The sequence below is a fragment of the Callospermophilus lateralis genome, chromosome 8 (assembly GCF_048772815.1).
Source record: "Callospermophilus lateralis isolate mCalLat2 chromosome 8, mCalLat2.hap1, whole genome shotgun sequence".
NCBI classification, from domain to species: domain Eukaryota; kingdom Metazoa; phylum Chordata; class Mammalia; order Rodentia; family Sciuridae; genus Callospermophilus; species Callospermophilus lateralis.
This window is the reverse complement of record NC_135312.1, coordinates 28,886,715-29,030,893: the sequence shown is the minus strand read 5'-3', so window position 1 is coordinate 29,030,893 and position 144,179 is coordinate 28,886,715. Positions and strand designations below refer to the sequence as shown.

General features: G+C 41.1%; 1 protein-coding gene across 3 annotated transcripts; it reads left to right on the top strand.

The window, feature by feature from the left end:
* Positions 1 to 77,591: 77,591 nt before the first annotated feature.
* On the top strand, positions 77,592 to 140,255 carry Rell1 (RELT like 1). Of its 3 annotated transcripts, none has more exons than XR_013092177.2 (7): positions 77,592 to 77,797; positions 110,119 to 110,343; positions 112,127 to 112,198; positions 118,803 to 118,860; positions 121,153 to 121,389; positions 122,031 to 122,437; positions 124,090 to 124,141. XR_013092177.2 is itself a non-coding variant. In XM_076864815.2 (7 exons), exons 1-6 carry the CDS (start codon positions 77,710 to 77,712, stop codon positions 124,223 to 124,225), a joined length of 816 nt encoding a protein of 271 aa, XP_076720930.1. In that variant the 5' UTR covers positions 77,592 to 77,709; the 3' UTR covers positions 124,226 to 124,228; positions 139,071 to 140,255. The 3 variants fall into 3 exon arrangements, 2 of the variants coding, with proteins under 2 accessions (XP_076720930.1, XP_076720931.1); XM_076864815.2 differs by lacking the exon at positions 122,031 to 122,437 and adding an exon at positions 139,071 to 140,255 and having other exon boundaries at positions 124,090 to 124,228; XM_076864816.2 differs by lacking the exons at positions 77,592 to 77,797; positions 122,031 to 122,437 and adding exons at positions 78,458 to 78,560; positions 139,071 to 140,255 and having other exon boundaries at positions 124,090 to 124,228.
* Positions 140,256 to 144,179: the final 3,924 nt, after the last annotated feature.

The following is a 144,179-nucleotide window of genomic DNA, read 5'->3' as shown; positions in this document are numbered from 1 at the left end:
TAGTAGGAAAGAGAATAAAATCTATTGTGGTTGTAGCTGAACCAGCATACAGACCAGCAGGTGTGACCCATGTCTGCAGAGAAGATAGAAATTTATAATTTAGATGACCACTAGTCACTGGGATGAATGAATAGAATATCATCCCTCAGACTATCTTTCCAGTAAGGCACCCTTTGCCTTCCCCAGTGTAGTCACGTGTTTGTTATCTTGTCTGGAGCAGGAAATGGGCCTCTTACATGACCTCTAAACCTAAAAAAAATTTTAGACAGTCTGGCTCTAATAGATGCAGAGCCTGTTGTATTAATCAGTTTTCTGTCACCATGATCAAATACCTGAGGCAACTAATTTATAAAGAGAAAAGGTTTATTTCACTCACAGTTTGGGGGTTCAAAGGCATGTCACCTGCATGAGCTCAGTTCTGTCAAGGGTGGCAAATGCAGGCACATCAAATACTCACATCTGGAACTGGTACAAAGAAAGACTGGCATCCCACAATCCCCTCAAAGCGACATCTCCAATGACCTAAGGACCTCCCACCAGGCCTCCCTCTTAAAGGTACAGAGCACTTTCCAAAACCACTTTGGGGACCAAGGTTTCACATCTGCTGCTTATTTTATACACCAAAAAAAGTCCTATGAGCTCACCTTCCCCCTTTACCCTAATAATCAACATATTCTTCCAAGACATCCACCGTGCCAATGTTTTTCTTGCAGTGGTTAGATCAAAATGCTTCAAGTAAAGAAAAAAGACTGTTTTTGCCCTGAGACCTGCTTTGGCATTCACCTTCAACAGTTTTCTTTTCTGTGTCTATTAGCGCTGACAATAAATATTCATGTGGTGGAAGGTGACAACTGAAATGTCAATAACTGGGATTGTTGATTGTTATTAGCTATAAATGGAGCTGGCAAAGTGAGCTCATTATCCATAGAAGTGGCATAAATGTTGATGGCACACAAAACGTGTAATGTGCACACAGACAAAGCATAGACTTCACATTTGTAAAGAGTCTTTATTTTGCCATCTGCTCTTGAATTTTTCATTTCAAAAATCTCTGACACATGAGCGTTTGCTGGGGCGGTTGGTGATACTGTCGTATTCATTCCCCAGAGTGCGCGGAGGCCAGGGTTTCCACCCCAGTGTCCCAGCATCCCACCAGCAGCTGCATGAGCAGAGGTGGCCCCATGCCCCTCTGCTACTGGCACTCCTGTCCTCACATGACCCTGCTCAGGTTGGTATCTTTGGAGACACATTGTTCCAGAAACAAGTCAAGCAAAATGGTACAGGAAGACCCATTGTTCCAGGCCTATGAGGAAATATACATTCACTTACACGTCACTCATGCACTTACTCAATATTCAGCAAATGTTGATTGTCTACTTACGTTGTTTTACTTGTCAGGATAAAAGTTAAGCAGCTTTAAAAAAAAGGAATAAAAGAAAATGCAGTGGATTAAGAAAGGAAAAAAATCCCTTTGCTCTGTTCAGACACAGTCTAGGCAGTTCATGCAGACAGGATGGCTGGGCTATATGTGGTCACTCAGGGATCACGTGTTTCCTTTTTCTCAGAAACTGCATCCTTTTTATGTGCGTGGTTTATGAAAGTATTTTTCCTTTTTTTTTTTTTTTTTGATACCAGTGATTAAACCCAGGGTGCTCAACCACTGGGTTGAGCCACGTCCCCAGCCCTTTTTAAAAAATTTAATTTTGAGATGGAGTCTTGCTAAGTTGCTTAGGGCCTTGCTAAGTAGCTGAGACTGGCTTTGAACTTGCAATCCTCCTTCCTCAGCCTCCTGGGTGGAGGAGGAAGTATCTAAAGTATGCTTCACTCCCTCTTTCCACAAAAGTAGACCACAATGGCCAACACACTTTGATAGAATGTTTAACCCCACTTTGACAAATCATAAACATGATGAACTTAAGGCACATTGCAAAAATGTTGATATGAAATGTATTCTTGGCTGGATGCAGTGGCGTACACCTCTGATTCCATCGGCTCAGGAGGCTGAGACAGGAGGAACATGAGTTCAAAGCCAGCCCCAGCAATGATGAGGCACTAAGCAACTCAGTGAGACCCTGTCTCTAAATAAAATACAAGATAGGCCTGGGGGTGTGGCTCAGTGGTCGAGTATCCCTGAATAAAAAAGAAATGGATTCTTGAATACTTTAGCATCAGTTTAAAAACAAAGGAAAATGTGTTTAGATCCCCAAACCAAGCCATGTAGACAAGCTGCACTGAAGAGAAAGACAGTGGGGGCACTGCGGTGTCTAGGCTACCCGCTGCTCAGTGCCAGGGCTTGCATGAAGTCAGCCTGCTCCTCTGTCATGAGCACGGGTCTCTTGCATCGTTCAACTCATACTGACTGGGTTTTGCAAACCGTGACATGCAGTTTGGAGGAGATTCCAACCTCCCCCTGTGGACAAGAGGTTGAAATCTGGCTGCCTGAGGTCACTGACACACTGCCTGGCGGTCAGCATTGAAAGCAAAGGAAGACTCACCAGCCACAGGGAAATAAAACTCATCCCCCACCACTGTCTCCAGGGAGGAAGTAAATGTAACTGTGTGTGAGTGTGTGTGTGTGTGTGTGTGTGTGTGAGAGAGAGAGAGAGAGAGAGAGAGAGAGAGAGAGAGAGATCAGTAGCTCTTTGATATGTCTTCCTAATAAGTTTTTTCTAGTTTCTAAGCTTTTTGATATGTCTTCCCTCTGACATCCTGAACTTCACCTACAGAGGGGGCACCTTATTTTAAGTTAAAACTCCCACTAAATACTCTTCCACATAATCAAAGCTGAGTCCAGCACTTCCAGGAAGAGGAAAGCAATTTCCCCTGAAAAGAAGAGGAAGATGAGGTACTCTCAGCCTGCACTGGAGAGAACAGTCACATGACTATGTGAAGCTGCAAGGGATGCTGGGGAATGTAGTCTCTAGTTGGCAGTCTTGAGCCTAGGAGGAACTATTCCATGAGAGAAAGCAAGAAAAGATGGGGGTTCCTCATTAGGATATAATATGTGTTTTAAGAGCTCTGCCCAAATTCCTTCTCACTTCCCTCCCACCTTGACCAGAGGTGTGTTTATGTTTTGAAAGTTCTATTAAGCTCAGCGAGACAACTCACAAGGAGAGGGATCTTTCTTATTGCCCCATCCTTCACAGGGCAAGGCCAATCCTGCCATTAACTTCCTTGGAACACTGATTCATAGTTGCCATGGGTTTCAAACATGCTAGTTAGCCCCAGGAGCTGCATATACTAGCATGTGTTGAAAAATGCCGCAGTCTGGCTGGGCACAAATCACCGAGCCACCACAAAGCACTTGTATGTTCAAACAAGAAACTTTATTGCCCGAACTCCACCAGCACTCCACGCACACTTCCCGGGAACTCTCACAGCTCTCCACCGGCTCCACGCCAACTCCCTGGGGACCCCGTGAGAACTCCACCGGGAACTCCAAAGTAGCGGGCGCCTGAGGCAGCAAGAGCTGCCCTATTGCCGGACAGCAAAGGTCTATATCCAACTGAATACACAGCTTAACATAACCATCATCATCTCGATGGCTCACTGGCATCACCTTTCAACCGTTCCCTCTGGCAAAATGCCAGGCGTTATTCTGACTTGGCTGTAACCCTCAACATCTCCCCCACTTCTGTTTAATTAAACAACAAGCATGTGGCTTAGGGACTGTGCCTGTCTTAGGTTGTCCAATACTACAAATGGTCCTTACCTGTCATTGGATGAGCTGACCTCAAGGCGTCAGCCTCCTGTCTTAGGTTGGTACCACTGCAATTGGATCATACCCGTCAATGACTACCGGTCCAGCATACAGCCATACTTGTGGATAGGCCTTTGTACCAGTGGGGGGGTGAGGTTCTTTGCCTCACCTCTGTTGGCCCCCAAATACTAGAAAATGTTCCCACTGATGAATGATTAGACTTGAAGACACCATCCACTCTAGTACACACGTAACACAGCTCCTACGTGGTCTAGATACTTCTATGTTAAGCCAGGAGGGAACTTTCTCAAGTTTGATGCTTGGTATACATTTTCTTTCATCTCTGAGCGTGTGTTTCTAAACAGTTCCTGGGATCACCTGCCAAATAAAACTACTTCAGCAATATCTTGTATTTGACTTTACTCAGGAAGGAAACGAAACCTTGACAGTCAGTTTAGATTAATCACTATGTACCCTTGGGCTGGGAAGGGACCTGTGCCATATTTGGGTGTCCAATTTTACAGAGTATTAGGACTCTGTTGCAGGGCATGATAATAAGATAGACAAGTGACAGTTGCTACTCAAATAGCTTTTAGCCACCTCTGTCTTTCCGTATCAGACTGATAAGGCTCCAGTGGTTCCCATGCTCTTGAATACCTCTTTCCTACATTGAACAACTCTCAATCCAGAGAGCAGGCTCTGAAGGGACACAGTACTCCCTGCCACATGAAATCACCTGCCCTGTAGCCCTGTGTCCTGTGACCAGACCAGGTGGGCTACTCATCTATTCAAGTCTGGACTGGGCAAACGTGAGCAACCAGGTGCCTTGACATTTAGCTCTTGGGGGAGGTCTTCTCCTCACCACTGTGTTCTTTTGTAATCATCTGTTTTCCATGCTTCCTTTGAAAGGTTTCCTGTAAGCCCACCTAGGGACTTTGCTTGATTTATAAATTCTTCCCCATTGATGCCAGCTCATAGACACAGTTGGGTCAGTAAAGAAGACTTTGTGTGGTTCAGCAGGGGCAGGGTCATGGGTTTGTATTCAGGCTGAGTTGCAGCCTCCATCCTTCTCAGTGGGCCAGGGCACTGTTGTGCAGGGCTCAAGCTGGACAATCGCACAGAGCAGCCCAGTGGGGACCACGTCTTCTTCTCTTGCTTCCAGTTGCTGCATGGTGCCTGCTCAAGATCTTGAGCAATTTACTTAACCACCGTGAATCTTATTTCCTCATCTGTAAACCACTGTTTTGTTTTTTGATATCAGGGATTGAACTCAGAGGCACGTGACCACTGAGCCACATCCCCTATTTTGTATTTTATTTAGAGACAGGTCTCACTGAGTTGCTTAGCACCTCACCATTGCTGAGGCTGGCTTTGAACTCACGATTCTCCTGTCTCAGCCTTCCAAGCTGCTGGGATTACAGGCATGAGCCACCATGCCTGGCTTAAACCACTGTTTTAATAAGATGGTACCCAGTGGGATTTTTCTTTCTTTCTTATTCTTTTCTTGTTTAAGACTCAAATGGACAGAGAACCATGTAGAGCAAGGGCTTTGTGGTCAGAGTACCCTAAGTCCAATTCTGGCTCTGTCATTTACTAAGGGGTGTGCCTTTGAATGGTTACTAAGTTCTCTGAGCCTCAGTTTCCTGAACTAGGGATAGAAGTAATGCTTACCACTTGATGCTATTCGGAAGATTAAGGAAGATAATGCATCTGAAAAATGTAACTGAGAATCTGGCACATTTCCATCATTCCATCAAGTTTAGCTCTTATTACATTTTACTTTTCTGTACAGCCCTAATGTCATCACTAGAGAAGCAAAGTTGAACAATGGAGATGAAAAACAGAACATTAATACCATTGTTCTAAACCTGGATCTAGCCATACCTGAAGCTACCACTGCACCTGGATTTCCCAGTTAGTAGATGTTATTATTTCTTTATTTGACTGAAGCTATTTTGAATTAGGTTTCTCTCCTTTGCAATGGAAAGGACTGCTTTAAGTTATATACTTAGATGTAACTGCAAAGTAGTATGACTAAATGTCTGATAAATTGTAGTAAGAATACTAGACAGTATAATAGTAAGAATAGTAGACAACATTTATTAAAACTTACAAAATAACAGGCACTGTCTTAAGTGCTTTGCATGTATCAACTTGTTTATGCCTTACAACTGTTTGAGGTAGGTATGTTACTTATTTTACAGATGAGGAAACTGATTTATGTAAGGATATTTTGGCTTGATACTTCAAAATTAGAATTCAAATTTATACATTCAAGGGAGCAATGAATCACCCCCAAAGCTTCCCTTATAATGCTTTTAAAATGACACTAACATTGTCTAAACATTTTTCAGTAATATATTAAATGAATTCTTATCAGAGCCAGTTTATTTCAGAAAAGAAACATCACCATGCATAATCACGCTTTGCATTTAGCTGGAAGGGCATTCCTGTTCTTGCTTGATTACTTTATTTACCATGGGTGGCCCTTGCTGATATTCAGCTGTTCACACAGATTAATATGCCCTTCGAGGACAAAGGTATGTGAACACTGAGGAAGAATGTAAAGTAGGTTCTGAAGGTGACTTGAAAAGGTGAACTTCAAATCTGAGTCATGCAGGAATGCTTTAGAAGGGGACATTGGATACATAAATTACAATATGCTGTTTTTCTCTAAATCACCCTGTGCTCATATTTTATCACTATTTTTTCTTTTAAAATACATATCTCCAAAAAGTAAGGTATGGTGGCACCTACATTAGGAATCTGGTAGCTCCAGTTGGTGTCTGGAAGGAGACCCAGCTCTCAAGTAAGCCTGAGGAAGGCCATTTAGATGACTCTGGCAACACAGGTCAAGATAGTGAAAGAAGCCATCCATTGATGTGGTCTACACTTGAGTGAACGCTTTCAGGAAGTGAAACCCTCAGAAATTGTCACAAGAATGACTTCAACCTTCAGCACTCCTGGAGACACATTTGAAAGAGGCATTTTCTGCCAATGGAGAGATTATAACTAGAGCTGTTTCCCCAGATTTTATGGGAATCATTTAAAACATTCAGAAAGTTGAAAGAGGAGTACACGTGTGTCTGCCACCTTTAATCAAAGACTATTAGCATTTTGATAATATTTTGCTTTACTAGTATGGGTCTGTGTGCATGTGTTCTTTTGGCTAAAGCATTTGAAAATCAGTTTCAGACTTTGAGATATTTCACCCCTAAATAATTCAGTGAAAAATAAGGGTATAATCCAAGATAGCATGAGACTGATATCATACTTGAGATAAAAACAATTTCCTAATATCATCTAATATGCAGTCCATATTCAAATTTCCCAATATCTTAAAGCATCTTTTGTAGGCATTTCTTTTTCCTCCCTATTTAAAGACAACAATAACAACAACAACAACAACACATAAAACAAAAAACAAGGGCTGGGGATGTAGCTCAGGGGTAGAGATCTTGCTGGAGACCTGGGTTTAATCTTCTGCACCACACGCACGCACACATCAGAATCGATGAATGCATTATGCTTGTTTATATTTCTTTATTATTTTATGCTAAAATAATTGTATACTTTAAAAATATATCCCTTTGAATAGACAGGCCAGCTGTCTGTAGGATGTTCTATATTCTGAATTTACCTGCTCATTTTCTCATGGTGCCATTCACTTTGCTTCTTTTGCCTGGGGGTTTCCTGTCCTCAGAAGTTAAGTCTAGAGGTTTGACAAGGAGTAGGTTAAACTTATTTGGCATGGATACTTCATAGATGACCCTGTGTCCTTCATATTGCATTCCATCTGAAGTCACATGATGTCAGGCTGTCCCACTGTGACTGACGCTGAATGTGATAGTTGAAGAAAGAGTAAAATGTGTGCCTACTACTACTACCTTTGTGTGTGTGTGTGTGTGTGTGTGTGTGTGTGTGGTGCAGGGGCTTGAACCCAGGTCCTTGTGCATGTGAGACAAGCACTCTACCAACTGAGCTCTATCCCCAGCCCTGTCTATCACCTTTTTTGGGCATTTTTGACAATATTTTGCTTTGCTCATATGGGTACGTGTGTATATATTCTTATTCTGCTGAAACATTTGAAAATAAGTTTCAGAAATTGTAATATATCACCAGGTTAAGGTGGCAACTGCCAGAACTGTCCCCTGAAATGCTATTCCTGTCCCCTCTCCTTGCATAGAAACGTAAGGGGAGATAATGTCACATCACATTTGGGTCCTTGTCCTCAGCAGTCTTTCACTAGATGGTTTAGTCCTTAAGGACAATGACTCTATCCAGCTCACAAGCTTAAGACCAGCTCAAGATGGCTTCATAGCACTCTTTCTAAGATACCTTCAACAAAGTTTTTTGTTTTGTTTTGTTCGTTTTTTGGTCTTTAATTTCTTATGCATCCTAGGTTACAAGTGCTCATTTGGCTGTTCTTTAAAAACAGCACACTGTTGCTCAAATGCTGATAAAGAAATTCTGCAATATGTGTTAACATTTCCTGTCGGGGACAGCTGAAGCCTCCATCCCTGCTGTGGAAACCTCCTTTACTCTGCACCAGCACCCAGAGTTTTCAAAATGATTGGCAGGCTAGTAAGGCCTCCCCTGCGTTCTCCTGTTACAGGGGCTTTCATCTCGGATTAAACACTAGAATCATCTGGAGGGCTTTGAGAGTCTCTCCTGTCCCATCCTGCACTGTGTGGGTCAGTGCCTATGAGTGTGGGTTCAGCATAAGGAGTTTTTAAAGTTCTATTGGGCAGCCCAGGTGGAAACCCATGAGCAAGGAGCTACTCCAAAAAAGGAAAAATAATTGTGATGTCATCATTTAACATCAAGACACTAGATACCTTTCCCCAGAGTGGGGCTTGTCCAGTTTTCCTGCATCTCTACCCCAGACACTGACTTCAAAGAGGCACTTGTGGATTCAGGTCTCCCACTTGTAACCTGGGTGATCTCTTAGCCTAGGTAGCCTTAACAGGAAAAGAGGGATGATACTGCCAACCCAGTTTTGGGATCTGGGCGGGAAGAGAACATATTTGCTGGCATATCATAATACCACCTTACCCCTTGTATTAGTGACCTCTTGCCACAAAGTTAGAGGCTTAAAACAACAAAGTTCATGATCTTATGACTCTGGAGGCCAAACATCCACAAAAGGTCTCACTGGGGTACGATCAGGATGCTGGCAGGGTTGCATCCCTTTGTGGAAGCTCTGGAGACGAATCTGTTCTTCTCCAGAGGCCACTTGCATGCCATGGTCTATGTCCACCTTCCACCTCCAAAATCAGCAGCAGCCAGTGGTCTGTCTTACGTCACATCACCTCTGCCTCTTCTACCTCCTCTTCCACACTTAAGGACCCTGGTGACAAGCTCCTGTTGTGAAATAACCAATTAGTGGCTTGATTCCATATACTGCATTATTCCCTTTGCCATACAAAGTGACATATTCACAGGTCCTGGGCATGGCATTGAGAGGTAGACATCATTGGTAGGTCACTTTTCTTTTTTCTTCCTACTTCCCCCCACCCCCCAACCTTTTTTTTTTTCATTTTTTTTTTTTTTTTTTTTTTTGCAGTGCTAGAGTAGGAACCCAGGGCCCTGAGCACACTAGGCAAGCACTCGACCACTGAGCTGCACCCTTCCTGGGAGGCCGTCATGTTATCTATCATACTGTCAATATAACCTCCCTCTGATCAGGAATGTAATGTAGGTTTCCATCCATCGATACCCTGTAAGTACATGAGAATCCTGTTAATGTTTTATTCTCATGACAGCAACTCAATGATACCTAGACCAGACCTCGTTACACTATGTGTCCAATAATAGGTTCCCTCTCTGCTGCCTGTGGAAGGGACAGGCAGGCGTTAGCCACCCTGTTTGTATCGTGTGATCCTTCTGTAGAGTGTAAGCCGATTGGACCAGCAATGGATCCCTGGCCCACGGGGAGTCAATGAATTACCTTGTCAGCATTTCATTAGAGTTTTTCTTAGGAACTTAAGGGAAGAGGTATGGATAACTGTTATTAGTTATTGTTGCACTCTGGAGCCAAAAAAAAAAAAATCGTAGAATTATACTTGGAATTGGCAACATGGTAATTCAGTGCCATATGCAAGTCAGAATTTGGAAGGAGCCGGTGGAGGCAGAGAGTCTATTGAGAGACAGCTGAGCACCTTGTGGGGAGAGGTTGAGAGGCAAGAGTTTTCAGCCCCAAAGGGAGATGTGGCAGTTTTTAGAAAATTCCTGTTTCCTTAGCATTGACTAGCTTTTGAAAAATAGTGTTTTAAGCAAGATTTTAAAAAGCAAGGAGTATTAAAGATCTAAATTGCTTGTTCCGAATAGTTTTTCAAAAGTCCTTGCAGCTTTCTCTTATCCAGATAACAGAGCAAATGGAGAAATGAAAATGAAAAATAATCTAAAATCTCATCATCTTCATGTTTCCAACTTTCGATCTTTCACAAATGACAACGTGGAAAGTTCCATAGGGAATGAAAGTGCATCAGTTAGAATTTTTTTTTTGGCTAAAATTAGCAACAAATCCAGTTAATGTCAGCTAAACTCAAAAGTTACTTTATTTTACTGAACAAGAAGTCTAGAGGTCACTCCAGGGACTGTTCTGAGGCTCCATAATGTCATCAAGGATCCCTGCCCTTTTCATTTATTGGCTTCTCATTCTTATGGTCATTGTCTCATGGTCACAAGATGGCTGCTGCAGCTTTAAGTAGTTTTGCTTCACATCAGTTTTCCCAGGGAGAATGAAGAGGCAGGAATAGTACATAAGGACTTTATTCTCTGAGTCTCTGTTATCTATCTGTGAAGAGAATCCCCCAGCCTACTTGCCCCTGGCTCTGGCTAGAACAGTCTCACATACCTACCTCTAACCCTAACTATGAAAGGGGAATGAACAACAAGATGGTTTAGACCAAACATGATTTGCCACCTATGGCAGGAAGAGACTCCCCCATCCTTGGGATGCATGGGTTTCCACTGACTGATGTTCTGTAAGCAGGGGTAAGGTGGGGGGGAGTGCCCCACCCGGAGTGCCGAGTAGCCCATACATTGACATGGCTTAAAGGGAGGAAGAAAAGGAGAAGCCATACTGGGAAACCACACCCTCTGGGCTTTGCAAGAGAGGAGCTCAGCTCTGCCTCCCTTAGCACCTCTGGCCGGGGCTGCTGGACACCAAGAAATTCAGTCTTCCTGTGATCCAAAGGCGTCCTTCAGGTTCAGGGTTGAGGGCCTTGCCTGGGACTCACTCCAGACTCTTTATCTTCAAATGCCATTTGAGAAATTCCCGTGGATGACAACAGACAGGGCCGGTCAACACACCAGAGGCTGCAAACAACGGATGGGGGTGCCCAGCTCTCCCCCTCCCACCTCGTCCCAAGTAATTCCAACAAAACCAAAGTCCAACCCATCAGTACCAAAGTTTCCTTCATAACCACGACTTGATGTTTTTTCTCTTCAATAACAATATCAACTTTTCCAAAAACTTTTTTTTTTTTTTTTTTAATAATTGTAGCTTTTACGATGCCATGAAGTATATGCTTAGTCTGTATTTGGGGTAAGACAGCACAGTTTGTGCTGGGTTATTTAGTCTTCTGTGTCAGTCCTAGAAACCAAGATAATACAAAAACATAGTTATCATCTCAATGCATTGAGAGTTAATTTAGACCCACGAAGGGTAGCCCTGCCAGCAGTCTGGCTGGGCACAATTCAGGAGCCACTTGTCAAAAGAAACTAACTTTATTTTTAGAACCACACACACCAAACAAAACAACTCCTCAGGAAAAAACCCTCAGAGCCCAACTGCCATCACCGGCTTCCCACAAGCCACTCCCCCAACCACCAGCCTCTCCACCTCCCACAATCCTCCTGCTCTTGAGGCCGATTGGCTGGGTCATGTGGGCGGAGCCAAAAAAGTCCCCCAATGAGCAGCTCCGTGGCCTGAAAGGGCAGAAAAACAGCCCAATGAGCATCACCGTAGAGGAGCCAATCAGCTAGATGTTGCTGGGGCCGCTGTGAGCCAATCATCAGCTGGTAGTCTGAAAGGGCGGGCCCTTCTAATGTGTAGCTCTAGGCAAATTCTGTAATAGTCCACACTCAAAAAGCACACATAGAGAGAGCTCTAGATGAAGTGTTTGTTGTTGTTGTTATAAGTCTCAAAATTCTTTCAAAATGAAAAGAGATCATGTCATTTACACAATATAATGCTAAAAAGAGAGAAATGGAGAGAGGGGACCCATAAGATAATTCGCATTTTTTTGAGCATCCTCCCTGTTTCAGGTACAGGAAAAACAGCACACATACATGTGTTACTACATTTGCTCCTTACAGCCAACCCACCAGGTAAGTATTATTACGGCCACTCGTCCAATGGGAAAATGGAAGCTCAGAAAGTTGTGTAAGAAATCAAGTTAGTGAGCAGCAGTGTGAACGCAGGACTGTCTCACTGACCTGAACTATATTTTCCTTAAGAATACACACTTTTGGGCTTGGGGATTTAGCTTAGTGGCAAAGCATTTGTCTAGCACATGGGAGGGTCTGAGTTTGGTCATTGGCCCTGGGGGGAGAAAATACATGCTTTCTTTTTCTTGTTAGATTTATAGGGCAAAAATATGTGTTCTGGTAAAAGCTTTAACTGGTCATAAAAAAAAAAAAAAAAGAAGCATCAAATCCACTAAAGCCAGATTGCTGTTGATATCCCTAGAGACAAATATGGTGTTGTATTTTTGGATAACTGTTGAACATTTACAGCTGGAGAGTTACAAAGGTGAAAAATGTTATTTCCATCCATAGAGAACTGATGGGCCAGTAGGGGAACAGAAATATGAACAAACGGTTACTATCCAAAGTGATAACTGCTGTAGTGGTAGCACATTCAGGGTAGAGTTAAACATTGGAAAAGCGCCATGTGGAAGGGGATGGAGGAAGAGCCATGGAGGATGAGCAGACACTGGCTGAAGGACAACCAGAAGCTTGCCAGACAGATAGTTCTGGGGAGGGCATTTCAGGCGGAGGACAGCAGGTACAGAGGCAGGGAGGTTTGAGGGTTCCGAATTGCCAGCTCACAAAATTTAAAAATGAGTGGCAGAAAATGAATCCCTATGAAAGTACAAATGTCAAATCCTTGAAAAAAAAATGTTTACCTTTTTCTTTTTAGGATTAAAAATAATAATTCTGCAGTAATATGATATGACCAAATAAGAGATGACATACAAATATAGAGGACCAACATCAATTAATATTTTAAATATTCATGCCTATAAAAATTGGAGATGACCTCAATGTCCAGCCGTAGAGGATGGGTTAAATCTATTTTTATATACAAAAGTAAAAAAACAAACAAACAAACAAACTATGCAAGTATTTAGAAAAGAATAAGGCAGATCTATAGGTCCTAGATCAGCAGGAAAAGCTAACCATTTATTTGAGAGGTGCAGGCCCAGGGTGGTGAGGGTGAGGCAAAAGGGAAGCAAGTCTAGAGAAGGTGCAGTCAGCTAACACACTGACTAGGTGCAGTCAGCTATTCACACTTCTGTGAATCTCTGAGCCCTGATCTGGAAGGTTGCTGCATGGTGTTTAATCCAGACCCCAAAGCAGAAGGATAACTTGGTGCCAAAGGAACACTAAATAAGAGGAAAACAAGGAGGCTATTGATATCATTGAAAAAGAAATCTAAGATTTTTATCTCAATACATACATTGCCTGGCTATTAAGTCTGCAAATATAACTATATCATTGTATCATATGTTATATATATTTTCCCATCCTTTAAAAAATGTAAAATCCATTCTTAGCTTCCAAGTTATGCAAAAATGTGCAGCGGGACCTCTTTGACCTACACCTGTAGCAAAATTCTTATCCCTTAGAAATTGTTCCCATGTTAAAATTCCACATCTGTTCCTGCAAAGCTCAACTCCTCTCCAGCTAGCAGTCGGCAATAGGACCCAGCTCCACTAGACCACTAGGGCTTTATGGCTCTGTCACTGATCCCTTGATTTGCATTTCATTTTACTTCCTGCTTGTTCTCCTTCCTGCTGTCATATTTATTCTTGCTGGGGTGTGTACTGATGGGAGATGGACTTCTGGACTGCAGTGAAGATCACAAAAGAAGACTTAATTCCTATGTGACTGCTGGTTAATTCATTTCTGGATGTTAGAATCCCTTTATAAGCCCCAAACCATATGCCGTATGGAATATTGTTGTGTGCTCCCTAGTGCTTCTGTTTTTGCCATCTGTCTGCAACTTCCTGTGTGGTTTCTTTGGCAGTGGGGGATCCATGCATCAGAAATGCTTCCATAGAGCAAATTTTGAAAACCCAGTCTTAAACATTTGCCTCTGAAGTTAGACGTACATTTTCAAAGCATTATGTGTTTGAAGCACATTAATAATGATCTCTACTGTGAGGCCACAAGAGTGTATCAGCATCTCTCACCAGGGCAACACCCACACACCAACACGGCTAAGTTCTCTACCCACAAATCTTTAACATCTCCTATTTGGAGGACTCTGACACGTTACAGCCTCGGCACTCTGCCCACACTAGGCTTTTGTTCTCAAATACAACCAGAATTTTCCATCCTTAAAGGCAGGAGCTGTATTGGTTTATTTTGTTTTTGTGCCCTATTTTCTAATACAACATCTAGCAGCTAAGAGGAGTTTGTCAAATCTGCGTTGACATCAACTAAAAAGTTTAATTACAACCTGCAAGTTTCTAGGTCATATCTCCAAGCAAAATCAATGCCAAGGTTGTCACTCATATTATATGACACTGGCTGCTGGTTGCTAAGATATGAATTGATTGTTATGTTGTTTATGTGGTTGGTTGTGAAAGTATATAAGATACATATTTATATTATGAAGATGAGTGAGATACTCAGACTTAAGCATTTTAACATTTTCAGAAAAATGCACGTTCATGCCCCAGGATCACGGGCATGAATGATATAGATTTGACCTCTGAGTGATAAGATCTCAGTTCATATCTTAGCTCTTTACAATCTCTTAAAGTGAAAAAAGACCACTTACCTCTCAAACCTATTTTAGTCTCTTTGTAACCAGAACAATAATCCCTTCCCTGCTACTTCAAAGAACTGATATAAGAGGTGCTGTAAATGATGAAAATGTAGTGCAAACCCAGAATGTGTTCTTTCATATGCACATTTATAGCCCACCAGGGGTAAAGCATTGGGAAATACAGATGTGAAAAACAAAGAAGTAATTGCTTAGGCAAACAAATAAAAACATACATAGGAGTAGTATTCAGGTGCAGGGGGAGTGGGGTGTCGGTGGGTGGTGGGTGGGTATGAGAATCTAAAGGAAGTCATGCAGATTCCTGGTCCCCTCCAAAGACATTCTCTGTGACAGGGATGATAATTGTTAAGGAGCTCTGGCAACTCCCAAACTCCCCAGGAGATTATCATGCAGGTGGTCCATGGACCAGATTTTGAATATATCAATTTATGGTTCAGAGGGGAAGATAGAAGAGAAAGTTAAAAATTCATTTCTTAGCAATTTTAGATTCTCCAGTAGGCATGCAGTGGTTTGTTGAGATGTTGTTCCTAGGCTGTGCGGAAGAGGGAAACCTGTGAGATGATGAGATCAGGATGGGCACACCATTGTATAAGGGTATCTCCTCCTCTTCCCAGATGCCACTGGTGACTCAAATCCTAGATCTCTCTCAAGAGTTGGCATATTGGTTAGTTAAAAAAAAAAAAAAAAAAAGCAATGGCTTTTACAAAGTAGAAATTTATTTCTCTTTTTTGAAAACAAAGGTCCAGATAAGTAGTCCAGGGCTGGGTTGGTGGCTTCTTAAGGCTGTCAAGAGACTTTCAGTCCACCATTCCATCATCCCTAGGGTATAGCTCCCCTGACCTGATGGCCCAATATGACAGCTGTAGCACCTCCAATCATAGCATCCTTCCAAGCAGCAAGAGGGAGAAAAGAAAGGGCAAAGGGAGAACCAGCTGTAACGCTCCCTAAAAATTTACCATGTCTTTATGCTTTATCCCAGTGGCTCATACTTAGTAATACTTGGCTCATTGTCTGCAAGGAGGTGCAGAAATGTATTTGTTCTTCCCTAGGCAGCCCATGCCAAGGTAAAGATCAGTATTTCAACTAGTAAGGAGTAAAGCGAGAATAAATACAGAGGTAGACAGATCCTGGGGCTTGAAGCTGGTTTCACTGGGTCTGGGCCACAATGCATCCAGCTTTGCAAAGTACCAGCAGGAAGAGCCGGTGGGGATGATGGGCAACCAGTCAGTGACTACAGCTCAGGGATTTCCAGTCACACATATTCTAAGTTTGTAGCATCTAAGTGTCCTCTGTTTTGTGTGTTCTAAAGTTCATTTCCATCATAGTATCAGTACTGTTGAGAGACAGAGGTAACTGTTTTGAACATGGCCCAAATCCCAGAATTGAGACCAAATAGCCCTGTGGTCGTTGGCTGGTAACTTGGCTGCTAAAGGCTTTTGTTTTCTCTAACATGGAGATAATTCCTATTTGGCTACCACTCCGATGGGGATTATTTAGCTCATCAAATGATGTATGTGAAGGGCTGTTAAACTTCTGGGTAAGGTTCGTATATGAATTATTTTGAACAAAATTCCATAAAGCGTTTGTTAAGGATTCATGAAAGAATCTGAATTATTTAAACTGGGTTCATATGCCTGAAACTTTAATTTAAAATTGCCTATTAGCATGTGCTATGAATAATTAAAGTTTCCCATTTAATCTGAAGGAAATTTGTTCCACTGCATTTTTAATAAAACATCGCGACTGTGGATCTCTCAGCTATGGCCTCCCCGTCTTCCTGATGAATACAGTCCATCAACACTAGAAGTCACATTTCCTAAAGCTGATCCTCTCCCTGGAGAATATGTCATCCCTTCTTTACAGCCTCTCCTCCAGTGATAACCCTCCCCTTCAGAGGTACGTTTTCATTTCCACCCCTGAAGAGCTTTGGAAGACCCACATAACTGTGCTGATTGTGATTGGACTGACTTTAGATGGATGATCATTGACCACAGGGTCCGTTAATGCTGCCTCTGCCCTTCTGCCTCCAGGTGACCATCTGTCCCTTCTGTTTTCTCAAATTTCCAGGAGCCCCTCAGTCTGGGCTCATAAGCTGGGTCTTGCTCTCTAAGTCGCTAAGAAAACTGAAGTCTTCAGAAAAGAACTCACACTGTCCCCACAATCCTGTCAATGCCACGTACTGTCCCTTTTCTCCTGTTACAAGGAGCACCCATGGGCCCCACTACTGTAGACTGGATTTAGAATGTTCCCCAAGGCATGTAGTAAGGGCTGAGTCTCCAGCTTGGCAGGTAGAAAACTCTAAGAGGTGGGGTCCAGGGGGAAAAGAGACTGGGGGACCCTGGTCTCTTCCTCTTTCTTTCACTTTCTGTTCCTAGACGTGAGGCAAATGCCTTGCTATACCATGTGTTCAGGCCATGATGTGCCGCCTTGCCACAGGTTCAAAAGCAATGGAGCCAACTTCTAAAACTATGAGATAAAATAAGCCTTTTCTCATTGTAAGTTGATTGTCTCAGGTGTTATGTTTTGTTTTTTGGTGGTGTTAGGGATTGAACCCAGGGCCTTGTGCATGGAAGGCAAGCACTCTCCAACTGAGCTATATCCCCAGCCCCTCAGGTGTCTTCCAACCCCACTACCTGTCTATTCTCTCCCCTCTCCCCTCATCTACTCAAGGACTTTGTTCTAGGAATTTTTATTCTTTCCTGTATTCCATGAACTCTCTCCCCATCTCATCCCCTGAAGGTCACCCTGACCTTCTTGTTATCCCTGGAACAAGCCAGGAGGGATCTTGTCTCAAGTCATTTTTACTCCTTGTCCTTCTAAGTATGCTTTTCCCTGGGTACTTAGATGCCATTTGTACCTCCTTCCTTCACTCTTCCAACTCTATTATTTTTCTCCTTAACACTTCTCCCCATCCCACCTATTTTATATGTTTTCCAGATTTATATTTTCCATTATCTATCCCCCCCCCCTTAAGCTCCATGAAGGCAGGAATGTTTTCCTTTTTCATTCATCGTTCTATCCCCATGCCTAGAACAGTGCCTGGCACACAGTGATGCTCAATAAATAAATATGTTGAATAAAGAATAAATCTATTATTAGTTAAGCCATTTTGGAAATAACACTTTTGTTTATCTGACATTTTAATCTAGAATTAATGAGTTCGGTTGTATGTGAGTATTACGAGACTTTAAAGAAGAATTGGAAGTGCTCCCAATGCCCCAAAGGAGAGTACATATATTTGTTTTAATTGAGAGCTTAGTTTATGTCCAATATTTTACATGGATTATCTCATTTAATCCTTCCAAAATATTTTAAAGAAGGTATTATTCTTATTTTATAGAGGAGGAAACAGAGGCTTTAGTAAAATTACGTAAGTTTCCCAAGGGCATCAACTGGTAGGTGATAGGGCTGGCATTTGGGCACAGGCAGTTTCACTGAAAACTCCACATTCTACATGCTGCTTCCATGAGTCATTGCCAAGTGAGCCTGCTCAGAAACTAGCCGAGAAACCGCATGCTCATTATTCCTCTTGACACACCTCTAATGTACGTACACATGGTTCTAAAACAGTGCCAGGCAAATGGAGACTGAGAGTTCAGGGTGCTGCTGTATTTCACAGATGTCTCAGCCCCAGGCATGCAAGACCCGGGCTGAGCCCCATATATAGCCTTGCATTGGTCAACTAAGGTTAGCAGGCATTGGTACTCATGCCTTGCCTCTATAACTCTCCTGTCACCCGAATTGTGCTCATCACTGAATAATGCACAAATATCACCTGCTCTGTGAAGCCAAGAGTTAAGTCTTTCTCTGAACCATCAGACTGATTTACAGCTCTCTGTGGCTGCTAACACGGATTTGATGGATGATGGTCTGTGTATGTATCATTTTTCCAATTTAGACTGTAAGCCAGTGAGCGGGGACCCTGCCTCACCTCTGGCTCCCTCAGCACTGAGCGCAGGAGCCCAACTTGTACTTAAGGAATGAATTCTGAACTTATGGGTAGCCTTGTTTCAACCTGTTCATTCAAATAACTATCCAGGACTGACTCTGGGCAAAGCCCTGTCCTAGGTGTGGGTGAAATGGCGGTGGACAGGAAAACCCAAATTGTTTCCCAAATAGAACCCCCTTCTAGTGTCTGAGGTGCAGAGGTGGACACTGGAACTGCTTTGCAGAGACCTGAAAGAGAGCTGTGAGCTGGACTGAGTGTCTTCTTTGGGCTGGGGTTGAATGGAGTCCTGCCTTGAAGGGCATTTGAATGGGGCCGAGGATGAAAAGGAAGCAATGTCTTCAAGAACTAGATGCGGACGCCAGCTGTGGTGGTCCACACCTGTAATACCAGCAACTCGGGAGGCTGAGGCAGGACTATGTATCACAAGTCTAGAGCAACCTCAGCAATTTAGAGAGGCCCTGTCTCAAAATGAAAGATAAAAAGGACCAGAGATGTAACTCACGGGTAAAGCACTCCTGGGTTCAACCCCCAGTTTGAAAACTGAAAACAACAACAATAATTGGAGGCCGAGAGTTCCAGGTGGAGGAAGCAGCAAGTGCATAGACCTGGGATGAGAGGAGGCCCCGAAAACCCAAGAGAGGAAAGGAGCCAATAGACCAAAACTGGGTGAACCAGAGAAAGTGGCAGAGGAAATACGTAATGACTGACACTCAAGAAATTATTTTTCAAAAATAAACTAACTCTGGAGAGGTCTGTACACCCCATCATTTGGGAAGAAAGATTTATGTTATTGTTGTAAAGACAGATTCTTCCATGCTGCATCATATTTTAGAATCTAATATGATGCCAATTTATACAATTGCTAGATTATTTATTTTACAAGCCAACATCCAATCAATAGCCACAGCAGCACAGTATTTCCAGGACTCAGAATATCCTCCATGTACTTCCAGAAGGCATGCTGTGCCAAATACTGTTCCAGATTATCACTCTAGATTTCATTAGCTGTAGAGAGTCGTGACAATAGTTGAAATTAATTTGTTAATGCAAACTTTCTTTCATCATGCACAAAACTTCCCTGTGCAGATTATCTGGTATGATTAACTGCTTCCAGAAGTCCTGCCTACAATGCTGTCTGCAACAGAGCTGAGCTGTGAACTATTTGTTAACCTTTCTGCTGTGAGAACAGCACAGACATGAAGAGTAATTAGACACTTTAAGAGCACTTTTATACCTCCATGGAATCCAAGTACCAGGGCAACATTTGCATGGCTGATTTCAGTTCGAGTTTCGTGTTGAAGTGTGTTCTGATAACAATGACAGAACCCAACCTTGGAGTGGCTACTCTAAGTAAGAGGTTCACCCTTGACATTATTGGGACAGTCTTGCTATGAAAGAAACATGGCCACTGAAAGAGGAAGAGGCCAGTGTGTTATGTGCAAGGCTGTCCCCTATTATTTTACAATATGGAATCTGACCATGAACAAGTTTTAACCATGATAACGTGCTGACAGGTGCAGGTTGAGATATGATGGTTCCTGAGGGGGAAATTCTGCTGCAAATGCTTAAATTGTAGGGTAAAATTGGTATTTCAGCAAGATAAGAAAACAGTGTTTCAATTTTTGAGAGATGTTAAAAAGGGCATTCACATTTTCTTATTATCTAATATCTTTGTATCTTAATAATCTTAGTACTACATGAGAGAAAGGGAAGCAATATTGTTTTTGAATGAAAGAAACTAATGAAAACGCAAAAACAGAAGGTAGGAATTTGAAATAATATTGTTTCTATAATGTTATGACATTAAGTGAACACGGTCAATGAAGTAGAGATGAACAGATACTTCACACCTATGAAAAGTTACTACCAACTTGTGAATAAGAAGGAACATTTTGAATTTTATTTTCTATATATAGAAAATTCTCAGATTTAAAATTGATTTCTTCCATCCAAACATAATATAAACTTAGATAAAAAGTGACAAAACAAATCATTAAAACTGCCTACTAGCAAAGGGTTGAAGATAAATTATTTGAGATAATAGTTATTAAATATCCTGAGCTTGCTAAAATTGCTTTTTTTTTTTTTTTAAACTTTTGTCAGCAATGTCAGTGTCACAGAGTTGTGGCTGTTTTGTCTGGAATGAATGTTATTGAAGAGTTTTTAAAGAGTTATTAAAGAGTTTTTTTTTTTTAATGTCATACATCATATATTTTAAATTGACCAAAACTAATTAGAGAAAACAACATAGTGTATTTTCTTAACTATAATATTATGATGTATAATTTTTATTTTCCCATTGAAAGTTTTGAGTTATTTGCAGTTGTCAAAATTGGAATTAATCATTGTTTTCATTGGAATGATTCACAAAGATGGTATTTTTGAATGACATTTGTCAGGTAAGTTGGTGCTATACTACCTTCTGTAACAGATAAACAAAAACTGTCATTTACTAGGAAGAAAAACCTAAATATAGAAGCAATTTGTTTGTTTTGTTTTGGTACTGGGAACTGAACCACATCCCCCTTTTTATGTAATTTTTTATTTTTATTTCGAGACAGGGTTTGGCTGAATCACTTACTGAGCCTGGCCTTAACTTGCAATCTTCCCACCTCAATCTACCAAGTTGCTGGGATTCTAGGTTTGTGTCACCATGTCCAGCTGGAAAGTTTTAGACTTATTCTCTGTAAATTGTGTTGGCACTAACTCAACCTATAATAGTTAAATTAATAAGGGAGAAGCAAGCTCATTTTGCATGTTAAATATTTTGAATAGTGAAATGCATATAGGAGTTTGTTCAAAATGATAATTTGCATATCAGTGTTTAACAAAAGAGATTATTATTTGCTTCATAACTATTTTTTGTTATAATTGCAGAAAAACTATGATTGAAACTCAATTTTCCACATTAAATGGCTATATATGTATGCTTTCAATGAACAGTGTATACCATTTTTATGTTTGTGTGTGTATGTATGTGTGTGTGGTGCTGGGGATTGAACCAAAGGCCCTGTACTTGGGAGGGAAGCATATATTTCTTTTGACTACATCTGCTGAGATGTAATTTATCTGTTGACTCTAATAATTTAAAATAAAACCTTTATTTTGTAAATCTTTTTTGGGGGGTGGGGGTGGGGGAAGGTACTGGAGATTAAACTCAGGGGTACTTGGCCATAACCCCAGCCCTATTTTGTATTTTATTTAGAAACAGGGTCTCACTGAGTTGCTCACCACCTTGCTTTTGCAGAGGCTGACTTTGAACTCAGGATCCTCCTGTCTCGGCCTCCTGAGCCTCTGAGATTACAGATGTGCGCCACCACAGCTAGCTATTTCATATATAATTTTAAATTTCATTTTTCTCATATTTAATTTTAACTCAATTCCCAAAAGTATACATTTGTACCAAGATGGAAGTGAAAATTAGCAAGCAAACAAAACACCTTATCTACACCACATATTATTTGAAAAGTACTGGCACAGGAGACATTCTATGTTTGTTATGCATTGAACTAACCTTATTTATTAGTTGATTTAACCTCATTTAGTAGTTAATTGACTAAAATCTTTGTTTTACATTTTTAAAAAAATTTCTTTTAGTTGTTGATGGACCATTATTTTATTCATTTTATGTGTATGCGGTGCTGAGAATTGAACCCAGTGCCTCACACCAGCAAGACAAACACTCCACAATTGAGCCACAACCCCAGCCCTGTTTTACATTTTTTAACTAAGTCCAGAGGGTTTTAAATATACTCTGTTAATTTGAAAAGCAACCTAAAGGAAAATGTGAAAAATTACTTGCTATAAAAATATTTTTAATTAATTAACTAGTACTTAGAAACTATAGAAAAGTGGTCCCCAAACTTGGGATTGAGAAATGCCTCCTCTTTGTGGATTACTTCTGCCTGTTGTTGAACTCATGTGAATGGACCCCAGTGGTTCCCTTTCCTTGGGGTCTCACTTCTTTCATGCTGGACCTATAGTTGTAAGCTCACTGTCCCCAGAGCAGAGCTTACATATGGGCAGGGCACTGCCAAGAGAGCTTTCCAGAGCCATCTCCCCCACCCTAAGGGTGAACAAATTATTTCTTAAGTGTGTTTATATTTCTCATCCAGTTTCCTGGCCTAGGCCCATTCTTTGTGCTTAGATGACTTCATATCTGTATTACTTCCTGTGGGTTGATTTTATGTTTCACTGCCTCTTAAATTATCTGTGGCCCAGGCTGTGTAAAGCAGCCATTGATTCTTTTTTATTACTCTTCAGTATATAAAATCATCCTTCAAGGAAGCAATGCAAATGTAAAGTCATCTAAGGACAAAGAATGGGGCCTCAGCCAGGAAACTGTGTGGGAAATATAGACATACTTTAAAAAGTATTTTGTTCACCCTTAGGGTAGAGTAGATGGTTCACTGAAGCTTTATCAGCAGGGCCTTCCTGGTATGTACCTTCTACTTACTGGGGATGATGAACCTTTCAAAAACAGGCCCAGACAAATCCAGATCACACCCACAGTTCTGCTTGGTGCTTTGAAAGATTCAACTCATGTTCTGAGTCCATGCTTACTACCACTGTCTGACGATGATCAAGCTTCCTGTAGGGCTCTGCTGACTGGGCTGTATACAAGATACCATGGGTTGGTGGCTTACAAGCCACAGAAATTTATTTCTTACCCTTCTGGAGTTTAGGAAGTCCACGATCAAGATGCTGGCACATCTGATGTCTGAAGAGACTATACCATTTCTGGTATATGGAGGTGCCTTCTTGCATGTCTTCACATGACAAGATTTCTTTGGCTTTAAATAGCTCACATGTCTGAGCTCCCTCAGATCTCTTTTATAAGGGCACTAATCATAACCTCCCTACCTCCCCAATTCCCCACCTCAACCTACCACCACATTAGAGTTAGGATTTCAACCCAGGAAGGTTGGAGAGGCCTAAATGTGCTGTCCATTGCAAGGTGATAAGCATATACGGAGGTTGTGCTTCAAATTAGATTTTTGGGAGGTCAAGTTGAAGGGAAGCTTAAGAAATGGAGCCCCAGAATAATCCATGAATCATCAGTTACAAAGTACTTTTTGATGGATTTAAAATTCAAATTCAAAATTTTGCTTGCAATTTTTAAGTTATGAATAGGTATATTTAGCATTATGAGTAGACAAATTATTAAAGTAATGAGATATTAAACTGAAAATGAGAGGAGTAACCATTAGGATTCTTTAATGTTAAGGCCTGAAACATTCTAGAAAAACTCGTAGTAATAAAATAAACTTTCCATGGAAGCTGGTTTTCTCATATCTGCAGAGTACTAACTAGTGCCTAAATAAGTATAATAAATTATAATAAGTACAATAAATTCTCTATTTTTAACTACAGTGATTTAAGAATTGATAATTTGTGATTCATATTCTGAAGATTTATCATGGCATGGTAAATAGAAAATTCATTGTTAGAAGTCATGGAATCGTTTTCCCTCCGCCCCCTGGTACTTTTAAGCGATGTTATCTAAATCAAATGGCTTAACATTTCTGAGTGATGGTCTCCTTGTCACAGAAACAGAGATAATCCAGCCCAGCACCACTAGACTAAAAGACGTCACTAAGTAGTCTGACAAAACCACGAGAGATTGCCAGAATTTTATTAAATATTATTTTAATACCTATATGAGACAGTATGTGAATAAATAAATTACAATTTATAACCACAGACCTCGAAGAGCTTTAAATCTCAGCAGAAAGATATTGGGGCATTTAAAGCCAAAGAAATTAAAATATTTTAAAGTGATCAAAGTAGGTGAGGATTTAAACTTTTTGAGTAGATAGAAGCATTAGGTGATATATAAATGGAATCCATCCAAGTGAATCATGTAACATCGCTTCAGCTTGAAGTTGTGGAGACACTGGCCCAGAAACCTAAAAGAGGTATAAAATATTTTTTTAAAAGTCAGGAAAATGCCCCATCTAGGTAACTAACAAAAATCCAGTCATCAGCTTCATCAGGTCATTCTGTAACTTCCAGCAAGCAAAGAAAGCAAGTTCAGAAAGTATGTAAAAAGGTAACCACTTCCTCACTCCAAATTATGAAGAACAACAGAGATTTCTTAGCAGGTAAGCAATCTGTCTCATCCCTGGGAAAATTTAGAATTAAGAAGAGAAAAGTCCAAGAGAATAAAGTACTTTTAGTCTACTTTCTGTTGCTAATAGCACAGACTGGGTAATTTATCAAGAAAAGAGGTTTATTTTAGTTCATGATTCTGGCCCAAGGTCGAGGCCATCTGATGATGGAAGAGTCCTGAAGCAGCACAAGCATCAAATGGTGAGAGTCGGGGATGTACTTATGTCCTAGTCTCTCTCCTTATAAAGTCGCAGGGACCTCACCCTGCTGACTGTGTAATACGGGTTGGCTCCCAAAGCCCCATCTTCAAATAGCAGAGTCAGAGTGTTTCATCCTCTTCAAACATCACAATGGGGATGAAATTCCCACAGGAGTTTCAGAGGGGACAAGTTATATTCGATCCATAGCATATTTCATGTTAATATTTTAATGCGGAAGAATCAATACATATTTGGGAGGAAGGCAGGTACACCATCCTTCCTTTCTCTACCTCTCTTTTGGTCAGAGAATTTTCCCTGGAAGGGTTAAGGGCTTCAGCACCAGATTTGAATGATCATGGGCTTTAACCTTGCCACTATCATTTCCTATCACTGGGCTCTGTAATAAACTCACTGACCTAAGACTCAGTTTTCTCATCTACATGATACTACCCCGCCTGATAGCATGATTAGAAAGATTAGAACCTACATAGAATGTGGATACAGAAGAAACAATAAATACCAGCTGCTCTAATTATGTATTGCTGAGCAATAAACTACTGCAAAATTGATGGTGTGAAACAATGACATTTTTATTAAGCTCATGAATTCTGTGGATCAGGAATTCAAAAATGGCAGAGGAGGGGGAGGTCTTCTCCACATATCCGGAATCTCAGCTGTATGATTTGAATGCATGATGGCTTCCTCAATTCTGCCCCTGGGGCTAGGGCTGGGCTGGCCCAAGCGCACAGTCCTCTGGGGTGTTCCAGTGACAACTGGAACACTTGCCTGTGACCTCTTTGTGGCTTCTTTAGAGCACAGCAGACTTAGAGTACTCAAACTTCTTTCCGGAAGCTCACAGCTGCTGGTTAACATCAAAAGCTACTGTGGCAGTTTTAAAATGTGGCCTCAGATTCTTGGCACTCCTTCTATAGAGAAGTCTTTGAAAGAGGGAATGCCTGAAGACTATACAACCTCTAAAAGTCTGCCAATGCAAGTAATTCAGTAGTGGGAAGGGTGACAGATCGTAATTTCTTGAGATAAGTAGTGAGTGAATAGGAGATTTGAAGATTTTTAGGTCTGGGTTCTTAATTGTTTGGGGTTTATAAAGAATCTTGGTAGGTGTCTTCTAATCCCTCCCCATTTCATCTCATAGTTTCTGCCTCCTGGGGTAGTTTCTGTCCCTGCTCTGGCCAAGACCATTGGCAAGCTCAGCTCCTGCTCCAGCTGGTTCTTTGACTTCCTGCTCCCTGATCACTCTTGGCCACTACTTTGACTCCTTTTCTGTTTTCAATCCGGACTGTCTGTTTTCTTCTGAGGCCGCACGAATGAATGGTAGGCCAGGAAGCACAGGGAGCTATCGAGATTTGCATGTGAAGGCCAAGAACATTGAGGCGAGTGCAGTGTGTGCTTGGTATTTACTTTAAGGTTAGCACCAAGTAAAATTGTGTATTTGTTTCTTAAAACAAAAACATCTTGAAGACAACTGACAACTTTGCTTAAGTCAGTATTATCGTTTTACATATGTGCCCTCACATGCATTTATATGTACTGGTTCTTTTAAGAAGAATGTGGCTCTCGTTTCTCTGTTTTCTGGCAGGCATCACTGGCTCACACCACGATCTAGCTAACCAATGAAGGACGTTCCTGTTGCGGCTTATTGAAGATCCAACAGCTACAGAGAATTAATGCATTTCTGTCTCTGTCTGCTAGACAGGAGGTGGAGGATAATAGGAATGTGGATAAGTTCATGGATATTTGACACTGCTGTCTCCTGACCACTCTAAGCACTCCTGAATCTGCCTATCTTTCATTTTCGGGGGTGATTATTTATTGTTAATCCAAAAGAATCAGGAGACACATTGGGTGAGCCTGTGAAAACCAACACCCCATCTGAGTACGAGCTCAGCAGTTTTCATCTGAATCTTGTGGTGGTGGGGACCTAGAATTTCACAGGAGCCTTTACCCTTAGCTTTGCTTTTCTGTGTGTGTTCTCGCGCCTATTTCTCCTCTAATCTTGTGAAATACTCCCACTTTGAGCCCTCTCATTTTACTTTGTAATTTTTATGGCATTTATAATTGAGCTTCATAAATTCTGCTTCTTCAAGCCTGTGGACTTTCGGACAACATGTCTCTGTTTGAAGTCAGGTTGGTAGGAGCTTCTTCCACATAAACTTTTTACTTTAAGAGTTCTGGCATTTCTCTGGAAACCAGGCGCTGAGTCAGAATGAAACCATTTCAGAAAGTCTCCCTAAATTGGATATGAAGGAGAGCTAATATGTCCACGGGGCGTGCTTGTGGAATTAAGTTAATTGATGTTCAGCTAAGTATAGGGATTTGTTCTGCTGAGTGGATCGTGCAACCTAAAGACAACAACTGGACTACTTGGACGATTTTAGAAGCTTGGTATGTTGGAGTAGGAATGGAGGGCTGTTACAGTCAAAACAAAAGACAGAGACTGGGATGAGGTGGGAGGGCACAGAAGGAAGAGATTGGAGGGACAGCAGATTTCCACTGTTATGATTAAGCTTAGCTGGAAATCTCCCTATAAAATCCAGAGTTAGAGTTTTAAACAAAATAACCTTTTTGATTTAGAACTGTTCTGGGTTAAAGAGAAGTTGAGACACAGTATAGAAAATTCCTGGATGCTCTATCCAACACCCACTCTCCCCTATTATTACCATCTTATGTTAATAGAGTACATTTGCCATAATTAATGGACCAACATGGTACATTATTGTGAATTTAAGTCGACTTCATTTATATTTCCTTATTGTTTTTTCCCCCCATCTACTGCCATTTTTCTGCTCCAGGATTTCATTTTGGACATCACACGATATTTAGCTGTCATGTGTCACTGGGCTCCTCTTGGCTAGGGTTCTCACAGTTTCCTTCTTTGTGATGATCTTGACAATTTTGAGGAGTGTTGATCAGATATTTTATGAATGTGTCTCAAATTGTGATCTTATTTTTTTTTCTATAATTAGATTGAAGTTCAGGGTTTGGGGAAGGAAGGCTACAAAGTGATAAACTCATAACATCATTTCAAAGCTACAGTCTATTTACAGGACTTATTACTGTTGAAGCTGAACTTCGTATCATGTTGCACACTGTTATTACCCTTTGTTATGGTTTGTACATGAAGTGTCCCTAAAAAGCTCCTTTGTGAACATAGGAATTTTCAGAGAAAAAGGGAATGGATTGTGAGAGCCCAAACATTTTCAGTACATTCTGGTTTTAATGGCATGACTCAAAGGGCATGTGGGGTGTGGCTGAAAAGGTGGGTCACGGGGTGTGTCTGGAAAGGTTGTTTTCACTGTGGCCCCATTCCCCCTTCCTTGCTCTACTTGCAGATTTCCAGGAGATGAGCTATTTACTCTGCTGGGCCCTTTGATCAAGATGGGCTGCTTCACCTTGAGCCAGGAGCATTGGAGTCAGCAATATATAAAGACTCCTGAAACTGTGACCCCTGCGTCAAAAATATCTCCTCTAAGTGTTTCTTGTTGAGTATCTTGGGCAAAGCCATGATAAAGTTAATTAACACACAGGCATAGGCCATTGTCAATGCTGGACATGTATACTTATGCATGCTTCTGTGTGTGTGTGGTGTGTGTGTGTGTGTGTGTGTGTGTGTGTGTGTGTGTGTTTGGGCATGTGCGCACTGCTAGGAAGTGAACCACATCCTGGAGCATGCTGGGGAAGCACTCTTAAACTACACCTCCCATCCCTGCGGGTGGAGCCTCATGGCCTGACTGCACTCTTGTGCAGTTGGTCACCACTCAGATATGCCTGTGTGAGGGGACTCCTTGGGGTTGACATGTAGCACTCTGGATTGGGGACTCAGGTCTTGATGAAGGCAGATCTCTGATGAAGCAAATCCAGGACAATTAGAAAAGCTAGTGCCACTTTTGTTTCCTACAAGATGTAAGAGAACGGCATAGCTGAAAACCCCAAGTTGATTCTATGGTAACAAACTTGGTGTGTGCACACGTCACACTGTGACATCACTGGCTGAGGGGGTGGGGATGGAGAGGCACAGCAGCGGCATTCTCTATGCCAGTGAAGCTACCCTGCCACAGACTCCCATCTGGCTGCTGTTCCTATCTCGTGGGAAATGAAACCCCCACAGGAACCGCCAAGAAATACCTCTAGAAAATACCCAAAGTGAGAAGTAAGAAGTTTACTACAAACAACCCCTAAACAGGAGAGAAGACAGTCCTCTAACAACCTAAGTCACACTGAATCAAACTTGCGCTGGCCTCCCTATGAGGACACAAGCCACGCTGAACTGGGAGCTCACCCCGTCCCTTAGGCCCCCATCTTTGGTAATTACATGCTAACAATGCCATAGATGACAAGAGAGACCTTATTCTTAGGTGTGGAGGTCTGGGGGACAGGATGGATCCCTGACACTCCCTGGTCCTACCCATCTGGGAGTCCTTTTCAATAGGTGCTGAGTTCTGTCACGTCATTATTCTACATGAATCCATACCATCCTCTGCCTTTCTTGGCTTTTCAATAAAGTGCATCGTATGGGGATATTGGTGTCTATACTCTTGATGGACTTTGGTCTGTGGATTTGGGGTTTCTCTGATGGTTTTACTCTGGCAGCGGCTTTTCTGGTTTGATGGTCGGGCAATACCAGCTTCATAAAATACATGGCGAGTTGTTCCCTGTGCTTCTACTTCCTGGAAATGTTTGTATACAGTTGGTCTTAATTCTTCACTGTGTGGTGGAATTCTCCAGGGCCATCATCTACAGCTGAAGATCTTTTGGGAGCTTCTTATGTTAGGAACTTTATTTCCTTTATGGCCACTTGGCTTTTATCTAAGTAGCCACCATGGGAAGGTTTAAAATCGCCAGTCCCCAGAGTCCATGTGCTCATTCTCCATGAACTTTAGCAGCAGCCAGGAGGAAATTTGAGGTTCCGAGGCCACAAGGCTTGCTGCTGCCGTTCCCAGCCACTGCTGCAGGCAGGCCCACCTCTGGCTTCCCTGCCCATGGGATTATGGAAGTGATGCCACAGGACACTCTGGAGTCCTCTTAACACCTGCCAACCACGCTTCAGGGAGGGCCTGAAGAGCAGGAAAGGGATTCTTTGTGGCCAAAGCAATCTGCTAAAACAGAATGGAGTCTACAGTGGCTCAAGGAGAGAATCTCTGTCTATATACACGAGGTCAAGGCACTTGAGTCCCTATCTACACTGACAGGTCCCTGAGCCTCTACCACACTGAACAGCACAGGGAGGCCCAGTGGTCCAGGCTGTGGATGGGAGGCTGCTGGGCTCCTGCTTTTGCTTTGAGGGCTCTCTCTGGTTTTGGTTTTTCCTTTTCAAATTTTCTCCTCTATTTTTAAACGTGCCATCTAAAAGCAAAAAAAAAAAAAAAAAAAAAAAAAAAAAGCCTTTGGAACATCAATTTTATTATACAATGTGTGAGAGAGAAATTGATGAGGAACCATCGCTGGGTTCCCATAAGCCTGGGAGGAAGGCCGGGGCAGAGCAGGGCAGGGGGAAGTGTCCCAGGGAAGAGAATCTCTGATGTCTGTGACAGGAGGGGGCAGAGAGAGTGGTTGTGGAGGCCAACGGGCTCTTGGCTGGAGTCCACACGGGGAGGCCCAGGCCAGTGGGCGTCCCTCAGTGCTGCAGCTGTTTCGGTGCCCTTCCTGACGGGCACGGACTCTGAGGTCAGGCTGCTCGGAGATCGGGGTCTTCTGGCTGTCCCTTGGTCGTGTGCCTCCTCAGGGCGCGTCCGCTGGGGCCACTCTGTTTTGGAACCTAGGGCTCCCGTGGCCTCCCTGCACCGGTGCCGCTCTTCTTCTGGAGGGGGGTCCGCGGAAGCAGGGCGCGCAGCAGCACAGTTGCTGGAGGCTGTCAGCGGATTGGCCTGAGGAGGGCTCCTGGGAGGAGGAGCTGGGGCCTTCTGCCACACACCCGCAGAGGACCCTCCATGGGCTGGGCCTGGGGTCTTGGGGCCCACGGGGCACAGGGTCACCTTGGGAGGCTGGGCTGGGAGGGGCTGTGCCCACGTGGAAGAAGCGCAGAGGGATGGCGGTCACGCTGGCACTGACCGCGCCCCTGTGCCCTGCCTGCCTGGCCTCCTCTGGCGGCTGGTGCTCCCAGGGCACTGGATGGGCAGGCTCGCTGGCGCACCACCTGCTGGGGCGCAGGCCGGGGGCATCCTCAGGGCCTGGGCGAGGCCTCGCCACCCTTCTGCGCACAGGCCTCGCCTGGAGCGCCCACCCCGCCGCGGCTTGGGTTCTCTGGTGCCGGAGGATAAGGTAGGTCGCCATGGCCCCGTCGTATTTCCGCCGGTCCAGGGACACCCAGGCGTGGTAGGGGTCGTAACCCATGTCAAACATGAGGGTCATGATGGCGGGGTCTGGGTGTCTGGGGTGTAGGTCACTGCAAGGACTGGGCGAGGGTTCCCTGCCCTGGCTCAGCCATGGATGCTCCATTACCTGCTTCAGGGTGGGCCTCTGCCTGGGGTCCAGCCTCAGCATCTGCCGGATGAGGCTGCAGGCGTCCTGGGAAAGGTACCTGGGAAGGTAGTATCTGGCCTGCATGAGGACGTTCTGCAGGCGGTTGGCGGCCCTGGCCTTAAGTGGGCGTCTCCCGGTGAGCATGAGAAACAGGGTGACCCCTAGGCTCCAGACGTCCGCAGGGGGACCCTCGTATTCTTGATGCTGCACGATTTCAGGGGCACGGTATGGAACAGTGCCCCAGAAGCTGTTGAGCTTCTGCCCAGGCGTGAAGGTGGCGCCCAGGCCGAAGTCGATGAGCTTGACGCTCCCGGCCCTGATGTCCACCACCACGTTGTCGGGCTTCAGGTCCAGGTGCACTATGCCCCTGTCATGGCAGTGGCGCACGGCGCACACGACCTGCCTGAACACCGGGCGGGCCTGCTCCTCCTGCAGGCCACCGACCTCCAGGATGTAGTGCCACAGGTCTCCCCCATCTGCGTGCTCCATGACCATGTAGACGGTGCTCGGGCTCTCCATGACCTGGAAGAGCTGGATCACGTTGCGGTGATCCAGGGCCATCAACCTCTCCGGTTCGGAGAGGACGGGCACGTTCCCCTGTGCCTTGGACACCACTTTCACTGCCACCTCTGCCCCAGTGAGGAGATGGCGGGCCAGTAACACACGGCTGAAGCCCCCCTCCCCAAGCTCCCTCACCACCTGGTAATGGTCGGTGAGGGCCGACTCATAGCAGGAGCTGGGCTCCTGTGACCCTACACTATTCTCACTACTCTGACTCTGCATCCTAAAGCCGGAACACCAACTAAGGACGCTAGCTCAAAAAACAAACAAACAAAAAACCAATCAAAAGAACAAAACCAACAACCAAAAGAAGACAAAACAAACAAATGCCCCCCCACCCCAAAAAAAACCCAAAACAGCAAAACACCGCAACCACAGCCACCAACCACCAAACACACTAACTATCTGGGAGTCCGACAGGTCACCACCAAGAGCTTCCTGTACTTATGGACGAAAAACCCAGCTGCAGGCCCTCTCTTATATGGCCAGTGTTTGAGAGCACATGACAGTGGCTCCTTGTGAGGTCAGAGCAACAGATGGCCCCCAGTGGTCATCTCACTCTGGGCCTCCAGAACCTTTTCAACTTTCATAATAAGAATAAGAAAGGTTTTGGTGTGAGTATACTATGTATACAGCCAGAGATATGAAAAATTGAGCTCTATATATGTAAGAAGAGTTGTAATGCATTCTGCTGTTATATATAAATTAAAAAAAAAAAAAGAATAAGAAAGGACCCCTGAAGATTTTTGATTCGGGGGTTATGGAAAATGATAGTTATACGCATAGACATTTAAACTTGTGGGATATCTCAATGATCTTTTCACTTGGACTCTGATGAAAACCCATTATAACTGGGCTTTTAAAGCCCTCATCCGATCTACACTCCAACCATTCAATTCCTATTTCTTCCAACTCAGAATGACTGGTGTCAAAGGGATGGTAGCGCTTCACACACATGTTGATGCTAAAACAAAAGGCTCTGTCCCCTAAGACCCTTCAGGGCTTGGTATGAACACCTAAGGGGCTGAGAGGGAGGAATTATCGTTTACCGTCCTTCCCCTCAAGGTTCTCAGCAGATTTCACTACAGAAACCCTGCATCACCAAAGGCAGTGGACTGATATGTTCAACAGGACAAAGGATAAAATATGGAAGCCCAGAATCCTAGAACCAGCAAATGTGTCCATCCCGTATGGGGAAGAAATGGAGGCCTTCCCAGACACCTGGGTCCCTTCCTGCTGCTGTATTGAGGTCCCTTAGACTGTGTCATTTATTATCCATAGAAATCGACTTCCCACAGTTCTGGAGACTGGCAAGCGCAAGGTCAAAGCGCCTTGTTGCTGCATGCTCACGTGATGGGAGAAGCAGAAGGTTTGGACTCACTCTCTCAAGCCCGCTTCCTGTTTGTTTTGTGATGTGTTGGCCAGTTGGCCATTGAAGTCAGGGCCCTGGGTATGTCAGGCATGTCCTCTACCACTCACTTTTTTTTTTTTTTTCAGACAGGGTCTCGCTCAGCTGCTCAGGTTGGGCTTGTGGGTGTGATCCTCCTGCCTTGGAGCCCCAAGGAGAGAGGATTAGAGCCTGTCATGGTTTGTAAGTGAGGTGCCCCTCTCCCCCATAGGCTCCTGCGCTAGTGCAGGGCTATTCAGAGGGGAAATGGTTGGATTGGGAGAGCTGGAACCTTCAGCCCATCCTAGGGTGAATGGACTGACTTGCTGGTTACTCTAGGCATGTGGGACACGGCTTGTTACTCTTGGCAGTGGCTCACTGGGGTCATGTCCTGGAAGTGCTCTTCATCCCTGGAACCATTGGCCCACCTGCCTTCTCTCTCTGCCTGTGTCTCTGCCTCTTTGCTGCCCTGAGGAGAGAAGCTTTCCTCTGTTGGAACCGTGCCCCTTGACGGGATGCCTCACCTTGGTCCCAGAGCAATGGAGTCAGCAGTGTATGGACGGAGACCACCGAAACCGTGATGCCTGTATCAATAATTCCTCCTCTGTTTCTTGTTGGGTGTCTGGGCCTAAGACATCATCAAGTCAACTCAAACCCAGCCATAGGGCATTGTTCCATGCTGGACATATATACTTGTATGTGTGTGTGTGTGTGTATGTGTGTGTGTGTGTGTGTGTGCGCGCGCATGAAGTGAACCGCATCCTGGAGCATGCTGGGGAAGCACTCTTAAAACTAAAAAATGTCTCATCCCTGCGGGTGGAGCCTCATGGCCTGACTGCACTCTTGTGCAGTTGGTCCCCACTCAGGTGTGCCTCTGTGAGGGGAGTCCTTGGGGTCGACCCGTAGCAGACTGGATTTTACTCAGATCTCCGTGAAGTCAGAAAGATCTCTGGTAAAGCAAATCCAGGACAATTAGAAAAGCTAGTGCCACTTTTGTTTCCTACAAGATGTAAGAGTATAGCGTAGCAGAAAACCCCAAGTTTATGGGATCAAACACGGTGTGTGCACATGTCACATTGTGACATCACTGGCTGAGGGGGTGGGGATGGAGAGGCACAGCAGCGGCATTCTCTACGCCAGTGAAGTTACCCTGCCATAGACTCCCATCTGGCTGCTGTTCCTATCTCGTGGGAAATGAGACCTAAGGAAGACCAACCTTACACGTGACTGAGTCACACTCCCTGGCTGGGTGCTGAGGCGCTCAGTCACAGAAATGTGGCAGAGCTTTCCCCACCCTTCTTGGGTCCGAGGGTCAGTGTCTCCTGCATGGGTGTGTCTTGCTACAGCCCCGTGGGTGAAACTATGCTCACCTGTTCCTTTGTAATATAACCCCTTGCCCTGTTTAGGATAGAATCTTCCATGGAAGTGCCTTGTGTGTGTCCCCTCCTCTTACTGTGACCTTGGGTGTGGCCTACCCAGGTGTCAGTCAACCTGCTGACAGTGGACATCATGAAGATAGACTCAGCCCCCTGAAACCTGACCCCTTGCCTCATTTGAATAGCTTCTCCTCAATAAAAGGGGTCAGTGTGTGCTCTCGCTCTCTCTTTCTGTGGGCCCTTAAGGTCAGAGGAGCCCTCACAGCGACCCAAAGAAAAAGGTATTTGTGTCTCTTGTGTGGTTATTTTTGCACAGCCCAGTTAGCCCAGTTTAATTGGAGTGACCCCTGAGCCTTTTAGTTGCGGGAACAGAAACCGGGCAGAAACTCCTACAGGAACCACCAAGAAATACCTCTAGGACATACCCAAAGTGAGAAGTAAGACAACTCAAATGTTTCACTACAGAAAACATCCCCTAAACAGGAGAAAAGACGGTCACCTAACAGCCTAAGTCACACTGAATCAAACTTGCCCTGGACTCCCTATGAGGACACAAGCCACGCTGAACCCTGAGCTCCCCCCTCACCTTCATGATCTTTTAGCAGCAGCCAGGAGGAGATGTTGGGTTTGGAGGTGGCACTGCGTGCTGGTGCCACAACCAAATATCACTGCAGGCAGGCCCCCGGCCCACTGGCCCTTCTCTGGCTTCCCTGCCCGTGGGATTATGGAGGTGGTGCCACAGACACTCTGGAGTCCAGTGGCTCTCCAGAGGAGTCTTCTCTAACACCTGCCACCCACCCTCTCCACACATCTCAGGGAGGGGCCTGAAGAGCAGGAAAGATCCTTTGTGGCCAAAGCAATCGGCTACAACAGAATCGAGTCTACAGTGGCTCAAGGAGAGAATCTCCGTCTACACGAGGTCAAGGCACGTGCGTCCCCACCTACACTGGCTGAAGGTGCGGGAGTCTATCTACACAGAACAGCAGTGGTCCAGGCCGGGGATGCAATGGCTTCTGGGCTCCTGCTTTTGCCCTGAGGCCTCTCTCTGGTTTTGGTTTTTCCTTTTTAAGTCTTATCTCTATTTTCAATCTGCCCTCTTAAAACAAAGCAAAAGAGAAAAGTCTTTGGAACATCAATTGTATTATTCAATGGGTGAGAAAGAGAAATCGATGAGGAACCATCGCTGGTTTCCCAGAAGCCAGGGAGGAAGGCCGGGGCAGAGCAGGGCAGGGGGAAGTGTCCCAGGGAAGAGAATCTCTGATGTCTGTGACAGGAGGGGACAGAGAGAGTGGTGGTGGAGGCCGACGGGCTCTTGGCTGGAGTCCACGGCGGGGAGGCCCAGGCCAGTGGGCGTCCCTCAGTGCTGCAGCTGTTTTGGTGCCCTTCCTGACGGGCGCCGACTCTGTGAGGTCAGGCTGCTGGGAGTTCTGGGTTATGTATGTACTGAGACCTCTGAATCCTTAAGTTCCACCTAGACTTTTTTTTCTCCAAGTTTTCTTGTTTGATATTTTGGTCACAAAAATGAGAAAGTTGACTACTACACCCTTCTTTCCACAAATGTTACCTGGGAAACTCACCACTTGTGACACATGCTTAAGGAACAAAGAACTAATTCTAGTTCCTTGAGGATGAATACATAAATAATTTTGGGTTCTCTACAGGATATTTGTCTCTTCTCCCCATTTATCTGTTTCTTTATTATTAATATCAGTATGAACTCATGATATTTTTGGTATGTTGGGATATAGTTCTACATAATTTATTTTGTTGTTCCAATTCTTTTAGTTTTGGCTCTCAAGAGATGTGTCAGTTGCCATTTGTTACCATCTGACATACCCCTTAATTTTGTGTGTGTGTGTGTGTGTATGTGTGTGTTTGTGTGTTTTTATATGTGTGTATTAGTGAAAGGTTAATAAAATAGGTACTTGTCATTCCATTTTTTTGTATGCTTAACAAAACACTGTTGAAATCTTAAGAACTGATTGCTAATCTTGTTCCCAAAATGTGCTGTCCCCAACTGTGAACTGTTTGCTAATCTTGTTCCCAGAATGTGCTGTCCCCAACTGCCAAACTGCAGAATGTAACTTCCCTCCCTGCCCTCTCCAAGGAAAGTATATAAGCTCTGCTTAAGCTGTTCTCAGGGCTCTTTGCTCTATCTCTTTTTGCTCTAGTGAGCTCTGAGCCCCAGCATTCTGGTCCCCAAATAAACCCTTTGCTGTTGCATGAGACAGTCTCTTGGTGGTCTTTTCCTCCGACGTTTCGCCGGTCCCTTACATTTGGTGCATTGGCCGGGAAGTGCGCATCGCCGGACAGGGAGACCCTAACAGACTCCTTTAGGGGGTAAGTAAGGCGCCTTTTCTTCTTCTTCTTCTTCCTCTTCTTCTCCTCCTTGTTTTCCTTCTTGTTTTTCCTTTGCGATCGCTCAGGGTTTGGTTTTTGGCTCAGGCCCTGTCAATTGGCCTGAAACACTCCCCTGCTACCAATAAAAAAGCCAGGAACCAGGGACTATCACCCCATTCAAGACCTAAAAGAGATCAACAACAGGGTGCAGGACATTCACCCCACAATACCTAATCCGTACAATCTGCTCAGCACTCTGAACCCTGAGCAAAAATGGTATACTGTTCTGGACTTAAAAGATGCTTTCTTTTGCTTGCCTCTGCATAAAGATAGTCAGTTGCTGTTTGCTTTCTAGTGGGTAAACCCAGAAACCGGAACATCTAATCAACTAACTTAGACTAGACTCCCACAAGGGTTCAAAAACTCCCCCACTCTCTTTGATGAAGCCCTCCACAGAGATCTCAACAACTTCAGAACTACGCACCCCAAAGTCACCCTACTTCAATATGTGGATGACCTGCTACTGGCAGCAGACACCAAGGAAAACAGAAAAACTGTAAGTCTGGGACCCAAGCACTACTATCCGAGCTTGCTCAACTCGGGTATAGAACTTCAGCCAAAAAGGCCCAAATTTGCCAACAAGAAGTAATCTTCCTGGGCTATTCCCTTAGGGGCGGTAAACGATGGCTCACTGAGCCCAAAAAACAAACCGTTGTACAAATACCACCCCCATCTAACAAGAGGCAACTCAGAGAGTTTCTTGGGACTGCTGGCTTTTGCAAGTTATGGATACCTGGGTTTACATCCTTAGCTGCTCCTTTATTCCCGTTGTTAAAAGGAGATGCCCAATTCCAATGGACCCCTGAGCACCAACAAGCTTTTGATAATATCAAAAGAACGCTGCTATCTACTCTGGTCTTAGCACTCCCAGATATAAAAAAACCCTTTACTCTCTACATTGAGAAAAAGAAAGGAATAACACGAGGAGTGCTCACTCAGACTCTAGGACCTAGAGAAGGCCTATAACCTACTTATCTAAAAAACTGGACCCAATGGCTAATAGATGGTCCCATTGCCTAAAAGCTATAGCAGCGGCAGCCCTACTAATCAAGGATGCTGATAAGTTAATGCTGGGGCAGAAGCTAACCATTATAGCCCCCCATGCCCTAAAGAACATCATCCGCCAGCCACCAGACAGATGGCTATCAAATTCTAGAATAACACACTATCAAAGCCTGTTGCTCGACAAGGACAGAATAACACTGGGACCCCCCCACCCCACTTAACCCGGCTACACTACTACCTGAACAATCATCAGGACCCGTCACTCATAACTGTCAACATATACTGGCAGAAGAAACCAGTATACAACGGGATTTAAAGGATCAGCCACTGCCCCACCCTGAGGTCATATGGTTCACTGATGGCAGCAGCTTCCTCCAGGATGACACATTTTCAGGATGGATTGAAGCCTTCCCCACAAAAAAAGAAAAAAGAAAAAAAAAGAAAGAAAAGAAACGGCACAAATAATGGTCAAAAAGATCCTGAAAGATATTTTTCCAAAATACGGCCTGCCTAAGGTAATAGGGTCTGATAATGGACCGGCGTTCATGGCCCAGGTAAGTCAGGGGTTAGCCAGGACCCTGGGGATTAATTGGAGATTACATTGTACTTATAGACCCCAGAGCTCAGGACAAGTAAAAAAAATAAATAAAACCATTAAAGAGAACTTAACAAAATTAAGCTTAGAGACCGACATAAAAGATTGGATTATGCTCCTGCCTTATGCACTGTTTCATACAAAAAATACTCCCTCTGTTTCTTTGTATAACCTCACCCCCTATAAAATTCTCTATGGTGCCCCTCCTCCAATAAGGGACCTAACCCCAACTCTAAGACCTAAGGATCCCTTCCACACCCCCTTGCTTGACAGATTTAAAGCTCTTAAAAAAGACTCAGCGATATCTATAAAAACAGCTAGCCACTGCCTACCAACCTGGGGACGAAAGGACTCCACATCAATATCAAGTAAGAGACTTCGTCTACCTAAGACGACATCAGGTGTCATTCCTGGAACCCCGCTGGAAAGGACCATACAGGTGCTACTTATAACACCTACAGCGGTAAAGGTAGATGGAATCACTTCCTGGATCCATGCCTCTCATCTCAAGCTTGCGCCCTGTCCAGACTCTGACTAAAAATTAAAAAAAACTGGTAACCCTCTCAAATTGCGTATTCGCCGTATGGATAGGGCTATGGACTCTCCCCTTGACCACCAGTAGTCCTAACCCACATCAGCCCGTTCAGCAGCAATGGCTGATCACAAATCCTACTGGACAGGAAGTATGGTCTATCTCACATACAGCCCCCCCCCCTTAAAGACCTAATAGCCATCTCTCCACCCAGACATTTGTCAGCTGGCTATAGGCCTTTCCTATTGGGATATCCCTGATAAAAAAAGATCCCACTAAAATTCCATTAAATCCCTTCCATACCATAGATAATAAAAACAAACATTATAGATGTAGGGACACACGAGCCAGATGCAGGTTGGCTAACCTAAATTACTATGTTTGCCTGGCGGACTTGAAAGCCACAAACAGTCATGGCTGTGTAGGGGAAAAACCGACTTCTTCTATAAGTCATAAGGATGTGAACATACAGGGGCTACCTGATGAAACCCAAACCTTTGCTGGTTCTCAGACCATTGCCCCCTTGCTGAGGTAGCAGGTACTGAGGTACCTCTCCACCCACTCACTCCTCTCTTCTCCTGTCAATGCCCACACTGGGTCCCACAGGTCCTCTTACCAGCTAACCCAAAGCTCAAACCAGCTGAGGAGAGCCCTCAGACCCCGATCCAAGATGTAATAAAAATGGCCTTTAAAATGACTTTGTCATCCCTAAAAACAGGTTACTAAAAATTTAAAGTCCCTCACAGGCTTTTTGGGATACTCACTCCCGTCTTCCCCTCTGCTCTACCTGTTCTACTACTCAAGTTTTTGTTACTAAAAAAATCCCAAACCCCTTTCCCATTATCTACGGAGCTGCTCTCAGCCCCGCCTTCCCCGTCTTCCCCCTCTATACCAGGCCCACAAAAAAGTCTTAACTGACCTTTTCCAGAAGTTTTCACCATGGCCAACTTAGGACTTTCAACAAAAGTCCCTATAAAAAAGTTCAATGTAGATAAACTTCCTCTTTTCATATTGCCCTGTTCTACTTGGCCACTGGCTGGAAAAATCAGCACTCCTAAACTAGACACCCCCTTACTAGTTTTTTACAAAATATGTAAACAAGGCCTCTGGCCTTAAACTGGACTTCACAGAGATGGCTACATTTCTAAGATAAGGAAGTTACCAACTGGGCTCCATGGGAACAGCTGGCAAGGGGAAAATTCTCCCCCTCCCAGGTGTCCTTAAAAAGTTAACTTGCCCAGAACAGAGGAAAAAACAGAAACAAAAACTACTTTTTATAAACTTCTGCAGACTGTGAACTTCTGAGCCCCTTCCCTTACATGTTGGGTACAAAATTCTAAAACTACCTAAACTTGGGGTTCAGAGGGTTAATTAATTACAAAAAAAACAATGCCCTCTAAATCCGATTGCAACCAAATGGGACTGGTTCCCTGTCTTCAATACTGTCTTAGGTGCCTTGCCTTGTCCGTCCCTACAACAGTATAATTCTATATACTTAAACATTGTTTATATTTTCATAAAATGGTCAACAGATATGATTAATTATGTAATGGTGCAGATGTTTCCCAGAGTACTCTATCATGACGCAGGTTCATTTAAAGATCAAATAGGGGGGCATACAACCCGGTTCCGCCGGGAGCCTGTATCCCTCACTTTAAACATCCTATTAAGAATGGAAGTTGCTGCAAGGGTGAACACAAGAACTACTGCCCTGGTCCATGGGACACAACAAAGTGCTAACTATAAAACCTTGTTTGCTCAACCATGTAATTTCTTTTCTCCAAGCTCAAATTAGACAAGTTAAACTTATGGTAATCAGACAATAATATACCCCACTAACAAACATAAAATGTGACACCCCCCAGTGATCACTTTTATGATTAAAAGTAACCAAAAAATTAAAAATTATAAATAAAAGGTTAATAAAATAGGTACTTGTCACTCCGTTTTTCTGTATGCTTAACAAAACACTGTTGAAATCTTAAGAACTGATTGCTAATCTTGTTCCCAAAATGTGCTGTCCCCAACTGTGAACTGTTTGCTAATCTTGTTCCCAGAATGTGCTGTCCCCAACTGCCAAACTGCAGAATGTAACTTCCCTCCCTGCCCTCTCCAAGGAAAGTATATAAGCTCTGCCTAAGCTGTTCTCAGGGCTCTTTGCTCTATCTCTTTTTGCTCTAGTGAGCTCTGAGCCCCAGCATGCTGGTCCCAAATAAACCCTTTGCTGTTGCATGAGACAGTCTCTTGGTGGTCTCTTCCTCCGACGTTTCGCCAGTCCCTTACATTAGAACTTTCTTTTTGGCACTAAAAATTACTCCACCGTCATTTTGTGTATTTCTTGACCCATTCAAGAGAACAGTGGTATTAGAAACCAAGATTTGATTCTAACTATGCTCATTGCTGCTGGAGTGTCATTGCTTTTTGGTCCTCTCAGATGACAAATCCAGAAGATCTATCTATCTATCTATCTATCTATCTATATATCTGATAGATATAGATATATATAGATATATATAGATGTAGATATAGATATCTACACACACACACACACACACACACACACACACACGTAGATATTTCCATGTGTAACTATCTGCTATGGTTTGAATGTCCCCTTGAAAATGTTTGTTGAAATTTAATTGCTATTTGAATAATATTAAGATGTGGAGGCTATAAGAGATGATCAAGCCAAGAGGGCTCTATTCTTGTGGGTAGAGTTGGCTCTGTTATAAAAGAGCAAGTTGGATCCCCTTTAACCTTCCCTATTGTTTTCTACCATATGTGATGACTCTACTGGAAGGGCCTTGCCACCTGTCAGTACTTTGATCTTTGATTTTCCAGTCTCTACAATAACTGGGATCAATACTACTGATTACAAAATACCCAGTGTAGAGCATTCTGCTATAGGAACCCAGAGTGAACCAAGATTCTCTCTCCTTGTTAAGCTAAACATCAATTCATACATGATCTCTTGAACCCTAATCCATTACCACATGGATGCCTCTATACTCCTCCTCTTTATTACCTGTCAATTCCCACTCAAATTATGGGGAGCCATCTATTTATAAACTGTCCAATCTCAGGATGCATATTTTTTAGCACCAGAATTGTGAAGCTGTCCTCAGTGGAAAACATCTTTTTCAGCTAGAACACAGGGTTTACATACAGTTTATTCTGCCTCTGTCTTACAGATTCTGCATACATTTAAAGTATTTAGGTCAGCACCTTTCTCTTTCGCTCTCTGCAGATAAATTATTTCATACATTTATAATGGAGATAGTTTGTTTTGTCACAGTCTGCATTCCTTGTTCTCTTAAATTGTGTTTTAAAAATGTGCATGCATTAAAGTTCACTGTTTGTGTTTTAAAGTTCTTGAGTTTTAACAAATGCCTGATATCATGTACCCACCAAAGTGGTATTATAAAGCATATTTCTACTGTCCTAAAAAAATCCCTGTTTTACCTATTCAACCACCCCTGGAAATTACTGCTCTTATTATGGTAGGTACAGTTTTGCTTTTTGAAGGTAGATTTTTTTTTTTTTTTTTTTTGCCAGCAGATACAAAGGGAAACATGTCAAACAAAATGCCAAATCTGGCTTAAAGATGGATGGGAGAGGTAAACATCGAATGCCTTTCGGAGCTCGAGATATGGACTACTGTTGTAATGATGATGCTCGTGCTCAAAACAGAGTAGAACCCTCCAGGTGGAGAATCATTTTACTCCACATTGATTCAGGAACATTTTATTGAATACTCACTGTGTTCTCCATACTAAGAAGACAATGAAGAATATGGCAGTCCTTTTGAAAACATATACTTTTATTTTTGAGTAAAAATGGGAAAGTATTTTTCTTTTTCACCTAATTAAACATATATCCAACATCTGCCACTGAAGACTTATGGCTTATTTTTTGCTTAGGATCATGAGTAAAGTTAAGAAATGTGTTAGAAAAATAATTATAAATGAATAGGAATTCATTCATGCTGGTGGTCTGAGCATTTAAAAAGCATCAACCTCTATGTATCTGCCACCTACATGGGAAGAACCTTTGACCATTGATTGAGTCTGGCCTGCTTTCTCATCATATTATCCTGTCCCTCTTTTAAAAAAAATTTGTTCTAATTAGTTACACATGACAGTAGAAGGCACTTTGGCGCATCATACATAAATGGATAGTGGATATCCTGCCCTCTTTAACCACCTTCCCCTCAAGCCAAGACTCACCGGCCCTGAAATCAAGTTTTGACCGGGTAGAATTCAGTGCTAGAGCTTTCCATGCCAGCCCCAGGTCTCCACCCAGCCTGGAAAAATATTCCCCCAAGATCAGGACCTGGACCTCAAAGCACTCTTCACAAGGTGAGGTTGCCGTTGTGCCATCTTTCCAGTGCTGCCCCAGGGATACACAGGAAGTGGAAGAACAGAAGCCCAGCCTTCTCCAGGGGAACAGGACCTCTGCCAGGAGTCAGCGGAAAGCTGATTTTTCTCTCTGCAAATTCCGCCTCCTGCCTCTGGAACCCGCAGGGCTAGTATAGGACGGGGCTCTGGCTGGGTAGCTAGAGTTTCACCACAAAAGGAAAACTGTTCAACATTTCTTAACAATGGGCATTCAGGTGCCCGGAGCAAGAGGGCTCTCTCTTAGGGTTTTTTGTTTTGTTTGTTGATGGATAAAGACCCAAGTTTATGAGTTCCAGTCTTAATAAACTCTGCAGTCACTGGCCCTTTTGAGGAATTGCCGGAACTCCACAAAGATCAGCTCAGGTGGACTAGACAATGGGTAGTTTGTGCAACTGTTTATTAAACATGCTCTTAGGGTAAGCGGGAAGGCTGGTGGAGGGTGCGACAAGGAACCAGACACTGAACTGCCCACCAGGAGCACAGTTTCTCTTAAGGGCTCATAGCACATGCCTGAGAACAGTTCTATTCCAAGTTGTTCTCTCAGGCAGAGCAGCAGCACAGGTGGAGCTGGAGAGCATGGGTTAGAGGTGTGGCTCTCTGACTCTCTGCTTTAGCAGAAGCTATGTCATTCCACTGTTCCTTGGTTTCCTTGTCTGTAAAATGAAGATAATTATGGCATCCTGTCATAGGATTTGAGGGGTTTTAAATAAATTTAATATAGGACACAAATTGTTTCATAGAATTATTGATACATAATAAGTACTAAAAAATTTTACCATTATTATTATTAAGTAGTATTTACTATGTACCTGGCTAACTTTTTTTTCATTCATTCTATAATTCAGTGATGATGCAACTTTATGAGATAGATACCACCATTACTGCCAATTTAAAGATAAAGGGACTTAGATTATAGAACTTGCCCAAAGGCACAGGAAGTGGCAGGGAAGGTCCACAGGTGATTTCAAACTCCCTGCCCTTCACTGCTGTTGTATCTGAGTAGATATCAATGTTTCATGGAAACTTAAAAACTCTTGGGTGCTGGTATTTTTTTCAGAAAGTGTCGTTGGAAGGTTATCAATGACCCTAATAAAACTGTCATTTGAAAGTTAAGAATGATTTTGAGACACCACTGATTTTATGAAGCACTCTGATCTTGGGGAGGTTCGAATGTGAAAAATAAATGTATATTTATAGTTGCTAAAACTGATAAGATGGGGTAGTGTTAGGTAACTTTGAGTACTGTCTGTGAGTCAGGTGTGGAAGTTATTCACACATTTTTATGTATTTTAGTCATCATAACAGACCTATGAGGTAAGAACTACTACTATTTTTATTTTCTGGGTGAGTAAACAGAGACAAATGGAAGTTAAATAACTTGGTTAGTTTCCATAGTCAGCAGAAGGTTCAGAACTTGATCCCAAACTGTGTGCTTCCAAAGCCCACACTCTTTAACTACCATAACCTTGTGATTTGACATTGTAGGAGTCAAGTGTACAGAGCCGTGCAGACAGAAGAAATGGTCAGAAGGTACAAGATGAGACAAGAAGAGGATTTCAGCTTACTGAGGAATAATAGGGGCCGGGGGGAATGGGAGAAAGGTGGGAATCTGAATGTCAAGTACCCACATGGATCCAGGAGAAAGGTAAAAAGGTGTAGATTTCAATTTATGCATGTGCAGCAGTGTGTAATGTATGTACACATACTAATCCATCAACAGCAAAATTCCCACAGGGGCCTGGGAGCTTTTCTAGAGGAGATGGGTAAGAAAACATTGTGAATGTTTATATTAACACATTTAATTAAACAATTATGCTTGTTTGACAACCCCTGCAGTATTCTATGAGTATGATTTTTTTTTTACTATCTTCTATTATTTTTATTTCATTTTTTGACTTTCCCAAATTTTTTCTTGGAGACAGGGTCTTGCGAAGCTAGTCTCAAACTTGGCAGCCTTCCTGCCTCAGCCTCCTAAGTAGCTGGGGTTTCAGGCATGTACTGCCATGTTCAACTCAGAGGTATTACTTTCATAATCATAGAAGTGATGCTTATGCCGAACACACCCTTTATCTAGGCAGTCATACATTCTATCTTATTTGCAATATTTTGTAAGGATCTTCTATTGTATCATAATGAGTGTCTTACATCTACTGGCACAGCATCTTTTCTCTGAGGAGCTTCAACATCATCTGTTCAGACCTCATCAGAATCCCTGGGGATGTTCCTGCCGCGTGCTGGGAGCTGTGCAGAACAGAAGATGCACACGCTGGCAGATATTCATCCTATTTGAGAAACTGAAAACTGTGTCTCTGAGGATCAGCAGTGATTCATCCAGGGCTAAGCTGAGAGTACAAAAACTGGAATGGGCCCCAAGAAGCCCCGGGTTCTAGTTGAATAAGCAGATGTCTAGACATGGTGCGCAGAATGTCGACGTCAGAGTGAAGGGATTACTCAGAGACAGCCAGTCCCAAAGAGTGACCTGTGGTAGTCATATTTTTGTCACATTGACCAAAATACCAGGCAAGAACAACTTAGAGGATGGAAAGTTTATTTGGAGCTCCTGGTTTCAGAGGTCTCAGTCCATAGACAGCTGCTGATTCAATTGCTTTGGGCCCAAGGTAAGCCAGCACACTGTGGTAGAAGGGTGTGGTGGAGGAGAGCAGCTCAGGACATGGCAACCAGGAAGCAGAGAGGTCCAGCCATCAGAGACAAAATATAAACCCCAAAGTCATACCCTGAGTGACCTGTTTCCTCTAGCCATTCCCATAGTTACTATCTGCCTTCCCATAGTTACTATCCAGTTAGTCCATGTCAGTGGATTAAAGCACTGATTAGGTTACAGCTCTCACAATCTAATCATTTCACTGCTGAACATTTTTGCATCGTTGCACATATGAGCTTCTGGGGGACAATATCTAAATATAATATCTAAACCATAACATGACCACCTCTGCAGTGCATTGTGTGACCCTTTGCAGGAAAATGACCAAAATAAAAATGGAATTACTAAAAAACATTTTTCTGTCTTCTAGTACAGGACTACCTGTTGGAAAATCTGCCAATTTATTTGCCTTTAGGATAGTACAATCAAAGATCACCAATGTATTTAGATTGACATATATTAAAATAAATATCTCTAATAGGGGTATAATTTTAACAGTTTTCTTATGATCTTAGTATTTTAAGAATAAATACAAACTTGACTTCCATTTATGACATTGCAAAGAAGTAAAGAATTATTTGTTTGAATCCTTGACTACAGCAATGTTGATTTCCTGTTAATTATATTTGTTACTTTCCAAGTCCCTAGGAAGCCTGTGTTTTACTTTGTTAAATAGCTCATATTAGAATTTATCATGGAAAACTACAATATAAATGGGTTAAAATAATTTTAATATCTTGTTTGAGAAGGTAATAGTCAAACATAGATCCATCTGATTCTGAGCAGGCCTCCACTATATATTCAAATTATTTAAAGACATTTTTCTTATTTTGTGAAACTTAGAAGTGAGTCACCATATTTCTAGAAAATGAAGCACCTAGTGCATACAGATTTTGTTGGGAGCCTAGTTTTGTGCTTACGTTCAGATAATGCTCCTTTGTTTGCAGCACCTAAGTTTATTCTTAGGAATAAAACAGAAACATTCCCATACACAGACACTTAAGAAAATTGAAAAGTGCAACTGTGAGTTATATGTATTTTTCTGATTTGAGTAGGGTACATTCAATAATTCAGTATTTCTTCTTCATTATGGATTACATTCAGTCAGTTGTGACTGCTCCCATGGCCTTTCTTATCAATAATTGTCAGAAGAAAGGGATGGGATTGATCTAGGGTTTGGAGATGATCCTGTTATGTCAATTTTATGATACAGTTGCAGATATTGGAAGCAGAACCTAGTATAACATCTATAATACCGGAAGTACCAGAGATCCCTCTGATAATACTTGAGTGCCAACTTCTTAAAGAGCATGCTTTCTTAGAGTGGAGAATTAAGAGGAACTCATCCATGCGTGAAGATCAATTTCAGTTTATGATTCACCCTCCTTTCCCTCCTGCCCTTCTTCCTCCCCTTATTCAAGTTCTCTTAACCTATAAGGCCAACCCCTCCTTACTTCCCTGTGTCTTACCATGCAAGAGCTGTGGAAAATACTTTCCATTATATGATTAGCTCATCATTTTCCCACGTTCATGTGCACTGTTCTCCCTTCTCTTTCCATATGATGGCACGTCTGAAATGGATTCTTGGCTTCCGTTGGAATCTCTTAGTTCACTTCTCATTTTAGACACTAAAGTTTGCTCCTTTGGTATGAATCTGGTCTGGTGACCATTACAACGAAGCCAGATGCCAGGTTAGGAAGATGGCAGGTACTTGTAACTCCACCCACGATGAGCCTGTGTCTCAAGAGGACGTAGGGCAACACAGGGTGTCATCAGGGGATATTTTAACTGTCAGGCACTGTTTGCATCTATTGGAATCTTCTTTCTCATGGGGCACTCTTTTATTGGATGAACTGCTCTATCCTAAGTTTCAGTTAGGGTTTTGGACCATGGACACAACAACTGTTTTGGGCTATTGAGGTACATATTTTCCTTAATTGTTTTATTTTGGGGGGGTACCTAGGATTGAACTCAGGGTCACTTGACCACTGAGCCACATCCCTAGTCCTATTTTATATTTTATTTAGAGACAGGGTTTCACTGAGTTGCTTAGCACCTCACTTTTTCTGAGGCTGGCTTTGAACTCTCAATCCTCCTGCCTCAGCCTCCTGAGTTGCTGGGATTACAGGTATGCGTGCACCATTGCACCTGTCTATCCTCCTCAATTCTTTTTCGTCTTGTCTATAACACTGGAGAAGTTAAAATCTGACTTACAATGTGAAAAAAAAGTTAAGAACACTGTCCACTATGCTACCTTGAAATGTCATTCAGTGATATTTGCATTTGTTCATTCAACAAATGTTTTTTTGAGTCCTTGCATGTGCCAGCCACTAAGCCAGGCATGATCACAATGGGTGATACAATGATGAACAAAAATCTACATCACCTCTCCTCTCAAAAACGTGCTGTCTGCTCTATTGGGCTGGTCACTAATAAAATAATGACACCAACAAGTGGGAATTTTTTTTTAACTATGGTAAGAGGTTAGAGAAAACTTCCCTGGTAGGGGATGATTCAGAGGAAATGTGAAGGACACACTAGATAGCTCTGACTATCAGTTCAAAGGCCTTGTGGTAAGAGGAGACAAGGTGTGTCCCGAGTGGGGAGCATGGTTCAGGGTGAAGTTGAAGGGGTAGGGAGGGGCAAATCTTGCAGTGCCTAATGCTTATACTAGGGATAGGGTATTTATCCTCAAAGTAACAAGAAGCTGTTGAGGTGCCTAGGTGAAGAGGGAGGGTGGTCAAATGATCAGATCTGGTTTTAGAGCCATCCCTCTGGTGGTGGGGTAGGGCAGTGGTAGGTGAAGGCTAAGACTCAAGTATTGACCTAGTCAGAGCAAACCATCGTAGTGAATCAGGAGAGAACAAAGGAGCTCGGTGATTGAATATGAGAAATGAGCTGATGGAGATTTCAAGAATGAACAGAGAAAGACTGTTTGAAGGTATCAAATTATCTTCGTAAATAATTTGTGTCCACCTTTTCAGGTCCCTTTGACACTAATTTTTTTTTTTTTATAAACAGTTTTCATCTAGAAAAAAAATCAGAACTGGAAGAATTGGGTCCATAATCAAGGTGTAGCTGCTGAGCCACAGGATAAGGAAGTGTGGGCCTCAGAGGTCAAAGGTATTGGTTAAAGATGACTGCATTTTACAGAATCTGACCATTGGTGACCATCAGCTACCCCCATCCCATCCTCACTCTGGGAAGTGGGAAGTTTGCTCTGGTCTGTGTGGCTGTGAGTTCCTTTCTGATAATAACAGCCATTTTGTTTTTCAACTATGATTTAACAATCAAGCAAAACAAAACTCTTCATTGCACCCTCCATCAGCTGTTTGAGACTCTCCAGCTACTTCCGCCCAGGCTGGGAATTGGCCACATTGCTGTAAAATGTACTGTCTTGGGCTGAGGTTGTAGTTAAGTGGTAGAGCGTTTCCCTAGCCTGTGTGAGGCTCTAGGTTTGATTCTCAGCACCACATACACATAAATAAAATCAAGATCCATCAAAACTAAAATATATCTTAAAAAACGCACTTGTCTTTGATAATCTTGTTTGTTTGCTAAGGAAGCATAACCTGCAGAAGACACCTGCAGAAACACTACCTTTATTGTGACCAATGTGCTGCCTCAGTCTCACCCAGGGGTTGTTAAAACAGAACTCTAGGCTTATGCTTCCTGGTGACATGACATGACCTGGGAATAAAAGCTGGAAGATTGGCCAAACCCAGATCTGAGAAGGCAAAGTGGTTGGGTTGTATTTTTCCACACTTCTCCCTTCTTTAGTCATGTTTAACAACTCACAGAACTTCTTGAACTCTCTGAGAATGTCCTAGGCCCTATTGGAAAGCACTGGGCAGGTGCTAGTTGATTCCTTTGGCTGTGATGAACTGCTAGGTCCATGAATCCAATATTCAGTGATATTTACGATATGACAAGCACTGTGCTAAGTGATGTGTATGCATTAAATATTTTATTGAGGTATAACATGAAGTAAGCTGCATAAATCTTTATGGCTCAATGGAAATCTCAATGAATTGTTTTCTAAGGCTGGGCTTTAACCCAGGTCCTTGTGCATGCTGGGCAAGTGCTGTGAGCCATCACTGAGCTATATACCAAGGCCTCAATGAATTTTTATACAAGTATACACTTAATAACCACCACTAGACCACAATATAGTGTGTTTCTAGGATCCAATAAGTCCCTCCCCACACACCATTCCCTTTACAATACCATTACCTTCCCGGCAATAAACAGTATCCAGAAATGAATTACCACTGTAGTTCACTTTTGCTTGTTCTTGAGCTTCAGTTAATCAAAATCACACAATATATCTATGAGATTCATCCATATTGCCTTTGTTAATAAATGAATGGTCGTTAATTTTTTCAAAATTGCTGTTTAGTTTTTCACGGTTTAACCATATCACTATTTACTCAGGCTCTTTGTATAGACATTTAAGTTATTTCTACCTTCAACTTTTCATAAATAAAGTTATTATGCCCATCACCATTTTTTTTCTAGTGGACATTCTTCGATATATAGATAGAAGTGGAATTATTGGATCATAGGGCAGGTCTGGGTTTGGTATATATTTGTAGATTCTGTGAAATAGTTCCAAAATCGTTTAATCAATTTATACATTTACTGGCAGTTTCTGAGATAATTCCAGTTGTTCTATATCATCATTAATGCTTGGATAATCAATATTTCATTCTAATCATACTGGTGCAAGTGTGTTTGAACTTGCATTTTCCCAGTGACTAATGATGTTAATCACTTTCCCATCATCTCATTAGCCATTGGGAACTCTTTTTTTGTAAGATATTTTTTACTCATATATATATATTTTTTATTGTTACCTTTTTCTTACTGACTTGTTGAAATCCTGGCTATGGTGTGTCCATATTAGTCCAAGCTGTTCAATTACTCAAAAAAAAAAAAAAAAAGCCTATGGATTTCTTATGAATCAATTTAGAATTCACTATATTATGTAAAAACATCCCTCCAAATCATTTTGGGATAGAATTTTCTCAATTGTGTGCTGCTTCTAAGGCTTCTGTAAGGCTGAACTTCCCACAAATGAACCATGATTCTGAGAAGACCTGCTATTTAACAGAGAGTTTCGGAGGCATAGTCTCAAGATTCTTTGAGGGCCATTGGCGTCAGTTTGAAAAGGTCTATCAGGGCGGAGGTTGTGGCTCAGTGGGTTCAGCACTTGCCTACCGCATGTGAGACACTAGGTTTGATCTTTAGCACCATATTTTTTTAAAAAAAGTTATTAAAGAAAATGTCTATGAAATACTACACGAGGACTCAACAAGGAATTTTACTGGCCACCCTCAATTTCATTTTAAGATTGTATTTTCATGATCATATCCTGGATTCAACCTCTTCCTGAAACCATTTCTTAATTTTACCATTGTTCCCCAATTGGAGAGGTTAAGAAAAAAGGACAATTTTGTTTTCAAACCCCAAAAGGTTCACCTCCTTCATACTTAACAACAGTTTACCTTTCTCTTTATTTAGCTTATGTCTCTCCTCACTCCTTTTATTATACACAGTAAGAAGAAGCCAAGTGGCACCTGTAAGAGTCTACTCAGTAATTTCCTTAGCGCTATCTCCTGGTTCATTGTCTTCTATTTTCCAGGTTACTAAACTTTCTACCACTACAGAATAAAGGTCCCCTTTCCTCCAGCTTCCCCAAATGTTTTCCTCCCTTCTTAAAAGCTCTCACCAACCAAAAACTCAAGGCCCTTTGCACTTCCATAATAGATTCTAGGCCCACCAGCTTCATTCCAGTTCCTTATCCTAAAGCCAGTGTCACTTATTTTAGTTTTGTTATAGCAGCACCCCATTCTAGGGGCCAGACCATTTAGTTATTTATTGCTATAAAACAAACAACTCACAAATGTTGTGGTTTAAAATCTCATTATTTTGTGTGTGCATCTTCTCTGTGGGTGAGCCTCAATAGAGAAGGCTCCGCTCTGCTTGATACAGCATCTGGGGGCGGGGGGGTGACTCCACCCCGGGCAAGAACATTTGCTTCCAAGGCAGCGTACTCACACGTCAGGGGCAATGGAGCTGTTGGCCTCACTGAATCCCTGCAGCCTTGGTTCCCATCTATATGGGCTTTTCCACGTAGCTAATATTTCTTTATAGTATGGTGGCTGGGTTTCAAGGTGAACAAGGATCAAGAGGCAAAAACTATGGTCTTTTATTATCTATCCTCAGAAGTCCTGTACTATTATTACTTTTTTCACATGGTATTAGTCAAAATAGTCACAAAGTTCCCCATAGGTTTCAAGGTGGTGGGGGATATAAACTATACCTTTTGATGGGGTGATGGCAAAGTTCTGAACGAGCTTATGGGCTGGGAAGCATTTGGGGTGGTTTGTTATATATAGCAGTACATAACCAGAAGTTCTGGCCCCTAGACTGTATGGAAAAATCTCTGGAAAATGCAATATGCCAACTTTCACATACCTAATATTATTTTATAGTTAATAAAAGGTCTTGATTTTAATGAAGACCAGTTTACCAATGATCTCCTTATGGCTGTAATTCGTGTGTGCTATTTAGGAAAGTTCTACTTGTGTTAAAATTACATTTTTTGTATTTAATCCTCATAATCCTATAAGATATATACCCTTGGTGTTGTGGCCTTCAGTTTTTATGGAAGAGGAAATTAAGCACAGAAAGGTTAACACTTGACGGAACCCTAACTCCCAAGCCTGTGATTTTGCCTCTCTTTTCACCCTGACTCTCCTGGCATCCTAGTGTCAGTCAGAGTGGGACTATTCTGATCAGGCCCAATGTCCCTGGCCTCCTCTCAGAGCCGATTCTCCCTCTGGAAGCCCGTTTGCTTTCTTGATTTTCCTTCTACCCTTCCAGAACAAATACGAAATGGTTTGTGTGGGGGGTTGGGTGGGGGGGAGGTTCTTTGGTTTCTCGATAATATTGTAAGAAATCATAAAGAAGGCAGGTGTTCTTGTTTGTTTGTTTGTTTTTACATACAGATGACTCACATTAGGTATCAACTCAAAGGACTTCTGTAATTTTCCTGTTATTGTTACTTTATTTTTTGACTTCCACATAGTAATATAGCTCAATAGGTTTAGGAAAAGAGAAATACATGGTTCTTGTCTAAATGGCCCTTAAAGTACATTCTATTTTCAGTAGTGAATATAAACAGCGATATAATTTTAAGCATAACAATTAACTGATGATAAGGTATGTGTATGAAACCACCTATTCTAGCACTTCACCAGGTTGATATGAGGACAAAATGATCTGGGGGACAGAAGTCAACTCCAAGGGCAATGACTGACTATGATACCTCTTCCCCTTACTAAAAACAGCCACACCCTGCCAGGAGGCAAGTCAGCAGACAGGGTGGGGAATGAGCAGAGTCTTTCACTAGCTGGAGCATGGTTTAGGAAAACTCTGTGATCCAAATAATGTCACCATACATAAACACCCGTATTTTTATCTAAACGAAGCATTTAGACGCCTGCCAACTTTTTGCAATTGTTTCTTTCCTCACGTGAACTCTGTGATAATTTGAGTTAAATGATTCATTGCAGGAGGGAAGAGGCATCTCAGGACTGTGCTAGTTCATCTTTCAGGGCTCCTGTTGATATAGGTAAGAGGTGAGAAGGGGGATGGGGTTTTAAAAGGTGACTGTCTTTGCCAGTTCTAAACAATTTCAGTCCTAAATTAGTTATGACAAATGATAAGGCAACTAGTTTATTTTAGCTTCTTGTTTTCTACTTAAAGTGACAATATAGTCAAATTATTGTATTAATTCTCTGGTTGTTAAATGGAAAACTCAAAAAGAATGTGTACGCTTTAATCAAGGCCAGATGGATAAATGATCAATATTTTTTAAGTGTTAACTATGTGCCAGGCAGTTTTCTTACACAGTGTTAGCCCATTCAAGTCCTGTGACAACCCTGTGAGCTAGATAGATCATTTTCCCTATTTTACAGATATGGAAAATGAGGTACAGGGAGATATGAGATTCTACAATTGAAACCAATGAAATTTGGATGGTAGAGCTTAAGCTTGGAATTTTATGTTATCTCTCTATGAATTTTAGGATTAAATGGACATAACTTTCCTATGTTCGTATATGAATATATGACAAGTATAACTCCACATCATAAACAACTACAATGTATGTATAATATTCCAAAATACACTCTACTTTCATGTATGACTAAAAAGAACAAATAAAAAAGCTAACTTTGGGGTTGGGGTTGTGGCTCAGTGGTAGAGTGCTTGTCTAGCATGGGCGAGGCGCTGGGTTCAATCCTCAGCACCACATAAAAATAAATAAATAAAGGTGTTGTGTCTAACTACAACATATATATATATATATATATATATATATATATATATATATATATATTTTTTTTTAAAGAAGCAGCTAACTTTGTGCTGGGGACTGAACCCAGGGCTGTGTGCATTCTAAGCATCTACATTATACCCCCAGTCTAATGTTTAATTAGCATTAATATTAACATTGATTATTTCTGGGTAATGATACTGAGGTTATTTTTGGTTCTGTCTCTGTTTCCCAATTTCTGTATTTTGTTCTATTGCAAAATGACTTGCTTTAATTTGTTATACTTTTGTCATCAAAATAAAGACGTCATTGAAAACAATTTTAAAACATAAAAAAATAGGCTTAAATGCTACACTGGTATTTAAAAGTCAGCTTAGAGAGAACTTATTCATGGCTGAAAGAGTGAAACAGAGAAAAGAAACTTGATAAAGATATATTTCTCAAAGGCAGTGTGTGTCATTAGTGTAGGTAATATGTATGAAAGCTTCTAGCAAGGTGGTTGGCAATCACTATCAAATTGGAAATAACAATAAGCATGTGCTAATTGCCATGTACCTCATGTGCTCTTTTGAAAGACAGCACAAGCTTGGATGTAAGACAGCTTTGGGTTTAGATTTCAGACATACTATTGCTAATTGAGTACTTTAGGCAAATTGCCTGACATTGATGAGCTTCAGATTCTCATCTGTAAATTGATCAATTGTATTTCATTGAATCAAAAATGCTATTAGTTTTAAGATGCAACATTACTTAATGCACCATTAGGAAAAAAGGTGGCTGAAAAAAGTATGATAATATACTTTCTTATTACATGAGTTGTTAAGACACATTCTAAATTTAGAAACATTAGAACATGAACAAAGTGTATCTTAGAGTTCATACTAAGGTATGAAACAGTAACCACCTTAAGAGGTTATTTTTATGTGGATTAAAATGGAAAAATATGTAAAGCACATATAAAATAATTAATAAATGTTAGTCTATTGCCTTCTTTTTGAGTAATCTTTGTTAAAAATTTCAATATTTGAAAGACACTATTATCACCCTATTACATATAACTGAATAGATAAAAAGAACTGTGATTAATATTAGGAAAGTTTATTTCTTGACAAATACAGGAACTGTGCAAACAATTGAAATTTGATAATTAAAGAAACAAAACTGTAAGAAAAAAGAGCTTAAAACTCAAGTGAGAGAAAATCATGCTTAACTTAGAAAATGATCAGGATGAAAAATCAATTCGTTTGTAATTGTGAAGACATTAAAAAATCAACAAACTGTTAAATAGAAGAATTTTATAGGTGAGATTGCTTCAAATTTCTCAAATCACTTCATTATAGTGGTGTAATAAAGGAAAGGTAAAAAGTACAGGCATGAAATGTGAGAAGCATTTTCTTTAAAATCAAGATCAAAAGCATAGAGGTACTATCACCAAGGTTAATCTATTTGACATCTACTAGAGATCATAACCAGAGCAATAAGACAAAAATAAACAAGTTTTAAGGATTAGAAAAGAAAAATAATAAAACTCTAATTATTTTCAGGTAACTAGGTTCTAAGGACAGAAACACAAAGAGCAGTATAAAAATTTTATTTCTTAACTAACAACAGTAAAAAAAATACATTAAAAAAGATTTGCTTACATGACTTGTGTAACTGTACATCATGTACAACCAGATGAATGAGAAGCAATACTCCTTTTGTATATTATGTGTCAAAATGCATTATATTGTTATGTATAACTAATTAAGGAAATAAAATAATTATATGTATGTATATATATGTGTGTATGTGTGTGTGTGTGTGTGTGTGTGTGTGTGTATATATATATATATATATATATAGAGAGAGAGAGAGAGAGAGAGAGAGAGAGAGAGATTTGCAGCAGGGCATGGTGTTGCACACCTTTAATCCTAGCAGCTGAGGAAACTTAGGCATGATGATCACAAGTTCAAAGCCAGCCTCAGCAACTTAGCAAGGCCCTAAGCAAATTAGAGAGATCCTGCCTATCAAAATTTTAAAAAATCAAATAAAAAATGGGCTGGGGTTAAGTGCGCCTGGGTTCAATTCCTAATACAAAAAAAAAAAAAAATATTTGTAATAGCCACAGGAAGAAATCTAAAGAAGGTATGAATAAATCTAACAACATAGGACAGAGCCCTTTTGAGAGAAAAACTATAAAAAATGTATTGAAAAAACATAAAAACAGACCTAAGTAAATGCAGAGATCTATTACATTCTTGGAAATGAAGGTATAATGTTGTTAAGTATGTAAGATTTCCCCACATTTGATCTGTATAAAATTTGATCTGTACCAAAATTTCAGTGGGCTTTGGCTGGGGCTGTAGCTCAGTGGCAGAGTGCTTGCCTAGCATTTATGAGGTACTGAGCTCCAACCTTAGCACCATGTACAAAACTAAACAAATAAAGGCATGCTGCCCATCTACAACTTTATTTTTTTTTTTTAATTTCAATGGGTTCTTCATGGGTCATGATAACCTGATCTTAAAAATTAAATTGAAACAAAAAAAAAAAAAAAAAAAAAAACCTAATCCATCAAGAATAATCAAGACACTTTGGAATAAGAACAAAAAGTCTGGAAACCTGCTCTAATAGATATGAAAAATCATTATAAAGCTACAGTTACAGGAGAGAGTGGTGCTGGAACAAATGGAAAGAAAACCTAAGTACAGACAACATGAGTACAGAAACGTGAATTAGGACAGATATACCAGGATCAGTGAACAAAAGGGAGAGTACTGCATGAATGACATTATGATAATTGCTCTTCCCTATGGGAAAAAGTGAAAGCTGTATCCATAATTCACATCAGAAATGAAAATCAATTCCTGATAGGTTAGAGACCAAGATATGAAAGGCAAACCTTAAAAAAAAGTATTAGAAGAGACAATAATATCTTAATGATTGGAATATGGAAAATGTCATAAATAAGATATTAAATTATGCAAGGACTGTGGCTAAGTGGTAAACTGTGTGCTCCGCATGTGTGGGTTCAATTCCCAGTACTGCCAAAATAAACAAACAAAAAGCAGACAAACAAAAAACACACACCTCAAACAAAAGACAATGATAAAATTATTCTTCATTAAAGTACTATGAAGAGAAAAGGTAAAAAGAGGTTAGAAACTTAGAGGAGATATTTAAACACAAAAAATACCCGACAAAAAAAAAATTAGCATTTAGCTTAATAATAATAAGCTCTTCTGAATAAATAAGAAGCAGACAAGAATCTCGGTATATAATTGGACAACAATCAGGAAAAAACATTTCAGAAAAAGAAGCATAAATAGCCAATAAATATAAAAAAAATACACAGCATTGATATTAATCAAAGAAACCCAAATTATAACTACGTTGGAGAATTGAATGTACAAATGGCCTCAAGTTTTCATACCTATTGTGTCTACACTCCTTGGTGGGCCCTCTGTCACTGACTCTGAATTTGACCCTTGTCATATCCACAGCCCACTTGTGCCAGGACATGGGGATAGGTTGCTGAGAGACCAAAGAAAATACATGAAGTATGTGGAATAAAGAGGAAGGTCCAGTGGCAACAGATGAATGAGAAGAATGAATGTGGCAACAGGCTGAACAGTGAACGCCCCTGTCCCTCACTGCTTTGCCAAGTAGTTCCTCCTCGCCCTCATCCAATGTTAGCCTGTTGCATGAGGGCACTGTTCCACAGTGGCAGTCACCACTGAGAGAGTGATTTATATCTTAGGCTACAGAAGAAGTGACATCATCCGCATTGGCATTCTTAGTTTGCTTGTATAACCAGCATCCCAAGGAGCAATGGTCCTGGGGTACATGCAATATTGGGTGAAGAAAGCAAGTGGCAAAAGAATACAAGCCCCAGAATGCTGTGCATGTAAAGTTTAGCAGGTACAAAGCTAGACATACTGAGAGATACACAAATGCCGTGAAGTTAAAATTAATGTTATTATCACAAATTTCAGTTTGGTGAATATTTGGGGCGGGGGGAATAAAGGAACTTCAAAGGTTTTGGTAACATTGCTTCTTCAGCTGGGTTGGTAGGTGTACACATTATGTATGCTATATGTGCATTTAAAGAATCTATTTAAGGACTCATTCTTTTAAAATATTGGATGTAGGTGGGGTGGGGGGAGGTAGAGGGTTGGAATTATGCCTCTATCACTATGTCCTCATCATTGATGTCAGATATATGAAGCAGACCCTTGGGAACCTTGTTTGCACTCTATTTATTTGATTTCCAACCCAGAGAAAGATGATAAGCTTGTGCATCATTTCCTGCTGGTCACCTCCCACCCCTAAAACCAACAGTTTCCAAAATATCTCATTTTGTCATAGGCATATGACCTTTTCATGTGACTCCATATGGTGCTTTCTAAGCACATGAGCAGTGTCCTGTTTCTGCTCTAATGTGGAAAAATGTACTAGCTTGGAGGACAAATGTAAAGAGATAGTGTGCATCAAACACAGGAAAGCTAAGTATCTACATTACCTCTCGATGTAGGACAGTCAAGCTTTTTCAGAGTCTAAGGTTGCTATTAACTTGCACACAATCAATTTATATCTAAGATAAACCTTGAGCTGTGCATGATGGTTGGGCTATAAGAAAATAGAAATGCATAGCCAAGAAATTTCAAAACGTGTATCCACATGAAAACTTTACATACAGATGTTCACAGCAACATTACTCATAGTAGCTAAAAAATGGAAACAACAACAATGTGCATCAATAGTTGAATGGATAACCAAAATGTAGCAAGTCCATACAGTGGAGTATTTCCCAGTCTTACAAAGAAATGAAGTACTGATCTATGCTCCGGAGGGACGAACCTTGAAAATATTATGCAAAGTGAAAGAAGCTAGACACAGTTTCATGATTGCATGATTCCAGTTATATGAAACGAATTCCCAGAATTAGAGAAATGAGAGCAACATAAAATATGTCAGGGGTTACCAGGAGCTAAGGGGTGTGCATGATGGGAATGAATGGTCATGGTTGCCAAGTTTCCTTTTGGGGTGATGAAAGCGTTTAGAATTAGATAGTGATGATAGTTGCACTAAAATCCACTGAAATGCACATATTAAAAGGGTGATTTTATGGATGTAAATTATTGCTAAAAGGAAAAAAAAAACAAATCTATTAAGAAATAGAGCTAGGCAAACTAATCTAGACAGAATAGTGGTTCCTGGCAATGGTAAGAGTAGGTGATGAGCAGAGACATGAGAGGACTTGTCGGTACTGGTCATGTTCTGCTTCTTCATCTAGGTTCATCTAATAGGCACTGTTGAGACTGAGCTGTGCACTTCAGTGTACCTTTCTGGATATATATTGTTATGAGTTAAATTGTGTTCCCCTAAGTATATGTTGAAGCCCTAATCCCTAGTACCTCAGAATGCAATGTAATCTGGAAACAGAGTCATTGCAAATGAAATTAGTTAAGGTCATACTGAAATAGGATGAGCGTTTCATCCAATAGCACCTGGTGTCCTCATCAAAGGAGAGCCACAGAAATACAGACACTGCAAGGGCTACAATCAGGTAAAAATGGAGGCAGAGAGTGGAGTTATGCTGCCACAAGCCAAGGAGCACCTGGAGCTACCAGAGACTGGAAGTGGCAAGGAGCTTCTCCTAGAGGCTCCAGAGGGAGTGTGACTCTGCCAATATTGTGATTTCAGATGCCAGCCTTTTAGATAATAAATTTGTGTTGTTCTAAGCCATCCGGGTTGTGGCATTTTGTTACAGAAAATCTGTGAAACTCATATAGATTTTGGCACGAGGAAGTGAAGTGTTTCTACAACAAATATGTAAAAATGTGGAAGTAGCTTTAGAATTGGGTAATCAGTAGAAGCTTCAAGAATTTTGAGGCACTTGATAGAAGCAGCCTGGTATTCCCTTGAAGATATGATGGGTAGAGATGTGAACATCAAATGTGCTTCTGATAAGGCCTGGAAGGAAATGACGAGCACGCTATCAGGTGCTGAGGAAAAGCGATCCTTCTTACAAAGGAGCAGAAAATTTGTCTGCATTTGTTTTGCTGTTGGGTGGGAAGCGGAATTTGTAAGTGATAAGCTTAGCTGAGGGTATTTCCAAGCAAAGTGTGGAAAGAGTGGCTTGGTTTCTCTTTGCTGCTTATAGTAATGTGAGAGATGAAAGAGAAATCGAAGAAAGAACTGTGAAGGAAAAAGGGATACAAAGGGATTTGGAAAGTTCTCAGTCTGTCCTGATAACCTGCTTTGGAAGCATGTGGGCCTGTGACTGGGCAACCATTTGCTAAAAAGAAAAAAAAAATCAAGTGTGCAACTCACAGATCCAATCAAACATCTCAGCAAAAGCTAGCAATAGAGATATGGTCATCCAGGAAAGCTGTGGGGAAGCTTTCTGGTGGTTTGAACTTCCATGAGTTGCACAGGAGACTGACAAGTGCTTTTAGAATGTCAAAGCAACAGAATGCAGCCAGACTGGATGGACAGGGACAGAGATGGGATGAGGTGAAGGAAGAATGACTCCCCAGGCAGAACCAGGGAAGCAGAGGCCTGGAGAACGGTCCTGCCATAGGAGGGGGGCGCAGGGCACTGCTCTAGGAGGCACTAAAGTCAGAGCACTGAGCCACACAGGATTAGTCTCAGGCTCTTGCTGATATAATCAGTAAAGATGGAGCCATACTAGATAACATTATGAGCCTTATCCTGATGACTAGTGTCCTTTCAAGAAGACAAGAAACAGGCACACAAGGAAGTCCACATGAAGACAGAGGTGGAGGGTGCAATCTACCAGAAGCCGGAAAAGGCAAGGAAGGATCCTCCCTTGTTGTGGGCTCAGATGGTGCATTGCCCTTCCAACAACCTGGTTCAGGCTCCCAGCTCCCTGCACGAGGAGAATACATTTCTGTCATTTCAATCACCTTGTTTATGCTACTTTGTTATGACAGCCCTAGAAAAGAATATACATACATATATGTTATTTATATACTTATTATATAAATAAATATTTATTTATTTATTTATTTATTTATATATGTATATACATAATGTGAATATAGTTTTCAAAAATAAAACAAAAACATATGGAGCTCATTCATTTAAAAAACAGAAGATACCGTAGAGGCAGGAAGGAAGAGGTTCACATCATGGCTGATGAGATCAGTGAAGGCTTTCCTGAGGAGGACATGCTTGAGCCAAGTTTTGAAGGGTTGGTAGGAGTTTTTCAGGTGGAAAAAGAATTGTTACACAACCACAATGCCATGTTCCTTGACCTGCAGAACTGATATTTTATTGAAGAAGACATGTAGGAAAAAAAATCCAAATGGATGGGTAACAATCACCAATTGTGATAATTGTGATACAGAGCTCACTGTGCTGGCCTCATTTCTCTGATAGAAGCTGTGTCTCAGATGGGCTCTGCGCTGCAGTCTGGGACCTGGAATTCAGTGGTTAAAGGAGCAGGTTGGTGGACAGAGGCCTAACCATCTTGCTCTCACCCCAATGCTGTGTGGCCTGGACAAGTCTTATGGCTTCCCAGAGCCTCACTCCCACATCTGAAAAGAAAAAAAAAAAAAGAGAGAGAGATGAATCTAAAAATCCCCTCTCATTCAAATTTGGAGAAATATGTCATTATAAAGGGGCTACATAATTTGGTTAACTAAACAGAATCCATTGAACAGTCGTAGCACAACAGAAATTAGACAATCCTCACAATATTTCACATGGATTTTTAAAGTAATTAAGTTGGGTTGTGAAATCTGTTGTAAAGAAAGATAGCTGCAGTCTATGTTCTTAATTTCTGAAACTGGAAAGAGTGTGGCAAGTCTCTCTGAAATAGGGGAACATTTGGCTCCTGAGATGGCTCTGTTCTTACCTTCACCTCCTCTATGGCGCAAGCCTTCCTATTATAGTACTGTTCTTGCTGGAATTACTTCCATTACTTGTATATCTCTTAGGCTAAGAGTATAGAGATGAAGGTTCAATGCCAGCCTAAATAAGGAAGATGAGCAGGCAACTCCTATGTAATAAGAAGAGTGTTGGACTTGAAGTCACAAGAACTGGGTTCAAATCCTACTTCTCCCACTTCTCAGCTATGAGACCCTGAGCTGGTGTTGTACTGTCTCTGTCTCCCTTCTCAGGATCAAAAACCCTTCCTCATATGATGGTTTGGAAGATTAAATTCATTTATGCATCCATCACATATTTGTGGGGCCCCTGCTAATCAGATACTAGACCTGCAGATACAGTCGCAGGAAGACAACAAGTCTTGTGGTCTTCAACCTCCAGGAGCTTGTGATGCAGAGAAGACAGATGCTGATAACAAGTGAGGAATGTGACCAGATGGCAAGCTTGGAATGCTTTGGCCTGTGTGATGGGGAGAGTCAGGGAGAAGTGCCCTTTGCTACAGGAAGTGGGGGGAGGAGTAGAAGTTGTCCTGTTGGAGACCAGGAGGCAGGGTGAGCCTTCCAAGTGGGAGAATGTGAGATGACTTGAGGACTTCGCTGATGTTGGCTGAGCCAACAGTGAAGTAATTGGGGATGGAGCTGAAAGAAATGTGAATTAGGTAAGATGGCTGGGCAAAGATGGTTTTCCCTGAAAATGTGCAACCTCTGAGGTTTTTTCCCTCAAACATGGGCCAAAATCCCATTTAAATTGTTTTTAGATGTGAGCTAAGAACACAAAGTAGGCTGCTTTTGTGCTTCCTTTTCTAGAATGTGGAATATTTAGCAATATTCTCTTTCAAATCTCTCTGCTGTTCTGAATCATGCCATGATTTCATTACATCTCAAACTATTCCACAAAGTCTGAATAATATCATTGGTCTTTGTCACTTGTAATCTCTCAAGCATCTTTAGGTCTTCTATGGCAGTTAAAACCACCACACTTCTGTGATGTTACCAGTTGACTGGATGGTTTGATAATATTTGTATATTGCTATTCATCAAAGTCTATCATTAAGCTAAATAAGGGGATGGGAAGAAAATTGTAGCTAAAACATTGTTTCAAATGGCAATGACTAGAGAGAATATAACACTTAAAGTGAAATGTTAAACTGTTACTTGGTGGACTCCACGTACATTTGAACATGTTCTGCTTTTTCCCATTGTGTAGTCCAATATGGTAGTCACTAAAAACATTTAAAGTTAATTAAAATTTAGTAAAACTTGACATTGATTTCCTGTTTCTCAGCAGTCACATTTCAAGCATTCAATGGCTGCACATGGCTAGTGGCTATATGTCAGCACTGATAAGAACTATTTTCATCATCAAGATAGTTTGTACAATACTGCCTGGGAGGTCTAGTCCTTGTACAGGCCTAAATTGAAGTGGGTTTTCCTTTATTCCTGTGTAGAGGAACATTAAGGATATGTAAAGTTACTTCTAGAAGTGCATCCTCAAAAATGCTGATATGCAGCTTATAGTTAGTGAACAAGACTGTTTCTCATGGTGCTATTATAGAAATTATTATAGATGCCTGCTGTGGTTTTGATGTGAGGTGTCCCCCCAAAACTCACATGTGAGACAATGCAAGAAAGATCAGAGAAGAAATGATTGGATTGTGAGAGTCTTAACCCAATCAGTGAATTAATCCCCTTATGAGATTAACTGAATGATAACTGGAGGTGGAGGGACATCAGGGGCGTGGCCTTGGGGTATATATTTGTGTCTGGTTAGTGCAGCCTCTGCTCTGCTGCTTCCTGATCATCATGTGAGCTGCTTCCCTCTGCCACACTCTTCTGCCACGACGTTCAGCCTCATTCCAACCCCAAGGAGTGGAGTCTGCTGTCTGAGGACTGAGACCTCTGAAACTGTGAGGTTTCAAGTAAACTTTTCCTCTATGATTGTTCTGATTAGATCTTTTACTCATAGTGGCAAAAAAATGTGACTAAAACAATGCCCAATGTTAGAGATTGGTTTATGTTTTATAAAAACCTTTGGAAATCTCTTAATGGCATGAGAAAATGGTAATGGTTGAGTTAAAAGCAATTAAGTATTAAAAATAACCTTCTGTGCTTGATTCTGACTATTTTAAAATTTACTAATTTTATGGGGCTGCACAAGATCCTGCCTGGGAGGAGAGAGGGTAGGCCATAATGCTCTCTGCACCAGAAATGTTCAGAGTCAAATTGGTAGGGAAATAAACTCTATTCAAAGCCAAATTTGAAGGAAGATGAAAGAAACTTCATTAATGGTTTCCAAAATTCCATCTCTAAAAAGCTTTTAAAAGGGGGGAAGGGCTGCATTGGGACAAAAGTCAAAATTACACAGGTTTCAAACAGGTTTTGCTTTCAAGTCATTATAGCTCAAAGGACTCTCACTGTTTTTTTGCTTCTTCTGAGTCCCTGGAGTCTTTCTTGTCACTGGACCTGGGACTTCCTGGGAATAGCATCTGTATATTCTTAATTTGCATGAGGGTGGTGATGGAGGAGAGGTGTTCCAAAGTCAGTCTGTTTTACTATCTTAACTTTTTTTTTAATATGTAATTTTGATACAATCTACGTTTTTCAAGTTCTTTATCAATGTTGAGGACGTTTTTACCTATCATTTGTAGGTGAGCTGGGCTAACAAAAATTTTCAGCAATTTTATAAATAAACCCTAACCTCATACGACGTGCATTTTAGATGTATTTCAATATGCATGTTCACATATAAGTGGATTTATGTAAAGATGAATGAAATATATACATGATTAAGTACTTCAATGTTAGCTATTCTAAAAAAAATCAAACTAGAATTTCACTCATCCTATATTACATACATGTGCACTTTGTAGCTTTATAAATGTGGTAACAAATCAATTGAGAACATTTTAAATTAAATATTTGGTTTAAAGGTTAAATTTTTAGTGAAAATTGAAATGCTTTTTAGGAGGACTGACAGTCAATGGGATAGTCACACAGCACCCAGCTGAGACCTGTAGCATGGTTTATGGAGTGGGGAGCAGGAGAAGGCACAATTTTAGGCAAGGGGACACTTCTTGAGGGCAGGCAGAGGTAGGATTAAAAAAAATGAATTAAACTATATAGGTAGGCACTGAAAGCAAGTTCTATTTCATCTATTTTGCAATGTTACCCAATGTTATCACAATGGGTGCAAACCCAGGTCATAATCCTAAAAAAGCATCTGTGTAGGCTGTTTGGAGCATGCTACAGATCAGATAATTAGGGCCCTGACCATCCATGGAGAGCTTGCCAAGTACCTTCAGGTCATTTGATGATCAAATAATTGACAATTTTATTTTAATTCCCCTGGGAAGACAATGTTTAGTGCATTTCACAAAGTTTTGCCTCTAAATCAACCATCCAGTATCTTCCCCTGACTTAGCTGCCAACTTCTTAATAAAGGTTCAGGAACAGATTACCCATGTGACATTTCAGTCTACTATTTCATTTCCTCATGGCCATGACCAAACTGCTCATCGCTTCTGACAATCCTCGACTACAAGAGAAGGAATACATAACAAACTGCACTCTTTGCAAATGTCAATGTTGATTATAAAGTTTTATTAGGAAAATTGGAGTGAATCTTCTCATTATGTTTTTAACTCAGAAATTTAGCTAAGGTTCATTAGAGAAAAGGGCACCATTCATTTGCTCTTTGCTTTCCCAGAACTTGGCATCACTGTCTTGACTCAGATTGTCATTTAAATTCAATGGTTTATCATAGGGCTGTTGAATTTATTCACATAACAAAGAAAGTCTAAGATACTATGTCAACACATTTATTGGATGTGTAAAGTGTTTGAGGCCCTGTATCCATTACCAGGAATATAATGACAAATAGAACCAGCTTCAGCATTTGTAATCTTGCATTGTTTTTCCAGTAAATAGGCTAACAGGATATGGGAAGGATCCTACTTCTAATCCCTGGGAGAAAGAGAAAATATGGTGGGAGGAGTGTTGGTCAGTCCAGTTCTTTATTTTGGACCCAGATACAGTATTGATAATGACTGGACCCTGTGAGAGTGGTGGATGTTTTTTAGGACTCCTAAGACTCCCAGCTGTTGTAGACCCTGAGTACTTTGGTGTGACTCAAAGGTTATAGGTCTGAGTTCATGCACACACCCAGACATTATTTCTAATGCAGGACTCATGAGGTTGAGTTCAAGAGGCTTAGAGTCTTAGCCTCTCTTCACCAGCTCTCCAAGAGCATTGTGTGGAGGCCGAGTTTCCCTGCTATATTGGTTATTGCTACTGTAACAAGTTTACCACAAATTTAGAAGCCAAAACAACCCAGTTTTCTTTTTTTGTTTATTGTAGTAATGGGGAATTGAACCCAGGGGTGTTCTACCACTGAGCCACATCCTCAGCCCTTTTTATTTTTTTTTCTTTTGAGACAGCATCTTGCTAAGCTACTGAGGCTGGCCTTGAACTTCTGGTCATCATGCCTCAGATATGAGTAGCTGGGATTACGAGCATTTGCCACATCCCCTGGCCCAAACTTAGTTTCCAATAGTTCTCTTAGACTGAAATGTGAAAAGGGTCTCACTCATATAAAATCATCGCATGAGCAGGTCTGCATCCTTCTGGAGGCTCTAGGAGAAAAATGGATTCCTTGCCCTTTCCAGTTGGCAGAGGTCTCCGACATTCCTTGGCTGATGGATCCTCCCTGCATCTTCAAAGCCAGTGACATGACATCTCACTGTGTGTCTTCTTCCTATAGACACACATTCTTCTGGTTGACTTCACTGTTTTGCCTTCCTCTTCCACTTATAAGGACCTTTCTCATTACATTGGGCCCATTCAGAAAATGTAGGATATTCTCCCTATTTGAAAATGACTGGTTAGCAACTTTTTTTTTAGTAGAATTATTTTATTTATTTATTTTATTGATTTTACTTTTTTAAAATACACAACAGTGGAATGTATTACAATTCTTATTACACATATAGAGAACAATTTTTCATATCTTTGTGTAAAGTATGTTCCCGCCAATTTATGTCTTTATACATGTACTTGTTTTTTCTTTTTTTGCATTATAATTCTTATTACACATATATGCCACAATAATTCATGTCTCTGTTTGTATATAAAGTAGGTTGACACCCAATTCGAGTCTTCATACATATACTTTGGATAATGATGTCCATCACATTCCATGATCCTTGCTAATTTCCTGCCCCCTCCTTTTCCCTCCCATTCCTCTTCCCTATCTAGAATTAATCTAATCCTCCCATGCTCCCCCTTCCCTACCCTACTATGAGTCAGCCTCCTTATATCAGAGAAAACATTCGGCATTTGTTTTTGGGGGATTGGCTAACTTCACTTACCATTATCTTCTCCAACACCATCCATTTACCTGCAAATGCCATGATTTTATTCTCCTTTATTGCTGAGTAAAATCCCATTGTGTATATATTTCACATTTTTTTTTATCCATTCATCCACTGAAGGGCATCTAGGTTGGCTCCACAGTTTAGCTATTGTGAATTTTGCTGCTATAAACATTGATGTGGCTGTGTCCCTGTAGTATGCTGTTTTTAAGCAACTTTAATTGCATCTGCAACTTAATTCCCTTTTGTCTTGTTTATTGCTTGAGGAGGGCTCTTTCCATTTGTTGCTCAGGATGTTATCTATCAGACAGACCCATGATCCTGGAGAGGGGCAATTTAGTTTGCATGAGACAGTTGCTTCTGCTTAGAGGGCAGTCTCATTCTGGGGTGATGTGACTAAGACTCAGCTATACAGGGCAATGACTGGAGACTATCAGGTGCCATACCAGGGGTTTAAAACAGGATGATGCAAATCTTACTTCCGTCTGGAAGGGAAAAGATAAGTTAGCTAAAACTAGGACTACTAAATCCTGTACTACCAGTTTTTAATTGAATATTCCTTAAATAATTAACATGCGTATGTACAGAGCTGGGCAGGTCACGCAGTTTAAGGTAATAAAGGAGAATCAAGTACACAGAAACAAAACGAAGACAGAGATGCCAACCTCTATCCTGCTGTAAGATACTATTGGCCATTTGCAGGCCTAAGTCAACAGTCGCTGCTTTTCGAAAGGCAGCCTTTCTAAGTCCCTCTTAGAATATAGGACTGGACCTTTCATTAGTGTCCAGGCTAGCTTTACTACCTTAAAAGTATCAAGAAAATGAATGGATATGCTCTAAATTTCATCCATGGGTAAATAAAGAAAGAAATAGCCCCACAGAATAAATTTGCAGGACTCTATGGCTAGATAGTTAGTTGGATGAAGTTACTCTCAGTTCCCAAACCTCATTTATAACTGTAGCAATTCCAGAGAAGCAGCTTCTGGGAAGACAACCTTTGCACAGGGAAACTCCCCATGCAAAAGCAAGCTCCAGACTTGGGAGTCCCAGGATTTTATGTGTGTTTCTTGAGGCTCCCTGCATCTACTGGAGCCTACAAAACCTATTCTCAGAGTCATATTTTCATAGGCATAAAATAAAATATGGAGTATTGTGAAGAAAACCAACTATATTTGAATATTGTCATCCAAATATTTAAAATAATTGGGGCTGGGATTGTGGCTCAGTGGTAGAGCTCTCACCTAGCACGGGCGGGACCCGGGTTTGATCCTCAGCCCCACATAAAAAAATAAAGATGTAATGTTTTGAACAACTAATAATAATAATAAACAAGGGAGAGAAATGAAATACAGTAGATGGGGTAGAGAGAGAAGATGGGAGGGGAGGGGAAGGGAGGGGGGATAGTAGAGGATAGGAAAGGTAGCAGAATACAACAGACACTAGTATGGCAGTATGTAAAAAAGTGGATGTGTAACCGATGTGATTCTGCAATCTGTATACCGGGGAAAAATGGGAGTTCATAACCCACTTGAATCGAATGTATGAAATATGATATGTCAAGAGCTATGTAATGTTTTGAATAACTAATAATAAAAAAAAATAAAAAAATAAAGGCATTGTGTTGTGTCCATCTACACCTAAAAAATAAATATTAAAAAAACACAAATATTTAAAATAATTGATAGTATGATGTCAGTGCCTCCTTTACACATTAAATAAGATTTAAAGTCTTATTAGACAATGTATAATTTTAACTATCAAAGTAATTTTTAAAAATAATAGGAATAAGTAAGCTTTTGAGATATCTGTAGGATTATAATTTGCTGTGAAAATATCTATGATTTCTATTGGTGTCACGTGTCACAGGTACTGCTAATGTGACTGTGGTTTGTTGCTTTCATTCATAACAAAAGGAAATGCCAAATTCTACTGTGAAGTTATTAAAAGTAAAGATGCAATTTATTTTCCCATGTGGCTATCCAAGTTGAGATGTGCTGCAAAGGTAAAATATCCAACTTTAAAGATGTAGTATGGAAAAAAGAGTGGTAAGCATTTAATTAGTAATTTAAAAACTTTGGTTAGCAATGATAATGTTTTGAATATATGGGGTTAAATAAAGTATTAAAATTAATTTCACTGATTATTTTTTTGTTTCCTTCCTTCCTTCCTTCCTTCCTTCCTTCCTTCCTTCCTTCCTTCCTTCCCTCCCCTCTCTCTGTCTCTCTCTTTTTCTTTCTTTCTACAAGTGTGTCAGATTGAGCCCAGGTCCTTATACATGCTAGGCAAGTGGTCAGCCCCTGGATTATACACCATTTCCCATTCATTCTTCTTTCTTAATACAATATGGTCTGACTTAAGACTACACAAACTCTTTCTAAGGTTCTGTGACCTTTTAATTGTCTCATCTTTCCATTTTTCCTATCTTCTCTTTGGTTGTATGTAGCCCTTTCAGGAAAACTCTTAACAATAAAAGGGTCCACCTGCTCTGCTCCTGGGCATCATGGAGGTGGGATCTTTGGGGGATGGACGTGGTGGCCCACACTATGCCCAGGATGGGGTGAAATCACCCAATATTAAGGGACAGAATTCATGGCAGCAAGTACTAAGAGGTCAGCCAAGCAGACTGACTGGTTGGCAATGCTGAACGGAAGAAAAGGAGAACTTGTGTTATTACCCTGGGCCTTGGCAGCTGAAAGGCCCATATGGGATTCTCAGCGTTTCAAAGTAATTGGCAGTGTGGACTGTGTTGGAAAGGAACCACCAGTCCTTCAGCTCTCAAAACCCTCCATCCCACTCCACTGATCTTATACCTCAGAGTGCCAGACATTCCAAACTCTCAGCAGCTCCCCACTCCTATCCTGAAGCTCCTGGTCTTAACCTTCAAAACTGCAAAATCCATTGAACATCCTCAAAATATCAGGCAACTTTCTGACAAAATTCAGATCCATCTCTTAAGCCGCCTTCTACATTCCTACCCTTGGTCTGCTAGGCTTGGGGAAAGAGCATCATGCAATCGCACAGATTGGCTCATGAAAAATTCATGGTGCTAGTCCAGCTGTACCCTTAGTGATGCACAGCCACGCACACACTGGGTAGCTCTTCCCTTCAGTAAACACTGGGAAGCTCTAGAGGCCCCAATAATTAGGAAAAAAATACCCTTCCTGCAGCTATTTTATCATGATATTATTTCTCAATCAGGACAGCTCTGCCCTGAGAGTAGGAGGAAGGGAAATTTCCAGAGGCCCAGTAAGCATCCCTGGATGTGCCCACATTCTGATAACTGCCACTTACTCCCTGCCTTTGAGTCTCCATGGTGTCAGTAACCTGCACATTCTCTATTCTTGCCACCCACAGAAAAGAGAAGCAGGGCTGGAATCTGATAGAAGTAACCTCAAGGGATGCTCAAAGCATGATTGACATTGGACACAGTCATGCATGCTTATATGTATGTGCATACATGCATGTGTATGTGCCAGTGCACAACCTTATGTGCAGTGTGGGCTTATATTCTGGAGGAAGATTTTTTAAGACTTGTCCAGGAGGCCAGAATCTTGAGCCTTCACATTCTTGAATAAGTTAATATATGGTGCCTTCATGCAGTCTCCACACCAGTCCACACTCTTGACTCTGACCGTAAAAGCCTTTTATGATTCCATTGAAAAAAGATGGCTTTGCCTTCATTGATGAGGGCCTCCTCAACTTTCTGCTTCCCGCCTGCACATATATTCACATTTGTGCCTTTCTCTCTAATGTCAGAGCATGAGGTATTTGCCTTTTGTCTGAGGCTAATGTCTCTTACACTCTTGATCCTGTCATCAAGCTCCTCTGGACCTTGCTGCATTAGTTACCCCTTGCTCCAATTTCTTCACATATTCCCTTGTGTATATTATTCAATTGTCCTATAAGATCCAGTCAATTCCATAAAAATATTCTCTTGATTTCAAGGCCTCCTCAACCATTTCTTCTTTTTCCACCAAACTTCCAAAAGAACTCTGATTTTCCCTTTTTACCCACTACATTCTGCCTACACTTCTGTTGTTCCCTTTCATGTTCTTCCAGAAGGTTCCTCTGTAATCTCTTGTCTGAAACTTTTCAGTCCTTATTTTACTGGACATCTTTGTCCACCTGACATTGACAATCACAATTTCTTCAGGAAACATTTGATTCTGTGGCTTTCATGATATTTTCCTATAAAGAATCTGTTAGTGGTGGAAGAATGATGTTCAGTGTCCCTGTCTAGTATAAACAAATGGAAGTCCTGGGCTGAGAAGCCCCATATTGTCCCAAGTCAAAGAAAACCAGTCCACAAACTGTGGAGTTTGTGCTGAGCAGGGAGTAGGTGGGATGCAGCCATGGGAGACCCTGGCTTGAGGGTTGGAGGCTGAGTCCATCCCTATCTGTGAATGCTTTACTCTGAACTGTATTCTAATATATTTACTATTTATTAACTAGTGTTTAAATTGCTGTTGATTGTAATCCAAAGGAGGCTTGTTCAAAACAAACACTTTGAACCTCGTAAAGTTTATCATCTGAAATGTGTATTAGTGGGTATTAATGGTTCCAAGTCACATAGCTCCTCACTATAATTCTCAAAGTTGGCACAACTATATCCACTTGATTTTGAGGCTCTAGCAGCAAATGGTCTCAATCACTTACTTGGAATTTTCTGGGAGACCATGTACCCACAAAACATAACTTGGTGTGGTGATCCAGAGAAATGGACTGAGGTTAAGGACACCATTGGTAATGTCAGATTCCTCTGACTTCTATGGAACATGTTGGCAAATTAGAATTTCTCTACTCAAAGACTTCCTGATTACGATGGAAAATATCTAATTGAACCATGGAAATTCTTCTCCCCCGCAAATCTATTTTGGTGATAGTCACATTATAATTTACTTCTAGGGCATTTGAAAACTCTCCATTCTGCTTCTATCAACTACTATTCCCAACTATGATCCATGATCATTGACGACCTACCTTCCCGTCCCCAGTGCACGTGTCTCATATGTTCCTGCACCTTGCAAATTCTTCCACTGTCCATCACTCATACTCTCCTCCCCTCCCCAACAGTCCCAGTCCTGTACTTCCTTTAAGACTCAGCTCAACTTACTCTGAAATTCTGCTCAGTCTCCAGATATAGTCCTTGTGTTCTTGGAATTCCTATAGCCCAGTTCTTTATTGTTTATTGATTAGGAGTGATTCCCACCCTACCTCTGCCCCAGGACATTAGACAATATCTGTAATATCTGTAGACATTTCTGGTTGTCACAGCTGTGGTGGGGTGCAACTGGCATTGAGTCGATGAGAGGCCAAGGATGGAGCTAAACATGACAACCCTTCACAACAGATTCATGGACTTTCACAAGGTCCATGGTGTAGAAAATCCTGCAGACCAGCCTGAGTTTGGCACCCTGTCATTTGGTTGTTCATGACAATGTAGAATCTTAGGGCTGGACAAGAAAGAACCTTTAGAAATCTTCCTATTGCCTCCTGGATTTTATGGGTAAGAAGACTAGTCTAAGAGAATCTGAGAGTTACAAGAGTGAGTGTTCCCTGGCCCCTGGACCACTGATCATTTCCAGTTCACCATGCAATTGTGTCCTTTCTTCCAGTAAGTTTAAAAGTTTCTGTAAGCAATATTAGGATCTTTTATTAAATTTATGGTAATTCTCCCCTTCAACCTCCTATTCTCAGCCTAGCTGAGAGAAACATACTACATATTTATTGTCAGATTAAAATAACCCTAGACTTTATAAAATAGTATTTTATTCCCTTGCAGACACTTAAAAAAAAAAAGAACTGTAAGCTTATTTTCTATGTATAAACTCTTAAAAGGACAGATGACTACAGGTAAAATCACAGAAAGAAGAAATTCTATAGAGACCTTCTGCAGAAGTAAGGTCAACATTAATTAGAGTAAACACCAGCCAACAGAGTCTTGTGCATTTAAATGATGGTGCTGAAAATTACCACCTTTGCTGTACAGAGGAAAACAGGAAAAGTCTCTATTAAGGGGAGCGATTAAATGAAGTCTCACAGAGGAAGTGGGAAAAAAAAAATCAACAAAATCTAGACACTATAGCACACTGTAAGTTTGTCAGTTTGATCCCATGCACTCTGATTTACATCCATTCCCATAAGTAAATAAATTATTCTTCTTGAAGAAAAAAAAAACATAAGTACTTGTCAAGACAGAGTTCAAAAAGGCTAGGATAAGCATGCAATTGTAGAATAAGAATGAGACTTTATATAGGAATTGAAGAGCTGACTGATCAGTTTTCTGCATTTCTGTAGGCAGGATAGTTTATGTGGAAGTTGTAAGCTTAGGCATGGAGAGAGCTGTTCCTGGATTTGCATCCTGGCAGGGCAGGGGGCAGCTATGTAAATCAGATAAATGCCAGACTCCCTAGAATGGTTATATCCTCAGCTTTGATGTGACCATCATTAACAATATTTCCCCAAATAAAATATTGTTTGGATAATTTGATGAAAGGAAACAAGAAAAATGCTCACCATTGTATCCAATTACATCTAAGAAATGAATAAATGAGAGTTATTGTTACAACAATTTCTATTTTCTATCTTATTTTTGAAAAGAATGGAATTACTTAGTTTTGCAAAGTTGGTTTGATTCCATCAGAAGAAATGTGACCTCTCCTTCAGAAAACAGATGAGAACTTCCACTACATTTCTTTACATTTAAAATAAATGTCTTTACATTTAAAATAAGACAGTGGGCTCTTAGATATATACATATGGAAATTGTTTTTTCTTTATGTGAACAAATCTTTAGAATTAAGGACCTGGAAAACAATGTAAACTTGATTTTCTTTCTTTCCTTCCTCCTATCCTTTCACTCTGCTTCCTGTTCCCCGCCCCCCCCCTCTTTCTTTCTGCCAGGGATTGAATTCAGGGGCACTCAACCACTGAGTCACATCCCCAGTCCTATTTTGTATTTTATTTAGAGACAGGGTCTCACTGAGTTGCTTAGTGCCTCACTTTTGCTGAGGCTGGCTTTGAGTTAGTTATCCTCCTGCCTCAGCCTCCCAAGCTGCTGGGATTACAGTATGTGCCACTGCGCCTGTCCCTTCCTTTCTTTCTTAAGATGTGCAAATGCACACGTTACTATGACCTCTAAAGAGAGTGTGTCAACAACTAAGCATTTGGGAAAGTCTGGGAAGGGAATTTTCAGAGCCTTGGGTTCCAACCCAGGCTCACACATTTTGTCAGGCAAATCACGTACCCTTCTCTCATCTGGAAAATAAGGGGCTTACAGTAGATGATTAATGAAGTTTCCTCCAGTTTTAAATACGATTGCATTTTTCAGTTCTACAGAGCCATATAGCATTCATGTAATTTAAATTAATTGTAAAAAACGATCAGTTTTTCTCTCAGGAGAAACAGGATTACCTTTCTTCTTTATTCTAGGCTGAGTTATCTGTTCTTCAGCACACATCTATCACAGGAATGAAGTAATTCAGAATCTGGGGTTGGCACCAGAAGATACACCAAGAAATGACTATCTCCTAAATTAAGAAGTTGATTACAGCTTTGGACGGAACACCTGGAATGTAGCCTTTGAATCATCTCTTTAAAAGTCACCTGTTCCTCTTGATGGGCAGAATCACAGCTTCTGGGACAGGAGTCCCCTGTATTTATCCTTTGGTAGCAAAGCAATAAAACTTTTCCCCCCTTTTTCTCAAAACTGTGTCCAAGTTGCTGGATTGGCTTCCAGGACAAGGACTGAGTTTTGGGTAACACTGTCTTTTTAAAAGTCAGTTCAACCCATGGAAAAAAGAACTATTCAATTTTTAAATGGTATTTTATATCTTGAATACACAATTTTGTACAAGCATTTGTTATAGTCTAAATTATAAAATCAGAGCCAGCTTTGTAATTGTGTGAGCACAACTCACCATGTTTAGGAGGGTTTGAAGGTTGGTTTAATGCTTTTATTGTTGAATTTAATGATGTTTGAACACAGGCCTGCATTTTTATTTTGCACTGGGTCCTGCAAATTATGTAGCTATTCTGGTTTCAATTTATAATTTATACTTTAATTTCTAGCCTGGGATTCTCTCTTTTCTTAGTTGGACACCCAAATGGATATCTTTCCTTTGCATTCATTCTCAGGTTTTATGTTAATATACAAGTAGAAAGGGCTGCCTGCTAAGCTTGACAGACTACAGGATGTGCTGCCAACTGGGCACAGGACGAGCAGTGCCTGTGTTTGGCTTCAAAGGGCAGGGGCTTCATCTTTCAGCCTCAGCCATCTGTAGTGTCCTGAGCTTCTGTTGCCAGGAATTCTCACATCAGTGCAAATGTTTGTAATTGTCTAGCAGACAGCAGGGAGGACTCAGCAAGAGTAGAAATAAATGTTCTTTGAAAACTAGAGGCCATCAGTCAGCTCAGGGAAAAGGCACGTTGTGAAAACACCCCAGACCCCAGCCAGCCCCTTCTTGTTGATTGGTGTTCTCCAGCAAATCTCTGCAAAGAACGAGTTTGATGGTTCTGTTTTGGAAGGAGTCTCTTCAGGTCAGTAAAGAGGGAGCTACTTTAAGAAAGGCTCTCAATTCTGTCAATGCTTGGATGATGCTTCCATTTCAAAAATACTTCTGACCTCTTGTTTCCTGTGTGGGGTCCTTGAGCCAGGTACTGAGGGGGTAGCAGTAAGCCCACACAAAGCGGATGATTACAGTGATCACAGTGGCCCAGACATCATGGGTTTACTTCCTGGCATGTGAAATGGGTATAATAATCATTCTCACACTGATGTGAGGTTATAAGGAGACCATAAGTGACTGGACACTTGAGCTACAGGAGGGAGTATTTGGGAGGTGCAATACAGGCACACAATTAACCACTCCTCCAAACCTCCACAAATTATTCCTGGAAATGTATACAGCTCTTTTCCTCAATAGAAGCACCTTAAATGGAAGCAGGGACAGGAACAATTAAACTTATTCACCTTTCTTCCTTAATTTTCCAAAGGAACCTGACCTCCAGCGCTGCATCCCTTCCTAGACCAGTAACCGAAGGGAACACTACAGGGATTGAGATAGCAGTAGAGAAAAAGGACGGCCCGCCTTCCGATGCTGGCCTAGACTGCACTTCCCAGGGCTTCCTGGCTTGCCTCCTCACTTCCTTTTTCCCCTCCCTCCGCGTCGGATGGATAATCCTGGAAGACGCAAGGCTTAGACCCTGCCCCTGCCTGGGGCTCCCGCGTAATCCAGACGCCGCGGTCAGGCGGGGTTTGGAAAGGAAGCCGGCGGGGGGGTGGGGGGTCGAGATGAGGCGTGGCCCGGCTGCAATGGGTGGGGCACAGGCGGGGCCAAGCCTAACCCGCGCGGCTGCGGGGTTCGCAGAGGAAGCGGGAGCGGCTGGGAGAGGCGGAACCGGGCAGCAATGAGCCGGGCCGGAGAGGCGGGGAAGGGGGCACCGCTAATCCGCGCGGCTGTGAGGAGCCTGGGGTGCGGGGAGAAGCGGCAGTTACAAGGGGAGGCGGGGCCAGGCCGGAGTGGGCGGGGCCTGGGAACCGCGGGGAGAGGCGGGGCCGAGCCGAGGGGGTGGGGCCTGGGTGGGGCTACGGCGGGGCGGGACGCAGGGCGCGCGGGGGCCGACCGGGGCCACTTGGTCCGCCCGCGGGTTCAAGAGCCGCGCCGCCAGCCTGAACGCCGTACGCGGCGCCCCGGGGGAAAAGGGCAAAGCGACGCGGCTATGGCTCCGCGGGGACTCCCGGGGTCCGCCGTCCTCGCCGCTGCCGTCTTCGTGGGAGGCGCCGTGAGTTCGCCGCTAGTGGCCCCGGGTGAGTGCCCCGTTGGGGCCGGGCGCCAGGTGCTGAGCCGGGTCCCAGGCGCGCGGAAGGAAGCGTGGGTTCGGGACTGCAGCCCCGCTGCGTCCTGCGCCGTCTATTCTGGCGCGGCCGCGGGGTCCTGGCGTTGAACATCTGGCTGGCCCGGGGTGGCCCGGGGTGGCCCGGGCGGGGCGCGGCGCGACGCAGCGCCTGCCGTCCCTCCCTTCCCGCCCGCGGGCTCCCGCCTGCCCTCCCCGGGGGCCTCTTCTGTGGACCTCTGTGGACCGAGCTGCCCATGGTGTGGGGACCTGACTTGGTGTCGCCTTCCTTGGATGCGCTTTCTCCCTGCCCTCGCGCCTCAGACCCCCGAGGACCCCTTTCCTGCCGCCCTGTGGGGCCCTGCGAGCGGAAGATCATGACGCGGGACTGGGTGGCCTGTCGTCGCCTCCCTCACCTTTTTTTTTTTTAAAAAAAAAAAAAAATCTTAAAACCTTGAAGAGTCACAATGTCTTTCTAAGTTTTTATTTTAGTGTTTGATGGATTCTTGTAACTGGTCAGGGGTTCTAGATTTCTTCCCATACATACTGGATAAATTAGCGCCGAAGGGAAGGCATATTTGTAAACTTACTTTTTTTTTTCTTTTCTTTTCTGTGTCAATTCCTGTCATCACCAAAGGAGCCTTTAGTGGCGGTAAGCCACCAGTAGAGATGCTGAAGTGTTGTCTCCAACGATGAACGACGTGCAGGAGTTTTTAATTGAAATCTCTAAAGAGGAGGTATAACTTTTATAGAAGCTGTGTCTAACACTCTTGTTTTTATAACTTCAGACACCAGAGATTTCTTACCATCATCCTCCTATTAATTGCCACCCAACAGCAGTAGTCTGGAAAAAAAAAAAAGCTTATATCTTGGCCATTTGGGGTTACCACAGCTTGGAATCTTACGTCAGCAAGCTCTTCCAAGCTTGTCTTCAGGGTGGCTCCTCTTCAGTCCAAATAATTAGCAATTGGAAACCTTCCAACAATGATTATCTTCTCCATAAAACATACATACCCTGCTCTTCCTCCTGAGAACATTCCAATCACTTATAGCTTTTAAAATGGCTAATCACTTTGGCCTTTGCTTTTTCATAGGATGCAGAACAGATTAGGAAGGGAATAGGAGGGATAATGTGTCTCTTGAGTCTTTGTTATCATACCTGTGTTTCCTTCAGCCATCCACCCTGGGGAAATGACAGTGAGTGCCATGTTTTATTTGATGGGAGATTTTTGATTTTCATCCTGTGTTTCATTGCTGGGACTAAAGGTACATAACTAGGTTCAAATTGAACTCCAGACTGTAGAAAGTGCTTCAAGGGCTAGGATCAGATGCTCCAGAATTTGGAAGAGAGTTCAACCTGTGAGTAAAATTGTTAAAAATTTAGCATATGATGCACATAATTATGGGTCAGCAGGAAAAATCTATTCCTAGAACAGGTTTGTATTTTTATAGATCTCTGAGCAACATCCAAGTCTGAGGACTGCAGTGTGACTGAGAAAGCCCTTATCTAATATTGCACAGTAACCTTTTTGATGAAAGTTCTTGCTTAAAAAGAATGAGGTATCTAAAAAAGGAAGGAATACAGAGTATCAATTTGTTAGTGTGATTTAAGACCTGTATCAAGAGAAGATGTCTTAGCCAGGTGTGGTAGCATATGCCTATAATCCCAGCGGTTTGGGAGACTGAGGCAGAAGGATCATGAGTTCAAAGCCAGCCTCAACAAAAGTGAGGTGCTAAGCAACTCAGTGAGAACCAGTCTCTAAATAAAATGCAAAAATAGGGCTGGGGTGTGGCTCAGTGGTTGAGGGCCCCTGAGTTCAATCCCTGATCCATCCGCCCCCCCCCCCCAAAAAAAAATGTCTTGAACAGCCAACATCTAATCTCCTTGGAACCAAAGGCTTGCTAATATTTGTTAGGGGAGTAGGATGAAAGCCAGGGGATGGGAAGTCATGTTGAGAGCTTGGTGTGTCCCAGGTTTTGGGTTGGGCACTTTGTATATATTAAAACATATCTCATAACCCTATGAAATATTTATTTTCAGTGGGACAACATCACACAGGTATTCTATCAGTCGGCATTCAATCAGAAAAGCACAACCACTAGGGGCTATGTGTGTATCAGTGTGTACATGCCCTTGTATATGTATGAATATATGTTTTTTTCCCCCCTGGGATAATCCAACCTGCTTAATTCTAAAGTTCATTTCTGTTCCATTGTATCCCACTGTATCAACTTTAGCAATCTTGCTGAGATTCTAAAATAGAGAATTTAAGATGTTAATATTATAAGCATGTTGTTTTCAGAAGTTGTGAAGTAGAGAGGACAGATAGCTTTACAGTGGGTAGTGGCAGTATCTCTTTCACTTCTTTGCAGCAGAAGAGTCTCACTGAACGTCTGTCTCTTAGAAGCAACATTTGAGACTATATACCACAAACATCAGAAGGGGTGATTTTCCACATCTTGGCTTATTTATGTCAAGTTCTCTGGTTACTCAGCCTTAGGGCTTATTAGTTTCTCAATTTCTCTATTAGGCAGTGGGCATGGTCCCTGAGTAAGGAGTGGGTGGAAAAGGTGCAGAGACTAGTGAGATGAGAAGTGTAGAATCCCAGGTTCTGTGGGCTTCCATCCAGTCTCCTGACTTTTCATTGAGATGCTAAAGATAAGCTTTATTAAATTCTGGGTTCTCCTTTGGGCAGGTAGCTGACCAAGCATACATTCACATATACGTGGCCAGTGAATGGAATGTTTGAAAAAGCATTCTTTGGAATTCCATGATCAAATTTAATTTAAAGAGGAAATGAAAACTTGAAAAGTACCTGTCATTTCCTCCCTATCCTTTGCATATCCCTCTCCTCCAGAAAGAGATGAATTGAGCAAACTATTTGGGAATTTGAATAGTTGGATTTGAACCAGAGAGATCATAGTTCCAGGTGATACAAAAATTTCATCATTACTTTTTCAAGAATTATTTGGCTCTGACGTTAAAGTCTAATTTAAAAAATTTAAAAAATTACCAATAGAATGATCTGCTGAAAGCCAGTATAATAGAATGTAGTGCAGCTTACAAGGACTAAAATTGGAATTTTTGTATACATCATGGGTATTTTATTTTATTCTTTTTGGAAGAGGGGATTTGATGTTTACTACGTGTTACATGGCAGGCAATGGTCTAAGTACTTAGATCATTTAATTAACAGGGTAGTAGCAAGATGTAGTAGAACTAGCACTTTGCTTTAAGTTATAGCCCTGAATTTGATGTCAAAAGCTAAAGAGAGACTCAACTCTGCCATTGGCAGAGTATTGTTCTCTCTACCTCCATTTCTTCACCTGCGAAATGGGGGCATTGTGCCTGTTCTTGTTTCCATGTTAGTGAGGTTCAAATAAGCTGTTACTTCTGAAAGTTCTTGGCAGATGGCACAGTGGGAAGTCTTTTATCTGTGTATTTATTGATTTTACAGCACAGAAGTGCTCCCTTAGACTTGATTTAATTATAATATATGTCAATTAAGACTAATAAATGTAGACCAGATGTTTTATATGGCTTGCATCCTGGAGGTGGTGATGATGTTGCAATGATAAGTTGTAATTTTCTAAAAGCCCAAAGTGACATCTCAGATACATGGGATGGCTGCTATTGACAAATAATTAAGTTTTCACCATTCTCCCTCAGCTAAAATATAATGCTGCAGGTATTTTTGGAAAATCCCCTCAAATTTTGAAAGTTTGTGTGGTAAGGGAAAGAGAAACACCTTAATCCCATTACTCTGAGCATCTTTCACTGTTAGTATATTATTCTGGTCCTCTCGAAATGTATCCTATACTTCAGTAGGATCATAAGGCAATGCAAGTCTATTGCATCCTACCCTTTCACCTTATATTCTATATAAAGGTTTCTATATTTTCCTATAAACTAAAAAAAAATGGCTGATGATGTTCCATTGTGTGGATTTGCTGTATTTTTCCTCACTGTGCCTCTTTTAGGAGCTTGCAGTTATTAACTAATTGTTTTAAACCTCATTGTTTCTGGGGCTGGGTTTGTGGCTCAGTGTTAGAGCGCTTGCCTTGCATGGGTGAGGCACTCAATTTGATCCTCAGCGCCACATAAAAATAAACAAAAGAAGATATCTACAAATAAAAGAAAAAAACTCATTGTTTCCATGTATGCTTTTGTGCATGATCTTGGATGACTATTGACTTTCACAGAAAATGGTTCCTAAAAAGGCAATTTAGAGGTCAGTGATATTCACATTTTTGAGGCTGTTGATGATTCCAGTGTTTATCTGAAAGTTGTCCAAGTTTGTTGTCACAGCCATGGTTTAAAAGTATCACATTTCACACTCTTGGCATTTCCCCCCTGAGAAACATATTTGCCAATCTTTTGGGCAGAAATTGATACCATGATTATTTTTATAATATTTTTGCATTTTGATTAGTAGCAGATTGATTATTTTTTTTTCTAGCATTTGAGCCATTTTGACATGCCTACAGTCCTTTCTGGGCAATTCTCAAATGTGAAAAGTTTTGAAAAGAAAAAATTTTGTAGGCTTTTGGTATACCCTCAAGGAGAGTGGGATGGGTAGAGGGTGGTGGATACCCTGGTGATAAAACAACCTGAACTAAGGTGAGATTCTGGAGTATGTATTTATCTCACTTAGTCTAAATATTTTCCTGTAGCAATACTAACAAGTTTGATTTCTGAGTGTTACACAATGTGTGTTAAATGCACCACATTTCCTTTCTAGAATCACAGAGTCTGAATTTAAGCACATCTGACTTCCAGGTTTCCAGATAAGGAATTATGGTTCTGTATTTCCTCTTTGACTCAACTATTCAGTCTGTTGAAAGTCAAATGTATGTATCTTCTGTAAATATCCAAAATATCCTATAGAGAAACACAAAAAAAACTCTACAGAGGTTTTTAAAAATATCAAAAATCTGAAGTTTTTTTTTTTTGTTGTTGTTGTTGATTTTGTTTTTTTAGTACTAGGGATTGAACTCAGGGGCACTCGGCCACTGAGCCACAACCCCAGCCCTATCTTGTATTTTATTGAAAGAGACAGAGTCTCACTGAGTTGCTTAGTGCCTCGATGTTGCTGAGGCTGGCTTTGAACTCGTGATCCTCCTGTCTCGGCCTTCTGAGCCGCTGGTATTATAGGTGGCTGCCACTTTTCCCGGCTCTGAAGATTTTTTTTTTAAATACAAAAATAACCTGTGAAGAAAATAACTCCTCAAATGCATAGTATTTAAGAAAAGAAGCACCACCTTTATATTCTAGAGTAGAATTGAATAAAAGAAGGCTACCTGGATGAAGCCGAGGTTTCGTTTATTCTGGGTGGCTTTATGGACAGGTGCCCATTCTAATGGAACCTTGATGGATAGATGGAGTAGTTGGGCTAAATTTCTTCTCTGCTGTGTTCTGCCAGTTATCGACACAGCTTTCTTTGTAAGAAAGAAACTGAATCCACCCAAGGGACTTGTGGGAGAGTGGGTGGGTAGAGGGTGGTGGATACCCTGGGCAACCCAGGGTATTGTGCCCAGTCATCTTATCTTGAGGATCCTTTTGCCAAATTCATTGAACTCAAGGGACCTGGTTTTCCACTTCTACTTCAGTTCTCCAAGCCCCCCAGCTTCTTATTTTTGCTCCTTTGGCACTGTCCCAGGATACCAAACAGGGACAGTTCCCCAGACTTAGGTCTTGGGTTTCCTGTTCCAACTGCCAGCCCTCCCGTGTCCTCTCCTCCATTTTGTTTGTATACTTCTGTTCATAACTGCATCTTAGTTGCTAATAAAAGTGCAATTCATAGAGAGAAAAAAATCTTTGAACTACTTCTTATCTGATTATGGAGAAAATACTGCTGAACTGCCCCATGGAGTTATTGTTGCAATTACATGAAATAAAACAAATGCTTGGCACAATGTTTGGTACACAATAAGCACTAAAAAGATATGTTACTAATATTTGTTCTTAACCCGACATCTTTCACAGCTAAAGGATGAGACAAAATTCCTAACCACTCCAGAATTTTCTTTTCTGGTCCTCTGTCATTACTGGAGCATCTCCTATCCCATTCAGCTCTTAAGCCCTGGATGCTGGTGCTGGCTATGGAAAGGGTCCTTGGGGATGCAGTGTTGGGCAGTGCCCAAGGCTTTGGGAGGAAGAGTAGGGGCCAGAGGGCTTGGCAGAGTTTTTTGGGGGAGGCAGGAACTATATGGGTCAGAGACATTGGCTGCCAAGAAAAAAAAAAAAGGGGGGGCAATGAAGGAAATGAAGAAGAAGGAAGTAAACCATTACCTTTATAAAGGTAAAATATCATACTTTCTTTCTGAAGATTGCATCAATTGCTTTATTTCTAGTCAGCTGATCTGTAGGTGTGGTCACAACATTGTGCCACTTTTGCAGGGTGTGACTTACATGCCTATAAATGACTTGAGAAACTTGAGGCAGGAGTATCTCAAATTCAAGACCTGCCTCAGCAACATAGCAAGACCCCATCTCAAGATAAAAAATAAAAAGGAGGGCTGGGGCTGTAGCTCAGTGGTAGAGCGCCTGCTTTGTATGTGTGATGCACTGGGTTTGATCCCCAGCACCACATAAAAATAAATAAAACAAAGGTATTGTGTCCATCTATAACAAACTAATCAAGAAAGGAAGGAAGGAAGGAAGGAAGACTGGGGATGTAGCTTAGTGGTAAAATGCCCCCCCCCCCCGAAAAAAAAAATCAAGCCAGTTTTCCCCTAGAATGTAATGAGCACATTGGCATGCTTTTTGGTTATCCAGTGTCTGGCTGGTTATTGGGCATTGTCTCACTGCTCACTGTTGAGTGTTGTTTTTTGGTACCAGGGATTGATCCCAGGGATGCTTAACCACTGAGCCACATCCCCAGCCCTTTTCATATTTTATCAGAGATAGGATCTTACTAAGTTGCTTAGGGCCTTGCCAAGTTGCTGAGGCTGGCTTTGAACTTGTGTTCCTCCTGCCTCAGCCTCCCGAGCTGTTGGGATTACAGGTGTGCACCACCACCCGTGGCCTGTTGAGTATGTTGATGAAGTATGATCTGACGAGGAAGCAGAATCCTGTAGTGTTAGGGATGGAAGGGGCATTGGAGATCTCAAGCTTGCTTAGTAGAAGAAGCTGGCCTTGCAGGACTTTACTCCCTCTAGGACTCTTTCCATTCTGTTCAACTGTCTTTCCACTGAAGTGGACCCAGCATTGCTGCTGGTGGCAGATTTCCTTGGTCCTCAGGCTCAGGGGTCTGGTTTCCCAGGGTGTGAAGGTACTTTAACTAATCATGTTGTCATTAATTCCCTCCCTTTGCAGGTGGAGAAACTGAGTGAGTCTCAGTGGCCTGCAGGAGTCAGGAGTGGTTTAGCTCATGGAGGAGCAGATCATTAGGGAAGGACTCAGTACCTCTTGTTCACTGTTGGGGACTCACAGTTAAGCATAGGACCAGAATAGAGCAGACACTTGAAAGTGTGAATGAAGGAAGGAAACCCAAGTTAGAATCCCCATGTTCCAATTCTTTGCCCAAGGCTTTGTCTTTATAAGAAAAGTGAAGAGTTACTCATTTCAGTATTTACCTCCAAATCTTAGCTGCAAGTCTGCATTGCTCTTCCCCTGAGTTGGCAAGAGGCTGTTTGTGTGACTTCTATGGGCCAGATTGCTCTGAAGGTGGAAAAATCTGGTCATGGAGAGAGAAAATGATAACATCAAGTAAGCAAGTTTTACCTTATCAGGGGAAAGTAGTGTGGCACTGAGAGGAGGGAGTGTTAGTGAATGTTTTCAGTGCAGATTTTCAAAACTCTTATCCATTCAAAGATAAAGTAAACCAAGTTGCTTTTCTACAATCAAGGCTTGTGATGCATCTATCAATTGTGTGTGTATCATAATCCTAATTTATGATACTTTATAATATTCAAAACCATTTGTTTCATGGTTGTCTGAGTCTGTATTTTGGTCCTATAACAAAATACTTGAGAGTGGATAGTTTATAAAGAATAGACATATATGTGGCTCACAGGTTGGGAAGCCAGGGAATCTTAAGAACATGGCACTGGCATTCACTGGCACCTGATGATGGCCTCCTTTCTGCCTCTTAACATGGTAGAGGGCATCACATGGTGAAACAGACCACGTGTCTCTTCCTTTTCTTATAAGGTCACCTCTTATAAGGTCTTCCTCTTCTTGTAATGCCACCCTGGGAGCCCTACCTACATGACCTCATCTAATCCTAATTACCTCCCAGAGGCCCCACCTCCAAACATCATTAACATGAATTTGAGGATTAAGTTTCCAACACGAACTTTTGGGAACACATTCAAACTGGAGCAACAGGCTAATTCTTTGATTTATTTAGTCATTCAGCAAATATTAACAAAGTGCCATACTGTATGCCAGGCACTGAGGATGAAATGGTCTGAACAGAATAGACTGAATCCCTGCCTTTGTGGAACTAGCAGCTTATTAGGAAAGACAATTTATGATAAGGTGTTAAAGTGTCTCAATAAGGGAAGTCTGGCACAGGGCCAGAGTGTCTCACCTGGGGCTGGGGTGAGTCATGAGTGGAGAAATGAAAATCCAACATAGGTTGGACTAGCTTTCTGGAGGAGATGAAGTTTAAAACTGGAGAACCTTAGGGTTTAGCCAGTTGAACAGAACCAGCGGTCACTGTAGAGATGAGGTGGTAATATGGTTCGAGTGTGTCCTCAGTGCTTCATGTGTTAAAGTCTCCACTATGAATCATTAAGAGTATGGGATCTTAATCTACATATGGTGTTTGGGCGGGGGTGGGAGGTGGAGCTTTGGGAGGTGATTAGGATTGGATTAAGTCACCAGGGTGGAGCCCTCATTATACTGATGGCTTTGTGAAAAGAGGAAGAGAGACCAGAAGAGACACAGGTGCACACGCACACATGTACTTGCATGCACTTCTGTGCCTGCCACTTGCCTCTCAACTGTGTGATACCCTGTGTTACCTGGCGACTCTGTCAGCAAGAAGGCCATCACCAGATGAAGGCCCCTTGAACTTGCCGAACTAAACTTCTTTCTTTTAACTTACAGTCTGTGGCATTGTGTTATTGGTAGCAGAAAACAGACTAATATAGGAGTTCAGAGGAAGCCGAGCCACAGCAGTGATTCCCAGGCCCAACTGTGCATGAGGCCAGCTGCAGGGCTGACCCAGGCCCAGGCTGCTGCATCCCACTGAGGCAGAAGGGCTGGTATGGGGTTGGGGAATTGGCTTTTCTCTCAGATTCCCTAGTGATGCTGGCTATGAATCAAATGTGAACAGGAGGGTTGGAGAGACGAGAGAAGAAGTAGGTGGTTGTACCCATCTTTACCTGGAATTCCCTCCCTTTTTGGGCTCTCTGTGTCCCATCCCCTGTCCATTCTTCAAGCTGAGATCCAAGATAACATTCCCAGGAACCTCTCCTATGTATTCTAGTATTGTCACTTCCTGTGAACATACAAAATTGAGTCCATGTTACATCTGTTCCATGTTATTTAACACTCAATTACATACACTTGTTTCTACTGAGTATGTTTTGTCTAACTAGAATTCCTTGAAGCAGCCAAGCATGTGAGATGCATAAGTATTTGGTCGCTTGATCAAATTTAATTTTTGCAACCATATGAGGAACATATTGCCTTATTCTCGGCTCTGTAGGGGTGAGGAAACTGAGATGGAGAAATAACCAAGGTGAAAAAAGTGAAATTTCCTGCTCAAGTCACAGAAAAAGAGAAGCTGTATATTTGGATATAAAGCTAGCTGTATATTTCTTCTCAAATGTTCATTGCGTGATGTGAAATTGCATGTATTCTGTGCTTTGTCCCACTGATAGGAGAAATGCTTTGCATTTTATTTGTCTTACTTTTCCACCAAAGTTCTGTCTACTTAATGATCAAACCAAGCCAGGTCTGGTGGCACACACCTGTCATCGAAGTTTAGTCAGGAGGCTGGGGCAGGAGGATTGCAAGTTTGAGGCCAGCCTTGGCAACTTACCAAGGCCCTAAGCAACTTAGTGAGATCCTGTCTCAAAATAAAAAAGGAAAAGGGTTGGGGATGTGGCTCAGAGGTAAAGTTCAATCCCCTGTACTGTAAACAAAAAAACAAGACCAAATCAAGGCATCTTATAAATGAAATGTAGATTTTTGTTTTTAGTGAGAAATGCGTAATTAGCCTGGGAGTTTTTCAGAAACTGTTCACTTCTTTTAGAGTATTTAAAGGAGTGATTCAGTTTACATGTAATTCAGCTTGGAGGTGATTTTTTTTTTTTTTTTTAAATAAAATGCTGGCATGATAGAGATATGAAGGAAAAATCACTTTCAGTTCCTGAAAAGACAAATTTAATAACTATGCCATTACTCTTCTTAATCTGCCAGAAATGTTTAAATGGATGAAGATTTATAAAGACCTATATATAATGTGTCACATAGTAGGTAGGTTTAAAAACAAATGAGTAAACAGTTCCTTTCAGTACAGATAACAGGTCAAGCCTACTTCTCTGTGCTTAGATACAAATACAACATGGTTTTCTGAGATTCCTCTAAGAGGTGGAAGTTTGAAGACTTCACTGGGCTTTCTGTCCTAAAATGTAACTTGGAAATACTAATTTTCCAGTGCCCCAACAGCTCTGCATAGCTGGAAGCCTCCAGCACAATTGTGTGAATTATCCACAGTATAGAAGAACGGCAGCCCGGAATTTCCTGGCATTGGTGAGGCGGCAGATGTGCAGGGCTCATTTCTTCATTTTTTTTTTGCTACATGCTTGTGTGGCTTGAATGTGTTTATTGCGTCCTCAGTTCTTTCTACCCTCTGTTGAAGACAAATCACAGAAAAACCACTAGCAGAAAAGTAGAGACTTGTGACATGCTCAACTGGCTGACAGCCAAGCAAGAAATTGGGTTTGGAGGGGGAAATTATTTCACATGCTTATTTTCCAAGTCAATGTCTTTATAGCCTTTGCAGGCAAAGCTTGTAGAGATTCTTTATTATACAGTACACAGTTAATTTAAAAATGAGCCTTTTCTTTTTTGAGATGCTGTTAAGTATTGTGTAGGTATGTTACATTTGGTTTCTGTCCTGCAGTGGTGGGAGAATGGATTTGGTATAATCAGAACCACTAAGTGCTGTGTGGGAATCACAGAGGAGGGAGATGTTTCCTCTGCTGATGAGAAGGATGGAAAGGACTTCATAACCTAAAACATGACATTTAAGTGGACCTTAGAGGAAGTGTAGTGTCCTGATCATGGGTGTCCTGATCCCATGAATCGATCTGGGTAAAGGGATGGAGGGAGGAGCAGAAAAGTCAGTGAAGACCCGGTGGGGACAGAGGTGGAAACTGTGGGACATTGAAGCTAGGCTAAGGAGCTACTAAAACTGCACTTGATTGTGTGGGCAGCGAGGGCTGAGGATTAGGATGGGAGTGGAGGAAGGGGGACCAGAAGAGGCCCTCAGGTGCTGCCCTATGATGGAACAGCCCAAGAGGCTGAACTAAATAGGACCTGAGTTTGTGACGGCCCCGTATTGTCAGCAAGGCAGCTGGTTTGCTGTTTCAGTGTCCACATCTGGAGAAAGAAAAAAAGGACAAGAGTGCAAATAATACTTGTTTTGTTCTTTATACATCTCAGAGTTGTTTAGAGGATCAGGCAAATAATATAGTCCTTTGTAAGTAATACAAATAAGACCCATGTAGCACTAAATAGGTTTCGTGCCATACATGTGAGGTATAGACAGAAAGAAAGTTCTTTTCAGTTTAAGGAATGCTGGGAAACAAGAATGAAATAAATGCAGTGTACACAGCTTTGGGGCGGGGAGGGGGGGAGCCAAGACATGTTCATTAATGGTAGAAGCTGACTAATTATGAATTCATCTTAGAGTAAATCCTCGGAAGTTACATGGCCAGCTTGACTACTGAATTCTTAACTGCTAAACATTTATTTTTAGAAGACTTGAACATTTTCAGTGTTTGGCCCTATTGTCAGTCAAGACCAGCTATTTTCATCCCTTCTGGGTCTGGAGGTATGAGTCTGTCAGTAGACATGCAGATTAACATGGATGATGTGAATCCCTGCTTGGCTAAAGCACCATCTCTCTCACTTCCTGCAGATCTGTTCTCTTAGTCTCTCAATGTCTTAGAATGTGATTGCGGAGATTTGGAGGGAGGAAAAATGACCAGTCGGAAGGGAATCTAGTAGACATTTAGCGTCTGCATATTATGAAAGTTGTACTTGCACAAATTGTATAGTCCCTGTCTTGGTTACTGGGTGGATGGGAAGGGTAGGAATGGGAGAAGATTTGGAGGGAAAGAATTCTTTTTTTTTTTTTTTTAATTTTTTTTTTAAATTTATTTTTTATATACATGACAATAGTGGAATGTATTACACTCATTATTACCCATTTACGGCACAAGTTTTCGTAACTCTGTATATAAAGTATGTTCACGCCAAATTATGCCATTATACATGTACTTTTTTGCATTACAATTCTTAATACACATATATACCACAATTTTTCATATCTCTGTTTGTATGTAAGGTATGTTGACACCAAGAATTCTTTAAAAAAAAAGTCTTTAAAAAAAATTCTTTTGCTGGAACCATAGGATAGAACATCTGATCTTTCCCATGCTGGTTTGGTGCGGCACCTTGAAATACTAATGAATAAAGACTTTTTTTTTTTTTGTAATTTGTGATTTGTACTTTTATTTATTTAGTTTTTTTTTTTTAATGTGGTACTGGAAATTGAACCCAGTGCCTCACACATGCTAGGCAAGCGTTTTGCCACTGAGCCACAATCCCAGCCCAAGATTCTTAACTTTGAGTCAATGTGGTATAATAAAAATATGTTTGGTTTCTGTTCCTGATTTCTGGCACAGAACTCCTGAAACCCTTGGAATTTATTGCGTGATAGGAGCATCTTTTGTTATTTGTACTGAGCCCTTAGCCATACTAATTTTATGCTAATGTAGTGACTTGGTGGGGCTGCAGATAGCTTCTGGATAGGGCTGGTTGCCTATGGGTCCAACCATGTGATTGGAGGTTGGGAGCTTTTAGTCCCTTCCTGATCTGGAGGAAGGGAGAGGGGCTGAAGATTGGGTCAGTCACCAACATCCAGTGATTTAATCAATCTTTCCTACCTACAAAACTTCAGTAAACACTGAAATAAGGAGACTGAGGGAGCCTGTCGGGTGGAAGTGCCCTCGGAAAGCCTGACCCCTCCCCTTTCCATACTTTTGCTCTGTGCATCTCTTCCTTTTGGCTGTTCCAGGGCTGAATCTGTCATAATAAACCTGAAATCAGAAGTACCGTGCCTCACTGAATTCTGTGAGTCATTATAGTAAACTGTTGATGCTGAGTAGGGGATGGTGGGAAACCCCCAGATTTGCGGTCAGCTGGACAGCAGTTTGCTTAACCTGGAGACCCTGTGTGAGACTGGCATATGACGCAGGGGCCATCCTGTGGAACTGAACCCTCCACCTGGAAGGTCTGTACTACAAAGGTGGATAATGTTAGAACTGAATTGAATTGAATCTCAGGACACCCAGATGGTACTGAAAAATTGGATGTTGGAGAAATATAATAGTTGTCTTTCCTGTTGGTGAAAACAAACTAACAGCATTAAAACATTGTGCCCAGAACAATCTAAAATCACACTTGTTTTCTATTTAGGAAAAGAAACTAAAAGATGTTTAAAAATTTAGAAGGAAAGGAAAGAAATATCAGGCTAGTGCTGTCCTTTTCCTGTGTTTATGCTGTATTTTATAGTATACTAAAGTGGAAGTATAGTATAGTGTACTAAGTGGAAGACCACCACATGTTGTCTTTGACCCTTATTTCCTATGGTTTAGACCAAAGATTTCAAAGTATTGTTTCTTCCTCTAGTCAGAGGAAATACCTAGTATGTCAATATAATGGATTGTAGTTACAGGCAGTTCCCCTACCAGGGGATTTCCAGGACTGCATTCTGACTAACATCTGAAGCATTGATACTAATGTTTGGCCGAACCATGTGAAATGACCAGCATTGAGCTGGTTTTGACCTACAGTGACAACAACTTCTTATGATTCAGCCTAATAGTAATGAAGGCTCTTTATTGACCTATTTGTAGTTTAAAAAAAAAAAATCTGAGTATCACACTAAGATGTTTTAGAAAACTCATAAAGTAGAAAAAGAGAAAAAAATATTTCAAAGTTCCAATATTGACTGGTTATGGAAAGTATTGTAAAATAGGCTCTTGTATTGTATACATAGACTACCTTTTCCCTTTTGGAAAAAAAATTCATAATTACTTTTTGTTGTAAGAGAAAATTTGAAACATACTTAAAAACTTACACTCTAAAAAGAAAATAACCATAACTTAAATCTTATTATTCAAAGATTCACTTCATAGTTTTTATTAACAGTTTAGACTATTTTGGACAAATGGAATATGACAAGACTGATCCCTTTTTCAGCTTGTTTCTATTTTAAGAGTTGAAGTTTAGGATTTCTGAGAAGTAGTCAGCAGTTTCAACAATTACATGCAGATCAGGGTGGCACTTAAATTTTGCTTCTTATAAATGGTGGCAGATTATTTTTTAAATTAACACTTGTTGCAAAAAAAGAAAGAGAAGAATATTATTGGAGAAAATGTAACTTTTAAGTGCACCCTCCCTTTCCAATAATTGACTCACTAGGAAAAAACCATTCTGTCATTCTAGAATTATTACTGGATTCAATGAGTAATGATTATCTGTAGATTTTCTACTCAAGGCTGTTGTTCAACTACTAGAACATCATATTGTCTCAAGTAGTGATGAACTGTGGATAATCACATTCCATGGAATTACACTGAACATAAAATTGTTTGCTTTTACAGTTAAGAGGTGACAGAGCGGCAGGGCATGAGACTCTGGGACTCTGTAACCAGCAGCCTAAATTAAAATCTCACATCTGTTACCTGCTACCTGTGTGACCTGGTGTAAGTGTCTTGACTACTCTATGCTTTAGTTTTTACATCTGTAAATGATGTTGAAAATGCTAGTATCTGCCTCATAGGGTTATTGTGAAGGCTAATATCTGTGAAATGTTGAAATAGTAACCATACAAATAAATATGCATCAATGTGTGACTATTACTCATAGTATTTTTTCATTGTATGTAAATGGTTGCTACTGGTTTTCAGAGTCCTTATTGGGGTTTCATCCTAGTGACCTTCACATTCATTTCTCTCCTTTAAAATCCACTTCTCTATGTGTAGGGAGTTTTTGATTACCCCTGTTTAACCTTTTCTGTGTTTGTCTTCCTGACAGGTCTTTGCTTTCTCTCCTGGCCCATCTTTTCCTTTGCCCCTTCTCTAGCAGCAGTTGTGGGAATTTCACATAAGGACACTCTGACCACATGGAACCTTGCGGCCCCTCAGTTACTCACCTCATCTCCCAGTTCCCAGATTCTCAGAAGCCAGATCACGTGCTGTCTGGCAGGAACACTGCCTGCCTTAGCCTGTGATTAATTGGAAAGCCCTCTGTTTAGGACTTGTGTAGTTTTCTGTTTAATCATTATCTGCTTCCTGTTCCTGGAAGGAAGAGAAGTGCCGGCTGCTGTGCGTGACAGGGAGCAACTGCTGCCTGCGTCTTCTGAACTCCATATTACACACTACCCCCTCCAGCCCTACTCCAGGGGTCAGTGCCTGTCCCTCTGTGCTTGGCTTTGTGTCCCCAGCTGAGCTATAAGCTTCATGAGGATAGTAGCTACTGTACACTGATAACAACAGTTATTGCTGATAATAATAATGACTGCAAGGCGAGCCAAGGCTTACGGAGCGTTTACTCTGTACTGGTACTGGACACTTGGGTAAACCCAAGTTAAACTCATTTAGTACTCAGCAATGATTCCGTTATTATGTTCATTTTATAGATAAAGAAACAGTTTTTTTTTTTTTTAATCTACTGGGGTCTTCTAACTAGAAGGCAGGTTGAACATAGCCGAGCCAAGAAGGGCTGGTTTCTGCCTTTCTTCCTTCTTCTTCGGGAGCAGCTATGGCCCAGAGTGTGGGCCCTGCCCAGAGCTGACCTCGATTTACATCTTAGGCCAGCCATTCCTCAGATGAGTGACAGATACTTGCTTCTTTATGGTCTCCATTTCTGAGATGTGTTTAATAATAGTTGTGGAGGTTAAAAAATATATAATGCAAATAAAGATACTGGGCACAAAAGGGAGGAGCTGTGCAGTTTAATTGCTCTCAGCAGTTGGTGGTGAAGCAGCTGAACACCCCACAGCCCCAAATATGGACATCATAAACCCCAGCACTCCAGGGGGGCGCCCAGTCTGTGTCTCCCTCTCCCTTTGAGGGTTAGGCCTGCACTGGGCTAGTCTCCCTGTTTAAAGCCCTTGTTCCACTCCAGCCAGCTCAGCCCTGCCCCTTGTCTCTGGAGGTTAGTTTGCTGCGGTGTGCTTAAGGGGGATGGCAGGGCTGGCCTCCCAACCCTGGCAGGCCAGCTTGTACTCAGAAACCAGGAATCTAGCTCCCCAAGACTTGTCCTGTGCTCCACCTTCCTCTGTAAGTTCCTGGGGACTCGCTGATCCCTGAAGGGACACTGCCTGGCCCTGCTCTTGCTGTTTCTGCCGGAAACAGGCCATCTGGGCCTGTCCTCAGCTTCCTAGTTGATGACTTTTTTCTGGCACTCACTACTTAGTGTTCCTCTTATAGTTTAAGTAATTTCTAACCTAGTCCTTGCTTGGCCTCTTGCAAGGAATACCCATGGACAGAATTTTCTTAGGAATCATAGCCCTCTGGAACGTGAACAGTGGCCTTTGGTGAGGTTATGTAAGCACGGATTTAGTGTCCCCTTAGGGATCTGGCAGTTTGGAATGAGATTCTGAGTCCCGTGAAAATGGATCTGAGGACCAATTCCCAAAGCTGGGTTTAGGTATGTGCTATTAGTAGCCTTCTTGAATATGCAAACTGGACCCTGTGTTGATGAGCACAGGGGTGTACTGGTCACGGGTGTGTTGCTGTTATTCAGAAATGGCCTACCTGAAAAGAGTGTGAGGCTGCAGGGTGTGTGGGTTGCCCAGCTCTAAAAAGAATATACTTGTTTATGCTTTTGGAACAGTTGCTATTTGGCAAATGGTGTGTAAGTATTTTGAACATTCTGTCCTACCCAAATAGGATCTTTAAAAAACTGCCTATCAAACTACAGTTAAAGTGGGTACTCCCATCAATTGATAACCTGGACGTGCTTCTGGAAGGAGAGGGTCTGCTTGCATAGGTTCCATGTAGCAGGGGTCAAGAGTGCTCTCACTGAGTCCCAGGAGCTATGATTGGGGTCAGAGTTCAAGGATGGGACACCCTGCCCTCCACTTGGGGAAGTCCTGTTTGTGTTAGATGACTTTTAGCATAGTGTGTCTGAATGGGGTGCTCTTGTGATGTATAAGTAAGAAAGGTGACAGCAGGTCTGTTTTGGCTCCTTTCTCTGTCTTTTGCCAGTGATGTCATGTTAGGCCACTGATGTATTTGCAAAATAAGGATATATCATCAACCTTCCTGGCTACTTGTTGGCAATAGGAGTTTCAAGTAAAATACTGAATGTGAAAGTACATTGAAAAGCATATTACTGCTGTTTACTGGTGACAGTGAAGGGTCCTTGCTTCCAGAATGCTGAAGTATAACACCAGAAAAGCACGCCAAGGCAAGTGTAGAGTGGAAAGTGGAAAGCTTTATTAAAGGACAGCAGAAAAGATCCTCCCGGTGGAAGAAGGGGACCTGGAAGGTGAATCTATGGAAGGGGGAGGTCTTCCCTTTTTTTATACCTTAGGTCTTTTTTTAGTCCTCCCACATTCCTGTCCTTTGTTTCCCTCCATCCTGCAATGATTGGATGCAGGCAGAAAGGCCAAAAGGTGGGAGATAGGTGGACTGATGGGGCAGGGAGGTCTAGGCAGGAAGGTCCTGGGGTGATTTGATTAGCACCTCCCTGTTTGCTGGGAGCTGCTTTATTAGCAGTTCCTCAGGATGAGTTCTGGGCCTGGGGACATTAACATTTCAATTTCTGCAGGTGCTGTTCTGGTTTCCTGGACTCCATTCTCAATAATGGTCTCCATTTTCTTTATCTTACTGGATATTAGACCTGATTTACCTTACTATGCCTAACTACCTATTTTTAAGTCTGGCTTCAGCATCATGGTATTTGGGCCGGAATTTTCATATCTTATATAATGTGTCTGTAGCTAATGTGTATGATTGAAAGATTTTTTTTTTTTTGTCCTTTTCCCTCTCTCCCTTCTTCTTCCCTCAAAAATTTTTATATGCCATGTAGTTCACATTGTTGGTACAAATTACATTTGTGATAGCTATTGCGTAACTTCTAAGCATAACAGTTTGTGAGTAATAATGTAAACACACACCTATATGTGAACTGGATGCTTTTTAATAGATAGGAACAGGTCTTTTTTTCATTTTTAATCTTCATGACAGTTGATAAAATTAGGGTTTCATTTTAGAGCAACCTTTTTTTTTTGCAGTTAAAATTAATTTTGGAAAATTTGTGCTATTGATTCTTTTAAAAAAATAGAGTCAGTACAAATTTAATCTTGTAGCTAACTTAAATTTTTTTCATGAAGGTTATTTTTACATTAAAAGAAGAGGCATGCAGATTCCAAAGTTAGTCATATGCAGTAGGGTCATTTGGCAGGGCACTGGAGTGAGCATATGTAGACCCGGGCTGCAGGCCAGCTCTGTGGTCAGTTGGTAATGGTTTAACCCCCCTGTTTTCTGAAAGGCATGTGTTAGTGGATAATACCAAAGGCCACCTCCACTCTTACAGGCACAGCTACCAAGAGTGGGCCCCAGGAATGCATTGCCTGCATTGGAGCCTGCCCTACCACACACCAGGGCTTGTTGTTGAACACCTGTGGGCCTCACTTACCTCATCTACAAATGGGGTGATGAGAGAACCTTCCTTCCAGATGTTGCAGAAACAGGATGAAACTGAACACGAAACATGAAACTGAACAGTGTCCGACACTACAAACACTTGGTCAGTGCTGCCATTACAATTATTTTAAAGTAAGCACTCATTCTTGGTAACACACCACCTTTCCAAAGAACCTGAAACAAATATGAGGTTTCTGAAGTTCTCTTTCTTTTGGTTGCTTCAAACAAATGACTAGAAGAATTCCATTTTTTCCTTGAATGACTTAATTTATAATTCGAAAGATATAGATGGATCTTGAGCAAAATTCTTTCTAGGCCTGTCCTCCAGCCCTTCCTAGGAGGCAGATAGGGCTACCAGGAACTCAAGACTTATAAAAATCCCAAACTGACTACACTGAAAATAGCAAAAAGAGGTGGAGCACGGGAAGGAGGGGGAGGGGGTGAGAGCAGGAAAAGAAGATGGGGAAAGATGGAGGGGGGCTCTCACAGCCCTACAGATCCTTGGGCCTTGTCCCTTCCCCTGCTGTGCCCTGATGCTTTGGGTGGGCGGGCTCACCTGTTGGTGCTTTCCTGGCCTGTGTGAACTGACCTTGCCCCATCTGGGTAAGGCCTGGTCAGATGAACATTCTGTTGTCTCCTGAATGCAAACCATTGTTTGAGGTACACTGGAAGATTCCAGAAGAGTCCAGAAGTTGAGCTCTTTCTGAAGACACTGGGATCCTAGAGTTAATCCCTTCCTCAGGAGAAGCCTGGGTGGAGGGGCTGCAGCTATTGTCTCCTCAGCCTTTTGGTGCCCGGAGGGATTTATGTCTAGTCAGAGCAGTTTGTGGCCTTAAGAAATAACCCCCACTGCAAATCCCAGACAGTGGAGAATGCTGGGGACTTTTTCTGACTCTGTGAAGTCAATATTTCCTCTTTAGTTCAAATTGAAGCCAGGGATGGTAAATATTTAGATTCCTTGTTTCTTTTTTAGTTTCTTTACATTGATGCCACTCTAGTTTCAGTTCTCTGTTCTGGTAGAAAGCTGTCAGGAGTGATTGTGTTTTGTCCCCCAACCTCCTGCCTTTTTTTTTCCTTTTGTGTCTAGCCAAACTCAGTTTTTTGAGGCCTTCTATTAAGTTCTCTTTTTCTCTGGATCACCCTAGTTCTTCCATCCTCAATCCCTATGGTACTTCCACAAGGAAATCCCAGTTTAGAAATGCATGGTGTGCCCCAAATATTCCTTTTGAATAATTAGATTAGAAATTGAAGTGCATTTTCCCATTACATATAATAATTATCATTAATGACAATAATTTCTCTAGCTGAATGCAGGAGCTCAGCTCCTGGCCTTGCTAATCTCTGCATGTTTTACTAGGGCTCCATCTGTATTCAAAGTGGTCTTTGATGTCCCTGGTCAGACTTCAGTGCTCATGTGTCATGGTAGCATTTCAGGGACTTTGACAAAATAAAGGTAATTGTGGCACTGTGTGCAGTTGAAGTTTGGGAGTGTGGGTGGAATTTGTTTCATGGGTGGGTGGACTCTGCCTGCAGGTGGCAGATGCAGTCTGGAGTGCCCCCTCTGTCACAGCTGCATTGTGGGATAGGCTTGGGCTGCATAGTAGCTGTTGAGGAGTTGATTGGAGGCTAGTGCTGCTCAAGATTCACTGCAAATTTCAGTATTTATTTATATACTGACTCACATTGTCCTCCAGTTCCTATATAAGTTCATTTGTTCTCTCCATCCATCTTAAGCTTCTTGAGTTTGGGTGAAGGCAGTGTCTTCATCACTGGCGCCTGTGACTTTAGTCATCTCCATGGCCATCTAGAAATAGTTTGGGGGATTATTTTATTTTGTAGAATTCACTTTGTTTCTTCTGCTTTTATCAGTGTCAATAATTGATTTAAACTGTTTAAATAATTAACTTAATGAAGGAGGTCATTTTGCACTAGCTAGTAAGTCCTAGCACTCCCACAGTAGACCCAAGGCCCAAGAGACATTGTATGCATTTGTTACAAAACAACAGCCCTCAAGCAGGGACTGCCCAAGTTTTCTCCAAACTCTTACCAGTTTTCAACCCTGTGACCTTAGGCAAGTGCCATACCTCCTTGTCCCTCTGTATCCTCTTCTCAAAAAAATACCACTTGCTTCATGGTATTGTTGATGATCTGAAGTGCTTGGGGCCCCATGGTCTAAAATTTAAATTATATGATTCCCTGCCCTAGGGGTCTAATAAAATCTATTAATATTTATGCAGCAAACTAAGTGGAATAGAGATTGTAAATGACCACCCATTAGGTCAATACAGGTTTTTGCCTTTCCCAGATTTTATTTTGTGATGAAAAATGTATAAAATAATTGGTATACTGAGCTTTTCAGATCTTTCCTTGTGAGCATGGAGTGTGCACTTACATTTTTATCTCCAGTAGTGTGAATCCAGGGTGAATGGGGTTGGGGATGGGGTTGTGGAGGGGTTGCAAAAGATTGGTGAGATGTGGGATTTTGAGAACTATGAGGGACATAGTCTCCTTTTTTTTTTTTTTTTTTTTTCATTTTTCAGATGAATAAACCAAGGCCCTGAGAGGTGAAGTAACTTGTTCAGTATCACAAAAATAGCCTGCAGCAGAGTAGAAAAGAAAAACCTCATTAGAGAAATGAATGTCTAGCCATCTCAGTAATCTAAATCACAAGTAGGCTGTTCTCAAATCCTGGGGTTTTGAATGTTAGCTTAAAAGAAAAGAAGGTATGCTTGCATATATGTGTGATATTTTTGATTTAATTAATTTTGGGGGTGTGTTTTAAAAGCTGGTTTTTGACCAGTTTTGGTGTGGATTATTTTACCAGCCAGGCCTCTTTCCCATCAAGTGCCTTGGGTCACTGCTGGGAACCCTGGCTTCTGAGAATGCACACCATTTCCTGATAAGACTGGGAGAACTGCTATCGGAACCATCAGCCATTGTGGTGCTCTTGGCCTTGGTTGGCACGAAGTTGCTTGGGAGCAGTTACCAGGGCCTCCTTATCTAGAGTCTCTGGTGACTTCCATGTCTTCTCCATTATTTTAGCAACCCTTAAGTTATGCCCACTGGGCTTGAGGAATGCCATTTCTGTGCCTGTCTGTTTCAGCTCCTCTGACCGTTGGGGTCAGATGGAAATACAAGCATTACTTGGAACAAACTAAAAAATTACTTCTGGCTTTTTTTGATTGATTCCTGCTATTCCTCAGACCTCTTCTTCACTTCCCTGCTGTCTTCAATCTTTTTTCCTTTCAAGGCTTTTGTAATCTTCTGAAGTCTTTTGTAATCTTCTCAACAGGCTCTTGGCATAACACACATACATAGTGAGTTCTCAGAGTGTAGTGAACTAATTAAACCTGGCTGGGCCAGGAAAAACCTGAAGAATTTTGATAAAAATTTATTTGTCTTGCTGTTGAAGGCATTCGTGCTTATCAGTCAGAGCTGAGAACGGCCTGTTTGAATGGCTCTTGCTGTGTGCAGAGGATTCTCAAGGGGAGACGGGCTTGCTCTTGGAGAGGCAGCAAAGCTGGGGGCACCCCTGGTTATAACTTCTGTAGGATGAGCTGTGATTTGGGGGTTGGGAGGGAGATCAGAGATTGGGACAAATTTAGTCGTTCATTGTAAAATCTGTGATGGAGCCTGGGAAGGGACATTTTAAAACGTGTCCTACTTGTTTCTTTGTTAATTGGAACCCAGGGTTTTGAAGTTTGATAAGCTTTAATCTAAACTAAATTGTGAAATAGGAGAAAGCAGGTCATCATTTGGCATTTTAACAGAAAAGTAGCTAACTGATGAGATATTGTTCAAAGAAAAGTAACTAAAATACACTTTAAATGGCCCTGGTCATTGGATGGTGCCGCTTATGATCTTTTTTAGATATGCAGACACCTAGGGTAACTGGAAGCCCTGCACAGGCAGGTGGGATCTAGACCTGGTTTGAATCCTGGCATGACCACATAGACGCCGTGTGACCTTGGGAACATTGACTAACATTCTGTGCCTCCATTTCCCCAACTGTAACAGGGGGATAATGCTGGGGTCTAGTTCATAATTTTTGTGACGACTTAGTGCTCAGCTCAGTGCTGGCCCACAGATGTCCTCTCATTGTGAGGGCATCTCATGGTAGCTCTTGTTAGTATCAATAGTGTGTAATAAACTAGTGTGTCAGACTTTTAGCACTTCTGGAACCATCTCATCCTCAGCTGTTCCATCTTACTTTTGCTCTGTTTACTTGCCATTCTGACCCTCATTACTTGTTTTTTTCCTCCTGGGCTTAGCAGTCTGCGTTGCATTCCCTGAGCACGTTAGGGCACCTTGAGGTTAGGGGTGCGCACGTTGACTGTGTGCTGATGCCTACCTTGAGCAGTCTGTTCACTGGCTTTTCTCATTCCTTTAACCTATCTGTCCAGCCTGCTCTGTGAAGCCCGCTTTTGCCCCAAGTCCCTAGGTCTCAATACATGCCATTGCTATTCTGAAGTAGAAACTAGAGGACATTACCCACCTGTTTCCTGAGCTTCCTTCCACCTACTATAAAAGACAACTTCAGGAAGAAGTGTCTCTTTTCCTGTTCAAGTGTTTAATCTGTCTCCTTCATATGGAGATCATCTCCTCAAAATCACTGCTCCATATTCCTTTTCAGTCTCTTCCTTTGCTCCTTTCCTTCAATATATTAATTAATACTACCGTGGTTTGAGAGTGTCCCCCCCCAAAGTTCATGTGTTGGAAAATTAAAACTCAATATTGGTGGTGCTGGAAGGTGAAGTCTAGTGGGGGGATTTGGGTCAGAGAGTGGGGCCCTTGTGAGGAAATAAAGCCTGGCTTGCTTTTGTGAGACTGGAGTAGTTATCACTAAAACATTAGTTATTGCTAGCACATGTCCCTATAAAGTGTGGCTCCCCCTCATGTCTTTTCTTTCACATGTGCCCACTTGTCCTCTGCTTTCTGCCACGAGTTGAAGCTGCACAAGGCCCACACCAAATGCAGCAAAACTTCCCAGCCTCTAGTACTGTTAGCTAAAATAACCTCTTTTCTTTATAAATCACTGAGTTCTAGGTATTCTGCTCTAGCAACAGAAAACAGAATAAGATAAATACTTCGGTTTCATTCACTTAAGGCAATAAACTCCAAATAAAAGTTTCTTACCTTCACCTTGAGTATGAATGCCCCGCCCCTCTTTGCTTGCTCATTCTGGGAGTCTGGAAAGAGTAAACTGAGCTCAGTGTTGCTATTCCACAACTCAGAAAATCTGGCTTCCATCTTGCCTTAAGTCTACTGGAAAACAGCTTCTTCCAAGGCCCCTAAAGATCTCCCATGGATTGTTTTTTTTTTTTTTCCTTCGGTTTTATTCTATTTTTTTTTCCGTATTTTTATTGGTGCATTGTAGTTGTACATAATGGTGGGATTTGTTGTTACATATTTGTACAGGCACACAATATAACAATAACCCAGCACCTACCCCCTCTTTCCCCTCCTGCCACCTCCTCATCCCTTTCCTCTACCGACCTCTCTTTGATTTTCATGAGAACCCCCTTCTTTCTTTTCCTTTTTCCTCTCTAGCTTCCACATATGAGAGAAAACATATGAGCCTTGACCTTCTGAGTTTATCATTCTATTTTTTCCATTTATTTAATTTATTTTATTTTTAGAATACTTAAAGAATGTTTACTTCAAGAAACTACAGAGAAATAAGGAATAAAATCCTAGGGGGAAGTTAAAAAATTCCAAGCTGCTTCCTAAATTAGAAGCTAAAGGTTTCCCATGTATTCTTAGATTTGTCTTGAGTTCTCAAATCTCTTTGTAAAGATTCCTCTTAGGTTGTTTTTCTTTTCCTTCTCTTTTATTATGGTATGAACACGTGAACATGAGTTTCAGCCTCTTGACAATGTTTTTAGTAGACAATGCAATTTTGTCAGATCTCTTGAACTTATTCATCTTGTAAAATTGAAATGTTATATTCTTTGAATAGCAACTATTCATTTTTTCTTCCTCCAGCCCTTGACAAGCACCATTCTATACTGTTTCTGTCAATTTGGCTATAGTAGTTCTTCTTTATCCTTAGCTTTTGCTTTCTGTCGTTTCAGTTAACTCAGGATCTACTGTGGTCCAAAAATATAAAATGGAAAATTCCAGATATTAAAAAAAAAATCAATGTTTTAAATGGTGTACCGTTTTGAGTAGTGTGATGAAACGTTGATCCATCTATCCTGGGCTGTGAATTGTTCCTTTGTCCAGTGTATCCATGCTGTATATGCTACCTGTTAGTCATTTAATAGGCATCTTGGTTACCATGTTGACTATCCAGTATTGCAGTGCTTGGCTTAAGTAAGACTTATTTTACTTATTAATGACCCTGAAGCACCAGAATAGTGATGTTGGCAATTGGGAGTATGCCAAAAAGAAGCTTGTTTTAGATGAAATACAGAAATGCTGAGAGAGGGGTGAGAGGAGGAGGGAAGGAGAGACCACATTCATATTATTTTTATTGCAGCAGATTGTTATAATTGTTTTTTAAATTATTATTGTTAATCTCTTACTATGCCCAATTTAAATATTAAACTTTGTCATAGGTATTTATGCAGAGGAAAAAACAGTACATGTAGGATTTGATATTATCTGTAGTTTTTGGCAACTATTGGGAGCCTTGGAATGTAAACCCTGTGGATAGGAGGGAATACTGTATTTCAGATACTTCATGTAATTGATAGTTTGTCTTTCTGTGGCTGGTTTATTTCTTTTAGCTTATTGTGTTCCAGGTTCATCCATGTTGTCATAAAAGGCAGAGTTTGCTTCTTTTATAAAGCAGAATCGTATTCCAGTGTATATGTACACCATATTTTCTTTATCCCTTCATTCACAGATAGACAGGTAGGTTGTTTCCATCCCCCCTTGGCTATTGTGAATAGTGCTTCAGAGACTGTGGGCATGCAGATATTTTTTCAAAATCCTAAGTTTAGTTTGTTAGACTATATACCCAGGAATGAGATCTCTGGATCATATGGTAGTTCTAGTTTCAATTTTTTTGAGGATCTCCATACTATTTATCATAGCAGTGGCACCATTTTTTTTCCTTCCTCATTTAGTTGTACTCTTTTATAACGTCTGACCACACATTGCTTTTGGAAATTTCTTCTGTATCCTCAGGTGGAGCCCTGGCTTTTCTTTCTCAGTTTTCGGATAGAGCAGATCTTGTTGCTCAGTGGATATTTCCCTCCAGATGTCCCTCAGCTTTGTCTGTGTTGCCATAACCAATACCACAGACTGGGTAATTGGTAAACTGTAAGTGTTTACTTGTTTACAGTTCTGGAGGCTGGGAAGTCCAAGAGTGTGGTGTTGGCATCTTGTGAGGACTTTCCTGCTGCATCGTAACATGGTAGAAGGGCAAGTGAGCATGTTCCAGACAGGAAAGATAGAGACCAAACTTATCCTTTTATCAGGAGTCCCCTCTCATTATAACCATCTCCCTGATCCCTCATGACCTGACACCTTTTAATGCTGTTATAAGCATGTGACTGTATGACCAATGTGATTCTATAATATGTATATTCAGAAAAATGAGAAATTATATCCCATCTATGTATGTGTGATACATCAAAGTATATAAGTGCATTCTACTGTTATGTATAATTAATTAAAACAAATAAAAAATAAAAATACTGTTATAGTGGCAATTAAGTTGTAACACAAAGTTGGAGCAGACATTCAAACCATTGTTCAGAATTGAGATCATGATATCCTTCACATGCCAAATGCTAGGGCTTTCTAAACAAAGTACCACAAACTGGCTTAAGTACTGAAATTTATCGTGCCATAGTTCTGGAAACTGAAAGCCCAAGATCAAGTGTCAGCAGGGTTGGTACCTTCTCAGGCTGTGGTAGAGACACTATTCCATGACTCTCCTGCTTATGATGGTTTGCTGGTGATCTTTGATGCCCTTGGTCTGTAGAAGCATCTCCCAGATCTTTGTCTTTAGGTTTACATGATGTTTTCCGCGCATGTGTATCTGCCAATATAAAAAGTTTCCCCTTTTTATATTGACAGTAATCATATGGGATCCGGGTTCATACTGCTGACCTTATTTTAACTAGTTTACCTTCTTAAAGATCTGTCTTCAAATATGGTTACATTCTGAGGTATTTGGGGTTAGGAATTCAACAAACAAATTTAGAAGGGTGAGTGACCAAATTCAACACAACAAGTAAAATCGATTTCCCCCCTTCACCCTGACATATTTTCCATCTCTTTGGATGGCAGCCATGACTCCCATGTTGCTCAAGTAGAAACTTGGGCATCATTCTTATGTCACTGGCCCTTATGTGAACTTAGGGTCCAAGGGTTTGTAGAAATGGGAGGAAAGATTTTGAAGTTGGCCTCATCCATCAAGGGTCTGTGATTACCAATGGCTGACAACTTCTGCTCTGCAGGTTTTAAGTAAGTATCTACCTTCTTGGTTCAAAAGCAATACAAAGTAACTTTAAAGTTACAGGAAAATTATGAAGATAAAATTTCAAATTATCTCAGTCATAAAACTACCATACTAGCAGGTCAGATAAACAGCAATTTCATCATCCCAGAAAGTGAAGGTTCTATTGGACAACTTTGTTGTGGATTTATAAGGAAGAGCTGACAAGAAAAATGTTGACTGGAAATCTACTCAAACAATTCAATGAAAAATAACTTTCAAATAACAAAATTTTGTAAATAATGCCTAAACATTCCTTAACATATGTAGGTTTAGCTTTCCTTCAGTTAACACTTTGAAACACTGTATCTTTCATTGTCCTGTACTCCCAACTGAATCATGTTTGAATGAATCATATATTAAGTGAATCACTTAATATTTTGCTCTTTGCTTTATACATTTTATACTTTCGTGTTTTTTTTTTTTTTTTACTAGTTAGATCATATTTCATGTAAGGTGAATCCAGATTTTAAAATTCAACATTGGAGCACTCATGTTTTCTTGTATCTCCATGAAATCTTCATAAGTAGTTTTAAATGGTACATATTATTCCATAAAATGCTGTTTAATGATTGACTTAGGTATTTTCTTAGTATTACATTGTTAAGTGTGCAGGTGTTTTTGTTTTTTGACTTACATTCATAATCGCTATGATAGCCTTTGCTCTTAATTTTGACTCAATAAATAATTTGTTCATAATTCAGACATAATTCAGCTTGGGGGGTGAAGGACAAAGAGAGCCACAGTGTTTTGGAGAAATGTATTTGTGTTAATTGAAGGAAAGCTAAACCTACATAAGCTAACAAATGTTTTAGGCATTATTTACAAATATTTACTTTTTTATTGAATTATTTAAGTAGATTCTCCAGTCAACATTGTTCTCATTAACTCTTGTAAATCTATAAGAGAGCTGTCCAGTAGAATTTTCACTTTCTGGTATAATGGAAATGTTCTTTATCTGACCTGCCAGTACGGTAGCAATTAGTCACATATAAATAACTGTTGGGCACTTTAGTTGTGGCTAATGCAACTAAGGAGCTGAATTTCTAGTTTAAGTCCAGTTGATTTAAATTTACATTTAGTAGCTACATGTGGTTAGTGGCTAATTTATTGGGTAATGTAGGTCTGTAATCATGATGACTAAAATACTTTCATAGTGTTCACCTTTCCTTAGTCATTCTTCTGAATGCTTTACATATTAATATATTTAATCTTTATGGTGACATCATGTACCTCAGGTGGCCTTCTGGTTATTATTGCTATATAACTAACTACCTCAAAACTTAGTGTCTTAAGATAGCAAAAGTCATTTATTTGGCTTAGGGATCTATAGTTTGGGAAGAGGTTATTTTTGGTCCATGCACAATCAACTGGGCTATAGGATTTGCTTCAAAGGTGACTTAGTTACTGGGTGGCATGTTGATACCTGCTAGTAGTCTCCAACCACAGGACAGGTTAGGCTTTCTCATGGTGTGGTGACGAACAAGTGGCTCAAGATACTGGAAGGGGAAAATGTCAGTTTCTTAAGGCTTGGGGTCTGGAACTTGATAGTGCATCACTCCCAACAAATTCCCTTGGCAGGCAAAACATAGAATGTGCATTTAAGAGGAGGAGATGAGGATCTCACCTCTCAATGGGAGCAGTATCAAAAAATTCGGGGTCATGTTTTGAAATCATCATAGGTAGGTACAGTCATTTTGATGCCATCTAACAGACAAGCAAACTCAGCACAGAACAGTTAAGCTGTTTGCCCCAGATAACTTGCCTAGTGGGTGGGTGAGCTGCTTCTTTGCCTGGCAGTCCAAGCTCTTACCCATAGTGCTCTTTTGCACCCCACTGTAATTTGTATATTTCACAAATTTAGATTCATATTTTACTTTTCTCATGGAACAATAATTATAAGAGAAAGTCAATGATACATGTTAATAAGTCACAGAACTCCGGAAACAGGTAGTATGTGTAAGGGTTTGTTAGTTGCCAAGTTGACAATTATTCCCAGCCATCTAGTTCAGGAGGTGCTATTTGTCTCCACTTCTGAGCCTTCTGTTTTCATCCTGTTTTTCTTTTCCCCGAAGCTAGTTTGTTACCACCTCTGAATTGAATAAACAGTTATTCTGAATAAAAATCTCAGTTGTCACCTAGTCCTGTTGCATAGAGCATGTGTTAGTAAAAGAAGGAGAATAACTGTAAGAAGCACTGTACTGCCAAGATAGTTGCACATGAACATGATCCCTGTGACTTGGGAGACTGAGGCAAGAGGATCACAAGTTTGAGGCTAGCCTGAGAAACTTAGTGAGACCCTATCTTAAAAAATAAAGAGCTGCGGTTGTAGCTTAGTGGTAAAGTGATTCAGTCCCCAGTACAAAAAAAAAAAAAAAGTGTTTCTGGTTTATATTGAAATGTGAGGCTTGAGGTTAAACTTTAATTTAGATGACATAGTTGCATTTATTTAGGAATATATAGTTATGTGTTGCTTAGTGATGGGGATACACTCTGAGCAATACTTTATTAGGTGATGGTGTACTTACACAAATCTAGATTGTGCAGTCTGTACACACCTGTGCTATATGGTGTGGCCTATTGCTCTAGGCTGTAAACTTGTATAACATGTCACTATACTGAATACAGTTGGCAGCTGTCACATAAGCATAAGTATCTGTGCATCCAAACAGAAAAGATCCAGAAAATACTAGGTGACAGGAATTCTTCAGCTTTCATTGTAATCTTACGGGACCTCTATCAAATATGTGTGTGGTTCACTGTTGACCAAAATGTCATTATGCAGGAACTGTACTACATATACATCATTTTCTTGGGAGAGAAATCAGAAAAAAATTATAGGTTATCTCAAATTCTAGAGGTTGCTTGATAAAATAATGAATGCAGCTTTTTACAAACCTAAGGAACCAGTTCTTTTCTTTCCTGTTCAAAGACAATGACTATTCCTGTGTAATAGAGGTTGCCCTTTTTTCGTTGGCCTCTGGTTTGCAAATTAAGCTTCTGTTTGAAACTGTTTGTTCCTGAGATGAGCTCTCATTTCATACCAGTTATTTGTACCCAATACAATCCTTATAACATTGATTTTTTTTTTTTTCCTCCCCAAAATGTTCTTGAGAAAGGTTATGATTGAATGTCTCTAGCTTGCTAGTTTCGGGGTTTTGTAAGCTGTGTGTATGACTCTTGGTGATGGAAGGAAGCCTCATTTTCTCACTTCAGAAGCAAGGTATTCTAACTGCTGAGATCTACCTGACCCCTCACTTCATTTGCTACTTCTTTCCTCATTTTTCTATGACACAATACAGTTTATTTCTGTGTAGTCTGCTCCATCTTAATTGGCCACATCTTATAATTGCATACTCCAGGCTCTCTCTCTCTCTCTTACTTTTTGGAGGCCATGTGGCACCCCCAAAGGCCATGGTATCTGGCTGCCTCTGGCACATGTCCATGTGGTACTTTGACACATCTAAAAGCAAACTTCTCTTTTTCTCCATACTATGCCCCTTTCACAACTTTCCTGTTCCTGATGCCAGAAGCCAGGTCCCAGTGTTATTTTCTCTCTCCCAGTGACCATGTACTCCTTTCACGACCCTTCTCGCCATCTGCCATGATTTGACCAGATACTGATTTTCTTAGTGCTGTTTATGATGCTTCCCCAAAACTCCACGATGGCAGGGGCTGAATTTATGTTGTCCATCCCTGTCTATTCCCAGCTCTGGGGTAGGGGAGTCAAATAATGGGCATGCAGTAAATGTTTATTTGGATAAGTGAATGGATACATAAATGTACAGGCGCTTCAAGAGGTTATATGACCCCGGATGGGTTCCTGTGTATGAGTGGCAGGCATAGGTGAATTGGGATTGTTTTAGCCCAAGTTTGGGCTCTTATTCTTTGTGTGCTGCCAGACCCTCCAGGCTCTGTGGCCTGTGGTTTTGGAACTAGATAGATGCTGTTGGGTTTTTTTTTGTTTTGTTTTTGTTTTTTTGTTGGTACTGGGGATTGAACTCAGGGATGCTGTACTACCAAGCTACACCCCTTATTTTTAATTTTGAGACTATAGTGGCACCCCCCCGCCCCGAAAATCTTAACTAAGCTTCTCCAGCAATCTTCACCATAATTGATTTTAGGACTATCAGCAAAAAAGTCTCTACAAAAGAGTTCAGTGTAGGTAAACTTCCTATTTTCCTGTTGCTCTATTTTACTTGGCTACTGGCCTGGAAGAAATCAGCACTCCAGGTGCTGGATGCCCTCTTACTAGTTTTTCACAAACATGTATCCAGTATAGTAGTTTGTAGAAGTGTGTTTACAAATGCAAAATGTGATTAAAAAAAAAAAAAAAGACAAATCCTTTAACAAGGCCTGTGACCTTGGGCTGGAGCTTCACAGAGATGTCTACATTTCTAAGATAAGTTTCCAATAGGGCTCCATGGTAACAGCTGGGAGGGGGAGGAAAAAAAAGGGGAGAAGAATCTCTTTCCTTCTCAGGTGTTGTCTTTGAAGGATTAACTTGCCCAGAACAGTGAAAGAAAAAGCTGATTTTATGTGAACTTCTGCAGACTGTGAACTTCTGAGCCCCTCCCCTTACATGCTGGGTATAAAGTTATGAAACTACCTGAACTTGGGGTTCAGGGGATTAATTGATTACAGCAAAAGCTGTACCCTCTGAACCAGGCTGCGGCTAAATAAAACGGTTTCCTGCTATCTTTGGTGTCCTATCTGGTCTGTCCCTACAACAAGACAAGGTCTGTTAAGTTACTGAGGCTGGCCTTAAACTCGCAATCCTCCTACCTCAGCCTCCTAAGTAGCTGGAATCATAGGAGTATACCACTTCACCAGGCTAGAGACACTGATTGAATGTGAACATTTCTTGAGAGTCATTAGAATTTTCTTTTGCCCCAATCCCATGTAATAACAACTGTGCATGTTCTTTTCTGTAGACAATGGTGGCAGCCGCACTTTGCACTCGAGAACAGAGACGACCCCATCGCCCACAAACAATACTGGGAATGGACATCCAGAATACATTGCATATGTGCTTGTCCCTGTCTTCTTCATCATGGGTCTCTTTGGAGTCCTCATCTGTCATTTGCTTAAAAAGAAAGGTTATCGTTGTACTACAGAGGCTGAGCAAGACATTGAAGAGGAAAAGGTTGAAAAGATAGGTAAATAACCTGGGCTCCTTTTACATGTGGGGGAACAGTTTTTAAATAAGCAACCAGTCACATATGCTTCCTGTATTTATGAGGCAATAGCAGCTCATTTGGTGTAATTTAAGTGTATGTTTTGCAGTAATCACACCTCGAGTTTGAAACCTTGTTTTTGTTTACTGAACACCTACTGGGCATTTACCTTCTCTGGCCCTAATGTCTTGAGCAAGTTATGTGTGCTCTGAATATCTGCTATGCTTAATTTTGTCTAAATTAATTTCTAATTTAATTGACATTTTATTTTAATTTAAATGAGGATAAAAGTCTCCAACTTGTCATGTACTTTGAAATTTAGAGAGAAGATGCAGTGGTGATTGACACATAGGGCCACTCAGTGGACGTCACTCCTTGGTGTTATTGTTGACTCAGATTGTAATAAGGATGGTTGGAAAATTGAACAAGTCTCACCATTTTTGTAGTATTACTTCTGCGGGGGGAGTTCTATCTTAAATCTATGCAAATGAAATTTATATCGGTTAAGGAAATGATTATGTGAATAGTGGAGTAAAAGTAGAACTAGTGGTATTGAATTCCAGCATGTCTCATCCTTTCCTCGTCATGTGGAGTTGAGGTAGTGTCTGGATAAACCTGAGAGATGCATCTTGTTTCCCCTTGTATTTCTTTCCAGTCATCCTTCAGGGACGTTTCCGGGCTTGTCCCTTGAGGGAAAGTAGATAATTCTCTAAATCCTGTTCAGCCCCTCTGAGAAGTGACATTTGGAGTAGGTCACCCATGGAGCAAATCAGCAGGGCCTGTGGGGGAAGGTTCCTCATTCCTTGCCAGCTTGCTGGACTGTTGGTTTTTCCACCTCCATTGACCTTTGAGGCTGAGGAGGAACACGGTTGCTTGATGAGTCATGTATATGCTCATGAGCAAACCAAAGCCGAGTGTTTGTCAACAGAAAGCAGAGCCTCCTCCTCTGCTCCTTCACAGCCACCTGTATGTTGGCTTCCCTCAGCTCCTGCATGTCTGTCCCAACATGTGCTTCACACAGAAGCAAAGACAGCCTTGGCATGGAGAAGACACTTCTGGGTAACTGGGTGGGCCTTGTATACCCTGATTTTTTTGTCTGTGAAGTAGGATGGAGTGTTTGAACCTTCCTTCTTTTTTCTTGTCTTGAAATAAATTATACAGATCAGTTTATGAGTGGAGGTTTGATTTTTTTTTTTTTTTTTTCCCGTCCAAGGACCATCACATATTACTGGTATAGAGTGTTCCAAAGTAAATTAAGTTTGTGGATAAATAACTGTGGCCAAGATCTAGATAATTTGGGACTATATTAGAAAGGATAAGAGAGTTTCATAAACATGGGTGAATAATTATCCAATTTAAAAAATAAATTAATACTCTTAAGCTTGCAGTTAAAATAAAATCTAAGGGAATCTTTTTTTTTTTTTTAACTTTTAATGAGGTTTAAGGAAACGATGAGAAAGAAATAATAGCAGTGAGTATTGGTATAAATGCATTTCTATATCATTGTCTTGGAAAGTGACCTTGATCTTGAGAAGAGATCTAGGGGCAACTGCAATATGTGCTTTTATGCTTTCGTCAGTGAAGTCACAACATGTGACACAGGGAAGTTTGGGGATGAAGGAGGAAAGCTAAATCTTAGCACTGTGCATGAGTGCTTGACCTTTCTGGAAGCTGTTCAGTGAGATGTTGGGCTCTGAGATGAAGGTCTAATTGACCTGTTACTGGGAACCGGTTATAACATGTTCTCTTCTCTTTTTTCTTTCAGAGTTGAATGACAGTTTAAATGAAAATAGTGACACTGTTGGGCGAATTGTCCACTACATCATGAAAAATGAAGGTATGGATATTTTAGTTTTCTAGAACAATTTACTATTTTAGTTTTATTAAAAATCTGCTTGGAAGAGTCAGAATTTGTGTGGACTGTTCATTAGTTTTATGCCTGAGCTTCCTAATACCTCAGTTTCTAGCCTTACCCAGTCATGGGAGTTTTACTTTTGTGAGTTTTTTGAGTCTCAGTTAGTCTCAGTGTGGCAGATCCAGCCCTGGGGCTGACACCTTATATCAAAGCCTGGCCTCATCACTTCTTGGTTGTGTACAGTTTGGGGAAAGTCATTACCTCATGAAACCTCAGTTTCCTCCTGCAAAATGAGGGTCATAATAATATTTACCTCACAGTACTGTTGCAAAATAGCAACACGTGAAGTGCTCAGTATAATAAGCACTCTGTGTTATCTATTTCTTTTTTCCCTTTTCTTGTCTTTTTATTTTTATCAGAGCTTTATAGTTATACATAGTGGGTTGGGTTTATCATGACAAAATCATACATCTTTTCACTTTTTTTGTGCTTTAAAAATTGTGGTAAAATACACATGACAAAATTTACTATTGTGACCACTTTAAAGTATAGAATTCAATGCCATTAAGTATTTGACAGTGTTGTGCAGCGTCACCACCATCTTTGTCCACAGCTGTTTCATCTTTGTGAACTGAAACTACACGACGTTGAGCAGTCCCTCCCATCCACTAGCATCCCCTCCTGCATTCGGCTCCATGGATTTGTATTCTCTGTTATCTATTAGGTGTTGATACTTTAAAAAAGCTTAATCCTTATGGATTTAAGTGTTTGTCCCCTGTGAAACGTATCCTAGACCTTCTTTCACTTAAATGGAAGTAGGATTATTGTTCTGAATGCTGGTTATTATCTCAGAAGGATACCATCCTGTTTTCTGTTGCTATAACTGAAATAGCACAAACTGTGTAATTTATAAGAATAGATGTTTATTTAGCCCTTACTTCTGGAGGCTGGCAAATCTAAGAGCACGGCACCTGCATCTGCTCAGCATCTGCTCAGTAAGGACCTTCTTGCTCTATCATAATGTGGCAGAAGGCAGAACGTGGCAAGACAGAGTGCTTTCTTTTACAACAAAGCTTCTGCCTCAATAACCCATGAATTCATTAGTCCATGAATGGATTAATCATGTGGCCACACCCAAGCCATAGCAGTTTCTGTCCCTTTAGCAATTCTTAAGGTCTGTAGAAGTGCTTGCCCACTTCCTCCAAAGCTATGGATTCCCATATTGAATACTTTGAGTATCAGTTTAGAAGAAAAACTTTCCCTTTGATCTTTGTTCTGGTCATCACTGGCTGACTCATGCAGCAGGCACTGATATAGTTGAGCCATCTGTCTAAAAGTTGAAATGTAATCATCAGGAGGTACCTGCCCTCTGCCTTCAGCCCTTCCCCTGGGGATCTCCCTTCCCCGATATCCTCGATTTTCAGCAAGAGCAGTGCATGGCCCAAGCTGCCAGTGTGTTAGACTATTCAACTGTTCTTCACTTAGATTTATATGGTACCATATAAAGCAGCTTTATATGGCTCAGCATAATTTTCATTGCTGTTTTTAGAGTGTGCCGTATGTATTTAAATGATTTAAATCTAGGTGCTTTATGTGTGTAAATCTCATCTAATCCTCAGATCATCCCCCTAAAGTTGATATTTTCATACCCATTTTACAGGTGAAGAAAGAAAGGTTCCAAGGGGTTAAATTAATTAGGTCATCCTTCTAAAGTTGGTATTTTCATGCCCATTTTACCACTGAAGAAAAGAGAGCTCCAAGGGGTTAAATTCACATGGTTAATGAGCAATACAGCTCTTTCTGTCTGGTTCTAAATAGTGTGTCTTCCACCCGTGCATTGTTACATCTCCTTTTAATTTGCAGGTTTTAATTTCTAAGACTGTAAAGATCAGATAAACAAACTGTACTTATGTACGTGTCTTTTAATTTTGGAACTGTTAGTTTAGGTATCTGTCCCTTGGTGGTGGATCTTTTAGCTGACCAGCTAGGCAAACACAGTTTCTCCACACCCTCATATTGCATTTCTGACACGAGATGTGGGGTTTTCCACACTGAGCAATTCTCCAACACTCTGAACTCCAGAGGAGTGTCCTACAATTTAATTTCTGATCAGTTCTGACCCTGTCTTGGAGTTAGCATTAGATCCCTAAGTTAAAGGCTTAGTCCCACAAGATTGCCCAGCTTCAGATACCAATTGCAAGTCCAGGACTCAAGTACTTTTGACTGTAGACTATTAGGGAATTCCCATAACCACCCCCCCACACGAGGCTTGATAATTTGTAAAATTGGCTTGTAGAATCAAGGAAATGCTTGATTACATTTACTGCCTTATTGTGAAGGTTTTAATTGAGGAACAACCAGGTGGAAGAGATGTGTAGGGCAAGATCCTGGGAACTGGGAAGTGGAGACTGCATGTCCTCTCTGAGCACAGGACCCTTCAGGTACCCCCATGGTTTCAGCAACTGGGAAGCTTCTTAAATCTTATTGTTCACAGTTTTTGTAGAGCTTTATCTCTAGTCCCAGAACACCCGCTCCCCTCCTTCCCAGTGGTTGGGACTGAAAGTGTCAACCTTTCTGACAACTGGCCCCACCCTAAGTCACTCCATTAGTGTAGACTGAGTGTGATCAAGAGGCTCATTATGAATAACAGAAGACATTCCTATGGCTCAGGAAATTCCATAGTCAGTGGAGTTTTCTCACAAATTTGGAAAGTTCTGGGGATTCTATAGCTTTGTTTTCTGGGTAGGCCGGTAAGCTGTCTGCCGGAGTACAAATGGAGAGTTTTATAATTAATTCCCAGATATCCCGAAATATTCACGTGAGGAGAGAGATAGGCTCCTTTATGAAGCTCTTACTGTGACATTCAATTTTTGTCATGGCAGAAGAGATGCCTCCAAAAACTAAAGGATCACCAAGAGGGCTCTGCCATGTGCTGTATAAGTAGACTGTGCTCTGAACTTCAGTCAGTCTGCATCTGTTTGGGTAGAGACCTGGACCTTAAAACAGTAGGAAGGAGAGTGTTAGGGTTTAAAGTACTTGCTCAGACAATCCTAGGGGGTGGGCAAGTGACTTCTAGCTGTGTGACTGTGGCCAGCTAGTAAGTTTTCATTTCTCTGTATAGTAGAATGGGGATGATAATTCTATCTGTATTAGGGCCTTGGAAGTATCCAACAGAGTAAGGTCTGTGAGGCTTTTAGGCAGTGACTGGCACATATCAGCCTTGTTAATTCTGGTGATGGTAATAGTAGTTCTTGCTTGGGACTTATGCCTTGAGTGTCAGGAAAACTTTGAAGAGATAGCAGTAAGGGAGACTACAGGACGCTCTTGCCTGAAAAGGACTCTTTTATGCATATGATAAAGCATGAATTCAGGGGAAAGAGAGGAAGCATTTTCTAGAAAACACCACCTATTTGTTCTCTATGGGTTTTCCTTGCCCATTCTCAAGAAGCCTGTGAAAGGAAGTATAGCTGACAAAATGTTGGCAAGCATAAAAAAAACATCTTTTATGGCTTTATAGGAGTTATGGATAATAAAAGTAGGAGGAGAGATAGTTGGCACTTTTGTTTTTGAGATCATGGTGGAAGTAAGTATGTGTGAAAGAGAAAGATCTGTAGCTGCCAGTTTGACCAACTGCAGATTGAAATTGTTCAAAACAACAAAAAAATGTTGCATCTGTACTGAGCATGTACATATTTTTCTTGTCATTTTTCCTTAAACATATAATTCTGAATAACAACTATTTACATAGTATTTACATTGCATTCAGTATTAAAAGTAATCTAGAGATTATCTTAAGTACTCGGAGAATTTGCATAGGCATCTGCCATTTTATATGAGGAGCTTGAGCACCTGAAGATTTTGGTGTCTTCTGGGAGGTCCAAGGACCAGTCCTCCCTAGATAACACGGGACAACCCTTTATTCAATAGAACCTATATTATTGTTCTTTTATTATAATTTTACAACCAAATTAAAGTGTGTTTTCAAGTCCTAATGTGATGTGATGTTAGAAAGCCTTCTCATCACAGAAAATCAGAAAGGTTCCCCAGGGACACATTACTGCAGTTTACTCTCTGGTGTAGACTTGGCCGTTAGCCCAGAGATAGAGGGGACTTGCATGTGTACATGCGTGTAAATGTGTATTCTGTGTTAATCCCATATGCCCACCGTCCTCCCACAGTGTGGATGAGAATGGTGTTTGGGTAGGAACTAGAGTCTGCTTTTAGAAACTTCATTCAGAGCAAACAAAGAGCTGTTTACTAATTATTTATAAGAGATAAGAATAAGTCACAGGAATTCATAAAAACATGAGAAACAGCAGGCACAAGGGCACATGCCTGTCATCTCAGTGACTCAGGAGGATAACAAGTTCAAGGTAGCCTCACCAATTTGGTGAGACCCTGTCTGAAAATAAAAATTAAAAGGGCTGAGGATATATCTCAGTGGTGAAGTGCCCTGGATTCAATCTCCAGTAGCATACCCCCTACACACAAAAAAGAGAAACAAGTCTACAGAACACAAACTTTGGTAATTATTTTAATACATTTTATCTTCTGGTATCATTTTACAACTTGATGTTTCATTTTATAGGCAGTCATCATTTTATAGGTGAATAATTTCCTCAGGAAACTATTTAAGCTTTGTTTTTAAAAAGCTCATTAGTTTAATTGTTAGTATTAAAGTTATTGCTATCCATGTTTTATATCCTTTGTTGTTGATTTCCCTTTTTTTTTGATTTTATGATTTTGAAGTTTGATAAACTGGCAAATTACTGTGTATTTTAAATATAATCAATTACAAAGTTGTACATGGGACTGTATCCCTGTATTAGTCCATTTTCTGTTGCTATAATTAAATATCTGAAGCTGAGTATTTATTTAAAAGGGAGGTTGATTTAGCTCACAGTTTTGGTCATTGAAAGTCCAAAGTTAGGAAGCCCCATTGATTTGGCCTCTAGTGAGGACCGCTGGGCTGGGTCACAACACAATAGGTGGCATCATGGTGGAAGTATGTGTGAAAGAGAAAGATCACATGGGAACACAGGAAGCCTGAGAGTGATTTATGAGTTGGGCTCCCTTTTTTATTTGTTCATTTTCAGCACTGGGGATTCAACCCAGGGCCTTATGCAGGTACTCAACCAGCGAGCTACATGCCCAGCTCTCCCCATGTATAACCTCCATCCCTCTTTTTTATAACAAACCTCTCTTGAGAACCAGCCAGAGTACCATACGATCTTTATCAGTTGTTTCTGAGGGCTGTACCCTCAATGACCTCATCACCTCTTACTAGACCTCACTAAAGGTCCTACCACCTCCCAGGCTGCCATGCTGGGGACCAAACTTCCAACATACAAATCTCTGGGGGGCAAAAGCACATCCAAACCACAGCAATATCTGAACCCATTATCTGAGAGCAAAGTTAATTTTCCTGCCCTGTCTTTATTGCATTGAAAGAGATTCCATGAATCCATTTTCACTACTTTTGCAATGACAAGGGTCTTTTTTTTTTTTTTTCCCTAAATCAGTTTTGTTTGGAAATGCATTTGGACAACCTCAGGGATAGTTATGAAGGGCAAAGAAAGTATTTCTTTTAACAAAGGATGGTATGTTATGTTAATAATTCTTTAAAAAGAAATCTATGCATTCTCAAGGGTGACAGTAGGCCAAGAGGACCCCTGGGGGATGAAAATTGAATCATGGAGGGAACCCAAAACACAGCACAGATAAGCATTTGGAACATGAAAAGATATGTATCTTCACTTTCATGGAGTATAAATAGGAAAAAATAAATAAGGAAGACTGGCTCCTGGGTGGGGCAAGAAGGAAAACTAGGTTGAGAAATGCTTCCTATAAACCCTTAGCTCTCAACACCTCCAGCAGGAGTGGTTGGAACTGGCCTTAATTGCCCTCCTCTGGGGGTTCATTGGAATGTTAAATGTTGGCATCAGCTCGCATGGTAAATAGTGATTTTTTATTTTTTCCTCTCTAGAGAATTCATTGTGGTTAGTCATGAGAACAGTGCTTTAAAAATCAATGGAAAAGGTTAGGAGGCAGCAAGAGTATTTGGCCTTGCCAATTAAATAGCTGAGAGAAATGCAACATGCACTTCAGCTTTTGGTTCTTGAGAATTTGACCACTCTGCAAGAGGGAAAGGGACATGTGGTGAGGGTGTGAGTGTGGACAGGGGACCCTAGAAGCTGAGATTCAGTTTGATTTTGTTGAAAGCCTAGCTTCCCTCCCCCTTGCATATTTAGATTAAAAAAATTAACATCAGAAGACTAATTTGTCAGCCTATATTTCATATATATGTGTCATATATGATACCTATATACGTATTACATATATATGTTGTGATCAATACTAATTTTAAGATATCTGTCCTGACTTAAGGACTTACATGTCTTGAAGCAGAGCTAAGCCAGTTGACCCACCTGGAAAATTAACCTTCTCCCTTATCCAGAGTCTCAAGAATCAACTATGAACTGAAAGACCTGAATTCCATGTTTTTCCAGCAGCTTTTATGATGTGATAATTCTATGATTGTTCACCCCTTCTACTTTAATTCTTTAATGTTCTTTTTATTCCCTAGCAAATGCTGACGTTTTAAAGGCTATGGTGGCAGATAACAGTTTGGGTGATATTGAAAGGTAAGTCTCCTCCTCCCACGGAATGGGACATTACCCCAGTTGTTTGCTCAGATGGGATGGCATTGGAAATGCTGTTCTGCTGGAGCAGATTTCCCAAATTTGGTGCTATTGACATCTTGGACCAGCAAATCTTTGCTGAGGGGTACTTTTGGGTGCATTGTGGGATGTTTAATAGTATCCCTGGCCTCTACTTAGTAGATGCCCTTCTGAACAGCTCCTAACTTCTCCCTCTACTTAGTAGATGCCCTTCTGAACAGCTCCTGACTTCTCCCAAAATGTCTCCACACATTGCCAGTGTCCCCTGGGGGAGTGTCACCTTGGCCAAGAATTGATGTTATAGAACATTACTGGGAGGAAGGACGGTTAAGAGACTAAGAGCAGGAACATAGCTTAGGAACTGGTACACCAAATCTTACTTCTACCTCTTATTGGCTACCTGTTCTTGGGCACTGAGCTCCACCTATTGTCTGTAAAATGGAGAAAGACCATTGTACTAACTCCATTGGGTTATTATGAGGAATGTGAAGTACCTTGGGCACTGAAAGACCCTTATGAACAGTGGTGACTGAATGAACACTAGGTTGGTTTGATGATAATTGTATGTTTTGAAGGAATTACTGGTTTTAGGTTATAGTTGTGGAGCTCTGTATTCCTTTATAATTAATTGCCAATAGCTGTATTTTATAAAATTTTTCATTTCTCCAGCAAGGAGCCTTTATTGAATGCCCACTGTGTGCTGGGTGCTGTGCTAGAGCAGGACATGCACAGACCCTTGTCCTGGAGGAGCTGAGTCTGTAGGAATGGAGACAGGTGCATGAGGCCTTGTGGTGCACAGCCTAAGTGGCTGTAGGGGAGGTGAAGACCGGAAGCTCTAGGGACTCTGTGGGGCCAGCAGAAAGTCAGGGAGGTACATGGAAGAGGCACCATCTGGAGTGGACATTCAAGTGGCAGGGGCTGGTTGCAGGCAGAAAAAAAAAAAAAAAAAGTGCAGGAGAAAAGGCGCCAGACATGGAAGTATGGGATGCACCTGGGGATGGTTGGTCTAGGGGACCAAGTTGACACTGTGTTCCTCCAGGAAGGATCTGCTCTGTGTTTTATTTTAACAATTTAAAGTGGATCCCTAAAGAGCACCAGGAAACTTTTGACTGGCTGTACCGTTAAGATTGTCTCCTGTCACAGTCTGTACTTCAAGAATGTGCGGCAGGCTAGTTGTCAGCAGCCCATGGCTGTTTTTTGCCATCGTAAGGCTACCATGTGCCCTTGGGGCTCTTGCTGACATCTCAGGTATCAGCTCTGTAGAGGTGCTGCCCTTTCTGTACCCACATTTGTCAGAGGGCTGGTTATTCCTGGTCATCTGGCCTTGTCCTGTTCTAATCCCTTCCTTTCTAGGGGCCAGACCTTGACATGTGCCTTTTGAAGGTAGCCAACATCTGGCCTATATACTTCTGCATTTTGTGATTTGACTAGTCTGGCTAAATTTCTTCTAGATTATTAAAGTGGCCTCCACTGTTTCTGAAGCACAATATATAGCATGGTGGGTAAGAGTGTGGTTTCTAAAATTTGACTTTCTCTTCAGATCCACACTTATCTGCTGTATGACGTCAGGCCAGTTACTTAGTTTCTCTGAGCCTCAGTGGCCTCATTTTTAAGACAAGGAAATTAATAATACATACATTGTAAGGTTTTATAAAGATTAATTGAATTATATAAAAAATTCTTAGAATACGAAGTGTTAGCTATTTTTATGACTTATCGTCACCACCAAACACCTGTTTGAGGCATTACTTTTTCATACCTTGACCTAAAAGCTTTCTTCCTTTGATGCAGTAGTCTATTGGATTTAATAGTCTAGATTAAGTCATCTGAAAATTCAATTGGAATTGAAGTTTTTCTCTTCTCCAGGGCATGTATGATCCAGGCATCTCTTAGCCGAGTTCCAGGCAGATGTGGCTTAGTGTGAGAAGTTAGTATGGCTGCATGAGGTGGGAGATGCGTGTTTTACAAAGAAGCCTAATGCTGTAAAGTCAAGCAGAGCATCATTAGTAGAAGCAGTGGTTTATTTCTAGCCAGTTAATTACATTCTAGAAGTGATAAATCACGTTATTATAGTTAGAGATGTGTTGTCCTTACATGGTCGAGGGTCCTGAGTGCCTGCTGCCTAACATTCACAAAGTCCATTTGACAATTGGAAGTTGTGTTTTTTTTCATTTAACCATTTTTTTACATTATAGAGGAGAGATGACTTTTGCTGGCTAAATCAGTTCTATTTCCTCCTTTTCCTTCCTTCCTTAGTCCAGTGACCCCCAGCACCCCCGGGAGCCCACCTGTGAGTCCTGGGCCCTTGTCACCAGGAGGTACTCCAGGGAAGCATGTCTGTGGCCACCATCTACACACAGTGGGTGGAGCTGTGGAGAGAGATGTGTGTCAGCGGTGTCGGCACAAGCGATGGCACTTCATAAAACCCACCAACAAGTCCAGAGAGAGCCGGCCACGGCGCCAAGGGGAAGTCACTGTCCTCTCTGTTGGCAGGTACGGTCCCTTGTGTCTTTTGGAGGGTCCGGGACATGGTTGCATTTGGGTACAGATTTGTATATATCTGTAAATGTGGAGTCTGTTCTCCTAAGCCTGGCTCAGATGAGATCTGTGGACGCTTACAGGTGTTTTGGTCTGAGTTCTGTGTTTCCAATAGCAGAAGAACCCTAAAAGGCAGTTATTGCTAGATCAGATGGGAGATGTATTAATTAAGTTAAATAATTAATTACTCACTTTATAACAGATGGAATTCAGAATCTCAACTATATACAGAGTAGACATTTCTATATGGAATCCAAAGCAGGCAATTGGGGAGGTGGCTCTTCAACTTGTTGTCCAGAGTCCCAGGCCCCTTCCGTCGTGACTGTGTCAGATCTGTGAGCAGGAGAAAGGTCATGGAGGATTGTTCCTGGGGGTATTTAGTGAGAAAGGCCTGGGAGTGCTGCATATCATTGTGGTTCACATTCCCTGGCCACAAATCACTTGGTTACACCTAGCTGCTAAGCAGCTGGAAATGTTATACAGTCATGTACCAGGGAGACAGATCAGGTCAAGCATCTGCCACATAAGACCCATATGAATTGTGATGATTGCTTCATTCTTTTTTCTTTCTTCTTTCTTCATCCTGGCGGTCTCAGTCTTAAAGTAGCATTTACTGGTGACCCATATGTGATCCAAAGATCTTGCAGTTTGAGGAACAAATGAGTCTGACTTGACATGAAGCATTTTTGCAATCTCTGCGGTTTGGGCTCAGGTAGGAAGTGCACTGCTAACTTTACACTGCAAAGATAGTTGGAGCCTAGAGGTGAAGATTATATGTGGGAGTCAGGTTGGGAAGATCTTAGCAAAAGTTGGTAGTAATCCTTCTTTCTCAAATGACAGACCTCTGGGAAGTATAGCCCAAGCCCATTGCTTCACTTGAGTCCTGGCACCACTGCTTACAAACTATTAACCTGGTCCTGTGCCTCATGTCCCCCTCTAAAGTGAGAATGACAGCCACACTCATCTCATAGGGTTGCTGTGAAGACTAGACGAGATGACTCAGGTAAAGGTTTCATAACAGTTTTGAGCATGTTGACTATCTTCATTATTATTATTTTTATTTTTATTCAGTTGAGTTTCAGCATGTGTTGCACAAGCCAAGAGGAGAAGACCGAGGGCTGTTTGCCACAGCAAAACAGTACAACTCATGACCACAGTGTTTTATTAAGAGGCAGAGTCATGGGAATTTATGAATGCAGATGAATGAGAACATGGAGCTTGTTTGGACAAAGCCCATTTTGTTTGCTTAAAAAAAAAAATCTGCTGAAATTTTCAACTCAGGTTTGACTTGACTTTTTGAAATTTCCCAAACCCAGCTCTCTTGGATATTGGGTACTATGAGCTCTTAATGGTCACAGGCTGTGTTTCAACACATGTTGCTTATGAGTCTTCCCATTTGGCAGAATAAACTTTGTGTTTATAACTTTCCCCTGCTCTTTCTTTCACTTCCTAGAGTCTTCCTCCTCCTCATGGTTGGTGAACACATTTTGGACAAAGAAGGAGAATTTATTTTAGATTGTTTTTGTGGAAATTAAAACCAGAACCAGAAAGAAGCTATCATTGAAAGACTAGGGATTTAATGATAATGCTCTAAAAAACAGTCAAATTAAGTTAATTACTTTAACTTCTCCTTTAATGAAAATCTCTTCTTCAACTTCTTTAATTTTTTCTTTAGGCCTTATTGAAAATTAACTCAAATTTGTTTTTAAAAAACAGAAATAAATCTTCAACCCAACACCAGCTAATACTGATAAAATGCATTATTAGGGTTCTTTTGGCTGTGTGTGTGTGTGTGTGTGTGTGTGTGTATAGCACTGACAGGTGTATATTTTTGTGAGATAGTTATCTACTGACAATTACGGCTATGTCAGTTTAGTTTTTTTTTAATATTTATTTTTTAGTTGTAGTTGGATACAATACTTTTATTTATTTATTTTTAAGTGGTGCTGAGGATCCGACCCAGGGCCTCGTACATGCTAGGCGCATGCTCTACTGCTGAGCCACAACCCCAGCCCTGTGTCAGTTTAGTTTTAAATCAGTTGTGCTTTTATTAGCCTTCTGTGGTTAAAAAAAGCTGATGATAAAGCTCATGTCATTGTCAGAAACCATAACTGTGAGGCTGTTTAATTCTTGAGTACCTGTTTTAATGCAGTTTGCATGCTCTATAAAATAATCAGTGTTGTGTATGATGTGGTTGAATGAATCAGCTGGAAAGTTGGGCAGAGGACTACAGGATTTGCTGCTGGGGAATGCCCCTCTTATTGAATGTTTCTCATTGCTGTTCCAACTTCTGGTTGAGTTTGTTTGGGGTCCTCTGTGTAGACTTTTTTTCTTTCTATATTAGGGATTACATCCGTAGACAGTTTAATTTTAATTTTTAAATTTTGTGGCAGGGTCTCACTAAATGCTAAGGCAGCCTCAAACCTGTGATCTTCCTGCCTGAACCTCTCTAGTTGCTGAGGGTATAGACATGTCCATGCCTGTCTAGATAGACTTTTTTTTTTTGAGGTGCTGGGAATCGAACCCAGGGCCTCACCCTTGCTAGGCAAGCACTTTATCACTGAGCTACAGCCCCAGCCCTAGATAGATAGATGGTTTTTGATTCACTCATGATTTGTACTCAGAGCTCATCAGCTCTTCTCTTTTCGCTTCTAGGTTTAGAGTTACAAAAGTGGAAAACAAGGCAAACCAGAAGGAGCGGAGAAGTTTGATGTCTGTTAGTGGGACGGAGAGCGTCAATGGAGAGGTGCCTATAACACCTGTGAAGAGAGAGCGAAGTGGCACAGAGTAACAGGTGAGCTGTAGTTTTAGTGACATTGGGGTTAAGGTGATGCATGGTACTGAGAGCCTCCCTTTAGTTTGTGGTCACATAGGAATGACATTTGGCAAGGAAATGGGAAACCTTTCCTGAAAGTGGTAAGGCGAAGGGACCCTGTGTATGATTACTTGTCTGCCCAGAGCTTCTTGTAAAAAGGCTGCAAACTTGATAACTCCAGGGACTTGGCCTGCATAGTAATGAGCACAGACGATTATATACTAGGCAATATGGAGTGGTGGAGACTGTAGCAAACCAGAAATCACATCAGTCATTGGTAGGGCCTGCATTAGACCTAATGTTGCTGTATCTTCTTAATTCAACAAAAAGTGAAATCCAGACTTTAGAATGTGAAATTACCACTGGTTTTTAAATGTTGTGGCTTATAAAATTTCCTGTAAAAAAACCCATGCAGGCCAAATGATACATATTCTTGTCATCATTTTTAGGTTAACTGTGTTTTGAAAAAGGCTGGAGTTAGCAGATCAATGCTTTTTCCTTGAATTGGAAACCAATTTTCTTTGATATGTCACATCAAAGAAAATACCCTCAACAGGAATATTACTCTCAGTACCCTCAGTAGGAACATTACTCTGAATTGCCCTCAGTAGCATTATAATTGTTGCCAACAAATATTTTGAAGAAATTAAAGGGCAAAAATGAATGCTTCTTGGTTTGGCAGTTTTAATTTTGGAAGGCACGGCTTTAAAATCGCAAAACCAAACCCTGTGATAACTTGATCCTGGCTTACCTTTCCTTTTACTCTTTTCTTTCTGTTCTGGCTTGAATTGCATTTTCCCTTTTTATGCTTATTATATGTGAAGGGCAAGGGGTCGGCCATGCTATCAAAGCATCCAAGGAGCTGTCCGAATCTGAACTTGAAGACAGAGTGTTTACAGTGTACAGAGGGAGGGAAGGTGGGGCGGAGGAGGCTTGGCCTTGAAGGAACAGAGAAGAGGCAAAGTTGCATCTGAGCCCTGGAACCAGGCTGCCAGCTTCAGATCCCAGTTCACTGTTCACTAACCCAGGATTTGGGCATGGAGCTGCAGCTGTTTCTGCCTCACTGGCAAATGGAAATGATGCTATCTCAAGGGGTGGCAGTGAGATTTCTGGGGACTGACCAGGAAGCCCAGGCTTGGCACACTGGCAGTGCTTGGTGAGTACTGCTGAGTGCTGTGAATTAGCTCCCTTTGGTGGGTGGTGGGATCAGTGGCATTTGGGTTGAAGTTTTTCCAATAATCTGCCAGGCTCAGAGGAGTAGATGTTCTGGAAGTAATTAAAGAGTTGTGCTCCTGAATCCTCTGGGGCAAAGGGGCTCTGACAGCTTTGGCTTTCTCCTGCTGTTCTTTTAGGCTTGCCTTTGGGGAGATTTGCCCTCTTTCCCTAGATTAGGAGCCAAATGGGACCTTATTTGAAGAAAAGAAACAGTTTAGTAAAGTCTGTCTTTGGCCTTGGGGCCAGTTTCTGGTGACCTTGGGAAGGGAGCCAGGCAGGAGCAGGATGATGTAGTGGATGATAATAGCAGCCAGTGTTAATCAGTATCCATTCTTCTAAACATTGTGCTGGTATATATCTCCCGTGTCTCCACTACAAACATCTCCTAAGGGGGTCCATATTATCATCCCAGTTTTCCAGATGAGGAAACTGAGGTACAGAAAGGATAAGTTACATATTGAAAGTCACATAGCTGGAAATAGAAGTCAAGATTTGAACCTGGGTCTCTGACCATAAAGTCAATTACACCCACCCTTCCATCCACAGAGGATACTCATTAAGGGGACTGTTTCCACTGATGATTGAGAACAATGGTCTAATGTGGTAGCCACCAGTCACCTATGGGTATTGAAATTTAAATGAATTTTTATCAAAAGAGTTTACCCTAGTCATATGTCAGGTGTTCAATAGCCACAGGCGAGAATCTCCCCTATTGAATAGTACAGAAGTAGAACATTTCCAGCATAAAAGAAAGTCTTATTGAACAAAGAAAGTGGCACCTCTGTATTAGATTTGGATTACTGAGTGACCAGGGTAACTTAAGAGAAGTATTTTGATTAAACTAAAGGAGAACTTGCCTCTCTGGGAAGAGAAGCATCTGGCTATTCAAGTCTAAGGTAGGGAAGGACCAGCAAAGAATGCCTGGGTTTTGATGACAGTGTGTGACAGGTTATCACCTGGACGGCAGGTTAGGCAGGTTATGAGATGAAGCTCAGGTTATGAGAATGTGGCTCAGTCTCAGGCAGGAACTATAAGACCCATTAGACCTAGTCCTAAGTAGATTCTGGCTAAGGCTTGGGAAGGTTAAAAGAATTAAGATTGCTCAGGTGGCTTTCTTGGCCCAAATTCTATCTATATTTGACTCCAGGAACTTGATCTGATCATCTCAAGTCCTGACCGCATGTAACTGGTTTACAATTTGATACTCTCTGCAAAGCCAACTGTCATCTAGCAGGATATTGCATTTGATCAGAAGACATGGGTGAATTCAATGTGAACTTTACCGTTTGAAAATTGTACCTAACAGCCCTTACCCCCTTTCTCCTTGAATGTGAAATAAAGATAGAAATTCATGGATTTAAGGCAAATGCCAAGGGAGTATTTAGACTATAACTGGCTCTCCTTAAAAGATAGTCACACTTCTTGTGCTATCCCAATCAGCAGAGGCCTAGATGAGAATGCATTCTCTGAGCCTCCAACTTGCTGTAATTAACTTTGAAATTAAAAATATTTAATTATGGAAATTTTCAAGCTCAAAATCAGAGAGAATAATCTTATGAATGCCCATGATCCATGGAGTAAATTAATTGTAACTCAGCTTTTGGAATTTAGTACATGGCTTGTCTTGAAAGGCCATTCTGTGTGTTAATTTCTCAAATGAAGGTCATAAGCACAGAGGTTTAACAACTTATTTAGAGTTACCAGTAAGTGGTAGAATTTAGTCAAACCCAGTCAGCTTGGTTTCAGGAGTCACAGACTTCATTTAACTGGGTCCAGGAAAATCAGGTCCCTGTTCATGTTGGAACCTACTGGGTGACCCTGTGAGACTACCCCAATAACGTATGGACTTTGAAAAAGGAAGAAAGTGAATATTCACTGACATTTAAAAGAAATTATATATTTATTAAGATTTTTCTTATATTTCTTATCCAAGGAAGAGTGACTGGAAAGTTTAATTTGACTTGATTTTCCAACTAGAGAAACCTGAAATTTTTCTGACTGGGTCAAAATCTCTGAATTTAGGCTGAATCAGATTTGTACCAGAATTTAACTAATAAAGTAGGAAAGGGGTGTTATGTGACTTTTATATAATTGGATAATAGTTGCATTTTTTTCCTGAAAGAAGGTTTAGTTCAAATGTGGAATTTTATCTAAGCTATTTTCCTGGAATGCTTTGACTGTAGAATAGGTCCAAATATTCAAATGCAAATGTAGATCCACCCATTGGTAAGTTTTCCCCTCCCTCCCTCCCTCCCTTCCTTCCTTCCTTCCTTCCTTTTTCCCCCTTTTTAGGTGGTTTTAATGGAAACTGAACTGAGTACAGTTGGTCCCAGGTATCTGTAGATTCCACATCCATAGGTTCAACTAAGTGTGGATCCAGATATTTTTTCTTCTAATTGAATCTATTCCAAACACATACACACTTCTTTGTCATCATTCTCTAAACCATATGGTATAACAACTATTTACGTAGCATTTACATTGCATTTGGTATTACAAGTAATCTAGAGATCATTTAAAGTTTACAGGAGGACCCACGTAGGTTACATGCAAATAATGTACCATTTGATGTCAGGCCCTTGAGCATCCATAGATTTTGGTATCTTTGGGGTCCTGGGACCAGTTCCCCCATGGATCCCAAGGAATGGCTGTGTTCTAAATGGAACTGTGTCAACATTGGGGCAGGATTTCTCTCTCCCCATCTTTCCTTTGCTCTTTTAAAAACAAAATCTGTTGTTTGTCCTCTCCTCCCCCTTATTCTTCTCACCCTGCCTATTTGGCCTGAGTTCTTTTCTGTGGCTAGATCTAACTTATACTCTGCCTGATTTATTTTGGCAATGCGGTTAAAATGGTTTCTTTTTTTCCACAGAAAATGTGTTTTGATTTCTTCTTAGAAGAATAAGCTTTTGTTCTTCAAAGTTAAATAAATCGAATTGCTTTCAGTCTCCAAATGCCACTGCCTTGTCTTCATTGTCACTGGTCTTTTGCTTTTTAAAAATGATACTGTAGTAAGCATTCTATATTGCGTGTTTCCCAAGGATGTGTTCCTTTTTCCATTTTATGATTCTAGCTTATTAAGAAGTCCTTTGATAAGTTTACATTACCATTTTAAATTTTTTATTTTTTTAATTAATTTTTAAAAATATTTGGCACATTTTAAAGTTGTATTTTTGGGGTTTGGTTTCTTTCTTTCTAACGTTTTTGTTTTTGTTTTTGTTTTTTTTTTTTTTTTGGTATTGAGTTGAGTTTCTTACAAGTCCTGGATGTTCACTGCTTGTCAGATACATTTTGCACATATTTTCTAACATTTGTATATTGTCTCTTCACTCTACTGATTGTTTACTTTGCTATGAAGACACTTTTATTTGGGAAAGGTTTTTGTTCTTTTTTTTTCTCTTCATTTTGTGGCACTAGGGATCTAATGCAGGGCCTTGTGCATACTAATCAAGTGCTCTACCACTGAGCCACACTCCCAGCCTTGTCTAACTAATGCTTTTCAGCCTCGGTGTCCTCATTTTTAAAACTATGCATATAGTTTTTAAAATCAATCCTTGGCACAGTTAGTACCTACTAAATATTTACTACTATAAAATCCTCATGCCGTTCTTGGTGGTTCTATCTATTTATGAGTCTGCTTCTCATACATCAACTTTTGGGACTGTGGATCCCTTCTTAACATTAAGCTTGGATTCTCAGGACATCTTAGGGATAGATAATACCTGGCAAATCCCATAAGAATGTGCACCATTTTTGCATTTGTGTTACAGAGGCCTTAGATAACTATTCCCCTCTTATAAGAGGTGGAATCAAAAGTAGGAGCAGGACGGATTGGAAAGTTTTGCAGACTTGTGTGCTTTGTTTTAAAGACGGGAGTTGGTGAGTGAAGATGTAGCATGGGCTGAAGTTCTCTGCTTGGCTGTGGCTGCTGTGCTGGTGCTCTGCCCTTGGATAAAAGTCTGCTCTTTACCAGAACCTCCTGAGCTTTGGTGGTTGATCAAAAGTGTCTTCTCCTGAACTTCTGCCGTCCTCTTTTCTTCTTCTCCTCCTTCCTTTGAGCTCAGTGACCGTGACTGTCATGGAGCCTCCTTGGGGCCTCCCTTGAGCATTTGCTGCTTTATTTGCACTTCTCTGAATTGCTTTTCATTTTTTAACTGTCCAGGGAAGGAGGTAATGGTGGGAAATGTCAGGTACCACTAGCTGGTTTATTTTTTTCTCCTGAGTGAGATATATATATAATTTTTTTTTTTTCAGGGAAGACACATATTTAGTAAGTAAAAGGATCCCAGATTTAATGGAAGTCTTTTTAATTTGACTCAGGGGCAATGGAATATACATTTATAAAAAAGAAACATCAGCTAAAATAGGCCTGGATGAGGCCACCTGGCTGGATCAATCGCTCATCACATTTCTCAAGGGATCGTAGTACTCTGTGTGATGCTTGTCATGCTCCTGAGTGAAGGCCCATGCATGGAGTCTGTCTTCAGTGTGGAGGGGAGGAGGCTAACATCTCTCCAGGACCTGCTATATGAAGAAAAGGCAGTAGAGCTGATCAGAACTGAAAAGCTGAGTGAGGGACCGAAACTTAAAACTTATTTTAGGCATTGTGGATAATAACATCTCCATTTACATTTAAGTAGGCTCAGAGTAACTTTTCCCAAATCCTAGCACTGGGTAATGATGGGAAAAATTCACATTTTGGAGCCAACATGCTCAATAGCTATGGAATGGGAGGGAGATTTGCTTTTCCTGGCAAGGAGTAAACCCATGTAGCCCGGTGGTTCACAGTCTCGCCAGAACTCAGCATGGGAGGGCTGCTTTGGTGGCTTGTGGGATCATCTGATGTCATTTGGCTTTTAAAGTTCTGCCTGGATCAGGGGCAGGTTTATAAACCAGTCTTCTCCCAGATAGACCAAGGTCATAGATTTTTAGAGCTGTGATTGCTAGTTCAGTTCAATTAAAGTACTGTTACATCTTTAAAACATGTATTGAGATCCTATTATGTGCCAGGCACTTTGCTAGGCCATAAGGATCCAGCATTGTGTAAGATGGAGATGGACAGAAGCCAAGCTCTCTCAGGCTTCTCTTGTAGTTTTATAGTAGGCTTTTCTCCCTTGTTTCCCTAGTTTCAGAGTTAGACTAACCTCTAGGAGGTTTCATATTATTCAAGGTCATGCTGATATATAATTACAGAGTTTGTGCTTGGGCTTCCTCAAGGTTCAGTAACTTCACTGTTTCCAATGCATTGAATGCTACAAGTGTTGGAAATGGAATCTTTTTTTTAGGTACTGGGGATTGAACCAAGGGGTGCTTAACCACTGAGCTGCAACCCCAACTCTTTTTTAAAATATTTCATTTAGAAACAGGATCTCACTGAATTGCTAAGTGCCTGATAAGTTGCTGATACTGACCTTGAACTCCTGCCTCAGCCTTTTGAGTTGCTGGGATTACAGGCATGTGCCTCCACATCCGGCTCAAAATGGAATCTTTTTTTAAATTGAAATATAAGACATGCTTATGAGAAAGTAGTCCAATATCATGAAGGGCTGCAGGATGAAAAATAAATCTTAAAATCCAAAGTGTCTTTACCTACCTGCCCTCCTAACCCCCAATTCATCTCTACGTTCCCTTCACAAGGGGAACCATGGTTATCGGCATCCTCCATGTCCTTTCAGAGTATGCTGTATATACACATGCTTATGCAACACATCTGTGTGCAAAGTCCCCCCTGCCCTCCACACATGAGAGCTTAGATGCTTGTGGTGCCTCGCTTTTTATGGAAGCTGATAGCCCTGTGGTTCAGGGGTTGCCTTGGCCTGTTGTTTTTATTGTACTCATGCATGACTGAGGACACATTTAAAATGTTAACTGCCTTATTTGTCCTTTATTTTTGGAAATAGCTCCAGTATGTTTTTTGGGGGGCGGTACCAGGCATTGAACTCAAGGGCACTCTACCACTGAGACACATCCCCAGCCCTATTTTCTTATATTTTATTTAGAGACAGAGTCTCACTAAGTTGCTTAGCACCTCGTTTTTGCTGAGGCTGGCTTTGAACTCGAGATCCTCCTGCTTCAGCCTTTCAAGCCGCTGGAATTACAGGCATGTGCCACCACACCCGACTAGCTCCAGTACCTTTATGGCCATCCTCTGGGAGTTTTGGGAGTTTGGGGTGGACCTAGAAGCATACTTCACTGTTATCAATGAGTTCTTTTTTTTTTTTTTTAAGGTTTTTCTTCCACAGCTTTGCTCTGTGCACAGAATATACCAAAACACACACACACACACACACACACACACACACACATATGCAGTATTTAGAGAACCTTGGGGATCAGAGATTTTTGTTTCGTTCTATTTGAAACTGTCAACCAAGTCTGCCATCTCCTCTCAGGCAGGGGCCTATTCCAGGCCCTCTCCCTGTTGTTGACCAGGAATTGACCCTCAGTTGATCTGTTCTGCCTTGCTGGCCCTGTCAGCCCTTTTACAAGACTTACAAAAGGGGGTCTGTGACATCTGCTATTTTTATCGTAAAATCTCTGCAGCATTGAAGACTCATGGAGACTTTGGAGGACATAAGACAGAACTGAAAGGGCTCAATGGAAGCAGAAAATGAAATGGTTTCATAGACTGTATTTCTTATAATTAGAAAGAAGCTGAAATTGATAGTTATAATCACGATTTTTATTTTTCTTAATTTGTACCTTGATACTTTCAGCTCTACTAACATAAATAGCTTAAGTGAAAAATAGTGCCTATATTTCATAAGTAACAGGACACAGTATAATACAGCTTTGCAGTGTACGTTCTGGAATCAAACTTCTTATGCTCAAGATCTGGTCTGTCTCTTCTTAGCTGTGTAATCTTGGAGAAATTACTAACTGTCTGATGCATCAGCTTTTCCATCTAAGTGGGGACAGTAAAAATATCTCTGCTTCATCAGGATGTTGTTCCTTGGCACTAAATAAGTTCTGAATAGGTAATTGTTAGATGTTATCTGAAAATCTGAAATGCTCTAAAATCTTAAACTTTTGAGAGCCATGGTGCTTAAAAACTCTCCGATTTTGGACCATTTTAGATGTTGAATTTTCAAATTAGGGATGCTCTACCAGTAAAGTCCATGTAAATATTCTCAAATCTGAAAAACTGAAATTTGAAACATTTGTTCCCAAGAATTCTAGATAAGGAATATTCAACCTGTACTATATTAAGTAAGTTAGTAAACACTTAGTAAATAAGAATTATGTTTTTTCTATTTCTTGACTCTCTTGAACCTCAGAGAGGCCGGATTAGACATAACCTGTTAAGGTAGTAATAGGATTGTTTTTTCATTCTCAGATGGAGGATTATTGAAGGCAAATCAGCTGAACTCTAGCCCACAAGCCAAACAGAGAGGCTGTGTCTGACTTGTTTTATTTTCCCTATTTAATAAAGGTAGTACTATTCATGGTAATGCCATTCCTCTGTTGCTTAGTGGAGATGTTGTACCAGAGGTATGCTGACACTCCTAGGGAACTGCTGAATTCCATTCAAATAGTTGCCAGTTGAATCCTTTTTTTTCTACTACAGTGTCATTTTGATTTCAATTACATTTTACTTGAAATATGGCATTTTGAAACTTACCATCCCAAGGGCTGCTAAATCACAAGTGTTCAGTTATTGTCACTTGGGAAAATCATTAGTAAAATATATGATACATTTGAATTGCTATGAGTATATAACACAGTAAAGGGCAATCTTCAGACTTCTCAGTAAGATCTAATCCTAGTGTCAGAAGATTCAAAACTGCAAGGAATGAGTGCACAATTTCTCATGGGCATTATTCAATAAAGAAGGCAATATAATTTGCAAGAGTAGTACATTTCTATGTTACTTAGAAGAGCTGTTTTCATTTTGAATGGAAAAAAATATCTACCAACATGCATAAAAAGTAGTTTGCCATTGATATTAAAAAGTTAAGATTTTAATTATTAAAACCTCTCCCCTAAATTGGGATCGGAGTGTGGCAACTTGTGGAAGATGCAATGGTCAGTAAACATGAAAAATGCCCTACCTAATAATGAAATAAATACAATGAAAATAGAGATCACTGTTTTTCTCTTAACAAAGATGAATGTCAACATCAGCCTAACCTTGTAGCTCACATCCAAAATGAGACCCTGCTGGGAATAAAAGGGAATGCTCTGAGTAAGCACATAAACCAAGACCTCCCAGGGGAAGCTGGTATACCTTGTCACCCTGGTTAAGAGGTGAAGGGAAATGGATAGGTGGTAATGTGGAAATGTCAAGAATGTAAATATGTACTCTTTGCCCAAGTGGTTACAAGCACAGATATTCGGGAATGCAAAGATAATGTTCAAAGTTGTTCTTCTCTTCAGCTTTGTATATAGTAGCAGGTAACTGAAAACAACTTAACTATCCGTCAATGGGGATTATTAAATGGATTATATATTACTAAGTAACAGCTTTCAAATGTCAAAGATTGAAATAGAGCTATGTGTACAAATACAGAATAAGTGTTATAGATGAGAAAAAGCTATTATAAACTATCCCAGTTTTGTTTAAGACTTGAAACACCACATCTTATTTTTTCTTGGATTGAAGCTGATCATTTAAATTTCTTCCCTACAAGAGTTGAGCTCCTTGAGGGCTTGGCTGTGATTCTCATCTTTTGCCCTGCCTTCAGGTGGCACCCTTTACATAGTTGGCTCTCAGTGACTCTTTAACAGGTGTGATGTGATAATAGGGTGTTCCTCTGGTCATTAAAAGGCCTGTAGGGGCTGCGGGCATGGGGGGCGGGTAGCTTAGCAACACAGCATGCTCTAAGCATGCCTTGTGAGGCCCTGGGTTTGATCCCCAGCACCCTGCCCCCTCCCCCCCAAAAAAAATGAAAGAAAGAAAAGGAAGATCTGGGCAGATTAGCCAAATTCTAGTTCCAATCTGCCTTGAAATAAGTTAAAAATGATTCAGTAATTCAAGAATTTTATAACTCAAACTGAGATGATATTTTTAGTTTACATTTCAGTCCTAAATGGTTCTATGTTTTCTCCCCCATTGCTTTTGTGTGTTTGTGTATATATACACAACATATATATGTATGTATGTATGTATATATATATATATATATATATACATACACACACACACATATATGGTGTGTATATATATATATATATATATATAATTTTAAGCTTACTATGTAGTGTTATGTTTGCAAAATTTTTGAAGCAGCTTAAATTCTTACAGTTATTAATCAGTTGACAAATGTTAGTAATGGGTTTGACCTCATGGCTTAAACCTTTATATGTGTGTTAACGTCACCTGGGCACCTTGTAAGAAAGCAAATTCCTTGGCTCTAGCCCCGTGAATTCTGATTTAGTATGTTTGGGGTGTGATCCAAGGAATTTGCAATTTTCATTAATATTTAAGCCAAGTCTAAAGCAAGTTCTGATCATTCTGAGACACTCTGAGGTAAATAGACTGCATAAGGGCTGGGGTGTAGCTCAGTGGTTGAGCCCTTATCTAGAATGGGCAAGGGAGGCCCTGGGTGCTATATCCCCAGCACTATCAAAAAATAAAAAAAGTAAAAAGGTAAAATAGCAAGGTGTGAATATTAATTTATAGGATTTAACACACAATTTATACCAGAGCAAGATTTAAAGCACTATAAACCCCTAAGTACACTCTGATGCATTCCCATTAATCTGCACCTGCCAAGATGCCACCCTATGTAGGTAGGGCTACTACAAGGTGCTAGTGTCGTTTGTGTCTGTGGTAATTGCTATCTGTGGGCATGTGACCACACAGTATTCAGGAGAACCTAGTACAAGAAAATCTTCTCACTAAGAGTTTTGAGCCTTTAAATTACCAACAGAAATCACAGATTATCAGTAAATGATCACATAGATGTAGCCCCAGGACTTCAGTGTGAATTTTGATCTCATAATCTTTATAATTCTGTTTCTATAAACAACTTTCCCATTTATTTTATTTAAAAGTGTTCTAGAAAATTATTATTCCAGTTGTGTGTGCCTGTGGCCTGTGCCTTTCAATGTTTTCAGAATTCAGTGTCCTATAGGTGCACTTTCTTCCTGTCTCTGTCTCTGTCTGTCTCTGTCTCTGTCTGTCTCTCTCTGTCTCTCTCTCTCTTTTATGGAACCAGAGCTCTAGCATGCTAGATAAGAGCTCTACCACTGAACCATACCCCAGTCCTACAGATGCACTTTTGATCTTCTTTGGGACTGGGTGTCTTTTACCATATAGGCTTTTGGCATCATTTAACTGTTCCCATGACCATAATGACTTTCCCTGGAAGGGCCCACCAGTGTTTCTGGCTTCTGCATTTTCCTCCTTTTGCCCTCCTCCCATGTAGGTGGGGAGCAGAGAAGTGAGGGTACCAGATCAGTGATGCCTGGATGTCGCCCTAGTGATCAGATGGCAGTGCAGTGTGAGCATGCCCATGTTACCTTCCAGGTCTGACCACCTGGAGCAGACTCCCAGCTTTCCTCTCGGAATTTGTATGGTCTTGGACAAGTAATAGAATCTGTAGCCTCAGTGTTCTCCTGTGAAAATGGGAATTGTCACTGACTCATAGAGTCATTGGAAAGTTTGAGTTAAAGAACCTGGATTACTTAGCCTGCCAGTACCTGGCACTTAGAAGGACTGCAAATGTCAGTGCTGTTGTTATTAATCAGAAAATGTTTTCATTCCTTAACACCCTGCCCTTTGTGGTCTGGCACACAGTATCCACTAATTTGCACAGGTTTCTAGTTTCTTGAAACATTTTTCTAATTTTTAAAGGGACCAGATCCTTTTTACTAGAAGGTCATTTTTAACAAGGCACACATAAATCCTAACACTGAAGCTTCTGTGGAAACTAACAATGATAAAACTGTGGCTTCATCTTTACAATTAAGATGATGCAGTAAACAATGAACTTTAATGAAAAAGATAGTCTTCCTTTGATCCAGATAAGTCTTTGGTAGTGAAAGTCTTAAGTTTTGTCCATCAGCCTTGTTTCAGGAGGGAAGTGGTTACACTTGGGAGTTTTGAATTGTGTTTTCAGTATAAGGAAGTTTTACTAAATTTCTTCCAACTTGAGCATTCTGTGTAAAACTGTAACTACCAAATTTCCCAACACTTTTATTGGTGCATAGTGTAAAGAATTACTACGATTTCAAAGTAGGTATTTGTTCATCATCGAGAATGTATTCACGACTGTGGAATGAAATAAGAAGGAATTTAGCAATGTGAAAATGTACTGTAACACAGCCTGTAATTTTTAGGCATCTCATTGCACTACCAGAAATAAGGCCACAGTTAGAAATTTACAAGTCATAGAGCATGTGGTGTCTTCTTTCCCTGTAGATCATCATTATAAGATATTTTCCTGAATATTCATAGCATCATGCCACTAAAGTGCTGCTTTTTAGGATTTGTGTGTTTAGAGGGAGAGACCAGAATTGCAAGAATTTTAAAAAGATTGATTTACCTATTTCTGCTTAGTTTCTGATATTAGTAGTAAGGGCTTGAAGCAGCATATATCTTTTAATTATTCTCTCAAAGATACTTGCGCAGCATAGTCTTAATCAGCTGCAGAAGACAGCTGTTGAAGAAAGCTAATGTGATTGTTTAGAGCAGAGAATTGGATTTTGGTCCTAATAGCTACTCTGGGAGTATTCTGAATGCTTGGCCCCATATAAAGCATTGTACATACACCATCTTACATAAAGCCCCCAGCAACCCTACAAGAGCAGGCTACAGGGATGGCACAGGTTTAACAGTTAGAAATGGGAGTCTGTACTTGAATCCAGGCTTCTAGGCCAGATTCCTCATTGTTAGCCCTTCCTGTGGTCTTGCTTTTGACTCCTTAAGCTTGGTTGAATCTGTTGCAAAACACTCTCAATTTGAAGTTCTCCTAGGTTGGAGTGAAATCTGTCAGTGCAGTGGAACATTGCACACCAGGCCTGACATCCTGTGCCCTTGACTCAGTTATTTTCCTTGATACAAAAATATCTAGGTCTAAGAAGCATATAAAGAGGAGACATAAAAATAGTGGAATAACTGTTTTTTAGATAATGGCCTAGTTTAAGTTTTTCTGGAAAATCTTAACGTGTTTTGCCTTTTCTTTTTCTTTTTTTCTAGTACCATTTATGTATTTTTTCATTGCTGGCCCTTCTGGCTTTTTCCGTGCTGGATTATTTCTTCTTTATTGACTCCTTCCTAAAAGTAGCCTCTGACTGGACTTTGGTCAGCTTTATAGACCAATGTGTGGCTCAGCCCTGCTAGTAGTGGCAATGCAGTGCAGAGAATGACTTATTTCATTATAATTTAAATTTGATTCATGTCACTTTAAGGAACAGGGTTTCATTTCCTTTTTTAGCTAAGGAGATAACACAGTCTCTTACCTAACTCCTCTCATTTGGGAAATCAATTTTAATTATTAATATCTCTTCCCTTTTTTCTCCTCTCTCATAACCATTGTAAATCATTATGAATGACAGAAAAGGATATAGGATGATATTAGAGTATATGTCTTGAAAGGTGAGCTGTAAAATAAATAATATGTCCTTAAAGTAAGGCACCTCTACTGATTTTTGTTATTCATATTTCTTCAGACTGTTGCATCTCCGCTTTTGATTAGTACTTACTAAGTTTTGGCAAACTGGAGGATGTTCTGTCCCTTAACCTTGTCTGGCTCACCTGCATGGTGTGTGTGTGTGGTTCCTTGTGCACTGGCGGCTTTTATAATTTTAGTCCCATCCTGGGTTAACTCAGTCTTCAAGAAAGCAAAGGGAACAAGTCTGTCAGTGATGAGGTATTTGTAAAAAGTCTTTTGGAAAGTAGAAAACTTATAAATATGGGGCTTCATTTGTAATAACAAAGGCAGTTGTTGGAAAGACTTAAAAATACAACCAGAACCCTCAAGTGCAATGAAGACCTAAGGGATCCGAGTATAGCTCAGTAGTGGAGACTGGTTTGGCGTGTGTGAGCCCTGGTTTCTATCCCCACATGGCAAAAACAGACATATACCCGCAAAGGCAACAAAGACCAAAGATCAAGCATTCCATGATTGTGTTCTCTTTGTCTGATGGAATCCTAGTTGAGCTGCCCTGAGCCCAGTAGAGACCAGGGTTCACTCCATTTGGTGTGGCTTCAGAAAGACGCCCTACCGGATGCATACAAGGTTCCATGTGAATGAGGATTTTCATTCTGCACTCATCACCTGAGAGTGTGGTGAAGGAGGTGAAGAACGTGTTCCCCTGGAGAATGAATGATAGATACAGGAACGACTCACGGGGACAAGGAGCCCACCTGCCACCTGAGAAGCATTTGTAAAACAGATTGATGCTCCATGCTGCGGGGGTTCTCATTCTCCATCTTTTGGTTTCACAGACCTTGAAAATGAGGTTCTTTTTGGAATTGTAGTACTTAATTTCCTTAGACTGGGTTCTAGATACCATGTATAAATGGGTAAAGGATGGAGCATGAGGACGGAGCATGGGTTACAGATCTTTTGTGTGTTTAAATATTCAGTTATTTGAATTATCAGATCAAGATGTGTTATGTTTACCTCTTGTTAAAGCTTTCCTTCTTTATTTTCTCTTGCAGCAGTGACTTTATTTGAAGAGTTCTAAGAGACTGAAAATTTACAAGATATGAAGTCGCCTAAGGAATATTTTTATATATTTTATACAATTTCTATCATGAAGTCAGCCGGCGTGTGGATACAGCCTCAAAGGGAATATTGTTACTGTGCTAGAAACAGAATTCAGTTTCCTTTGAGACAAGTTTTGGTTTAAAAAGTGTCTTGAAAAAATGTATTACATTTTCAGGGAGGGAAAGAGCTCATTTTTAAAATCTTGTCAGCAGCCCCCAGCCACCATCTGTCCCAGTTGTTTATCCCTGGGCTTGGGGTACACACTGTTTCCCCTTAGGATCATTATGTGACATACTGTGGAATTAGTCCTGTATAGTCTGAGCTCATGCTCTGTGTATATGTGTGTTTCCCTTTCCATCCCCCCAAAGTTTACCATCCCCTTTTGATACTGATTGCAAGAAAATCTCCAATCATTTCACCTCTAACCTTCTTTGCATTGTCTCACACTTTAGATTTCCTAGCCAGACTGTTACAAACGAAGAAACTTGAGTGACAAAAGGTCCTTGGAAATAATCTAATCTAGTACTGAGAAAATGATCCTCCAAGAGATGGGAGTCCAGTGGGACCAGATGCTAGACCTTGGCTTCCTAGTCCAAGAATTCAGCATTAACTCTGCCCACCTTGCCACTCCCAGGTCACTGTTTTAGTCAGTTTTGTTTTGATTATTTTCTTCACTGCTGTGATCGAAAGAACTGATAAAAACAATTTTAGAGAAGAAAAAGTTTACTTGGCACTCATGATTTCAGAGGTCTCAATCCATAGGCAGCCAGCTCCATTGCTCTGGCCTGAGATAAGGCAGAGCATCATGGCAGAAAGAGTGTGACAGAGAAAAGCAGCTCAGGACTTGGCACCAGGAAGCAGAGAAAGAGAGAGCTCTTGCTCACCAGGGACAAAATATAAACACCAAGGCATGCCTCCAGTGACCTAACTCTTTCAGCCACACCCTACCTGCCTGCAAAGGCCATCCAGTTAATCCGTTCAAGTGGATTTAATGCACTAATTAGGTTAAGGCTCAAAACCCCATCATTTTACCTATACACTTCCTTGTATTGTTTCACACTAGCTTTTGGGGGACACCTCATTTAAACCATAGCAGTCACTTATCTAATGTCAAGAGGGTTTTTTTTTTTTTTTTTTTAACTTGAACTAAGCAATTCTCATTTATTTAATCCACTTAATAATGGGGGAAAATAATTTAAAGGCACACACAGACACACTCACAAATCCTTATTTCAAACCGGGCATGGTGGCACATGCCAGTAATTCCAGAGACTCAGGGGGTGGAGACAGGAGGATCACAAGTTTGAGACCAGCCTCAGCGACTTAGCAAGACCCTGTCTCAAAATAAAAAATAATGGGGTAAAAAGGGCTGGGATATGTTTCAATGGTTAAGTACCCCTGGGTTCAATCCCCAGTACGAATAAATAAATAAAAATCCTTGTTTTGACCAACTTGCGGCCAAAACAAAACAACCCACTTCTCATATAAGCTGGACCTGTGTGAACTTCTGCCTGCCTGTCCTTGTATTCCTGCTTCCAATCTCATAACTAATGCTCGGTATTTAAGACTCTTAGTGGCCTGGGAAACACACAAACACACACTCACTCACTCTGTCTCTCTCTCTCCCTTCCTTCCTCTCTCCCTCTCCCTCTCCCTCCCTCCCTCTCCCTCCAACTTTACATTTTAAGGAGCAACTGAGAACATAGAGGCCAGGTTAGTATTTTTGGTAGATCTGTGATTAGGTGAGGTACATGTCTCTCCCACCTTCCTCTCTCCGTCCACATCAGTGTTGGTGAGTGAGTGCCTTCAGTACTTCTTTTATTTCAAAGAGAAAAAGCACATTTCTCATTTGGCTCCCAAAAATTATTTCTGTAAAAATATACTTCCAAGTATTACTGAATATATACTTATTTGATTCTGTTTCTGGCATTAAACTAAATATTTTTAACCTTGAAAATGATGGTAGATTTAATTTCATGTGAATTCTTACTAACAACTAATAAATGAAATATGTGTGTACATTCATATACATAGGACAGAAGTCATTATGCAAATTCACTGGGTCCATCAAGTACTAGTCTAGAAATTTTAGGGGTGTGTGTTAGTGTAAATAATATATATGGGGTTTAGGCCAATAGATTTACATAAAAATAAAGCATGATATTTTTGCTTTAAAAATATGCCCTCTGAATGGTGAGGGATAAGTGTAAGATATTCTTCAGCTTAATGATGTTTTAATTTTATTCAAGTTGGAGCACTTTTTTTTATAGCAATACCATAGGCAAGAGAATACTCAGAAATATTTAAGATTGTATTTATACCAAGGGTACATTTTAAATATTTTCTAATACTTGAGCAGTTTTTGTCTGACTGGCTTCCAGATATGCCAAAAGTTAAGCATTCAATATTTTCAACACATAAGCTTTTTTCTGGTTTATATTCTCTGATGAGAATTCTTAAGTGTTCCCAAAGCAACCGATGTTTACAGGTCTTGTGTTTTTTTCCTCCTTCTCTAGAAGGTTTGGGATCCACATTAAACTTACTATCCAAAACACTAATGATGGACAGCTTCTTGGTGTAAAAAATGAGTTGGCCACCAACTTGATGTAAACATTTGTAAAGGAAATTTTTTCACTGTTTTTGAGTGTCAAATGTATTTTTAACTGTCTGGTTTGTACTTTTGCAACTTTTGTACTACCAAAGCAGAGTTAAAAATAAAAACATTAAACAATGTGTTGTTCTGAATGATCCAATGGTTGGGTACCTTGTACACTGAAGATACAGTCGAGGTAGTGTAATTTATTGAGCTTACTTTTACGGGACCCAATTTTTTAGGTCTTGAAAATTTAAGTGATCATTTGACTGAGGTTCCTTGTTAGATTTTACCTCTTGTTGTACCTCTACCCCCTCTAGAATTATTTTTTAAATTTGGGTATGCTTTTGGACATAGAGAAGAATTAAGAAAAGAAATAGAGTTCATGTATAGCCTTCACTCTGTTACCCTGTATGTTAACGTTGTATATGACCAGACAACAATGATCAGAACTAAGAAATGAGCATTGTTCCAAAGAATTAAACAACACCTTATTTGGCTCTCACCAGTTTTCCCACCAATATTCCTTTTCTATTCCAGGGTCCCCCATTGTGTTGCATTGATGGGTCTCAGTCTCCTGTCCCTGTGATTGTCCTCCAGGTTGATCTTGTGTTTCATGATTTTGACTTTGTACTTCCTGGAGTTCTTTTGTAGAATGCCTGAAACTTAGCTATTCCAGCTGTTTCTCATAGTTAGATAGAGGTTTTATATTAGAGAAAGGATAACACATGGGTGACATATGCTTCCCATTGTGTCATCTTAAGGGGACATGATAAAGCTGTGTGATGACCTAGTGATGTCCACTTTGATCATGGGGTTGAAGTGGTGTCCAGCAAGTGTCACTCTGGTAAAGTTACCATTTTTTCCCTTGTAATGAATAAATGTTTGCGAGGAGATACTTTGGAATTAGATGCACACTTTATTTGTGCTTAAAATGTCATCTGGTAATTTTACCATATGTATTAGTTTCCTAGGACTCCCAATAATGACTAAAATCTGGGTGAACTAAAACAACATAGGTTTATTCTTTCACGGTTCAGGAGGCTATAGTCCGAAATCCAGTTGTACGCAGAGTTGAGTCCTAAAGCTCCATGGGAGAATCAGGCCCACACCTCCTGCCTAACTTCTGGGGTCAGTGGCGGGTGGTGGCTCTTGGCCTTTCTAGGTTGGCAGCTGCTTTGCCTCATGATCTCTGTCTTCATATGGCCTTCTTCCCTGTGTGTGTGTCTCCGTCCTTTCCCCTCCTTATAAGGCCACAAGTCATTGGATTCAGGGCCCACAGTAATCCAATGTGACTCCGTCTTGATTACATTTACAAAGACCCTATTTCCAAATAGGGTCACATTTAAGATGCTGGGAATTCAATGTCAACATGTCTTTTGGGGGACGCAGTTCAACCCGCTCCACACCCACTGGTTATTACTGATAAGAGCTCTTTCAGGTTGGGCCTTTGGCCTTGTTGTGGCTCTATCCTTTCCCCCTTCCTTTCCTTTTCTGTCCCCCTCCCCTATCTTTTATTGCTTTCTGGAGCATCTTGAGATGCTGCAGGCTCACCTCTTTGAATGCTCCTTGCCCCAGACCTGCAACCAATCACTAATCCAAAGAGCCCTGGTTTCTTTATTTGGAGAATGATAGAGAAATAAAGACGAGGATACTAGCGTGCTTGTTGATACTGGTATCCCAGTTTGTAGGCCTCCCCTGTGTGTGCGTGTGCACATGCACGTACATACACATTCACACACACACCCCAACCCATGCATGTGAACACACTGCCCTGTTTCTATACCCTAAAAAAGAGCCTGGGTCTGATTCCTGACCCCATCTTACTCCATGGGATTCACTTAAACTTTCTGCTTTCCTTATTTTAAAAATTTTCTTCCTACATAATAAGAACATCTCACTCTTATTATCTACAATATTTTTACATAATTTGTTCAACCCTATTTCAAGTAAAAAAAATTTTTTTTAAAGCCTACCACATGTAGTCAAGCCAGCTGAACTTAGGACAGCTCCCTTTTGTCCTTTTGAGAAGTGGTTACGTATTTCATTGGTAGCACTCGTTTGTTACCGTCTGCATTCCAGCTTTCCTTCATATCCTGGCTAAAATTTTTAAAAGTGTGTGTGTGTGTGTTTTCACACTTTGTGGTGCCTCACTGAATTTTGGTTTGGGATTTTCGTCTGTGTTTTCCTTGAAAACAAGATCAGTAACAACTTATGCTAAGGAAGTGGAAAAGTTGACATTATAATTTTTGCCTCATGAAACCCCATAAAACTTGGAACATATGCACCAGCAGGGGCATTAGAGCCCCTCTGCCCCTATTTCTTGTTTCATAGTTAAAAGGGATCTCTGGGGTGATAGACTTGGTTTTTAATTCTTCAGCCTTTTGCATAACTCCTCTATTACAAATGGGATGCAGAGTCACTGTCTGGCTCAACTCCTAGGGGAGCAGCGAGCAGTTGGAAATGT

What these genes read in the sequence shown, in the direction of transcription:
- Rell1 (XM_076864815.2), top strand. Translation starts at nt 77,710, where the DNA reads ATGGCTCCGCGGGGACTCCCGGGGTCCGCCGTCCTCGCCGCTGCCGTC. An exon ending in GGAAAAGGTTGAAAAGATAG is followed by an intron (nt 110,344 to 112,126) that starts GTAAATAACCTG and finishes TTTTTCTTTCAG; the next exon opens with AGTTGAATGACAGTTTAAAT. An exon ending in AGTTTGGGTGATATTGAAAG is followed by an intron (nt 118,861 to 121,152) that starts GTAAGTCTCCTC and finishes TTCCTTCCTTAG; the next exon opens with TCCAGTGACCCCCAGCACCC.